The sequence below is a fragment of the Leopardus geoffroyi genome, chromosome B3, assembly GCF_018350155.1.
Source record: "Leopardus geoffroyi isolate Oge1 chromosome B3, O.geoffroyi_Oge1_pat1.0, whole genome shotgun sequence".
In the NCBI taxonomy this organism is placed as follows: Eukaryota; Metazoa; Chordata; class Mammalia; order Carnivora; family Felidae; genus Leopardus; species Leopardus geoffroyi.
This window is the reverse complement of record NC_059337.1, coordinates 73,310,354-73,415,590: the sequence shown is the minus strand read 5'-3', so window position 1 is coordinate 73,415,590 and position 105,237 is coordinate 73,310,354. Positions and strand designations below refer to the sequence as shown.

Genomic DNA, 105,237 nt, shown 5'->3' with positions numbered 1-105,237 from the left:
TTTGTTAGAAATTGAACTAAGCGGGTACTTCCACATTTACATGTTTCAGCTTGCTTTGGTGGTGAAAAGTGGAATGTAACTCTTAGGCAGTGTTAAACGGAGTGCAGGATGTGAGGATTGTTTATGTGTTTGCTTATAGGAAATGGTACTCTTCAAACCACTTGCGCAAATAATTCTCTTGTTTTGTTTTCAACTGTCTCGGGTTCTAATTCTCATGACATACGCGAAGAAATTAAAGATCAGTTTTGTCACTTGCTTAAGATCTGAAGTCCTGACACAGCTTGTGTAGAGCAATAGATCTGCTGGTTGAAGTGTAGGCATATTTATGTGTATCATGCTAGCAACTCTGTTTCCATCTTGGGTGCTATATATAGGAACTAAGCTATGCTAAGAATTCCACCATTTAAATTTAGCTGACTACTGAGATGAAGGGTTGTGCTCTAGAGGTTTTCCCAACTTGGCTGTACATTAAAATCGCTTGAGGAACTTGAAAATGAGAGCCCAGTGCCCAGGTCACACCCCAGACCAATTAAAAATCTTTGAGGGTGGCATCTGTACTAGGTACAGCTGATCCTCCTATGCAGCCAAGTTGGAGAAGCCCTGGTCTGCATTCTTGCTACTCAAAATGTAGTTCTCTGACCAACAGAATCTCCTAGGAACTTTGAAAAGGAGAGTCTCAAGCACCCGCCCCCCCACCCCAGATCCTATAGCAGCAAAATCTTTAACATGGTTCTCATGTGATTCATGTGCATATTAAAATTTTTTTAAATCTTTAATCTTTATTTATTTTTGAGAGAGACAGAGTGCAAGCAGGGGAGGAACAGAGAGAGAGGGAGACAGAGAATCTGAAGCAGGCTCCAGGCTCCAGGCTCCGAGCTGTCAGCACAGAGCCCAACGCAGGGCTCGAACTCATGAATTGTGAGATCATGACCTGAGCTGAAGTTGCTTAACCAACTGAACCACTCATGCACCCTTTATGTGCATATTAAAGTTTGAGAAGCACTAAGCTAGAACAATGGTTCTCAAATTTTGGTATATCTCACAATTCTTAGAGATACTGGTTCACTAAAATTATCATTGAGCAATTTAATTTCCTTTAAATGGTATACCGATAAGCTTTATCAGGAGGCTTCTATTTTTAGCCTAGATTGATAAACAGGTATTTTGGATAAAAAGTCTGAACTTTGAGGCAAATGGGTCATAAACTGGGAATATAAATTTTATCCAGGAAGAACATCATAATTTTCAGAGACTTTAATGTACAGGTTTTGATGAGGGAGCGTGAGGCAAGCTGAGGGCAAAGTACAGGCTAATAGCACCCAAATAGCACCTCCCCCAAAATGGGATAGCCCGGCTTCCCAAGAACAAAGGAAAGGGGTTTAAGTACTTGGCCATGGTGATGTGGGAAACTAAGGCAAATGAAAAATCAAATTCCCTTAATGCTTATAGCCCATTGACAAGTTCTTGAAACCGGCAGAGTGACCTCCCTCTAGGAGCTCAGCTGCCTCAATGATGACACTTTGCTAGGGGCAAAAGGGAATCTTGGCCTTAACATCCTGATCCCCCAGGACCCTGTAACATATAGCATGTTATTTTTAACCTATAAAAATTCCTTCGGAAGCTTCCTTTATCTCAACTCCTCCAAGATACATGCTGGCAATCATACTCTAAGCTTATGGCCCCCTGATATACATCTGAAGGGTCTCATGACTGAGGTTTTACTGAACGGAAATAAATGGCGTTTTCCTAACAGCAGCTAGCCCCTCAAGGTCCTGGAAACCTTGCTTCCAAAATTCCTTAGAGACTTAAGCTGTCCCTAACTCCTTCCCGACCTGAGGGTATATAATCAGTTACCCATCACAACCCCACTGCAGCCCTTCCTGCCCACGGGTCCTGTCTCCATGCTTTAATAAAATCACCTTTTTGCACCGGTGTCTTCAAGAATTTTTTCTTGACTGTCCGTTCCAAACCCCACCATCACTCCCAAAACTTCATCAGGTTTTGTTTAATGCTTTTCAATGATCTTGAGATACATAGTTAATTGGGTTAGCTATTGTTTCAGAGGCCATTTAACCCACACCAGGGACCATGAACCGGAAACATTCATCTTTGAAGTGTCTTTTTCCCCATATGTAATAGAGCAAAATGCCTATAGAATGCTTTTGGAGTTCGGGTTTTTAAATTCAGTTAAAAATTCATTACAAGTGACTCACTTGTTTGACTTGCTCGGTGGTTCTCAGCTATGCATATACAGAAGAGTTAGCTTTGGAACTATTCCTTCAAGCTTAAAAGAATGTGTTACCCCTACGCCACTCCTCTAATGGAGTTTCTGACTCTTAGGTGTTTTTTTTTTTTTTTTTTTTTTTAGCTGAAGTAGCTAAAGACATGGTAGATGAGAGGCACTGAACCAGGATAGGTAATCTGTTCATTAGGTGCCTCTTCTTATTTCTGGACCTTTCTTAATACCCACCAGTGGTGTTGCGATAATGTCTCTCCACGGGCCTTACACATGGGTGCTCAATACAGCATGTGGAACGAGTGGATTTTGAGTACTATGGTACAGAGAGTAGCAGCATTTCCTGCTGCTTCTAGCTCGACACCTTTTATAAGGTGGGTTTATTTTTATTTTCTGTTCTCTTTTGTGGGGCCGGAAGCCATTTGCCACAACCACTGTACAGAGTCTGTTCCCTGCCATTCTCTGCAGCCGTGGGAAGCCCAGCCCTGAGCACCTCCTGCCCACACATTTCCTGTGCCCTATCACATGGAAACCATCTCATGTGTTTTCTTCTCTTAGCAGCCTATACCTTTGGCCTCTTTGATCATACCCTTTCATCTCAGGCTTCAAAATACTTTTGTTATGATGGTTGGAAAATACTTGGCGAGGTCACAGAGGCCTGTTCTCTGGTTGTGGAAGTTCAGAAAGTGAGCACTGGCCAGTTACCAGAGGCTTGGGCTGTCTAAAGTTAGAGTGCTCTATGACTTTGTACCTACATTTCATTTAAAAAAAAAAAATTCAACAAATATAAAAAAAATGGATCTCTCCTGTGAGGGGACCAGAACACTTCTCGGAACAAGGATTCTCAGATGAGGGAAATGAGAAAGAAGTAGGAGGAAGCTTCTGCAAAGCAAAATAAAGCACATTGGCTGACATGGAATTAGTAAGCAGGTCCGTGCGTATTACAAAACTTCCATCGATGAGATGAAAAAGAGATGTATTTTCCAGCCACCCCTTCCCCCTCCCCCAGGCAGCCTGGTGTTGCAGAAAGCATTTTGTTTGACTGGAAAGTGTTGATTTAAGAACCTGTTCTGCTGCTTATTGTCTGTATTGACCTTTTGTGCTGTCTCTAAAATTTAGCAAATCATTAGGCACCTAGGTACTGCACTGCATAGTGCACAGGGTTCTAAAAGGTAAGAACCCTTGCTGTCCAAGAGTGAGTGATTTGACATGGAGTGTCTACCATGTGCCTGCAATGGTATTAAGTGCCCTCCTGCTGTTTATGTTTCCCTATAAATCCCATGAGGAAGGGGGTGCTATTCCTTGAGATGAGGAAATGGAAATTCAGTCTGCAAGTGTTAGGGTTTGAATCTTATTTCTGTCTTATTCCAAAGCATTTGGATTAGGCTTTGAGTGCAATAAATAATAAAATAATAAGCATGGGGATAATAATACTTCACATGTTGTCCCAACAAAATGTAAGTGAAAGTACCTTGTTAATGTAATTGCTCTACAAATGTGTCCCTACTCTCATGGCTGTCATCAGAAACGCTGAGGACCATTTCACACATATTGCTTTTTTCCCTCAGCTGCACATCCAGTTTTACTGGCTTTAGGCTACAGGACTATGGTGGCCAATGGCAGGCCTTCCTCTCCCCAGAGGAGAGAGCCCTCGCTGCCAGGAGCCCTCATTAGGTCAGCTATTCAGGCTTGCTCTGCTTAAAAAAAATTTTTTTAAATGCTTGTTTATTTTTGAGAAAGAGACAGAGCATGAGTGGGGGAGGGGCAGAGAGAGAGAGAGAGAGAGAGAGAGAGAGAGAGAGAGAGAGAGAATCGAAGCAGGCTCCAGCTTGATGCGGGGCTTGAACTCATGGTCAGGTGAGATCATGCATGACCTGAGCCGAAGTCATATGCTTAACCAGCTGAGCCACCCAGGTGCCCCTGGCTTGCTCTGCTTTTTAAAATTCAAGGATGAACACTTAGGTTTTAACTTTTTATTATAGAAATTTACACACACACACACACACACACACACACACACACACACACGACTAGTAAACTCCCAGATGCTCAACACTCAGCTTCAACTATTAACATTTTACCCCAATCAAGTTTCAGGATATTAATTAGTAAGACATATCTGGTGGAAGAGCTCTTTCTTTCTATTCATCATTTAGTTAAAAAAATATTTGAGTGCCTACTCTGTGCCAGGTACAATAGATACAGAGGTGATCAGAACAGACCAGGTGCCTCCCACTCAGAGCCTTAAATCCTAGCTGGGATGAGAGCCACAGCAGCACATAAATAGAATCGTGTTGTTCTTTGGGGAGTGGAGGACATAAACAATGTGAGGTGGCTGTAAATGGAGCTGGGGAGGGAGCTCCTCAGAAGCAGTGGTCAGGAAAGCCCTCTCTGAGCAGGTGACATTTAGGCTGAGATCTGACAGCTGAGAGAGCCAGGAGCCCAACCAGCTGAGTGTGTCTAGATATTACTTTACTAACTTGTGTTGCCATATGAATGAGTAGTGGAGTTTGCGTGTGCAGAAAGTATTGCCTCGGGGGGCGCCTGGGTGGCTCAGTCAGTTGAGCCTCTGATGGGCGCAGGTCATGATCTCACAGTTCGTGAGTTCGAGCCCCGCATCAGGCTTTGTGCTGACAGCTCAGAACCTGGAGCCTGCTTCGGATTCTGTGTCTCCCTCTCTCTGCTCCTTCCCCGTTCATGCTCTGTCTCTCTCTGTCTCTGTAGATGAATAAACGTTAAAAAAAAAAGAATGAAAGTATTGCCTCGGGAGACTACTAGGAACAATGTGCATTGGAGGAGTGCTTCCTAAATGTGTGGGCCTCTGTTTTGCCTTCTAGTCTGATTCTAAAGGGGGGATCAAGTAGGTGCAGAGTCTCAGAAGAGGGGAGGGACATCCAGGCAGAATACAAGACTTGTCTTGGGCAAGTCCAGAGACCCCAGGCCTTTCCTGCTCCTTCCCCTCTGATGGCAGCTTCTGGAACCAACTGGGGCTTCATGTCCACAGTTGCTTCCTGGAAAGCCAGGGGGTCCTGATGTGGGCCTAGTGCTCTGTATCCCCAGCAAGCCACTTAACCTAAGCTTCCTCACTTGTGAAAGGGAGAGATAGTACTCTGTCTTAGGCTTAGGTTTACCATGAAGATCAGAGGAGACAATGTTTGCTTTGGTGTGGAACAGGCTATTATGCACTAAAGATTCTAGATAAGGACGTTGCCGCACCCATGTTGCTTGGTAAATCTCTGGAATAACGGGTCAGCCAGGAGAAGCAAGGACACCCCAGAGTTTGCTAAAAATAGTGTCTTTAAGTCTCCACTGGAGAAAAGTCCTTTTTAAGGTTAACCCAGTTTCCCTGATCAAGGCTGGAAGCATGAAATGGAAGCCAGTTTCTCACCACTCTCGAAACCACATTCCTTCGTCTCCTTAAGCTCTCTTAAGTCCTGCCAGCCTTGTCTTACATTTATGTGCTCTTCCCCTAATATTTTCTTTTCTTCTTGGCCGGATTATATTTGGGTGGTTCAGGGAAAGGGTAGACAGGCACTCTCCTCTGCCTCAGTGGGATTTTCAAAAGGTTTTGAACATGGGAGGGATCTCTCCTGTGGACCCTACACCTGGAATGGGAATGTGCTCCCATTTCCAGAGCAAAGAGGAAGACTGGGCTCTTCCCAAAGGTGGTGAAAGCCCCCGGAGCCATTAAGGGTGTTCTGGCCTGCAAGAAGATGGCTGCCCCGAGAAGCTGTCCCCTGGAGGGTGCTGGAGAAGCCTGCCTTATGCTTTCAGATCTTGTGTCCTGTGGGGCTCCCAGGGACCTTTCTGGGGGCACAGAGGCCCTGGAGGGTGAGAGGGGAGATAAGAACCAGAAGTGTTCAGGGTAGGGGATCAGGGAGGCCTGGAGTGCTCTGGGGCCAGGAGTACTGGCTTTTGTTAGAAATGGGGCCACAGCCTTGCCAGTGTTTCTGGCAGTTTCTCCATCAGGAGGTTCTTTCCATCCAGGTTCTTCCTGGAAGCTGGAAGCCATGGAGGGAGCAAGACGTGCATGCTGATATAGTTAGAAGCTCCCATGGCCATGGTGAAGTGAGAGGTGGTCATCTGCTATGGGAAACAGCACATGCTAGTGGGACCTGGGAGCATGGAGCTCGCCAGGGGCTGTTGTTGGTCAGCATGGTGGGCCAGCCTGGCAATCAGCATGCAGGGCCATGGTCCTTCCTCCCAGGTATTTCCTTATGCAGTAAAATCTTGCTTTGTGAGCATAATTAGTTCCGGAAACATGCTTCTAATCCAAAGCACTCGTATATCAAAGTGAATTTCAAGAACATTGGCTTAGTTGTGATCGTGTGACGTTCAGCGTCACATACTACTCATTGCAAGATGTCGCTCGTTTATCAAGTTAAAATTTATTAGAATTGTTTGCTCATCTTGCAGAACACTCGCAGAACAAGTTACTCTCCATCCAAGGTTTTACTGTATATGCATGTGTGTTTACTAAGCTTGTGCACCCTTACCGACAGCATTGAGAAGTACTTTATATTTTATCCACATGACTGGTGAAAAATTGGGACTCAAAAGTTGAAGACTAGTGAGGCTGTGAAGCTTACAGATAATCAGCTCCCCTGACTCCTGCCCAGGACTCATCCCCAAAATGTAACAGAAACCTCCATCATGAAAGTACAAAAATTGACACATCTCTTTCATGCTTACATAGTCACTGGACTGTTAGCTCCTTGAGGACAGAAACTGTGTTTGCATTTAATAGGAAGGGTGCTTTATTGAAATTTAATTAATATACACAAAAATGCACAAGTCCGAGGTGTAGATTTTGACACATTTTGACAAATGTACACATCCATGTAACCATCACCCAGATCAAGATACAGATAGCTTTCACCACCCAGAAACTTCCCTCATGGCCTTTCCCAGTCAATCCTTATATCTCAGAGGCATCCACTGTTCTCATTTCTGTCACTGGTGATTGTTTTTGCCCATTCTTGGACTTCATCTGTGTGGAGTCATGCAGTTGTACAGAGACAACGCCCAGAGCCTGGCACAGGGTCCGGCACGTGGCAGGAAAGCAATGTGAAAGAAGGCGTTGGTTCTTAAACTACCCTGTGAGAGAGCACTGATCTCACTGGGAAACTGAGGCTCTGGGCATTTGCTGATCCGGGCACCAGGCCAGGGTGAAGGTGGACCCTAACGCCAGTTCTGAATCTTCTAAGGCTCCCCTTAGCTCTTCCCCCTAGGCTCCCCTTTAGCGCTCTGCCTGAGTGTGAGTGAGCGAGACTGATGATCCTGGGCAGGTAGTGCCCCCTGCCGCTTGCGGGGCCTGACCCAGGACCCACTTCCCTCTACAGGGAGGTGATAGGATCACAAAAGCTCTGGAGCCCCGTGCAGCGACTGGCAATGATCAGGGGCTCCGTTCACGGAATGAAAGTCACCTGCCCTTTTATTTTCTTCTGAAGGAGGTTTTCCTAAGTTTTGGGGGGCTTCCCTTCCTCAGAATAAGCAGACTAAGGGAAAGAGGCCTTTTTTGGTGGAGCGCTGCTGCCCCCAGGTGGGCGGCGGGGGACACTACCACCGAGCGGGACGTCCAAGCCCTGCGTTGCGTCTCGGTTTCTGGTCTTAGTTCTGAGGCTCCTTGCCTATTGGTCTCCTGCATCCTGGGCTGTTGGTCTCCGAGAGGCAGATGTCCGTCAGGGCCATCACCCAGCACTTCAGCCTCGGCCTGGAGTAAAGGTCTTCTTCCGAGAACCAACCAGCTCCAGCTGTGTGTGGGGCCAGATGTGGCTCCAGGGAGGGTGGGCTGGACGTAAGCCTTGAGGGCCTGCCCTGTATTAAGCAAATGTTTAATCAGGTGTGGTCAAGGTTTGATCTTAGTGCTTGGTTCAGAGGAGGGGCAGAGGCGGGCGGGGGAGGCTTCTCTGCAACGGGGTGTGCAGCACCTCCCCGGCCTGCTGCCCGCCAGCAGCCCTCCCCCCGCCCCGTCCCCTCCCTGCTCCGCGCCCCTCCCAGCTCTCCGTCCTCCTGTCGCACCTGCGGTTGGTGGCGGTATAACGGCCCAGCCAGCCTGGCCCCGGCACGTGGCCTGGGGCGATGCTATCTCGCACTCAGTATTTTTAACTCCTGTTTGCAGAGGATGTGGCTTTTGCGGGAGAGCTTCAAAGGGTGCCCCATTTGCCCTCTCGGCAACCATGACGTCATGGAAATGGGGAGGGGAGGCCCTTAGCCCCCAAACACCTGCAGGGAAGTGGGAGACTTTTTCCACTTCCTGTCCTACTTCTGGCTACTGACTCAGTGTCTGACCTGTTTATTAATTTCAAAATATAGCTCTCCGGCATGATCCTCAGAGGAAACCTTATACATGTGTGTGTCTGGGTGAAATGAAGTCTGGAAACCAGGTGGCTTTATACAAAGGCAGGGCTCAGGTGGTCCTGCAGGCTTCTCACCAGTCAGCGCACTTATTAACAGAATGACAGCACGGGGTCCCTACCTGGCTTATTCCCTGCAGGTCTGTCCTCAGTCAGGAGCCCTTTGTCCCACACATTGGTCCAGGGAGGTAGACTGGAGAAGTGGTTTTAAGATAGGCCACGTGGGGAAAGTGAGGTGGAACAGTCATGTGACCTTCTGGCCCAGACCTTACAATGGTTGGGCTGTGTCGGGGGTTCTGCCTACCCTGCTCCCTGTGTGTTCTCCCAGAGTAACACCCTCCAGACTATTGGATGATTGCCTGCTTGGGGGCTTCACTGGCCAATGGACCACCACTCAGGTTTTGCTTTTCCTGATAGTTCTTGACAGGTTACTCTCAGCTCTTGGCAAAACTGTGAAATAGTGGCTCACCTGGCCAACTCCTCTATTAATCTCCATTTCCCTTTCTCTTATGCTCCTCTCACCTCCCCCACCAACTTGGTTTCCCTCCCAATGCCAAACGGCACTAATTATTTATTTGTCCATTTGCTAGTTATGTGTATATTAAGGGTCTGTTGTGTGCCAGAAACCGTGCTAGGTGTTGCGGACACACAGATGAACAAGATACACTTCCCATCCTGAGGAGTGCATAGTTGAGTGGACTTTCTTGCCAAGATGTTACCTGATAACTAAGGTGATACCTGTTAAGGCTTCCCAGGTGACTCAGAGGGGTTGGATTTTAATGGGTAAAGCAAGAAGATGAATAATCCTTGAAGACTCAGTTGGCTGCTTCTCCAGCAGCCAGTGGGTCATGGCAGAGGGTCCCTCTGTTGGAGCTGAAGACCCCACTTCAGGGTGTTCCTGAAGCGCATGCTTGTGTAGCCTGCCCTTCTCCTGACAGGACAGTGATTCCAGTTTTACACTCAGGGGTAGGTCTCTGGGTCAGAGAATTCTCTAGGATCTTAGGCCTGGGATTGAGAAGTCATTTGGTTCATTCTTCTGCCTTCAGGGCAGGAGGGTGTCTGTCCAGACGAATCCATTCCACAACTGGCCTTGGTGACATATTCCCTAGTGGGATGGACAGTGGCCTCCTCTCCTTGAGGCTGGTCCCTGTTCATGGGGCCTGGGGCTCTTCAGGGCTGGGCCTTGCTATGGATGTAATGACTGTGTCTCTAGGTTTCCTCGGCAGCCTCTTCCTTCCAGGCTGAGCAACACCTGGTCCTTTACTGCACTGAGGGGCTCTGCTGCAGTGACCCTAGGCCCAGCACTGACCCTCCTAGTGGGCACAGGAACCCTGTATCTGGGCCACCTCATAAGCCTACTTTAATTCCCTCTGACGCCCTTGATGGGCCCTGCAGCCAGACATGAGGGCAGAGTGAATAAAGATGAGCACAGTCCCTGCACCACTCCCTCAGCACACCCGCTTGCTCCTGGTCTGCCCCCTGACTTGGCTCTAGGTGGCTTTAGGTGTAACCGCCTTAGACTTGGGGGAGGGTTCTTGTTGGGATCGAGGAGCGCTGGTTTGGGATAGAAATGTCTCTGCTTTCCAGATGGCTTCCTACCTGCCCGAGGTGTTGTCACCCTTGGCTTGGGCTGGGCCTGGAACCAGGAGCCCCTGCTCTCTCTGTGGGTCTCAGTGGATCCTCAGCCACTGCCCATCACCTCATAGGTCCTTGGGTGGCCTTAGGGGTCCATGACTTCAGAGTGCTGACAGATGAGGGCCCAGGGCTGGCATGACTCCACAGGCTCCCTTGGCCTCCTTCACTCTGGGCTTCCTCCCAGGTTCTTGGAGGGGTCCCTTGGGAGGACCCTTCAGGTCCCTTCCACCTGAAGCCCCTGTGTCTCCTTTAGCCTCAGCATCTTTGCCACCAACTCTCAGGAGCAGAGCTGCTTCTCCAGCCACCCACACATCCTGTGCCTGGGTCTTTTGCATACAGACCAAAGTGAATTACTACTTTAGGGGAGAAAAAAAAAAAATAAACGAATTTGCCTTAGGTTTTTAACGGTTGATAAAGTCTTGCTCTGTTAACCCTCCCAGGGGCATTTGCATTTAATATGGAGAGGAGAATCCTTTAATTAAAAGAAATTCCCAATGGTGGGATCTCTGGCATCGTGTCAGATTCATGGGGAGGCAGTTTTCAGTTCCCCACAGGTGGCAGAATCTCACTTTTGGGAAGGTGGCCTCTGTCCTATGTGTGACAGTGATCTGCCAGGATGAGATTTCCTCGGCCGATGTTCCCTCCAATGATCTTTAAAGGGACTTGTATTCAGGCTGCAGATGAGGGGGTTCCGAGAGAACTGAGGATTCTGTGACTACCCTCAGTAAAGCTAGCCAGGAGATGGGCAATGGTTCTTAGTTCTGAATGGAGGCCACAGAATCAGAGATGCATGGAGCTTCCTTGCATCTTCCTTCCAGGCAGCCTTCCAGTCCTAAATGACATTTTATAGGTGGTGATCCTGGGGCTCATGGAGGAGAGGGACATGCCTAAATCACTTCTTGAACTGGTGGTTCTATCCCTGTGATAAGAAGCAGACCTGAATTGTAGCTTGGAAGGATTTGTATATTAATGGTTGGTGTGGCCAGAGACACATGGGTGAACCATAGAGGTGTCTGGGGATAGGTCCCTCTCTTACCCCTGGGAATTGGTAAGCACTGGGCTTGACATCAGTAATTGTGAGGAGGATGGCCAAATCTCTGAGGGATGTTCCCATAAGTGTCCATGACCCCAGGAAAGGCACTCAGGTAGCAGAAGACTCAGAAGAATCCCAGGGGCCCCAGGGAACCCTACCTTCTGTCCTGTAGGTGAGAGCTTGAGACATCCACTCTCCTTGGCAGAGTCCCTGGGCTTGAGGGGAGAGGACCCATTTCTAACATCCGGGGTTGGGGGGTGGGTAGAAAGTATGGCTAATCTTCACTCCTTTCCCCTGCTCTTAGACTGGGCACCCCAAAGTTGGGGCATTGGGTTGGGACCCAGGCATTCAAGTGGTGGGTGGTCCCCAGCCATGAATTTGTGGGGGTAATGCACCGTTTCAGTGGGAATCGAATCTGAAAGGAAAGGCAAAGGAAATGTTCCCGGAAGGCAGGAGACAGTGGGTGGCATTTTGGGGATACTTGCTGTGTGGTCCCCGTCTGCCAAATTTCAACTGCCAGTCATTACCAGTCATGGACGCGGGCCTCCTGCTATGGGTGGCCCAGTGGTGTGGCCTAAAAACAGAAGAGCAGGGACCTAAACTTTTAAGTGGGTTTGCCTGGCCCCCAGCACACCCTTCTAAGTGGAATTTTTAAGAGGTTGTTCCAGGAAGAGGTTGACTTAAGCAACTTGTTGAGTTAGGCTTTCTGAATGACATTAGGACGAACGCCTTGGTTTCTTTCTGCCCAGCCAGTGATCAAGAGCAAGCCGAAAGTGACCCTGACCAAACCCAGTCAAACAGAAACACAGTCTCTGCTCTTTCAATCGTCTTTAATGAAGTCATGGGTAGCAGAATATACAATGTAGCTCAGATACACAGCACAGCAGGGCCTAGATAATAATTTTCCTCACATCTTGGGGACAAGTGTGATGTGTTATTCCTTTATGAACATAATTTAAAATATATAAACTCCTCACAACATTCTCCAGGAGCTAGAGCCCGAGAGGACCCACTGGGGATCCCTCATCCAGGGGACATATGGGCAGTCTCAGGGGAAGGTCGGGGAGTTTCTCCCCAGCCAGGTGAGGCCACAGCAGCAGCTCCTTAGCCAGGAGTGTCAGGCAGTGACAAGCAGCGATGAGGGGACAGAGGGTGTGGCAGCGGTGTTTGGCAGCTCTTCAGCATCTTGATCACAAATATCTGCTAGGGTTCGGTCAGTGGCGTTGCCAGTGGGACCAGAGAGGTGGAGGGAACCTTCTTCTCCATGGGGGCAGAGAGTGTGCCTCTCTTCTTGAAGAGGGGGAGAAGGTGTGGGAGGAGCCAGGGAGCGCTGGGCTCTCACATTCTTCGCGACCTGGGATAGGGAAGAGCAGAAGTCAGGCTAGGTACCGAGGAGACAGACTCAAGACAGTTAGGGATGTGATGGAGATGATGTGCAGAGTTCTAATGGACTCTGGAGTTCTTTTTGCTGGTGGTGGAACAGGATGCACTTGTCAGTAGGATGACCAGGGATACTGGGAGAGAAGGGTATGGAGACGCTAGCCAGGATTAGGGTGTATTAGGAATATAATATCTTCCCACCATATTGGGGGTGGAGGAGATGAGGAAAGGAATTGTGGACCCCTCTAGGTTTTGCAGTGAAATGGGGACAGTGGAAGGCATGGGTACGAATGAGCCTGGGTTCTGAGATTCTCTTATTCTTTGACTCTAATTAGTGGGTGGCCCTTGATGTTGCTTGGCCTCAACTTCTTCCTTCCAAAGTGAGGACAATAACAGCCATTCTTCGTGATTCACGGGAGAGACAAGGCTCAACTGAGGTAACTGTTGTCACCTGAGGAGTGTACTGTGTTATACCAGTGATCCAGGCCATTGTGATTAACAACAGGGACCCCTAACAGGAAAAAGTAGAAGAGTTCGGTGTGCCCAGCCTTAGGACCTAAAAGCAAGACCCTGGGGGGAGGTTTGCTTTCTGACCTTGGGGACCCACCCTAAGACCCTCACGGCCCGCATTCCCACAGGAGATGCCTGCTCACCTCAGCTGGACCACAGCCGCAGCGTCATGAGCAGGTTAAAGCCAACCACCTTCAGGAAGAGGATGCGGAACACAATCACTAACAGGTTGTAGAAATTTAGGTTCATATCTGCAAAACCAAGAGATTATTAGCATGTACATCCGATGTGTCTACATAGCCCCTATGACCTACCCACGATTTCCCCCAAAGCCTCAGCTCCTAGCCCACCTCTCCCTTTGAACTTGGGTATACATCCCCTCCTAAGCATATTTGTACATTCCTCCAGGGTTAAGAGGATTCCCTTTCAAAAGGAAAACACCAACTGCGCTCAGTATTTATTTTATTTCTGCATCCCTCAGGAGTGGGGATGGGGTGGTGCTCAGAACTCACTGTAATCCCTTAGATCTGGGCCCCTGAGTGAGAAGCTGGTGTCTGGACCCCAAGAGGGACCATTCAATGAAAACGGCTCAGATGGAAATGGATGGGTCCAGGGTAGGTAGTGAGGAGACGTGAGGATCCTGAGAGATAAGACTACTGCTGTGTGAGTTCTGCTGCTTTTCTCGAAAGGAGGCAGACAGAGAGAAAATGTCCTTAGGGTGACCTGGTTAGTTCAGGCCTTTGTGTAAGCCAGTGGGAAATATCACAGGTGGGCCACCGAGAAACTCTCTTTGGTTCTCCTGACAGTGGAGCAAGGGAAAGGAATACAGAGGCCTAGGAGTGAGTCATGGGTCTAGTAAAACTAGAGACTCATACTGAAAGTACTTAGAGGGGAAAAGAACATTAGAGATGGTGAGAGGAGCCTGGTATTCCAGAATGTTCCTGTTCCTCCTAACTTCATTCTAGATCCACATATTCCTTCCCAACTCTCCTATCTAGTCAGGGTGATTATGGATGCATTTCAAGCCAGGATAGACCCCTCTCTTACCTGTTTCAAAGCCTTTCTCTACCACATTGGCATCACAGGGAAATTCTAAAAGGAGAAACAAAGAAATTTTCTTGGAGTTGAGTGTGCTGACTTTCCCACCCCAGACCTTGGATTTGGGCAGATGAATGTCTGTCTTTAGGCTTTCCACATTCTCTCATGGAAATGTCTGGAGGGAACTTGTTGCATATGAGCATCTGCTAGGAGAGCCCCTGGCATTGGTGGGATCAACACCGTAGCTTCCGGGTACCACTCCATTCACGTAACAAACACTGGTCGTGCAAAGTACACATTACACGACACACAAGGCCACAAGGAGCCATCAGACACAGACCCTGCCCTTGGGTAAGTTCCAGTCTGGTGTCTGAAAAGAGGCAGTAAGACATACACAGTGACAAGTGCTATAAGGAGTGTGGATGTTTTCATGTGTCCCACAAAGTTTGGATCCCTGCACTCTAAATTTGTTCCTTTGTTGTCACCATCTCAGTAAATGGCTCTGTCACTGACTCAACTGCTTGGGCATACAATCTAACTGCCTTCCTTGATCTCCTCTTTCTTTCTCACCCCTCCTTCGGTCTAACTTTAAATCTGAGATAGTGTTGGCCACTCAGTTCCCCTGCTGCCTCCCTGTCTGGGCCTCCATCATCTCTCTGCTGCAATAGCCTCCTTTCTGCTTCCACTCTTGGTTCCTACAATCCATTTTCCACTCAGCAGTCAGAGTGTTCTTTTAAAAAAAGTAAATTGGATGTCATTCTCCTGCTTAAAACCAATCGATAGCTTCTCATTGTACTTAGAATGGTGGCTGTCCTCTCATGACCTAGGAGGCCCTGTGTTGTGACCCTTTCCTACGTCCTCCATCTCATTTCCTGCTGCTCTCTCCCTTTTCTCACCGTGCACCTGCCTCAGGCCTGCATAGGATCCTTCCTTTGCCCTTGGAACGGCTGGTCTTTTCTTATCCTTTAAATATCATCTCACAGGGCATTTCTCTAGAGAGCCCTTCCCTGACCTTTTGTTCCAAAGTTGGCTGTTTCCTCAACTCCCAAGTTAAAGCACATATTACAATCTGAAGCTGTCTAGATTTCTGCTTGCTGATGGATGGTCTCTCCCAACTAAAATGGAGCTTCCTCATGGCACACCCCTCATCTGACTTATTTACTCCTCCATTCCAGCACCTGGCATATTGTACAGGCACAATCAATGTTGAATGAATAAATGACTGGGTGAGGTTTGACCTTTGGCAGAGAGACAGAAACAAGGGGTGGTATCTTGGAGAAAGGCATTAGACTGGAGTCTGAAGAGCAGCAAAAGGGGCAAACAGCCCGAGCAGAGGCAAGGAGGCAGGAACTCAGGGCAGGTGAGAAGCCAGTGCCCTTCCTGTCACCTTCTCCCCATCTGCTCTTTGCCTGCAACAGCCTGCGACCTGCCAGGATGGAGCTCGCTGGTGCTCAGTGACAAGAGGGTAGGGCTTTGCTGACCATCGATGAGGCTGAGACCACCAGTCAGAGCAGCTTTTAGATGCCCTCCACTTGAACTCCGGGAATAACCAGGCCTCTCAAAGTGAAGAGACTCAGCTTGCACAGGCACCAAGGCTGACTCACCTGAGCTGGAGTGGAAGGTGTAGTTGAAGGTACTGTTGCATCCCAAATCAAAGCTGTTGCTCCAGGCCAGGGCCCCGTTGCTCTTGGAATCCATAGTCTTCATGTCCAGTGAAGTACTTTCCAATCTAATCATGTTGGACTCTGTGGATGGTTTCACATTGACTTCCGAATCAAAATCAGTGAACAGGCAGACAGAGATGTTACTGGATTCAGGGCTTTTCAGCTGGTACACGGCAGGGTCAGGGTTCTGAATAGCTGTGGGCCAAAAGAACCCAGGTTAGGAGATGTCCGTTTGCCTCCTGCCCGAACCCAGGCCTGAGTCCAGATGCCAGTGATGGGCAAGAGCAGGGCTCTGTGGGACTGACAAGTCACATTCTCAGGCTTTAATGGGAAAGAACATTCCAGAAACCAGTTGCTCCAAAGGGCCTGGGAGTCAGGGACAGGTATAAACCATGAGTCCTGACCAAGCGGCCAGACTCTCAGTGAAGGCTTGCTGCCTGGCCTTGCCGGCCATTCAAGGAAACGAGAAACATAGGGCTGGCTACTTAATGGTATTGCTCATTCTTTTGGTTAATAGGAACTTCTTCAAAAGCACAAGGGGCCTACCAAGCAACAATATAGCTCTGGCAGGACAAAACAAGCCTAGAAAAAAGGCCTAGCAAAGCAAACCTTATGCCTTAGAATCCGGGTTGGTCTCCCCCAACTGAGACTGGGTATTGACAAGAATCTGAGGTTTATTATTGGCTGGCATTAAGTTGGAAGGAGGGTCACATCACCAGAAGACTTCTCACTGATAAAAGTTTTGGGCAATAAACCTGCATCCCAGACCTGGTTTTACCATTCACTAGATACAAGGCCCTGTGCAAGTCACATCGGCCCCTTAAATGTCAGGAAGTTCATCTGTAAAATGGAAATATTGCCTCTTCCACCTTCCTAACCAGGCTATTCTGAGAAACAAAGGGGGAATTTCTCCTTATAGAATTATATTTAATAAACCGTAAGGCAGTGAGTAAATGTTAGTGATTGCAGCTATTGATACCACTAGGACGTTGCCATCATAACGTGCTACCGAGTTATACACAGTTTCTACTCTTCACCCCCTCATGAAGCAGGGGCTGTTGGAGGCTTTTCCTTAGTGCTGAGAATCATTCTTCAGTATTTCTGGAGGATTTTGTGTTTTTAATGTAACTTTCATTGTTTATTCTTTCAGACCTCCTGCCTTTAGAGGAGGAAGCAGAGGTTTGCTGGGAGGGTTAACACGCTGGGGCCACCCAGAGAGTTTAGAGCAGCACTGGGACTAGAGCTTCCTGCCCCTGTGGTTCTCTGCTCCCACAGCTCCTCATCATGCATGCAAGGTTTCTCAGACCAGGAGTGCACCCCATGTGTGAGGCCAGCCAGGGTGGCCTTGGCAATGCAGACTTCCGGCTGGACCTGAAACCAGGGAAATCAGCCCTTGGCATGGCTTTGGGTTGCTTAGTCAAGGCATCCCAAGGGTGTGGGGCCGTCCCTGAAACAGCAGAACAAGGGTGGGTCCCTGGTCATGTGTGAGGGATGTCCAAAGCTCTGGCCCTGAGGGATTCTGCCTTTTCCCCTCCACTGTCCACATATCCAGGGAGTCTGCCATCACTGTGGGTTAAGGCCCTAAGGCATAAATCTTATAGGGAGAGGAGAGACCAGAAGCCATTATGCGCCACAACACACCCCAATGGATTTTTTAATCATCAGTGGGAGTCATGGGCGGGACTGGGGAGGGGGATGTGGAAGGGTGTGGAGGTGCTGAGAGAATGTGGCTTTGAGGAGAAGGCAGAAGATAAGGTGCCACTAGATGCAGTTTGAGCTTAGAGGGGAAAAGGGATTGCAGTGGGGGCCAGATGTCCAACTTTGAGTCCTGGTTAAACACTCACTCAAGTCCTAGAGCCAGTCAGCATCAGACTAGAGAAGGTCTAGACCACACTGTCCAATATGATAGTCTTTAGCTACATGTGGCTATTTAAATTAAAGCTAACCAAAATTAAATAAAATGAACATTCAATTAAAAATTAAAACTCATTCCAAAACCAGACAAAGACCCCACTAAAAAGCAGAACTACAGACCAATTTCCCTAATGAACATGGACACAAAAATCCTCAACAAGATACTAGCCAACCAGATCCAACAATACATTAAAATAATTATTCACCATGACCAAGTGGGATTTATACCTGGGATGCAGGGCTGGTTCAATATCTGCAAAACAATCAATGTGATACATCGCATCAATAAAAGAAAGGACATGATCCTCTCAATAGATGCAGAGAAAGCATTTGACAAAATACAGCATCCTTTCTTGATAAAAACCCTCAAGAAACTAGGGATAGAAGGATCATACTTCAAGATCATAAAAGCCATATATGAAAGACCCAACGCTAATATCATCCACAATGGGGAAAAACTGAGAGCTTTCCCCCTAAGGTCAGGAACACAACAGGGATGTCCACTCTCGCTACTGTTATTTAACATAGTGTTGGAAGTCCTAGCCTCAGCAATCAGATAACACAAAGGAATAAAAGACATCTAAATTGGCAAGAAGGAAGTCAAACTTTCACTCTTTGCAGACAACATGTACTCTATATGGAAAACCCAAAAGATCCCACCAAAAAACTGCTTAGAACTGATCCATGAATTCAGCACAGTTGCAGGATATGAAATCAATGCACAGAAATCAGTTGCATTCCTATACACCAATAATGAAGCAACAGAAAGAGAAATCAAGGAATCGATCCCATTTACCATTGCACCAAAAACCATAAAATACCGAAGAATAAACCTAACCAAAGAAGTAAAAAATTTATCAACTGAAAACTATAGAAAGTTTATGAAAGAAATTGAAGAAGACATAAAAAAGTGGAAAAATATTCCATGCTCATGGCTTGGAAGAACAAATATTGTTAAAATGTCAATACTACTCTAAGCAATCTACATATTCTCTGTAATCCCTATCAAAATAATGCCTGCATTCTTCACAGAGCCGGAACAAATAATCCTAAAATTTGTATGGAACCAGAAAAGACCCTGAATAGCCAAAGAAATCTTGAAAAAGAAAACCAAAGCAGGAGGCAGACTTCAAGATGTATTACAAAGCTGTAATCATCAAGACAGTATGATACTGGCATAAAAACAGACACTCAGATCAATGGAACAGAATTGAGAACCCAGAAATGGACTCACAAATGTACAGCCAATTAATCTTTGACAAAGCAGGAAAGAATATCCAATGGAACAAAGACAGTCTCTTTAGCAAATGGTGCTGGGAAAACTGGACAGCAGCATGCAGAAGAATGAACCTGGACCACTTTCTTACACCATACACAAAAATAAACTCAAAATGGATGAAAGACCTCAGTGTAAGATGGGAAGCCATCAAAATCCTTGAGGAGAAAGCAGGCAAAAACCTCTTTGACCTTGGCCGGAGCAACTTCTTACTCAACATGTCTCCAGAGGCAAGGTAAACATAAGCAAAAATGAACTATTGGGACCTCATCAAAATAAAAATTTTCTGCACAGCGAAGGAAACAATCAGCAAAACTAAAAGGCAACCGATGGAATGGGAGAAGATATTTGCAAACTACATATCAGATAAAGGGTTAGTATCCAAAATCTCTAAAGAACTTATCAAACTCAACACCCAAAAAACAATCCAGTGAAGAAATGGGCAAAAGACATGAATAGACACTTCATACATCCAGATGGCCAATTGACACATGAAAAAATGCTCAATATCACTCATCATCAGGGAAATACAAATCAAAACCACAAGGAGATACCACCTTACACTGTCAGAATGGCTAACATTACCAACTCAGGCAATAAGTTGTTGGCAAGGATGTGGAGTAGGAGGATCTCTTTTGCACTGCTGGTGGGAATGCAAACAGGTGCAGCCACTCTGGAAAACAGAGGTTTCCAGAGGTTTCCAGAGGAAAACAGAGGTTCCTCAAAAAATTAAAAATGGAACTACCCTACGACCTAGCAATTGCACTACTAGGTATTTATCCAAGGGATACAGATATGCTGTTTCAAAGGGGCACATGCACCCCAATGTTTATAGCAGCGCTATCGACAATAGCCAAAGTATGGAAAGAGCCCAAATGTCCATCAATGGATGAATGGATAAAGAAGATGTGGGGTGTGTGTGTATGTGTGTGTATGTGTGTATATATACACACACATATATATATACACATACATATACGTATATATACGTGTATATATATATACATATACATATACATATACATATACGTATATATACGTATATATATACGTGTATATATATATATATATATACACACACACACACACACATACACATACACACACACACATTAACAATGGAGTATTACTTGGCAATCGAAAAGAATGAAATCTTGCCATTTGCAACTACGTGGATGGAACTGGAGGGTATCATGTTAAGCAAAATTAGTCAGAGAAAGACAAATATCATATGACTTCACTCATATGAGGAATTTAAGATACTAAACAGATGAACATAAGGGAAAGGAAGCAAAATAATATAAAAACAGGGAGGGGGACAAAATATAAAAGACTCTTAAATACAGAGAACAAACAGGGTTGCTGGAGGGTTGTGGGTGGGGAGATGGGATAAATGGGTAAGGGGCATCAGGGAGGACACTGTTGGGATGAGCACTGGGTGTCATACATAGGGGATGAATCACTGGAATCTACTCCTGAAATCATTATAGCACTATATGCTAACTAACTTGGACGTAAATTAAAAAATAAATAAATTAAAACAAATAAAAATTAAAACTTCATTTTAAGAGCTTAGTAGCTACATATGGCTGGTGGCTACCATATTAGACAGTACAGGTTGATAGAACATTTCCATTGTCACAGAAATTTCTATTGGACAGCGTTGGTCTGGAGAGAGCTATGCCACAGAACATGAGATTTTGAGGAAGGGCACTAAGGGCTGAGTGTGGGTCTTAAAAACGATCTTTAAGTCTGTTGTGGGAGGTGACTCCATCAGGGGCAGGCCAATTTTTGCTCAACTTTGCTAGTGAGAGATCAAAATGAAATAGCAATCAATGAAGTCAGAAGAATTGAGGTGATTTTGGCCTCTCTCAATTCTAGTTGTCATCAATTGATACACTTTGGGCTTCTCTATCTGCATTTTTGCTGTTGTTTCTCCTGTCCAGCTCTTTTTGTCTGAAGACAAGAAATGAGTCACTTTTAATCTGGAGGTCTTTAGGGGTCCATCTGCCAGAGCCCTGGGAGGAGAGGCATTCTGTTGCACCTTAGCAAAACATATCCTACCACCGATGACATCTCAGCAGTTGGCCTTAGCAAGACCATCAATTTTTCAATGTGGAAGTTCAACTCTTCTGGATCCTAACCTTTCATTTTAATTCAAAACTGACCACAGAAACCCATGCCCAGATGCTCAGTGCTTTGGAGGCAGAGGGGCACATAATGATCGAAAGCTTCCTTACCACTAAATCTGTGCTTCGTAGTTAGGTATCAGGAACTCGGAAGTGTGAGTTAGCAACCCTGACTCCAGGTCCCACTGAGCCTCTGGTGAGTATGGAAGCAGTGAGCCTGGGCAGACTTACCCAGAGTTATGAAAATTCTGGTTCCTTTGCCAAATTTCAGCTGGGAGGCAACACCTTCATGCCACCCCTAATATCTCCATTACAGAAACCCTTAGGTTTCCCCTCCTCTGAGGGATGGGGTAACCCACCTCTTAGAGCCCACTGAAGAAGGAAGAAGGGAGGTCCCTAGGCCTTGAGCTGTCCATGGAAGGAACCAGCTCCTCTCACATTCACATCCAGTCTGTATTTCTAAGTTGGATCCCTGATTTCCTAGTGGGGGCCTTCGGCCCTAATTATCTGTATTTCTCTCAAAGGCTCTAGAATCCCTTTTCTCTGTTGTCTAAGAAGACATCTTATTTGCCTTTCTCTGCATCCGAATTTATTATCAGATGTGTTTACTTAGGCCAAAATGCACGTGCCTTGTTCATGCCCAACATCATGCCTTCTTTCTTGTTGTTCCTTATGCCTGAAATTCCCCCTACTCTCCTTTCTTTGCCCATACGGATCTTACCTGTCCTTCAGGCTCAATGAATCCTTTCTACTGCATAAAACCTTATCCATCTGGGCCGGCTCCCAGTCGTAACCTTATTCCTTTGAATCTCTGTTGTGCCTATTGACGTCATCAATTGGTTAATACTAAAATAGTTTTCAGGTTGCTAAATTTATAATAGTTATGTGCCTTTGGCTAGTTTTCATCCTATTTGGGAATAGGTCAGGCATCTATGTTAGACTTCTTCGCACTCAATCTAACACTTTATAGAGTGATGTCCACACAGAAGGCATTAGAAAATATCCATTGAACCATTAAAGTCAAATTTTAATGTGTTTGACCTAGAGAAACACAGATTTTCAAAACTGATAGTGATGTGGGCACACAGGTGGCCTGGTCCCAGCTCCAAGACAGCTCCAGGCCTCTGAAGACAATTCATTGTAACACCCACCGTCAGCCTTACCATAGTAAGACTGATACCCCTGAGGAAAGGAATAGTGACACTCACTGGCCCATGGGTGCCACCTGGGATGACGACTCACCAGATATTACAGACACTTGGGTTCCTTTTCCAAATGTGAATTTGCCCACAGTTCCTCCAGTATTCACACTGCAGGTGACACCATTACAGAAACTCACTAAATCTACCTCCTCCTTCAATAGGAGAAGCACTGATCTCCCACAGGAGACAAGAGAATCACACTTTTTAGAGTTAGACCTTCTGCTCTTTTGGGTTGAGACTTTGGTGTGTTCATCCCTTTTCCTCCTGCCCTATCCTGCTGTGGTGCCCTGGGTTGGAGGATGTGATTTCAATAAACCAAGAATTCAATAGAGCAAAACCCCTGTTCAGGGCAGCAGTATCTTGGATCTTCTCGTGGAAGGTCCAGGACTACTTGTTTATCATTTGCCTCATGATTCTTAAAGTCTCAGTCTGAAGATGTTTCCCAAGCACAGAGTGCTGGTTGGGGGAGTTTTCTGGGGAAGGGTGGAAAGATCCATTTGGGATCCTTCAGAAGAAAATACCTGGGCTTAACTTAGCATCTTGGGCAAAGAAGAATCAATTGTCAATGTCGATCCTTGCCCCACTTTACTTACTTGGATGGACACTCAGTCTGGTTCCTGCTCCAAAGATTAGCCTGGTATCCATGCTGTATCCTCACTGCAGCTAAGGCCTTTCTAATATCCTTCCTGACATAAATCTGCCTGAACCCACCAAGCTGTGAAAGTACCATCCTCAAAGGCTCCCTGAGTCTTTGTTTCTTAGATTTCCTATATCCCAGGGAAGCTGTTCCCCCTTCTCTTTATAATAATGTAAGCCTTTTATAGCAAGGCCTTGATGATGATGGTGATATCTTTTCTAGATAATAATAATTATTATTAAAAGCTACCATTTATTAATTACTTGCTTTAGGCTGGACATTGTCTTATATTATTATGATGTCCTTATTGTCATTTTGCTGTTGAGGAAGGAGGCTTTATTAGTTAGAGAGGGTAGAGCCAGAATTTTCCCCAGATCTGCCAGCTTCTCAAATTTGCTACGAACCCCATACCATCCTGCCTCCATGCCTTGCTCTGTCACATCATATAATTGCCATTCAGATAGGAGTCGGGGTTACTTTTACCCTGGGAGAGGTTCAAAACTCTACCAAACTCCAGAGAGGAAGATTCTGTGAGAAGGTAAGTCATTAGCCAAAAGGAGGAATTTAGCTACCTGCAAGCATTGTGTTCGCTATTAAGTCATTCCTTCCCCCAAGGGCACGGAGCTAATTTCCTGAATGATCAGATTATCTGGTGCTGATATTATGAGCTTCGCTTGAGAGCACAGAGTATCTGGAAATCTTTTTATGTTTCTGTAAATTATTCTGCTCAGATTTTCATTTACTCAACTGGCTCTTGGCATTTCTGTCTTTAATATGAGAAATGGGACCATTTTAAGTCACCAAGAAAGCTTGTAGAAATGGGAAACTAGTGTTTAATATTTCCCCGTTTGCCATAAATCATTGCCTGTTTTCTCATAGACAGGTCGTCAGTTACTTTGGCCCTTGACACGTGCATGGTCATACTCACACGGCTGCACAGCTAGCCTGGTCCCAGCTCCAAAGATCAGCTTATTGTAGCTACCAGACAACACACAATAGCAGGGTGCTTTATAAGAACTCTAACCTAGGCAGGCCCAGCCTTCCTGGGGCAGCAACATCTCCTCTGTTCTACACACTCCTCCAGATCACCCTTTCTCTGACACTAGCAAACAGTCTGGGTCACTGAGTCCTAATTTCTCAGCTTTCAGTGTAATAACCCCACAGATCTTACCCTCATAGTTAGCCTTGAGCTGTTCTGGCCTTCCTGGAGGGTGAACACCCTTTCTGGGTCCCACACTGAAAGTGAAGGAGGAAAATTGGAAGAGTCTGAAGATGAGCCAGTAATTAATTAGGCAATGAACCTTGAAAGAGAATTCAGAGCACTGGCAATAGATGGAAAACCTAGGGTAGGGCTGAATCATGAAATGGAGGCCTGTGCAAGGCCCTTCTTTTAGAAAGTAGTTTTATTATTTCTTGAGGGCAGAGAAAAAGAGAGGCTAAAATTGCCATAGGAATATTCACATGAAACACACAGGGAAGATTGCTTAACTCTGAAGGTTGTGCGAATCAGGAGGGAGTTATGTACGGGGCTTGAGAATCTCTTTCTCCAGATGTTTCTAAGGTTAGGGTTGACATCCAAAGGGGGGAAAAATCTTTCAAAGTTTGAGAGTGGTTTAGATAAATCCTTCTTGGTGAGAATTTCACAGAACTCTACTCCTTCTAAATTTTTCTGCAAAAAAAGATTCTAAGCTCAAATAAGTTTGGAAAGTGCTGTATACTGTATACTAACAGGGCATATTAGCTAGTTTTAAAGGCTCTGAGAAGTCCTGCAGTAAAGAATCCAGAACTTCCCAACCATTTGATCCAGTAATCTTTTTTTCTTAAAACATCCATTAACATCTGTGGAACATATACAGGTTTAGATATATATGTATGTTCCTTAGAAGTTCCTTTTCTAGCTCTAAGAATTTAAAATTCCATTCTAAATTTTAGCCTAATTTTAATCCTTAAGTTTTCTGTGTTCTGAGTCTGTTCTGCCTATGGCCACAATTAGGGGTCTCATTGATTCTGATTATTTCTTTCTAATTATCATGAAACAGCTTCATTCTATTTGGGGAATTGCTGAACATGTAGTCAGCTGTATAGTGAATTCTCCTGCCACCATCAGGAACAGCTCGAGGGCAGTTACGGATGCAATCAAGATGCAGGAACCACGTTGCTTTAACACTTTGCATAGTTTACCTTCTAGAAACAATGGCAACTTTAAAACCTTTCCCAAATATGAATTTATTGGTCTTCCTTCCACACACCTTCCTATGCACCTTGAAGCTGTGTACTTCAAAGAAGATTCTGGTCCTAATGGAGGAAAGTTTCCTGGGTGGTCTCTCAAGTGGAGACATATTTATCAACAGACCTTTTTCCTTTTTGCCAGTAAAACCCATTTATGCTGCTTCCCTATCACAGGCATTATAGTTCTTACATGCCTCTGAACTCTGGTTCTTGAGGAATATGATAGGTTTCAGGCTTTTTAAATACAGCCTGAACAGACCTACGGCAGGGCAGAGGCTTTGCTGAAGTGCACTAATGAACAGGTCGAAGCAGAGGAAGTTTTCCCCAGAGAGATGGGCTTTATTTCACCCATGTGCATTTGGATGGATGTAATCTCCCATTTTGAAGTCTGACAACTCTCTCCATTGGGGAATACTTACTATTGTCTAAAGCAACGTGTTCTGGGATGCCTGGGTGGCTCAGTCAGTTAAGCATCCGACTCTTGGTTTTGGCTCACGTCATGGCTTTGTGGGTTCGAGCCCCGCATCAGGCTCTGCACTGGCAATGCAGAGCCTGCTTGGGATTCTCTCTCTCTCCCCTTCCCCCATTCATGCTGTCTCTGTCTCTCTCAAAATAAATAAATAAACTTTAAGAAAAAAAAAAACAAAAAAACAAAACAACAACATGTTCTAAACAGTTACTACCCATCCGCTTAGGCCTTCTCTGACTCCCTTAGCCGGAAGGCATTTTTTCAATAATCATGTTTGGTGACAATTTTGTGCCAAGTATTGGACTGGGCTGTGGAGGTGTAAAGATAAAGGCGAGAGGGTTCTGGCCTCACAGAGCTTATAATACAGTGCAGAATGCATATAAGTACCAGGCAACTAAGATAGGAGGTAGGGCATGCCTTTCTCTCTCTTCCTATTGCAACTTGTATGTATATCTCCTCTATAACATGGTGACACTGTGCCGAATTATCTGTTTATATGAGTGTTTACCTGCTGGGAGATCCTGGGTGGCAGACACTCTGTATTTCCACCCTCCCTCCCTCCCTCCTTCCCTCCTTCCTTCCTTCCTTCCTTCCTTCCTTCCTCCCCCCCCCCCCCACATCTAGCATAGTGCTCAGAATATAGTAGGTGCTTTGTAAATATTTGTTGAATAGAAAAGACCTCTAAATATTTGAATTCATTTTTAATGCAGTCCTGCTCTCTATCTTCTTTTATTAGCATTATTTCATTTCTCTTTTGAATTCTGTATGGTTCTATTTTCTGAAGTTTTTATGGTTTTTATTGCATTATTTAGGCTTTAAGCTCTTACTACAGTTCTTGATTAGATACGGAGTTTTGTGAGTGTGTCCAATGGCCAGCATCTTTGGGGAGTTTAATTTCCCACCTTTCATGGAAACTAGATGATAACAAAAATATATTTTTTGGCATAATCAGTCATAATTTCTTTTCTGATAAAGATCTTTTGTCTCAAAAGGATCTAGAAACAGCAAAAGAGTCTGTCTCAGGAATGATGAAAAGGCCAATCCCCGTGGGCAATTTCTAGCATTAGAAAATAAACCACTATTGAGCCAGTGGCTGGAAATTAAAATTTCAAAACATTCAAGTCTCATGAAGAAACATGAGAAATTGGCTCAGGAAGTGCAGATTCATCACCTAAGAAAGCAGAGTAGGGACTTTCTGTGTCTTTGACTAGAATCTAAGGTCAGGCACTTACTTGGATGCACTTGGAGTCTTGTTCCACTCCCAAAATTGAGTGCTCTGCCACTTGTCCCCGCACCCTGATATGATTCAGTACAAATACCTGCCCTCTGCCACCCAGGGCGGCTGCCTGGTCCCCTCATGGGTTCACAGTGTTCACTCTTGGGAACAGGGCTTTTAAATAGCCTATTCCATGGTTTTATGATAGATTTCTCTTTCCATGTCACCTCATGCCCATGGTTCTATTTCCCTGCCTGCCTTACCTGCATCCTGCCAACCCAATCCAATGACTTTACTGATCTCTCCAGAAATGCCAAGTCCTTGCCAAGGCTGCCATGGTCACCATGGCAAGAGGGCTCAGGATGGGCAAAGCAAAGACCAAATAAGTGGCCTCTGAGATCTGGGGTCTTCTTTCTCAGAGTGCAGGAGAGATGTGGTAGCAGGGATAACAAGAAAACAATAGTCAGATAGAAGTCAAATATATTTGAGTTAAACTCTAAGTCTGTCATTCCTAGCTGTGTGATCATGGGCACGCTACTTATGGGAAGCCTCTGTTTCCTTATCTGTAAAATGGGCATGATACCAGCTACCTGACATTAGCATGGATGTGAACCTTGCAAGAGAACTTATGAGCAAGACAGAGAATATCACTGGTACATGTCAGGCATTCAGTAAATAGTAGCTAATAATGTGATGATTCCCAGCAAGGCTTTACACTAAGAGAAAGAAATGAGGCTTCTCACCGCTAGAGGAGACCCATCCCTGCCTCACATGCCCCTCCCTCCAGCACCCTTGGGTGCCTTACTCTGGCTGGGACACTCACATAGGACAGGTATTTCATGGATCCAAGGGGAGGTATGAGAGAGAGTCTCAGCCACAGGGTTGAGGGAGGGGGTAGACCTGTTGGCTGCCATGAAGAAAGTCCTGCTTCAGAAACTGAACCAAGAGTGAAGTGTCTTTTCTCAAAACTTGAGAATTTGTTCTCTGAAAGCACCATGCAATATCCTTGTTCAGCAGACCCTTGACCATTTCATTAGACCCAACACCCTAAGTTACTCCCAGACAACAAAGGATGGAGCAGACCACATCACGGACTCTCATTATTATGATATCCTTCCATAATATATTGCTGTCTACAAAATCTGCCTTATTGAAATGGTAATTTCCATAATACTCACATGGATGAACAACAAGGCTGGTCCCTCTTCCAAATATAGGTCTGTAGTTGGTTCCTGATACCCACAGCGAGGAAAGCCTTTGCTAAATCCTGTCTTATGTGAACTCCCCCTACCGACGGCCCGAGTGGTGCTGGGGCAATAATCCAGGGAAAAAACACTGGGGACCCTCTGAGAGTTGCAGGACATCTCCTGAGCCTTAGCCTCAAGGGGTGATGATGAAAGCCAGTGGTGGGGGCTGGAGAGTGCCTCACTTCCTTTACCCAGGAGAATATCATGTTCCTGGCAACAGAGAAGCGGGGAGTGACTCTCCAATACCAGCACCACCACCCTGCCAGCTTGGCCAACACTAAGGGTCTGATCCTGCTGCTCTTCTGTCAGATACAAGGGGCTTCTGGAAGTCTCCAAGGCTGGAGGGCCCAGGACGCATTTGGTAGTACATTGTGCTGAAGCTGTTCTATCTCCTTTTCCTGAAAGGCTTCTGTTCTGTCTTTCCCCTTCTTTAGCTCTTTAGGGTTTCCCATTCCTCGGCTTCTTCCTGCATTGAGGCCCATAGGTCTAGTCCCTGCATTTCCCTGGTTGTAGGCCAGACTCCAAGCAGATTTTGGCCCTTCCTGTGATTGGTACTTTTCTCCTTCCCTCTTTACCACCTGGAAATAGGCCAAAGCATCCAAAGGTCTTTGGTTCCTTTTTTTTTTAGCTCCCAATATGGGGCTTGAACTCATGACCCTGAGATCAAGAGTCACATGCTCTCCTGATTGAGCCAGCCAGGCACCCCCTTATTCCTTTATTCCTAATGACCTTGATTCAGACAGGGCCTGGCTTTTATGAACCATAGCACAGAGAAAAAAGTCACAAGAAATTCCATAAAATCTCTGAAGGATGAGAGAACCAGAGACCATGCTCCCTTCTTCTGAGATGGGAAAGCTAACCTCTCAGAAGTTATGGCCTGAGCTGAGGTCCTGAACTGAGGTGGGAATTCAGCTCTTGGTTTTCTGGCCAGTGCATGCTGCTGGTCCTCAGAGGGCTTACCTTGCACTAGGCTTGAGAGTCAGATTAGCAAAGAGTTGTGTGTCTTTGCTGAGCTCAGGGCTTGCTGAGTGAGGGGCTGGGGCCTTTCCCCTGCCTTTCACTGCATGCCCAGCATGGCCCTGGACAGGTGCTTGGACCCTGGGCCTCTGGCTCCCCCTACAACAAGAACAAGATGTCCCCAAGGCCCCTTCCAGCTCTCACCTCTGTGGGTCTTTGTGCAATTTGAAACCCAATCTCAGGGAAGAGCAGGGCAGATTTTCATGGAGGATGGGAGCATGGTCAGTGGCGATGCTGAGAGAAGCGGAGGGTAAAAGAAACAAAGGACAGGCAAAGGTTTGGGACAGTCACTGTCTAAGAACCTTAGGTGTGGCATCGATGAATGACATGTCCCCTGCCCCCACGGACAGAAGAAGTTGTCCAGCGCTGGGGGTTGGAACAGTGTTTGGGGGTGATGGGAGGGAGGTCATTTGTACATGAGGATCCCAGCTCACTTACCTGGTGTGACCATCACCTGGGTCCCCTTCCCAAAAGTGAGTCTGTTGTTCCCATAGCCACACTCTGGGTAAGAGCATTACAAAAAGGTCCTGGTTTTGTGCACCCTCTCATGAAGGACACACACCCTTCACTGGAGCTCTAAAAGCTGGGGACCTAGAGGGACACCTGGGTGGCTCAGTCAGTTGAACGTCCAACTTTGGCTCAGGTCATGATCTCACACTTTGTGAGTTCAAGCCCTACATTGGGCTCTGCACTGACAGCTCAGAGCCTGGAGCCTGCTTCAGATTCTGTGTCTCCCTCTCGCTCTCTGCCCCTCCCCCACTCATACTCTGTCCCACTCTCTCTCTCTCTCTCTCAAAAATAAACATTAAAAAAAAAAAAAGCTAGGGACCTGGAAAGCCTGATCCTTCTGTTTTCCCTGTAATGCATGCTACAACTACCCTAATGGGTTTAGCTGTGCCACCTCCCACTGGCCTCCCTATTCCTCATCATAGCTGTCAACAAACACAGCCTCTGGCTATTTTTCCTCTGGGGATGGGGGGGTGGGGGGACACAGAGCCTTCACAAAAGGTTGCGGAAAAACCTGCCTCCAATCTAGGTCAGGGTAGGTGTGAGTATTTCTAAAGATGGAAATTACAAGGCACCGGGGAGGCATTTTCTTACCTCAGCTAACACACCTGAAAAGAAGGTACCATTTTCTTGGGTAACATATGCAAAAATGTATTTTTCACTTTGCCAGAAAGAGTAGGAGCGAGAGCATTTCCAGCATGCCCTGCTGGGGCCCCGTGCTAAAAACATGCCTTGGCATGACTCAGTCACCTCTTCCTCTCTGGGGCTGAGTAAGAGTCCCGGTGACTCAGCCTGACTCACTGCAGTTTCTATCCTCACCTCACTCAAGGATTCTGCCCAGGGGGCTTTTTGTCCTCAAGAAAGTCAAACATCTCAGCAGATAACAGACATAAGTCCTTTTCCAGAAGCACGTAGGTGGAATCATGCTTGGTCTCTGCCTGGGAATGCGGACTGACCCTTGTCACCACTGTCCTGTCTCCAGCCAACAGGGCGCCCTGCCAGGTCCCAGGTCTTGTGCATGACCACATACAGTACCCATCTTGGCACATTCACATGTAAATTATTGTTAGACTTTTAATATGTAAGTGTTGTTTCTCTGATAAGACTGGAACTTCTTGAGAGCAGGGGCCGTATCTTATGCTTCTTTTTTTCTTTCTTTTTTTAAAAGCAGCTGTGGTCTCTAGCTTATTGATGAGACCCAGTGATCATAAACAGTTGAACTGATTTTTACTGTGCATAATTATTGGGACAAGGAGGCCAATTATGGGAGAGGTTCAAAGCAAAGTATACTCTGGATAAATGTAAGTTGCAAAATCTAAGTACCTAGGCAGGGAAAAATCAAGGAAACTTTTCTAAGACAGACAATAAGGAGGCAGTATAAAATCCAAAACATTTTGAGGTTCATATTGACCCTCAGCAGAGAAGGGGAGCCTCTGAATGAACAACTAAGTTACTTGATTCCAAAGGAAACTCAAACATTTACCTCCTGATACCTTGACACTGACTCTCTTTAAAAGGTAAAAAAAAAAAAAAATAACATGGTAGAAAATATATATTCTGAGTTAGCAGCATTGTTATGATCAATAATAACAAAATAGCAGTAGTACTAGTCATAATGATATTCTATTACAGACCATGCTAAATGCTACATATAAAAATGTAAACCCAGTTTTGGAGATGGGTTTACACATTTTAGGAGTTCTGACTTACTTGGGCTGATCAGAAGTTGGGTGCCAGTTCCAAATATGAGTTTCTGAATGCCTGTGTTCACACTCTGACATAACTCTATACAAAATGGCACCCTGTCACTGAGCCCGAGCCTGGGATTCCTATGTCACACAAAGGTTAGTTACTAAGCATATTCCTGCATCTGTGTGCATGTACCAAAGTGGGAGAAGGCATATAATTTTACTATTTACCCTTCATTTTCCTAAGACCATTGGAAGATGACAAGAAATAAGGAAGAACCCAATAGGAGATCCCACTTTATATACAGTAGATTATATAAAAAAATGTTATGAAAATTCAGGTTGAAAAGGTCATTCGTATAATTACAGAATTTCAGTTCTATCCAGAACCTAGGGTAGTTTTATCCATCCATACTTGCTAGATGTGCAGGATGTGTTTCTTGAATTCATGATGCTCATGGATAATAATGCGACACTATCATTGCCAACCTCTCTTCTTATTTAAGTAGCAGACAAAACCATGCCCATCCCCTCAAATAAATCAATGAAAATGTATGTCCCTCAGCTGTAATCCCAATCAGATCATTTCATAGAACTTACTTGTTTTGACAAATAGTCTTGTTCCTGGCCCAAAGACAACTTTGGAGCCTATAGTATTTCCCACAGTGATTTGTGCTATGACAAAATGGGCCATTTCCTTCTCCTTCCATTTTTATACCATAGCTGGGGAGCAGGCCCAGGGTGCCTACTGGAAGGTGCTAATAAAAAGGAACACTTTTTTAATACTCCTGTTGTAAAACCCATTTGTTTTTTCCTGTGTTGAACATATCTCACACTTCCTACCAGGTTCACCAAACACTAGTCACTATTCTGTGAAATCCAGGCACCAGAATCCCCAGGCTTTAGTCCCAGCCCTACTTCTCACTGACTTTATGAGGTTGGACAATTCAATCAACCTCCCTGGCTCTTAATGTCCTTGTTGTAAAAGTAAAGAGGACAGAATTAGATGATGTCTAAGCTCCCATTCAGAGCTGATGTTCTGTGATTCAGCAATGTCCAAAGTGCCCTTACTGTTACATTTTCTATAACTCACACTTGTGTTGGGCACTTGCCTATCAGTTACACTGGTGACTGGTCTACCTGGGGAAAATATAAGATACAGCCAGGGAAAGGGAGCATCAGGACAGTGGTTACTGGCAGCTCCTCTGTGTCCATGGGGTAAATGCCCCCAGTATCCCTGGTACTTTTTGTCTTTTCATGAAAAGGGGACGAGAATCCTTTGGACTTTTGGGGAATTCAGGTCAAGATCTCCCAAATCTCCATCTCTAAGTCATGGCAATATTTAAGAATAAAAAGATAAATTCCATGTTTTTCCTTACTCGGGATGATTGGCATTGTCTCTCATTTCTAAGTAAGCCCTGGCACAGGGTCTGTGACAGAATGTAGTAGAAAGAGCAAGGCTTTGAGATCAGGCAGACCTTGGTTTGAATGTAGACTTTTCTACTCACTAACACTGGGATCTCAGGCAATTACTTCTTTGAGCCTCAGTTTCCTCTTCTGTAAAATAGGGATACTGCCTTTCCCCTAGAGTTGTTTGAGGGTAAACAATACCATGTGTTATGTACCTAACATCGCATCCACACATCATAGGCACAAGGGAGTTACTGTTTCTATGATAAGTTACATTATTGATTAACAATATTATTTTCTCAGGGTTGTAGAATTTATGAAATAGCCATAAGTCTGTGCCTTGAGTCATATAAACTCTAGAGTGGTATATGAGTGAGGTCCCAGAACCACAGATTTTGAGTGTTTTTCCCCCACTCATCTCACACAGGAGGAGTCTAAGGCACACAGAGGGGCAATGACTTTTTCAGTGTTACACCACCAGCTGGGGCCAAGTTGAGAATGCTAGACTGAAACCAGAAGCCCTGGGCTCATTTCTCTGCACTTCACTGACTCTTCTTGAACAATGTTTAGTGTAAAGGGACACAATCTCTGGAGTGAATTTGGTATAGCTTATTTGGGGCATGGATAAAATGACCTTGAACATCCTTCCCCCAGTTCATCTCTGAATCAATGGCATTGGAAGTAGAAAGCATCCATTAGATCATGGCCATGCAATTTTCTGCTCTTCTAGCTTTTCCTCTCGATCGGGCTCCATTTAGCTCACTTGCAGTGCTAAAAACTCTGATATTAGACAGAACTTCTGCCAGCGTCATATCTTGGGAAAAGTCTTAATGGTTCACTAAATCCTATCTCAGAGAAAATATGCTTGTATAGTCTTTGAGTACTTTCACTAATTTGTCTGGGTGCCACAGTTCTTAATACATCAGTACTAGATTATAGTTAATTATAAATAAGATACAAATGATGCAAATAACATCTCCTTTTCACCTGTTCACTGACACCAGAATACATTTTGTAGTTACTACTTACTCAGCTCCACCTTCAGCCATGTGCCTGTCCCAAAGGTGAGTTTGTTGTTCCTCCCAGTGAGTCCCACAGTGTCTGATGCCTCACAATAAATTCTGTCACTTCACCTCCTTTCCTGATTTACCCTAATGAGTTAGAAAACACTCAAGATTTCAGATAGCTACTTGACTTATTTGTAGGAGAAAAAAGCATCCCCCCTGCCATGGAATAAATTCATAGCTCCTGGTGCTAGGGTGGGCAGAGAGGCCATGCAGACCTGCTTCCCCATTTACAGAAGAGAAAACTTAGGCCCAGAGCCAGAGATCTGTCCAAAGTTCCACTGCTAGTTGGTAGTAGAGACCAAACATGGATCTGTTTGATTTCTAATCTAGAGTCTTCCCCTCTTCACCACATTCTGGATGTTGTCATTTACTTTATCTCTTCTTCCCCTTGGCCTGGAAACCTTATTTCTTTAGGTGCTTGATTTCCATTAAACAAGCACTTATGAAGCACTTACATTGTAAAAGGACCATATTAGATGCTTCATGGGATATAACAAGAGTCTCTGCTTTCAAGGATCTTTCAGTTTTAATGGGAAGAACTTCTCAGTAATGAAAGGTTTCCATAGCTGTATGTGTCACAGATTATCCAAGATCCCATAGCTAAATTTGGGATATGGAGGGTAAGAGGAATGGGAGGGATGCCTGGGGAGAAAGTACAGCCAGGCTTCAAACAGGAAGCCAGCCTATTTCCAAAGATACCCGGTTTGTCCTAATTGTCTAGAGTGTTAGTCTCTGCACCATTCTGACCCAGTGAATTGATTCTACTGTTATTTCCAACTCCTCAATTGCCTATTTTCATTTTTAAATGTTCCCCATAAAGGCTCAATCTTAAATTCATAGGTTGCCTGATAAAACAAGGAAGATGCATCCATAAGGGTAAAACACACGTAAGTACATGTAGAAGCCTTAAGGTAGGCAAGAGAAAATAAGGGCAGGGTGGGGTCAACATTTACCTGGAGAGACTAGAAGCATGGTCCCTTTACCAAAGATGAGTTTGTTGTATCCTGACATTCACACCATAGCAAACACCCACACAAAAATGGCCTTCCAGTGTTGGGCTTTGCAACCTCTAATCTACTTAGGGAAGGCGAAAGAAAACCATTTATGGAGAACCTATTACATGCCAAGCAGGTTAATAACCATATAGTACATTATCTCATTCAGGCCGCAACTGCCTAGATATTATTATTCTTATTTTACAAATAAAGACCAGGTGATCTGAGGCTGAGCAGGTAGAACCATTACCACTATGAAAGACACAAATGGCTTGGGTGCACAAGACATTTTAGCATAGGACAGGTAAATCGTAGAGGAGCTTCAAGAGAAGAATCTTCCTCCTTGTCCCTTTTAGAGGAAGATTATGGCTACTTGGGGTTAATTCTCCTGCTAGAGCCAGATGTCAGAACTCTAGTTAACAGTGATCCCCTAAAACTCCAGCTCATCCTCCATTACACAATCATTTTTTGAGACATGAAGACATTTTGTCCTCTATCTTTCCATTATTCATCTGATATTCTACTCACCAGGCCTGACCAGCAGTCGAGTCCCACTCCCAAAGACCCATGTATAACCTAGGCCCTTCCCACAGTTGTTTTTTAGTCAGCCAAAAACACCCACAAGTCTACACTCTTCTCATACCCCCAACCAAGAGGTAGAACCCTTTCATCTATAACGGGGGTTCCATCTTTGCTTTCTTTTTGTATTCTACACAACACACAGGCCATTTGACACAAATTTGGGCATTTTTTGCGCAACACTTAAAATGAAGTCTCTATATACCCACATCTCTGGTTTATCACCATCAAACTCATGATTTTCAACTCTATTTATCCAACAGATAAATCTAGTCCTTTTATTGTTTCCATTACAGTTATCAATTTTTAGATTCTTGCCATAGTGTCTCTCCTAATTTTAACTTCAATCCATCTGAAACTTTATGGAGTGGCATCTAGATCATTATGAGTGACAGCTTCCCATTCCCCTAGTCAACTTTTTTTGCAGACTCAGTGCAGCCTTGTTACTTACTCAAGTCCTGTTCTGCCCACAAAGCCAGGTGTCCTTCTGATTAAAGGACACCCTGTCTGCTTCAGGTCTGGTAAAAACACCACTTGTCTTCTCTTTAGTTCTTATCTGTTGCGTATCTACTATTTTCCATGGGCCTCACGAGTAACATCTTGCCTTTCTCTTCTATTAAGAAAGAGCACGACTTGGACAGAAGAATACTATTAGAATGTTAAAGGACAGCTGAGGCTATCCTTCTCCCACCTCTTTATTTAAATATTCTGAAAATAGAAAGGCCTATTATATCCTATCATGTACTCCAAATGTTATAATTGGAGAGGAGATGACATAAGGAAGAAGAAATGCTTGGGAATTTAGACTTACCTGGGGTGACTTCGAGCTTTGTTCCAGTTCCAAAGGTAACCTTTTGGTTACCCCCAGTAGTCACTGTAATTCAGGCCTTTACAAAAATGGCTTCCTTTCTCCTGCCATTTACATTTGGGTAACATACATGTCACTGTACCTCAGAAGAAGGATCTAATGACTATGGCTATAGATCCACATGAAAATGGCTAGTGTACTAAGAACCTATATATATATCCTACATATGTAATTCCTTGAAAGAATTATACTAGCTGACCTAGCATTTTCTTTTTGTTCTGAAAACAGATGTTATTTTACATGTGTATAGCATTTAATAATTTATAGAATACTTTAAAATACATTATCTTATTTTGGTTTTAAAATTACTTATGAGCTGATGTTAAATATTTTCATTGTACTGATGAAGAAACTGTGGCCCAGATGCACTAATCAAGCCAAGGTTAGAAGAACTGGCTCAGCCAAAGTTTCTGCCTTTTTCTTTGAATCAACTCCTTGGCTGGGCTGTTTCAGTATGTTATTTTTGGTTCATCTCCATGCCTATTTTTCTCCACAGCTAGATCTTTGTATCCTCTATGCCATTATTTTAACATTTCTTGCTACATCAGAATGCACGTAAGTCTGCATAAACCATTAATTTCTTGACACTTGGGCCCTACAAATACTGCAGTAAGTTCAATGGGCCTCAGTAGCCACATTAAGTCTCCTACCTTAGTGACATATTGTCTACTTACTGGGTTTTACTAATAATCGTGCCCACTGCCAAAGATGAATGTGTTATAAACCACTGCACCGTGCTGCCTGATAATACATGAGCTACCTTGATAATAGATTAATGTGGTTAACATGCCTCTCCCCTCCCTCATGAGAGCTCTGTCTGGGATTCCGCACCCCCCCCCCCTTTTTTTTTAAATCACTGGAATAAAGACTATGGAATTAAGTCTGTGAAAGCCTCTTTTCAGGACATAATAGTAGTGATGTAGGGGAAAGCCTGAGAAGAGGTCAAGTGATATTCTCTAGACAGTGCTGACACTCATTTCCTTCAAAATGATTTGCAATTTTTCACCAAGTAATCTCGTTTTTTAACAGCCATATTTATCAGCTCTGATCCCCATTTTTACTTCAGAACCAACACGTGCTCACAATCTCATTTTACCAGTGGTTAGCAAATTGGCTGTATCCCTGTAGATAATCTTTCTTTTATCTTTTTAATGTATCTAAAAGTTTTATGAGCATGGAGTGGAACGTGGGATATCGTTGGAGTATTAGGGATGGGAACAGCATCCCTTTTTTTATTTTGTTTTAATGGCTTTCATCACTAAACCCCAATACTCATTGAGTTAAAGAATAAGGAGACATTTAGTCCCCTGTGCAACAGAAGACTACACGATAAGCACAAGTTTATAATCAGTAATAACCAGATACTTACTGGAGCTCACTGATAGCATGGTTCCCTTCCCAAAAGTCAACGTACTTGCCCCCTGGTAGGCACAGTGAAATGAGGCCCTACAAATACCTCGAGTACCCATTCACTCTACCTTGTTTATCACTATAAACAATGGAAATCTCGTATTCTGTCCTTACCCTCTGCAAGGAACTCAGTGGGCTTTAGTGTTTGGGTATGCAATAACAAAGCTCTGTTACTTTGTAAGGAGGAGGATAGGTCCTACCCTCACTCGATAACTAGTCACTGAACACCTCTGTGTGTAAGGCACTGAACTAGGCATAAGTGATATAGTGGAGGGCCTCTTTGACACCATTCCCATCTACCACCTGTAGGTCATCAGTCTAGGGAGTGACACACATAAAAATACACAGATAATATAATGTCAAGTGATGGAAATGCATGAATAAAATCAGGCTGGGCAATAGGATAGAAAACAACCAGGCAGCAGCTGGGTTTGATGGCTTGTTGGATTGACTGGGCAGGAAAAGTCTCTCTGAGGATGTGAGATCCAGGCATGGAGGAATTAATCATCACCTCCATTTACAGATAAGCAAATTGAGGGCTTGAGAGATCAAAGCCTGGATCCGAATCACATAGCATCAACCGTGGATATGGAGGCTTAGATCCTGCCTTCTCTCTGCTGAAGTACTAGGTCTAGTTCTACCATGTAAATTCCCGGTTAGAAAAGTTAAAGTGAGACAGGGTTTTTCCAAAGTGATTTTGGGATGTTATTTGGGTAGTTGGAAGCTGGTACTGGCCATTGAGGGCATCAAGGTCGTGAGAAGACACCAGCCACAAGAGAAGGTGTTGGTATTTCAGAACAGGTTTTTCTGATGAACGGGCTACTAACATGAAGAGGTTTCCTTCATTTCAATTAAGAGAGACAGAGAGAGAGAGAGAGAGAGAGAGAGAGAGAGAGAGAGAGAGAGAGATGGGGTGCCTGGGTGGTTCAGTCGATTAAGTGTCCAACTTTGGCTCAGGGCATGATCTCACAGTTTGTGGGTTTAAGCCCTGCATTGGGCTCTATGCTGACAGCTCAGAGCCTGGAGCCTGCTTTAAATTCTGTGTCTCCCTCTCTCCCCTCCACCTCAAAAATCAATAAACATAAAAAAAATTAAAGAGACAGAGAGAGAGAGAGAGAGAGAGAGAGAGAGGCAGTCTCTCCATTCTGCTTTCCTATTAAGTTGGCAAAGAATGCAAACTATTACGTAGCAGAATGAAATCTTACAGTTAGGATGGGGCAGGCACAGAGAATGCTCTACTCCCCAATAAATCCGCATAAACTGAAGATTCCTGGAAGTCCACTGAGACTTCCAAAAAAGCTTGTTACATGGGTGAATACATGTGGCGATACTTACTAAGATCCACCTTTACCATGGTCCCCTTCCCGAACACCAGCTTCTGGGTATTTGAAATACCACAGTGATCTATGTCCTCACAAAAACCAAAGGGTGCTTCACTTTTAAGTGTGGGAATCTTCCCAGGTTCTCTCACTTGGTTGAAACCCAACTCCACACTAAGACTGTATTTAGGTAAAACCCAAGAAAGGTCTTAAACGCATATACTCTTTGGGATGTTAGGAAACCTCTGAAACCATTTACTACAAGCTCCCCAACTCACACATTTGTCTCTTCAGTGATCTCAGGTTTTTGATAATCTCCAGGGGACAATCCTGCTCAATAATTACCATGTTCTATTTTCTCATAATGGGAAGGGTTCATCCAGTATCACAGTTTAACCCTTTCTCTGCCATAGCTGAACTTTGTTAAACCTCAGGGTTACCCTCCAATAGAGTTTTTCATAAAATCTGACTTTTTAAAAATTACGAGTCATCTGACTGCCCACACTTTTCAAAGAGATTTCACATACATACTATCTCATTTGAATCTCACAAAATCCTTTGAGTGAGGCAGAGCTGGAATCATTATCTCCATGTGACAGATGAACTGAGGCTTAGAGAACTTGAATGGTGTTCCCATGGCACAGAGTTGGTGAGTGGTTGAGCTGGGTCCACATTATCTTTTGGCTCCTAGTTGAATGTCTTAATGATTTATTTTGTACACATTCATGTGTTGATCACATCACCTTGCCTTTCAAATATTCCTCCCTTTCTTATTCTCTTCGCATTGAAAAAGACAATATCATCAGCAACAAAAACAATACTTCTCCCCCATCACCCCTCCTCTCCTGCAAAAACCCCAAGCAAACCTCCAGCTCAACTCTTTTTCAGAGCAATGTTTTTTTAATGCTCATATGCTTTCTGTGAGCTGGGAGATAAGAGTTACCAATATTTCAGTTGCATTAATTGGGAAAAATGAGGGCCAGGGGAGATAAATCAGAATGCTAGTTATTGAGGTTGTAGCCTGTACAGACAGCAATATATTGAGCCTTAGAAAACGTGAGTCCTTGCCCTGCTATTGTGTCCATGTTCAAATCACTTAACCACTCTGAATAAAGAGAAGCACACCTTTCCACCGTCCTCTGCTTCTTGAGACAATCAGATAAAAGATGTGAAGAAATAAGAAAAATATACCTTAATTGTTTTCCTTAAGAAAATAGACAAAATATCGACGTAGCAATATCTTTTATCCATAATGAATTTGTATATACGTATGTGTTTGTGCATAAGAGCAAGTTTAAACATTTTTAAGGCAAATTTGGGACAGATTACTTTGGGCTGACATAGCACATTAATGGCTGGGTTCTGGCTTCACTGCTAGAAACAGAATTGTGGCTCAAGTGCCAGTAGTCACTTGGTTTGACTAACACCCTAGTTTCTCCTCCAAAAATTAGCTTGTTTCCTGCAGTGTTGGTCACATGGTGATTTGAGGCCATCAAAACCCAAAGGGACCAAGGGACCAAGGGACTTGACCAAGGACATTTCCTACAGCCTTGACAAAGTGGGGGGGGATGTGGTATTTAGGATAATCCTGTTTGCTATTGCTATACCCACATTATAGAGCTGGAATGCCTGGAAGTGGGTACATATTTGGGTCTAACCCAATCATATATTTACTTATTTCTCTGCTTTGGCTGCTTGGACCTAGATCTATGAGTGAAGTTAATAGCTCTCAACCATAGCTTCATTCAGGGGTCCGTTTGACCATTTTTAACCCACAGAGAAACCCGAGAACAGGAAGCGCCCTAAGCCCTGGAAACCTTCCAGGCCATTCATGCTTCCAGGGTGGAAATGCTGATAAACACAATCACACACAGGCATGCACCATTAGGGTCTCTATACTCAATTTAGTGCCGAAGGAAGATGCCAAAGGGAGGAAGGATACATTAGTGGGTCCACCTAGGCTCTCTGAGTTGCTCTGCACTATGGATCAGCTTTACTTTCCTTGGTCTAAGTTCCCAGACTTCCTCTAGCTATTCTAGAGCCTCCACTGGTGAGGCTAGTATTAAGGAAGGGGGTAAGGAGCCTTCTTGGGGAAAGTTTACAGAATACAATGGAGGAGTCATTCTTGATAAGAAAGGAGTATAACAGTTGATGGCACTTCTAACAGCGAGATGACCAAGAACTACAGGACTCAACAAAAATAAACCTTGTAAATCTATCCTCCAACTTGGCATGCCCATTCTGGGCCGAGGGCCAAATCTTTCCCCAAGCATTGGGTATAAAACCAGAGTGTATGTTGCAAGAAGCCTCACACACTCTAGTGGGATTGCCCTTCTCTTTTGCCTTTGGTGGGGATGAACACAGTCTCCTTTTAGATTCTCAAGTTCCTAAAAGGGACCCTAAGTCATCTTGACCTTCCTTTTGCCTCCCCATCCCAGTCTACCTAGCAAGGAGGGTCCTCCAGGAGGGGCAGTACACATGTTCCCTTAGTTTAAGGGAATTCATTCATTTCCCTTTCATTTTCTTCACAGTGATGTTTCCCTAGAGTCAAAAACAACCCACTCACCAGGCCGTACAGTTAGCTGAGTTCCTTTTCCAAAGTACAGCTTCCCTAAGGTTGAGCCTCTATCGACACAGTGCTGGCCCCCTTTACATGAACCTGGTGCTGATGTTCCCCAACCACTGTCTCTCCTGCCCTGCGGATAGGGTTGAAAATCCACCTCCATCCTCTTTAAATGGCTTTAAGTGTTTTTCTTGTGCAGCCAGCAGTCTTAGCTGGACAGTCAGTCCTCATAGGCTCTCTCAGGGGACAAACGGTCTACACGGTAACAATAGCCTTCCCACCTGCAGAGGCCCCTCCCGTCAGAAAGCAATTACACGTTCCTTTGAGAGGGTTGAAATTGGAGGGAACTTTGCTTCCCTGGCCCTATTTCCCAGTATAAAAGACTGCTCACTTACTTGGATTGACATTATGTTTGGATCCCTTTCCAAAGCTGAACTCGTGAAAACTTTGATAGACTAGATCTGCCCTCTGCAAAATCACCTCATTTCCCTCATTCAACCTCTGGTCCTCCTGCCAGGCATTTCTCTTTTCTCCTCTTTCTTTTTCCCTTCCAGATACCCCCTTTTATTTTCCCATTTACTGCACTGGGAAATCATGCCCCACCATCTTCTAGGCTTAAAAAATCCCAAATAGCCTTTACTTCATGAATAATTTGGTGACCGATTTCTTCAGCTATCAAAATAATAAAAATAGAGGGAACAGGCCTGGGCTCTCACCTTTTCATCCTCTAGGCTTGAATCCTGGGATGTTAGCACTTACGAGTTGAAAGGGAGCACAGAGGTGATTCAGCCCATAGCTAAAATGGTATAGACATCCCTTCTCTAACATCCAGTGCTTACTAGCCTTAAGGACCAGAGTGAGGATCTCCAAGGAAGAAGAGCTCTGGACTTCCCAAGCAGCCTTTCCACGGCAGGGCAGTTCTCCTAGTTCAAAAAGATTTCACCAGAGGCTGAGATACATCTCGCAACCACCGGTTTTGTTTTTGCCTTCTGTACTAACCCCTTCCTCGTCTACATGGCAGTTCTTCAAATATTTGAAAAGAGATATCTCATCTTAATAGAGTACAGTGACATCCTCTCTCACTCTTTCTTCAGGGACCTGAGACCATTTCAGATAGTTAGCTTGATTTTTAGCTGACCGTGAAGCCCTTGCCCTCAACAAATTTATCGTGGTGAAGGTGTACCTGATGGGGAGAGCCATTTCTGGGGTCGAAGAGGAGGTGAGGGAGACGAGTGAAGTAGAAATCTTAGGATCCTAATGCAAACTGGGAAAGCTTTTTGGGAACATAGCTACTGACCATTGAGTTTCCCAGGTGAAACTGCCCATAACCGTAGCCACCATTTTATTTAAAAATGATTCTGACCCTTTCCTTCTTACTTACTTGCTCTTACAGTTACTGTGGTTCCTGCTCCAAAAACGTAGTTGTAGCCACTAGTGCCACAGTGCTAGGTCTACCTACACTAACCTCATCAAGACTGTGGGCTGTGGCAGGCAGGCTGCCTCCGGGCCTAGCTTTACGCCCCTGTGCAAGAAGACCTTGGTAACTATTCTAACCTCTTGCTTTGGCTTTTACTTTCACAGAGTTTCCTCATTTGTGACGAAAGCAGGGGATGCTAATATCCATCCTGGGGGATTGTTCAGAAGGCAATATGAGTTCAAGTAGGAGACGCACTTTATACAGTACTTTATACAGCACACAGCAAGCATTCAGTAAGAGTTCGTCAGGAAGATCAAGATTAATTCTTTTCATCTTAGAAGATGCATATAATTTTAGTTTGTCACATCTTCTCTCTGAAACCTGGAACGTTCATAGGTACTTTAAATTATATCCTAAGGCTCCTTTGTCAACTAGTAAAAAATTGCCAGCAGTTAAACTTTGGGAATTTTTCATATATAGGATGCCATCCCAAGAGTAGGGTCGGCAGTTTCAGAATGTTTACTGAATCATAGGACTTGCTTACTATGTTTTATATCTGTTTAAGAGACATATGAACAAGGAATGATAAATTGTTATGGGGGGGGGGGACCCAAAACACAAAATAAAAGAACTCAAAACAAATACAAACTGGTAAGAGGAATTTAGGATAATATGTTGGTGCACTTATAGACAATTATAACTTACTTGGCTTTACGCTGAGCTTGGTTCCAGATCCAAAGTAAAATATGTTAGAGTTGTACACCGTGTTTACTATCATTACAAAAAGTCTGGGACTTCCTAAAAGGGAGGTGGTTAAACAGAGGAGACCAACCAAGGTAGGTCAAGCCTCACTCAACCCCACCAGCTTCTTGCTATTTTCCTAGAAAATTCAAGAACCAAAGTGAGAAATGAGCCAAGAAGACACATTCATTATCAGAGACAGGCAAGATAAGGGCAACTGATTTTCTCCAGTGGTTTTATCGATTTCTTTTCTTTAGTTTTCTGCTTGTGTTCATTCTTATGTCTTCTGTGCTCCATACACACAATATTTGCAACAAGGACACTGCCAGTAAATGCTTTTTACCTTTTTCTTTTCCTAATTATAAATGAAAATTCTCCTCAGGTGGACTGGACTGTGAGAAAAATCCTTACTCTCTGCCTTTAGTTCCAGGGCTATCTGGAAGCTTCTCTCCCTGGGTCTGTACCTGGATCTGTGTGCTTGACAACTTGAGCTGGGCTACTTTTAATGATATCTTAAACCACACCAGCTGGTTTGCTGTAGTCTGTATGTATCATCCACCAAGATCCCTGTGTCCTATCTGTCAGAGTACCTACATTACATAACCAAATGTACTTTAACATCCACATTGACACTCTCCTTCCAGCCCCCACAATGAAACCGTACATTTTGGCTTTTGTGTGTGTGTGTGTGTGTGTGTGTGTGTGTGTGTGTGTGTGTGTATGCTTTCTGCCTGCATGTTCTCTTTAGCAAAGAAGAAGAAAAGAGGCCTCAGTGCTGGCTGTCATTTGCAAGTCTAGATGAAACATTATTTATGAGCAAAATATTTTGCTGACAATAAGAACAGAAAGGGAAGCTCAGTGCCAACAGTTAGACGCCCACACAGTTTGGATTTAAACAAATCTCAACAAATGAACACAGTTATGAGAAATAAAATAGAGGTGACTTCAGTCTAAGCCAAGTAATTATAATACTTAGGCAGTTTTGGAGGGCAAGGGGTTTACTTGTTCTCACTTGTAGAAATGATAAGCAGTGTGTTACGGGAACACTTTGCTGGAAGGGCACCAGAGAGCTATAGAAAGAGAGCTTCATTTAAATATCTTAAATAGGCACGTTTGTGTTTAGCAGTAGAAATAAGCTAGAATAGGCTAGAAATATGGCTGGCTAACTAGACTTGGTTTAAGATAGTTAGTTCCTGGTAAAACCATCTTGTAGCATTCGGTCTGGCTCAAATGGAAATGTTATGAGACATAGAGACTCCCTTTATGGAATCTGTTCCTATTATTCAGCATTCTTCTAGGTTAGGATAGCTTCTTCTCCACTCATTTTTCATCAACTCCCCTTCCAAACTTAGCAAAAAGCCTTCTCTTTCTCTTTGGTCTTTGATAAATACTTCTCTTCTTACATTACCCTTTTGGGCATGTGCTGTTGGTGTCTCTCCACCAGCCTCAACCCCAGGCCCATTAACTTACATGTATGTACAGTAGACATTAATAGATTAATAGATCAGTGCAAATAGAATTTGATTGTGGAGGCCTACCAGGTACAACAGTCAACTGGGTCCCAGATCCAAAGGTCAGTTGCCAGCCTGAACCTGAAGAAACACTGTGATATGCCCAACAACAAAAACCAGATCAAAAGGCTAGGCTGGCAGTGCAAAGAGTTGGCAATTACTTTATGGGTTAGGCCTCACATCATTGCCAGACTATTGTCTGTCCACAAATCATAAATAAACCCGTCTTTATAATCTCCCTTTCTTTTAGGGAATCTTTGCTTTCCACTCTCTACTACAGAGTTCTAAGTGTCAAACATAAGCTTTCAACATATATGTAGAGTGAGTGGTCTCTGATTTCAGATGTTAAACCAGGGTTCACATCTTTTCATCTAAGAAGACTCACAAAGCCCAGGACAGAGACAATTTCTCCTCTACTCTGGGCATCACTGGGTTGTGCAACTAGGGAACTGCTCAAATCCTTGCGTCCTCCTTAGACTCAGTCTACAGGATCTACATGAGGTATGGAGCTGCAATTATCTGGTTAGTTTGGCTGCTAGTTTGATATTGCTAAAATAATTTTACAATGATTAAATTATCAGGGGAAATTTCTAGTTTTCCACTTTACTTTTGGATCATTTCTTTTCTCCTGGCTAAAGTGGGACCTATATTGATCTAGCTGCCAAAAGTCTTCAAAAATGGGACAAAAATAAATTTTAATATTTTCTAAAGTAGTGAGGATGGCACGAAAGGGTTGTGCCCAGGAGGGATCAGAATACAGATTGTCACATTCGAGGGAACAAATGAGATCCACCTCCAGAAGGTAACTTCCCTGAGGGCAATATCACATTGAGTTTGTTCCCTAATGGGTCCCTGGTCTGAGCATCAAGCCTGGCAGAGAGTAGATGAACAAAAATATTTGTCAGATGAGTCCTGTGGACTCCTCAAACATCAGGCCAGGTAAATTAATGGTTGAGACAAGCTCAGAAAACTGGAGATTTAAGTTTTAGTTCCAGCTCAGGCACAGATAGGCTGTAAGACCATCATAAATTACCTGGTAAATTAGCTGGTAAATGAAGCTATGAGATCATGATCAGTCTCATCCCCAGGCCTTAGTTCCATCATAAATGGAGACAATCAAAAGGGATGATTTTAAGGGTTCTTTCTGCTTCATGAGGCTATGTCATACAAATTTTTGGCCTGAAGTTTCAGAAACAAGAAGCATCCCCTTGTACTTATGAGTAAACTTTTTTTTAAAGTGATTTTCAGGGGCGCCTGGGTGGCTCAGTCAGTTAAACTTCTCACTCTTGATTTCAGCTCAGGTCATGATCTCACGGTTCGTGGAACCCTGAGTCGGTTTCTGCACTGACAGCATGGAGCCTGCTTGGGGTTCTCTCTCTTCCTCTCTCTCTGCCCCTGCCTTGTTCTTGCTCTCGCTCTCTCAAAATAAATAAATAAACATTAAAAAAAAAAGGTGATTTTCAGACTCTGGGAGAGGCTAGTCACAGTTATTTTGGTCAATGATAATTACTTGCAAGTTTCCTTCCATAAATGGACATAATCTTACTTAGCTGAAAAGAATGGTGCCTTAGAGGCTTGTTAAAGAATTAGAAATCTTGTCACTGATGACTGTACAAATCCAGGACTACAGGGCCTAGCCAGTACCCCAAGAATCAGTCACACCCCTTTACTCTCACCACATATATTCTGGGAGAAATACCCAGGGCTCCCCTACATGCGCATTTCACACCAAGACATCAGGTCCTAGCCAGGGGTACTTTTGTCCTCCTTCTATTTGATGCTCATTCACCCTTTCTAAACATTCTTCGTATAGTGTATAATTGGGGCTAAATCAGCTCCTAATCCACAGACATTCCTTAATCCAGGGGTACACTTTTATACTTACTGGGCTTCACAGATAACTCAGTGCCTTGTCCGAAGATAAGCTTTCCTCCCTGGTTATAATTCACACTGTGTTACATATCCTGTCAAAAACACATCCAATCTTCTGAACACATTTCTAATCCTCTCCCTCCAAACCCACAGCAGACCTCTTCTCACACCATAGCATGAATTGTGGCTATACTTATTGTAACTTTTTTTCTTATAAGGGGAATAAAGTACTTACACAGGGGACTGATAGAGAATAATGAGAATTCCTATTTATCCGAAAATGTTTCTATCCAAACGGATTTCTCGTGTTTGTTTAATGGCTCTGGGTATTGCTGCTCAGGGAAATGGCTTCCTTTCAAGTATGTTTCTTGTGGTATCAGCTAGAAATACTTGGCACACAGGGGTTAAAAAATTAAGGGCAGGTGAGACTCTGGGGAATCAGGTGTACCCGCAGTGACCACAACCTGGGTCCCTGCTCCAAAATTCAATTTCCACCAGCCATCAGTTGTCACACTGGTGACAAACGCTTCTACAAAATGGCTTCCCCCGAGAAGACAGCTGGTAAATGAAGACAAACTGCTCATGGGGAAACAATCTTGCTACAAAATGAGGTAACTGCATGATATGAGATATAAGCTTTTCCCTCCCTTCTCTTCTAATTTCTCTTCTTTCAAGACACCAAGGATGATGTGTGCCAAGAGCTGTACTTCCCAGGCAGCAGGGCCAGACAGCGGCGCCTCTGGGGTTAACAAAGCCTCGGCCCTCGCTCTAGACTCTTTAGTGACCCCAGTCCTCGGTACCACTGGAGTGCAGGTGACAACTGATCACCACTGCTACTCTCACCTTTAAATTATCTGGTGATTTGAATTCATGAGTCTCCTAGAAAAGCAGTTGTAGGATGTCTGAGCTTGGAGCCTCTTGGAACTATATCCGTCACTGGCGTCTACTACCCTCGGTTTGTAAATTTACAAAATAGGGATAACTCTACTGAAATCTCTGAGGAAGACTTGCCGTCAGATGGGGTTACTTATTGGAAGTTTGAGAGAGCAGGCAGACCCCAGGCCTGGATTCCTGGTGGGGTCCTGCTGGGTTTCTTCCCCTCTACCCCTCCCAGATCTCCTTCAAGGATGAGAGGCTGAGGAAGATGACTGACCCTTGGTCTGCTCAACCCCTTTAATATTCTTCTGACTCAAGGAGGCCCCCATAGAAAAGAGATCAGGTCTTTCCTTTGGAGATAATAGTATTCAGTGCACAATTCAAATTACATGCCACTTACTTGGCTTGACAAGCAGCCTTGTCCCCTTCCCAAAGATAAAGGAGAAGCCTTGTCCTTGTACACAGTGATTAGCTCAGCATCAAAAACCTGCCAACTCAGCGTTCCCCCACACCGAGCCCTCCTGAGGAGGGAAACCTCCAGTGCATTTGCTCGGGTGTCATTCACACACACCTATGATTTTCCTCCCTGAATAAGCGATCCCTCCCCCTCATTATCCCTTTCTACCTCCCTCTCCATCCCTGCACCTGAGGTCAAGATGGACCCAGGCCTCGAGATGCTTGGGCTCATTCCATCTCATTTCCCTCCCATCTAGTGGTACTTACAGGGCAGCACAGACAAGCTGGTTCCCTGACCGAAGATCAAACCCTGGCCATAGTTATTCCCACAGTGCCTCTGGGCTCTGCAAAAACCCCCTAGAGCTCCCCTGACTTCATCTCAACAGCACAAGCGACCCAGGACCCAGAACCTGTGTTTCTAGCTTTAGGATGAAAAAGCCAACCTGTTTGTCCTGTCCAGTCCCGGGAACAAAGGGGGTTTGGGACACGCCGAGCAAAGGTTCCAAAACCTAACCCAACAACCCTGGTGTCCTGAAGGGTGCAGCTCTGCGTTAATGAGCCCGAGTTTTTTTTCACAGAGAGAGACTCCAGGGTCTGGAAGAGGCTTAAAGAGGTTCTCTCATTTCTCCTCCTGCCTCAAGGCAGAGTTGTGCTTCAATCACCCCTGATAGGAGGGTGTCTATCTCCTTTCAGAAACTCTCTAGAGAAAGTGCTCTGGCAACTGCTCCTGACAGCTCATTTTCACTGTTCAAAAACCTATTAGGAAGGTTTTACCACTAAGCTCGCTCCCTTCTTCTTGCAGTCTTAGCTGCGTCCTGTGGGCTGCGTCCTGATGGGGCTGGAGAACACAGCCCCTCCAGCTCTTGTCCAGAGCCTCCGTTCCCAGACTGACATATGGGAGGCAATTCCACTTGCCCTTTAACCTCTTTTCTTCCATAGGCACTGCCCCTGTTTGCCTCTATAGAGACTTTACTGATCCTCAATCTCTGGGTCTGAGAGTTTCATTCAGGGGCTATTTTCAGGCGCCATATTTCACCATGAGCTTCACCACCCAGAGGAGCAGAAGGACAATTTGGGGGACAAGTTGCTCTTTTCTGTGAAGCTTCCAGCCTCTCTCTGTCGCTGTCCCTCCATAGGGGAAGCCTGTGTCTTGGGGCATTCTGGAGGTAGTCACACTGGGGTCAGCATGGTGGGAGGCTGTGTAAGGTTTCAGCTACTGTGAGTGCATCCCTGTGAGTGGCCTCAGGAGCTCCAACCACGCAGCTCTCTGCAGATACCTCTCCCCTGCCTCTGACACTTGGATGATTTTGTATTTAAATGAGCGAGGATTCTTTCTATTTCCGCTTAGATACTTTCAAATCCCAGGTGAAGAATTTCATAGAGCAGGCTGACATTCTCCACCCTCCCCCCACCAATGCCGGCTCTCCTCCTGATGCATGACAGAGTCTTGACAGAAGAGCCCGAGGGGCAAAACAAAAGTTCCACTGTGTGTTGGGGATGATGTTTATCATTATTATTAATAGCTAGGGTTTAATGAGCTCCTTTTATGTTTTGGGCACTATGCTAAATACTTTAGCTGTGTCATTTTATCTGATCCTTACAGTAACTCAACAGAGTGGGTATTTGTTTTTATCCTTATTTTATGGATGGGGAAATTGAGGCTCAGAGAGGTTAGGTAGTTTGCCCAAGGTCACACAGCTGAGCAAAGTCTGGGAGCCAGGACTTGAATTTAGGTTTTTCTATCTCTAAAGCTCATTCTATGTCGCCTAATCCATAAACACTTGTGTTTAAAATGTCCCAAGGGAACAATGGCATCTCAGGGATGCTGCAGAAGTAGACTCAGCGCTGAGTCTCACTTTCTACAACAGAAATTTTGTTCCCAGATGAGATGCCCAAAGTTCTAATGGTTCTTTTTAGAGATTTAAACTGCAGTGGCGGGTGGTGTGGTGGTGGGTGGGGGTGGTCAAAAAAATACTTTCTGACAGCAAACATTGCTAAATTTCAGAATTGATTACAGAGAGGCACTGAGGAATTTCCTGCCCTAGACCATCCCTGGAGGGCCAGGGAGCACACAGGGAAGCCTAGTTAGGGGTGGTATGGCATTGGGTCCCTCTGGAAGTCCTTCCTGACATTCTCATTGGCTCAGTGGTTGTTTATATCTCTATTTCTTTGAAAATGTTGTATATGCTCCTGAGAACCCCTCACTATGAGCCGTAGTAACAGATTGTGTGTGCATGTGTGTGTGTGTGTGTGTGTGTGTGTGTGTGTGCACGCGCGCGCATCTCATTTTAAAGCAGAGAAGGAAACCAACTCTCTTTGGCCTGGGGAAAGAACATTAATAAAGAGCCCAAGCAGATGCACAGGATTAAAGTATTTTTCAAACTAATGATTTGATTGATTGCCCCTAAAGGCCCAGCCAAAGAAGAATACAACTTACTTGGCTTCACAGTGAGCGTGGTCCCGTCCCCAAAGGTTAATTTGCCTGCGTTGGTGTTACACAGTGTTCAGTGCTATTGCAATAACCTTGACTGGGGCCTCTAGGAAGACAGGTGGAGGTGGAGGAGGCAAGCAGGAAAACAAAATCTAAAATGACTGCCCATGGCCAAAACAATCTTCTTGTAATTAGGTTAGAATGTGGGATGAATACTAATAACTCGCAACTTCCCAGCCCGATTGTATTTGCCATAATCTTCCTTGAAAGAATGGGCCTTGGCGGGAGCACCTCTTGGGAAATTCACTCAAAGTGGCTACTGCTAGTCTCCTGGGATCCCGTCTTGTTTGTTATTCCTGCAGGCCTTTTGTCTATTTTCATCCAATTCCTGCCTTTTTTCTCCCTACTTTCCATGGACCTTCCTTCTCATGGAGGTTCACATATTTTCTCAGGGAGAGACTCCACGGATAGTAAAAGCTAAAGCACAATGCTGTAGGGAATATACGCATTAATAACCTTGTTTTCCAGCTGGTATCACGAACCACCAACACAAACCAAGCAAAAAAAACACCACCTGTGTTTTGACAGCTTCCGCGTGATGGAAGACAGGCTTCTTGGGAAGAATAATTAGCCAGAAAGAAGAACTTACTTGGTGTGACCATGAGCTTGGTGCCTTTCCCGAATGTGAGTTGGTAACTCCCAACCCTAGAGTCTACCCAGAGTTTCCTTTCTTTGCAAAATCCCTGCAGAAGCTGAGAAAATGAAACCACTCACAGCACAAGGAGCAGTGCTGACAGAAGTTCAGACTGTCACAGTAACCAGATGACAGGCAGAAGAGCTGTGACAGAGGCTGGCCATGGGGTGGACCATCCCTTGGAGTCCTAGAGACATGGCTGGCTTTCAGAGGCCATCCAGTTCATCCTCCCATCTTCTGCCAAGGTGTTCTCTGACCAAAGACCTATCCAGTCTTTAAGAGCTCCTGGGAAGGTGGTTCTCCTTTGCCAACAGCTTTTGCATTCAAGAAACTGTGCCTTATCTAATTGAAATCTGCAAACTGCAGCCCGAGTTCTTTGTGTCTCTAGCCTCCCTCCTTGAAGGAAATTTCGCGTCAACAGACTCCAAACAGAAACTCATCACGACGTACCACACTAGTCCCAGTGGTTGTTTCTGGGGAGCAAACTGATACTGAAGGAAATGGATCAAGGTGAATATTGGCTTTATCTGTAATTTGAATTGTTTTTACCATGAGACATCTTCATGTATTTCTTAGACAAATTTAAAATTAATAACAACATTAAATATTTTAAATGGCTCTTGGATCTCACACAAGCCTTCCTATGTGCCTCAGGCCAAGGAGTCTCCACTGTTCTTTCCTAAGGTTTTGGTCTCCTGGGATCAGAGGAGGGAACTGGGCCAGGATGTGTGGTCAGAGCAAGCCGGAGGCACTGAAGCTGGGCTGCGCTATATGCCCATGATTGTCTGCTGGGCTTTTGAATCCTGCCATTGTAACCTGTTTAACTTCCTGCTCAGAACCAGCTTCCCAGCTCTTAACAGACCTTTGTTTGGGGGCAAAGCATTCCTGGGAACATTGAAAAATCATTAAGGGAAGAAGCCATGCAGATCAAAATTAGAGATAGCCAGGGACACTTACTTGCAATCACAGAAAGTCTTGTGCCCTTTCCAAAGATAAGCCTGTTTCCTGAATCCCCACAGTGATTGCCTCTATAACAAAAACTCTGAATGGCCCAAGTTTTTTGGGATGTTTCCTCTTGTTAATCTTTTTCTCAGATAAAAATCTTCCCACTTAACAATAGTTTTTGTTTTCCCTTGCTTGTCTTTGCCTCCTTCTCCCTGATCCTCTACAAAATGTGGTGTAATTAAGATGCCTCTAGCTTTGACCGTCTACTGTCTGTAGGAGTTTCTGTACATGGAGCTGTGGCCCAAGAATGCATTTCTGAACCACCTGCAAACTTCCATTTTATTGTTAGCCTGTGAAAAATATTCTGAAGGAAACTCCTATCTCTGGCCTCATACTGAACTCTTTGCTGTGCTAGAACTAAAAAGGAGTGCCTCCTTTTCCTACATGAAGGAAAGGATTTGGAAAATGGCACACAGGGAGAAGGCTTGACACAAGATGTTGCTCTTGGCTGACATACCATCTTTGTTGCCTCTGGCATTTAAATAGGTCTTTACAAAGTTATCTCCCACCCATCCCTGGAACAAGGGAAATGAGAAGGCATGGGGCATCAGAGCCAGGAATCTTAGCAGAGGCCAAATGGGAAAAAGTGGGTCTTTTATGAACAAGTGGAAGGAGAGGGTCATAGGTAGGCTGTGGTTACTTCCAAAACCACTTAGGTTGGAGCCAGAAATCACACTGGGTTTAGCAGTGTGTTCAAATAAAGTCCACTGGGGACAAGCCTGGGGGGAGACCTGAAGATAGACTCTGGGCAAAGTTTCACAATTTTGTACTCTTGATAATATATAAACAATGAAAAAGATAATTGATAGGTAAGCAGCAAAACACTGATAGCAACTTTCCCAGCCCTATAGAGGAAAGAATTGGCACTTGGCTGAGCTGTGGAAGGACCAAGGACTGAGTCTCTGTGAGAGCAGAAGGGCCCAGGACCTAGATGCTCCCTACATGTCTTAGAGCCTGAGAAACTTTTCGTGCCTGACACCAAACAACTTTGAACTCTGTGAGATTTAATATCAGAAAATTACAAGAGCAGCACTTACTGAGGAGAACATGAAGTTGAGTCCCCTTTCCAAAGATGATTTTTTCAGAATTTGTTCACACTGTGATTGGGGCCACAACAAAAACTCTTGGTGACACTTTTTAGGAAAGCACCCCTTAATGGATATTTCATCTTCCTGGGACTTAACAGATCCCCACACTATCTCCTCCTACTGTAATGAACAGGCTTCATTATCTCTTCAGCCATCTTTCTCTGTATCTCCTCGTCATTTTGCCTGAATTTTATGCTGCTCATTGCAAATGTGCAGAGAGGAAATTGGATGACCTCATTTAACACTGAGGGCAAATTACCAAAGCAACCAATTCAGCAGAGTCCTTTGCGATATCAAACACAATTCTATTATGGCAGTCAAAAAAATGGCTGGGCAACAACCATGGGGCTAGAAATTCACCCTTCAGAGCCCAAAGAAAGATGGGGGCAGGTCGGGGCCATGTCAGCCACACATCTGATTTTCTACCTGAGGATAGAACTGCATTACAGAGCCCTCCCCTCACCTTTGGCTCTGTTAGAGTGGCCATGTCACCAAACCCTGCCAAGAACACGTTTGCTGCACTCACTAGAGCCCTGAGCCAGCAGGAAGTAGTGGGGATTATTCATTTTGGCCCAGAGGGATCCTAGTCTCTTGGGAAATGTTCTCCTTTCACTGTCCACAGATACAGTCTCTCAGCACTAAGAGATGGACACCTAGTGCCATTACCACCAGCCCTGATGTGGTCCTTGTTTGACTCATAAAGAACCAAGCCCCACTGTCTCCTCCTCATTGTCTACCTGACCCCCAAATGCTGTTTATTGCAGTCATTTAAAAAGATTAACATGGGATGGTCATGTTTACTAGATTTAAACAAACTTATGGAGCAATGTAGCTTGTTTCCTGGTCTTTCGGCATTTCCCACAGCTAAACCATTCACAAATAGGTTATCCTATTTTAAAGCTCCTTATGTTGGTCATTTCATAGTCTCAATTATAACCCAGTCAGTCAACTTGACAATACATGCCTCTTAATATGAACTTTTTGACTGACATTTGGACGGGCCCTGTTGTCTCCAAAACGGTGCTGTGGAGGAACTAACACCTTGGGTGCAACCCCCAGGAATGCTAGCCTCCTGAATTCCTTATTTCCATCCTCCCCAGTGGGGTATGTGTAAAGTTTTTACTCCCTACAGAGGAATTGATCGTTAAACAAAAATCTAGCCATCACACCTGCCATTTTATTTTAGTCTGAATTTCCTTTCAGGTGTTTATAAAGCCATCTGGGACCATCAATTTATCTCTGAATTGTTTTAATTCCCCATTGCATTTGAATAGTAGAGCTATGTTTTTAGCGAAATTTGACACGTATGGGACTAGATGTGGACATTTGTCAAAACAGGAAACTGTGTGGGTTTCGTACTGGATCTATTAAAATAAATACATATGCAGGCATGAGAGACAAAGAAGGTACCTTATACATATTAGTAGAATTTAAAATGAGATGGATTCTCATTTTTAATAGAACGAAAGACAAGTTTGTTTGGTGGGCAAGATCACAGCAAACACACAAATCATTGCAGAACGTAGTTTAAGAACCACTGTGGCTGTAAATAACTCAGGGCCCTAATTTCTCTTCAGAAGAAGGAGAGCTAAGCTACCACATTAAAGGCAATTTGGGGAGGTCTCATTTTGCATCTATTTGTCGTTATTGCTCTATTCTCAACAATCATGAATGTTTCATGCATTTGCAAAAGTCATCTTTCAAAAGGTACATTTGTCTACATATTAAATTAAATCTTCACTAACTTCACAGGATTTATTTGTTTGGTCAAATATAAATAGAACATGGCCACTTACTGGGCTTTACCACCAGCTGGGTTCCGGCTCCAAAGAAGAGTCTGTCATTGTTATTCCCACAGCATTTCCTCCCTTTACTGAATCCCCTAGTAAAACCCCACCAGACACATGGTGTGGTGGTGAGGGGGCAGTTGGACTCCCTGTGATTTTTTTTTTTCCTGTGTCTCTGGAAATTGGCCTTTTAGAGTAGGAAGAAAAAAATTGGTTGTGCTACATAAAGCAAAACATTTTTATTTTAAAAGACCAAACTTATGAGTTTTTCAGAACTTTTTGCATTTGTAGGTTTAACTCTGCCAAAGCTGAATCAGATAATTTGTCAACTCTTGCTCTCAAATGTGTGAGCTCAGCCTTAGACACACAGGTCTGCAGGGATGATGCAGTCCTATTCTACAGGGATGTTTCCCAGCAACAGAGACATCTAAACTCACATCCAGACTCCCCCCAAACTCTGCAGTCCTGTCCCCTATTCATTGGTCAAGTTATTTCAAAGCTTTCTTCCTGTGTAATAGTGTCTATGTGGTAGCCAAAGAAAATATTTCACCAGGGAGGAGTAATAAAACGTAAACAGTCCTATCATTTCCCAAAGAAGTTCCACCGTGAACTCATGATATCTTAGACAGACAAGGGCAGGGAGTTAGGATGCACCATCTCCTGCACATTTAGAAAGTCAAGTCCTGAAACAAATGGAAGAAGTGAACATTTTTTGTTATAATAATGGTTGTATCCTAAAGGCAGGCATAAGAGCTCACAAGAGCCCCTTTATCACAAAGCTGAGCATTGGTTGGGTGGTAATATACATCAGGTATTGAAGAAAAGACATAGGGTGAGCCTCTAAGACAGTGGTACCAGGTCTTGGTTAAAAGTAGAGCTTGAGTGTCAGAATTGTACACTCTGAGAGAGGAGACTCGATCTCATCTCTGACATGACTGTGACTTGCTGATTCTTCAGATTTGGAGAGAAAGAATTCAAACCTGAATTTTTGACCCCTCAGCCTGGGAGCAGTAGGTGTCCAGAATGAACCAAAAGGACTCATTGTAGGGGAAAATGAAAGGGGAGACAAACGTAGGAAAGACAGGAAGGTGCTACAAGGGTCATAGTTTTAAAACTGAGTTAACCTACTCTAAGCCTCCTCTCTGTCCTCCTCCAGCTCTGGGTCAGTTCCGCCTGACTTCTTAGCAATCTCCTCCCTGTAGCTCTGCAGTCTTGTTTGGAAGAACAAGACAAAGAACAGATGGCTGGTAGGAGAAGGTGCTTGGACCAGCTGACACATAATTGTACAAACAGGTTAGCAGAGGCTGTCTCTCCCCAGGTAAAGGTACGACCAGAGCAGATATGTGGCCTGGGAATTGAATTCATGGAGCAGAAAGCCTGCAGCATTTAGATAGGAACAACATTGCCACAGAAGTTTTTCTTCCTAGGATTTATCTCAACCTTCGTACTGTTTCCCCTTCTCGGCTGTAGCATGGTAGGAAAGGGATGACCGTGGGGGTACCAGGGCAGCCCCGGCCCTCCTTCTCACCAGAGTGGCCATTACTGGCCACTTGCCATGGACACAGAACCCCACTACTCACGCACTTGGCTTCACAGAAAGTGCAGTTCCGGTCCCAAAGATGAGCTTGCTTCCAGCACCCCCATAATTCACACAGCCCTTCAGAGCCTTACAATAACCCGCGGGAAGGGGCATGGTGGGATGGGGTGAGGATGGGCCTAGTCTTTCTAGGCTAAGCACGTCTCTGTCCCACCACTGCAAAGGCCAACTTGCCAGGTATCCCTTCAGCCTCCATATTTCCTTGACCTGCCCCGATACTGCCTGTTAAGTTCCATCCTTGTGGGACTTGCACTAAGGCCCAGAACCCGAGGTGATGCACCAGCAAGTGACTGGAAGTTTTGCAGGCATCCAAAGACGGGAGCCAGAGGCAGTGATGTGGGGAAAGCTGCACACACCCAAGACAGGAGCCAGAGGCAATGATGTGGGGAAAGCTGCAGACACACTACTTTTCACCCATTGGTCTTTGTGGACCTTTCTCTTTTCTTTGAATTTGCTCTTCCAGTGGAATGAAGCCGGTTCTATCCTTGGGAAAGAAGTCTAACTGTATCAAGGGGAATTAGATACTCCCCAACAAGTCAGCTCTGCTCTCGTACAGGGCTAGTTAAGTATTATTCATTCTGGAAGCAACTAGACCAAACAAGAGAGCTGGTGGCTGACATTTCCTCTCACTGGGAGTGAAAACCCCATTTGGGTTGAGTGCATTGTCTCCAGCAAGCCAGATTGTTCTTAAAAATATAATTTGTATGCTATGCTTCCTGTATTATTCAACTCATGTCTTCTCTCCCTTACAGGCACCTGAGACTTACCTGGCTTTATAATTAGCTTGGTCCCAGAGCCCCAGATCAACTGATAGTTGCTATCCACACAGACACAAAAACCTTAACAAAAACCTTCACTGTCCTTCCGGGGAGCCTATTAGAGATAAATCCCAGATAAAAAGTCCAGAGCAAAGCACATAAAACAATGTAGGAATATTGACTACTGAAGATTATTTGCTCATTTAATTATATTTGATTCCCTTGCCCATTACAGATTCCACACACAGATGGTGAAATTGAATGACTAAACATCCAAAGTCAATCTAGGTCTCTCTGCGTATAAGAGAAGCATAATTCATAAAGTTTTCAGATCGGCGAAGTTGAACTTGCTTCGCCTTCCCCAATATTTTAAATAAAAATGCAAAAGAGAGGAACAGATCATTTGTCTGGAGTCGTAATGCATCTGATTCTCTAGCGTCTTATTTTCACTGCTGATAAGATTCTAGTCAGAACCGTGGCATTCACACATAGGTTAAGCCGATTTGGTTTACACAGAGTTCTACCTGTGAGATCGGAGTCCCTAGGGACCCAGGCAGGTGGAGGCGCCGAGGACCCTACAGAGCACACTGTTAGGCAGCCTGCAGTACCGTGAGGAGGTACCAAAGCAAGTTGGCCATTTAATAGAAAACACCTTTTCAAAATCGCTGCTTGGTTTCCAGCACTTACTTGGAAACACTTGTAATCTGGTTCCAGCCCCAAAGAAGAATTTGCCACTGTTGGCGAACACTGTGATACTGAGGCCTACAAAAACCCCCTGAGCCCAGGATGCAGCTGATAACTACCAGCTACAAACACTTGGGGATCCATTTAAAACACAGTGCAGTGACAGTCCATTTTTGTTTTGGTTAAATTTCAACCCCTGCACGTTCCCATGGCCTGTGCCTATTGTTTTCAATTCACAAAGATGACAGCTCAAAATAATTCACCCTAAGAAAACAGGGCGTCTCAAGCTCTAATCTCAGTTCTGGTTTTTTTGGTTTGACTTAAATTATTTAACTTGTCTGTGCTTTGGCTTTTCTGTCTGTGAAATATGTCTGATGATGTGTGACCCTGTTTATCTTATTAGAGCATGTTGAGAAGATAAAAGGGCTGGGGGTAGAGCAGTGGGTTCACACCAGAGAAACGCATTTTGAATAATGTGGGGGAAATGGGCTTGTTCAAGCCAAAATATTACTAACAGGAACGGGGGTGGGGTGGGGCGGGGGGAATATGTTAGCCGAAGTTTATTGTCAAAATCACTAATGAAAAGCTTTCTTAGTAAAAACTGAGGGAGAATAGATCTGTCTCGTGTGTTTTTTCACAAGAAAGTTAGCAAACACGGCCACTTAATCTGCCAGAAGGGAAAGGCGTGGAAAAGGTCAGCTGAATTCTGAGGCCTCACTGCCGGGGGGAGGGAGGGAGGGAGGGATAAGAAGAAATGACAGCCCCCACCTCCCCTCACCCTGCCCCCCCCCCAGTGGTGAATGAGCATCGATTAGCTTGCCATGACATGCCAATTTCCCTTTGCTGTCGGTGGCATTAAATGAAATCAGTCAAAGTTATTTTTAAAACGAATTTCACCATCTTAATGGTCAAACGGGCAGTGTAGCCAGATCCAGAAACTGTATACGCTCAGTACTCCCTGGGAAATGGGGGATAAAACAGAAGCCCTCGATATGATTTACAGACATACTCATGCACAGAGAGGAAAAAAGACACTTACGCGGTATGACCATCACTTGAGTGCCGGACCCAAAATGCAGCACATCCCCAAAGCCTGTCAGTCCACAGTGGCTGACGCTACTACGAAAAGCCTGCTGTGAAAAGTCTCTTCAGAGACAATGTGTCTCGGGTCCCAAGGTGGAAGCTACAGTTTCCCAGATAGGAGAGGATTCAGACTCATGTACCATGAAAACCATGGTGTTCCTTACTCCACGCAGGTCTTCCTCCAGGGGGTGTTCCTCATCCAGGGCCCCCTGTGCCAGCCTTGATGTAGGCGTTTGGTAGCCCATGGTGGCCACCTCCACCTCCATGGGGACTCTGCTGGGATCTGCCTTCAGGGAGGATTTCCTCAGGTGCCTGAGCCATTGAGCATCACCGAAGGAGCCAAGAAACTTCTCCGAAATACAACGGATGGGCTAAAGAGGCAGGCAGCATTGTGTGGTGGGATTGGTGCTGGGGTGGACATGGTTGCCAGGAATCAAAGGAGAGAGAAAGGAGTCAGTGATGGAAGAGACAGACCTGGAGTGGAAGGGTCTGAAAACCAAAGTAAGAAGGAGTAGACACACACCAACAGCTGATGTCAAAATCTGTCGTGCCCTGCTTTGTGGGAACACAAGAGTTCTAGGGGAAAGAAATGCTCCTGGCTCCGTCAGTTGCCCTGACCTATTTAGTACTGTTCTACCTCCTGTAACCACCTCTCACGTACGGCAGAGAAGACCCACACTACAAACGAAGATCGCCTCCTTTTCTCATTTCTGTATCACAGAGCAATCTGACCAAATGTTCTACACGAAGGGGCAGGAACAGCAGCCACAAAAAGATACTCAGAATCTGCGTCTCTCCTTCTAATTACGCTGTCAATCTGTTTAGCTAATAAGTCGTATGAAGTGTCTTAATCTCTTCCAAGGAAAGGAGTCATATAAATGCAAACTAGCAGCAGCAATCAGTCAAATGGCTTGCTGGGTATCTTTCCTTTGTGTGAATAGAAGGAAAACTTTCTGTGTGGAGAGGAGACAGACTGGAGGAAAAACAAAACAGCATTTGTTTTTATTAGGCTGAGTCTATACAGCACAAAGTAAAACAGATCTGGCAATTATTTAGGTAATGTGACAGTCAATTCAGGCAATTTTGAGCGCAAAGAAGTTTTCTCAAGGAAGTGCCTAAATATCTGGATCAGCTGCTGACATTAATCAAATTAACTGGACAATTGTGCTGTGTAGACACAAACTAATAAATGTGCCCTGAAACGGTTCTTCTGAAAGGGTTACATTTTATAAACTTAACATTAAAACTGGTCCAATATTTATATCCACCGTCTTCATTTTGGCACTGCAATTGACATTTCCTAATTTTTTTCTTTCAAAACATGTCTTACATTTAGAGCCAGGAAAGTAAGGGTGACCTTCTCCCTGGAGAGTCTTATCAAGTTAACACATGGAAGCTCATTTAGAAATTCATTAGGTGTCTGGGATGTGAGAGCTGGTCATTATAGATTAAGGGCTTTCTCTCAAGTGGTAAAGGACTTACAGGGAATAACGGCGAGTCTTGTTCCAGTCCCAAAGACAAGCTTGTTTGTTCCAGAATCAGCACAGTGTTTTTGCCCAGTACAAAAAGACTATACTCTGCTAAATTTCCTTCCTCTTCTTCCTCTGTAACACTCACCAGGGGTATGCTGCACACATTTCGACTCCTATTTGGTGATAGCCTCTTAAAAATCATCCTGTGGAGGGGCTCCTGGGCGGCTCAGTCGGTTAAGCCTCCGACTCTTGGCTTCGGCTCAGGTCAAGATCCCACGGGTTGTGGGATTGAGTCCCGTGTCGGGCGCTGCACTGACAGCACAGAGCCTGCCTGGGGTTCTCTCTCTCCCTCTCTCTCTGCCTCTCCCCCACCCATTCTCCCTCTCTCTTTCTCAAGATAAATAAACTTAAAAAACCAAAACCCCATCCTATGTAAAATGCTGTCTTCCATGTTTCTTGACAAAAGAAAAAAAAATCCAAGTCACCAACAGTTTCTCTTCTTTCCTCCCCATTTTTTCTGCATTTCAAATAAAAGCTTGCTATTTCCATGCTTGAAAGACAGTTTTCTCCCTGAATGACAGTTCTTGGAGAATTCTAGTAGCCATAGGGGCGGTTTCTACTCTAGTGTACTATTAGGAAAATCACTTTTACTTTCTGTGAGCCTCTCACATTGGATGTTTTTATTTCTCCAAGGTCAGCCAAATTTATATTCTCTCAGTCTTAGCCTAGAATTTCCAGACCCAGATCACCTCCAGTCTTTCTGCCCTTTTTGCCTCTAGTTGAAACCAAATGGGTTAGAGAAGACCCTATTAGCCGGGCTTTACACACATCCTACTAGCTTGTATAAAAGGAAAATAAAACCTAACAATCAAAGTCCTTGGTTAGAAATTGAGAAGGTGGGTAAGATGACCCTCAAAAGGAATGTAGTGGGCAGTTGTGCCTCAGTCAGGAACATTCAGACCCACCTGGTTTTACTTGTAAACTTGTCCCCTGCCCAAAGATGAACTTTCCTCTGCTGCCAGAGCCACACTCCACTGCTGCGCTTTACAAAAACTTTAGGATAGGATTTTTTCCTTTTCCTTCCTGCCAGCAACCTGATCTAGTAATAATAACTGATATTTGTTGAAGACTTACTATGTGCGAGCCACTAGGCAAAGCCCTTTATAGGTGTTAACTCTTTTAATCTGATAATTCAGTGAGGTAGGTAGTATTATTATCCCCATTTTACAGAGGAGAAAAAGGGGGCATAAAGAGATTAGGTAGCCTGCCGAAGGTCACACGTCCAGTAAATAGCAGAGTTAGGGTTTGCCCAGGCAGTTTGATTCCAAAATTCATGTTCTTAACTGCTATGCTCTTAGCCATTTTTTCTATTTTGGGTTCTCCTTTGAAGTGTGTATGCCAGTAACATTGACAAAACAGTTAGCTCACTGACCCTAATAAATGTACCCTGAGCTGGTTCTCCTGAAAGGCTTACATTTCACAAACTGAACATTAAAACTGATTCAGTATTTATACCCAGTCTCTTCATTTTGGCACTGCAATTGACATTTCCCATTTTTTTTTTTCTTGCAACGCATGTCTTACATTTAGAGCTGCAAAGGTAAGGTGACCTTCTCCCTGGAGAGTCTTATCAGGTTAACACACAGAAGCTTGTTTAGAAATTCATTAACCCCTATATCAAAGATGTCTTTCCTGAAGCCCCTTGGCTCCACTGTGAACTCCCCTTCTTCTCCCTGAGCTTTGCCAAGCCTGGAACTGTCCTGGGAGCTAGCCCCAGCCAAAGCCACAGCAAACACTACTGGGAACAAACACAGCCTGGTTATACAAAGCACAATTCCAAACAAGGTAGGTGGTCTCTAAGATGCTCTTGGAGATTCTTGGAGAGAAGAACTTCTTGGGGGAGGCCAGAATTAGGATGAAACCAATTCCTTTCCCGTTACTTCTAACAAATCCACTGTAAGACTGTAAGCCAAGGAAGGCTGAGAGATGCAGTAATTATTTGGCAAATCTGAGTCATCCTGGGTTGTCCTTGGTGGGGAGGTGCTCTCCAAGGAGGTCACAGGGATGGCCCTGAGTCCTGGGAGTTCCCGGCAGTGCTTGACTTATCTTTGGCCTCAGGGGAACAGTATTTACAATGGCCCATGCGAAGTTGGCACAGTATGCATGGAGGAGGCCATGAAACATGATGCGTATTCCCACCTTCTCCAACTTTCAACGCTCCCTAATAGCCCTTTTTTGGAATGGGCCCACCTGTTTGTGCTATAAGAAAACAGTCAGGTACTCCAACTGCCTTCCTACCCTGCATTCCTGGATACCTCTATCTTGTCATTTTGACTGAAGGAGATGCAAGGGCTCAGCTTGGGTGGACGGGAGAAAAACACCACCCGCAACTGCACATTTTAAACACTAGGGCTCAAAAGGGAGAGACGGTTTCTGAGATATTGCAAACTGCACAGACAGGTTTGAGAGAGTTAATTTGAAGACTCACTTGGATTTACTGCCAGACTTGTCCCCAATCCCCAAATCAGCTTACGGTTGTTGCCAATATTACACAGTCATAGAAAGCCTTACAGAAACCGACCAGGCCAACGTGTACCAGGAACTCCCTTTCAATCCCCCAATCCAGGCAGCGTGCTCCTCCAGCTGGGACCCCAGCCAAAGAGGCAGTGGAGGGGACTACGTATTATTGTGGTCAATTCGTAGCGTGGTTGGGACGGAAAGGCTCTTCTCGGATTAAACAGTGCATCCCTCCCCTCTAGACCGACCCACTCCCTGACCAGGAAGGAGTCGGGCAATCCTGACAAAGCCACTGGAGAAGGACTCTCCTGACTCCAGTGCTCACCCAGCCCTGCACCCAACACAGTCAGGACTTTCTCACCCGACGGTTAAGACAAAAAGCACAAGGAGCCTGTTACTCTCCAATCCATCTGTTCCTGTGCCCGGCCATCACACATCTGCCCATTTTCATATGTACCTATGGCATATATATATACACAGTATAATCATGAGGATTCATAATCATAATTAACATAAAAAATAAAATTGGGTGGAGAAAACAGCCCCCAAATGAAGCTCAGTGCTACGGCTTCCTTTAGAAATTAGAGCACTCATTATGGATTCAGCAGAGATACTCACAGGATTTGACCATTAACCTTGTTCCCCCTCCAAATGTGAGCGTGCTGCCCGCATTATTATTCACACAGTGATCTTCAGCTCAGCAAAAACCTCCTAGAAACTGAACTAAGTTTTCCCTAAAGATCTTCTGGAAGGAGCGATACCGTGAGCACAGAGAATATTAAGTAATTGTCACAGTAATAACCTGGCACAGAATCTTAGCACCAGCTTGGATTTCAGGACTGTTTCCACGTTGGATAAATGAAGGATATTCTTTCTAAATATTCTAAAGAGGGAGTTTTCCTGTACAAGCCCAGAATGCTGACTGCCAAAATCCTAGTGTATCCTCTGGTGTTTTAGATAATAATTCTCCAGGGGTTCTGAAGATCATATTCCTCGTTTGGACAAAGGAGGAACAGTTCGTGTCCATGGCACCACGCCAAAGCAGTCAGAGATATTGTCGTCACCGTGGGAGAGACTGAGGGTGGCTGCCAGGGCCCCCCGGCAGGGGTGGGGGTCAGCATGTCGGTCCATCCCTCGGGGTGCGGGAGCCAGACAGCTCTGACCGACGTCCAGCTTGTGGAACAGCAGAGGGGATTCTCACCTTTTCTCATTCCATAGAACTAAAGACAGTTACAGGCACTGGCCAGCCCTGAATTCACCAACTCCAACTCCAGCCCTTTCTACTCCCTGCTCAGATGGTCACCAGGACAAGACATTTTCTGTCTTTGTCCCAGTGGATACTTTTCCATTCTTACTGTCCCTTTCCTCAGGTAACACATGTTGAGAGCTAACCTGAAATGTTTCTCTTATAGGCAGCTTCTCCTATTCTGTCTAGGTGAATCTTTTGAATCTCTCTTAACTTTGAGGGTAACTTGAAGGAAAATCTGAGAAGAAAAGTCCATGGACACCCCTGCTGAGTGTATAGCGTGGTGTCTTCCCTTTTCCTCACCTCTGGCTGCTTGGAGGACCATGAGCTTAACAAGAAACAATCAGGAACAGACCATACCAGGGGGGAAACAAGGAACACACAGGTAATATGGCAGCCGATACATTTCCTTCTTGGATTTAGTCAGTGTTTTTTCTCCTCTGGAGAATATCTTCCTGTGGATAGATCCCTCCTTCCCACATCCACTACAGAAGCATTTCCTTCCTTCCTACTTTGCTGTTTGCTTGCTGGATCTCTCTTACCCAAGCCTCTTTAATTTTTAAAAAGGGATATGATTTCTCAAGCTCTCCCTCTGAAATTCAGTGCGGTGTCACCTGTGAAACTCAATGTGTTTCATGTGTGCTAGTCTGTTTACAGTTGTGGGTCCATGGTGACTGATTTATGAACACCAGGTATTGGTTTGGGCAAGTGCAGGCATTCAGGGGAAGTAGGTGCCTCATTTGCCTCGAGCAGAGCATTTGTGGAAGGGAACAAGTAGGAATAAATTTAGAGAACCAAAATGGCCAGGTTTTAGAGTCTTAAGTGACAGGCTAAGAAGTGGGCATAATGGTTTCTCAAAATATGAATGCCCAGATGAAATGTTGAGTTGGACAAAGGAGGGAGGCCAAAAGAAGGGTGGGAAAAGCAAGTGAAAAGTATGGAATGAGAATACAGTTTTAAAAGAAGAGAATACGGACCAAGGAATTCCTACAGTGTTTAGAGGGGTCTCTCAAGCATTTTAGCTAATATTTTTCTAAGGATTAATACAATTCAAATGAAAATGGTGGTAAATCCATCTTGGTGGTCCTCAGAAGTCTCCTTTACCTCTCCTGTCTGGAGTAGAGAGACCCAGAATTACCACTTTAGGGAGCAGTAATTTTTGCTTCTATAGTTTATAATGAATATATCTCTTATTTTACCTTCTCTTGATCCTTGAACACCAACAGCTTTAAAAATAAAGTCTTGTCTTGTCTGTAATACTCACTTGGTAAAACCGTCAGCCTGGTGCCTTCTCCAAAGATGTATTTGTAGTTTCCTGAGTTGTCACAGTGTTATGTGGCTCTACACAAACCGACATAAGTTACCATTTCGTGGAATAGGTTTGTTATCAATTAGTAGGACATCATATGCACTTCCCATTGGAAGGTACTGCCCTCATGTTTTTCCGAAAGGAATTTATTTGGGATAATTATCTCAGTTCATACATAAAATCTTCATTGGTTTGATGAGGTCTGAGTTTGCAAAACTTCCTCAATTTCATGCTTTGTTTACCTTAAGTGTGTTTATTAAGTAAAGAGGATAAAATAGCTAAAAGAGGCTCAAAACATCTCAGGATTTGAACATCTAAATGATTTTTGACCCCTTCGAAGTAGTGCCTTTAGGACTCTCAATGAGAATCAGTTTATGAGCCACACAAACACACCAATGATACTATTTTATATTCATACCTCATTTTGGAACCAAAATAGTACCAGTAACTAGTTTGAGTCCCTCCTTTATTTTATAAATCATGGCTCTGAAAGGCTTGTGATTATTAACAAAAATGAAATCCACCTTCAAAGACAGAGGCATCATGGATGGTACAAAAAGAATGTGTCTTTAAAAAAAAAAAAAAAGGATGTGCCTTGACCTTTGAGGGTGGATTCAAAAGCGAAGGGGTGCCGTGGGCAGTGTTGGAATAACCTGTGTGCCACTTGAAGCTGAGTGGTTTGGCTGGGCCACTCATTTAAATGTATCAACTCCATTTGTTGACAAATCAGCCCCATTACATTATTGTCACACCTGCTTCAGGCACAGAGGGTTGTCGACGAGAAATACCACAAAATGTAAAGTGGCAGGCATTGCTACAAAGAGTATGTCGGCATGGAAAGCACCCAGTTGCTGTGACTCTAATGGGAAAGCACAAAAACAACAACAAAAGCACAACCAAAAAACACTGAATTCTGCAAGGTGTGGGGATGGCCCGTAACTCTTCAATACTGCTTTCTATAATGCATCTCTATTACCCTGTCCCTGACAGCTTCACAGTTTGGATAAACATTCTGCTTTATCACAGATAATCCAGTGGAGGTGGGGAGCTTTTCAGGGTGTCGGGATTCTCTGCTCCTCCCACAGGGACAGCTGGGTCAGGTGAATGGGTGAAGTGGGTCCTCTCGGCGAAAAGGGGGCTGTCCCGAAAGCCATGAGAAGCTTTTAACTCCTGCTGCTCAACCCTCATCCGAGTCCCCAGTCCACTTCCCAGATTTTTCACCTCTACCCGGTGACACGGGCATAAACTCAACTGGGTCCCCGTCACTTGTCTGTTAAGGACACACTTCCTTGGCTACACACTCCTGCTTTGGTCGCCTCCCTTTCCACTGGTTTGTTTCTGTCTCTAACACAGAGCCTTTCTTTCTCTTATCTCTGCCTCTTTCCTAAAGCCTCAACATGCTATGTGGACTTTCGAGAAACACCGCCTGTGGTATTAATACAATTTATCAAACTGCCCATAGACCTGATAACCAAATCCAGCCTCTGGGGAAACATGTATTCATATCTGGCTCACACATCTGACACAGTTAATGCCTGCACGCTAAACGAAGCAATTAAATTCAGCTGTGTTTCAACAGGCCCCACTGGGTTTCTTTCCAGAAAGAATAATTAGTTAACCACAAGAACTCACCGGGTGTGACCAGCAGTGAGGTGCCTTTGCCAAAGTTGACTACATACCCGCCGTCTGAGTTCCACAGTGCGTTTTCCCTAAATAAAAAGCCCCTCGCAGTAACCACTCTGCTGCCCCCCTCATGTGGTGCTCCATTACCTCTGGTGTCTGAAAACCAACCACACAGCAGCCACACAGACCATGGCTCATCTACGACACCACTGCTGAGAAGGTTGCCCACTCACCACGGTGAGGCGGGTGATCACTCCTGAGAAATGCCATCCTGGGGAGAACTTTGTTTCCTGTTATGAAGCCCAGAGTTTTCTGCCGTCCAGCAGAGGGAAGTGCCCGTCTGGACTGAGGACAGCCAGGGGCTTAGACCAGGGGCAGTTTTGAGGGTCATGGGTGAAGGGTGGAAAGACACCACAGAGAAAGAGGCTGGTGAATTTCGCCTCCTTCACTCTGGGTCATCCTTGAGTCCTGCTCACCGGTTTAGTTTCTGAGACCACCCCCCCCAACTTACTTGGTTTAACAGAGAGTTTAGTGCCTTTGCCAAAGTAGAGCTTGCTTTGGCTGCCTCCATAATTCACACAGTCATACGAGGCCTTACAATAATCAGGAGGAAGGAAGGACTGAGGGGGAGACTGGAAGAGCGAGGCCACTTTCCCCTCTGGCAGAAGACTCACCGCCCCACAGCCTCAGCTCCCAGCTCCTCGGCAGGGTTAGGACATCCCTCTAAAAGTAACAGCCAGCTGTGCAGAGAGATCTGAGCTTGCTCTTAAACCATCCATTTTGCTTCCAGAACACTGGGTTTTGATGGCCTGCTCATGCCTAAGACACATAGGACAACTCACAAGGTCAGGCAGAGACAAGCCACCTAACACAGGTGGTTAACACCGGGGGCAGGAGCACCATGCCACTTTCAGCGCCGCAGTTCGTGTAAAGAATATTAGTAGAAACAACAACAAAACCAACAAAAGCCAAAGACCACATTAAGAGAGCTGCTTGCACTCCTTTTGGATTAGAGGGGTCCTTATGGAGGAAACCCCAATTTCTGAGTTGTTAGGTCTTCATCTTATCACAGACTGTGGGTTTGCCTGTTATCCTTAGCATTTCTTTATATCCAGAGCCAATGAAGAAGCCAGTGAAAACTTCTACTTCTCTGTGATCTGTCCTTAGGATTGCCTGAATTCATTAACTGACAGACTTCCAACCAGCTCAGGCACAAAGAAACTGGGTGCCTCGGTTTGGTTGGGAGGGGCAGTGTCTTAATCCCACTAAAACTGCACAGAAGAACACCACTACTCGCCCTGATCAGCTTTTGAGATTGACCCACTCCCCTCACTCACATGGCTTTACCGTCAGTCTGGTCCCTGCTCCAAAGCGTAGGTCATTGTTATTGCCACAGTGACACACCCTTTAACAAAAACCTCCTGGGGAAGACTTGCAGCCAGGCTCCCAGCGTGGCAGGGATGAAGGGGAGAGGCATCCACCAGTACCACACAACGCAATAGTCCTATTCTCCATTTACTATAGGAACCCAGCCACCTCGTCATGCTTCTAGGCTGTAAAAGCGGGCACTTCTCAGCTCACTGAGCACAGCTCATCTAGACCCCAAATTGACACTTGGAGACATCTAATCAGCTTGCAAACAGGTTCCTGAACAGTGTATCAACCCATGCCACAAACAAATCGTGCCCGAACACACTGTTTGTCTTCAGGGACCACTATGTATGAGGTACTGGCTCGTGGCCTGCTCCAGAACTTCTATAATTTGCATCTTAATTATGGGTTCAAAATACTCAAACTACTCATCTATATAATTTCATGTTAATTATCATGTAGTCATCTTGTAATTGGCAAATAATGAAACACAGCAGAGCTTTGGGGGAGAGGGTTAGCGATTGACTATGTGTTCAGAGGGTCGAGGTTTTGCTTTTAGTGCACTGAGTGTCTGACCAAATGACTCCTCTCAGAAGCTGAGTGTGTAGGACGTTAAGCAAGTTTCCTTACAGTCTCTCTAAAATAGTCATTAGAAGTTCACCTAGCCCACTTCGTCCCATTTGCACGTATCGCCGCTGAAAAGTTACCAGAATAAGTGGCACTCTCTAGTCTCCATTTGAGAACCCTTTTCGTTCTGCTGCCTGGAGTGACAAATTAATTCCCAGACCCACTGTTCCAATGGAAACACATAGGATATGAAGACTGAAGAAGCGTGGAGCAGGGAGAAGTCTGTTTGCCCAGGTGGAAAGGAAAGATTCAGTAATGGAAATAAAAATAACACAAATTCTGACTGAATGCAGATATCCTCTGTGAGATCACCTCCACTGGAAGGGAGGAAGGACTACATCCAGCCAGGACATCCCCTCTGTAGTACCCCCTGTTTTAAAGCAACACACAGTTAAGTTACCTCATGGCTCCTATCACCTACCCGGGGTGACCTGAAGTCTCGTTCCAGTCCCAAAGACTAATTTCCTGGCACTGCCAGTGGTCACACTGTGAGATGCTCCATAACAGAAACTTGCTCAAGTTTCCATCTGGTCACCACCCTCCACTGGCTTACTCAGAGCTGTCTCCATGACCTCCTCCCAGATGTACAACCGGGTGGGCCCTCAGGGACCCATGTCCATTTTCCAAACACTGCACTCTTAGCCCCTGTGAGGGCAGGGGGGGTCCAGGCAGATACCTGCTTGGCTAACACTATCAGCCTGTGGCCCTCTTTGGCCTCAACTGATCATAGGGTGCTGGCTAGTTGATTAAGGCCAAAGACTTGTCAAGTTCAACCCTGGAGACTCTGGGAAGTGAACTCTTTGTCCTTTTCCTTTCTGGGTTTTATGTTAATGGATCCCTCTTGCCAGACTTGATGAGTGACGGGGCTCAGAAATCAAATGATTAATCACTGTTCTAATGTAAGGTCTCTAAGTCAGGCAGAGAAGAGGGCATGAAGGCAGAAAAAGAGAAACAATCAAACCTCCACATGCACAGCCATTTCCGCAATTCCTGTGAAAGTCATTGCACAGTGCTGCTAAGAAAGCAGCCCACAGATGTTTGTGCCCCAATCCTAAGTGGTATGCTTTGTCTCTTGGAGCCTAGAATTCCCAACAATGGCCTCGTAATCAAATACAATCGCAAAAGCACACAGGAGTCCTCCGAATCACAGACTGTATCACCTCCGTCATCTACACGGCTCAAAATCCCCTCTGTGTGTAGGAAGGTGCCATTGGTGGCAGGGGTAGCAGGGGCTCATGAGCAGGGTTGGGAAATGTTCCCAGGGGGCCTGCATTTGGATCCTGATGTCCTGAGCAGAAACACTTACAGGGCTGGATGATGAGCTCGGTCCCCTTCCCAAAGGTGAGTCTGTTAGTACTTCCTCCTACATTGACACCGTGGGTCAACCCTTTACATAAATCTCCCTGCCAGAGACCCACGCCCTGAAACCCTCAGAACCTCTACAGCGGCTCAGAAGCCCCCAGACACCGGCCCGGCTGGTGCTGTTGGTTATCTCTCCCCCTCCCTTGTTGCTGTCATAAAAGCTCAAAAATGACACGATCGAGGGAAGGGGCCCAAGGATGAGGACTGGGAGTGCCACTACACAGCCACTAACCCATTTTACCAGAGTGGCTGTGGCCACAAACTTCTCCCCCATCATGTCGGAGAGGATGGCTAAGATGGAGACCCTTCGTCACGGATATTTAAAGGGGCACAAAACAACGCCATGGTTTGTCTATCTGGAATCTAAAACAGGACAACTCAATGGTCAGTGTAGAACACATAATAGGAAAAGACATGAAGACCTCACTTGCCCTCAGACGTAAGTTAGCCTGACGGTTAAAGGAGTCCTGGTCCCAAAAATCAGCCTTTCCCTGCTGCCAGTCTTCTCACTGTTGTCAGCAGCTTTACAGAAACAGGGCAGATGCCTGTCGCAAGTGTCATCTCGCCAGCCGGTCTGCCCAGCTTCCCCCTGACACCACCCAGAAATGCCCTTTGAGCTCCCACACCTCCCTAAGTCGTAGGCTTGGGAGAAGTGGCTAAGCTTGAGACTGCACACTAAGTTTTGCATCTTGGAGTCAAGATACCAAATAGCAAGCAGTGTGGTCCATAGAGATGCTGACCCAAAAAAAAATTTTTTTTTTAAATTCTATTTTAAAGCTGTGGGTCACTCTAGTTAATTGGTGTGATTGGCTCTCTCAGAGGCAACGCTTGGCGATTCCTAAGTGAGTGACACTAGTGAAGTTCTTATGGTGCCCCTGAAATTTCACTTTCTTTCTTTGGAATCAAATATGTCTAAACCAGAAAGTTTCCTCAGCACGGAATGAAACTCGGGTTGAGACTAGGGAGTCCCAGAATGTGTTTTATACTCACAAGGCTTGACTCTCAAAATGGTTCCGGAGCCAAAGATTGGGTTGTTTCCCACAGCATCAGACTCCTCTACAAAAACCACGTGGGCAGGGGTGCGCGCTGGGTGGGGTGGGGGCCAGTGGCTTGGCTCTGGAAACAGAGGACTGTTCCACTTTGCTTTTAGGAACTGCTGGGATTTGGCCAAGAAGCCAAGCCAAGGCCGTTGGAATAATTGCAGAAACTTTTAAATGTGACCAGGTCGATTGTGTATGGAATTGGCCTGTGTTTGCTTTTTGCTTCTTGACCTAGATAAATGTTGCAACTCTTCCCTTGAAGGAACACTCCAAAGGCCTAGTGTATCTTTTCTTTCAGGACTTTTCTAGCCCTCTAGCCAGAATTTTCTTTCATCTCATTAATCCTAATCATGCTCCCCCTGTTCCAAAACATTCTACTGTGCTGTGATGTCCTCTAATTTCAAAACCCATAGCAACTACCAACCACTAACAATTTCTGGAAGCACTGCTTGGAAACAAACTCATTATAGCTGGCCTCCACATAGAGTTTTCAAATATTTGGGGCTCTGCGTTGATTTACAGCCACTCTGACTGTCTCCTGCTGGGTATAGCATTCTTACACCGAGCTGCTCTTAGTGATGCGGGGAAGTTTGGCATTTTCCTTGGTTTGTTATGTTTTGACCCTGGACAATTTCCCTGAAAGTTTCTGGCTACTAAGCCGACTGACCATTCCTGGGTCCCCAGATCCCACTGCTCAGGTCTCACTTTATAACTCTGGGACACTCTCTGAACTCCCTGTCCTTGGATACAGAGAAAGGAGAGCACCACTTTCCTATCGTATCTGGACAGAGGAGAAGAAAAACCTTGGATGTCTAAAGATGCTCCATCCAGCCTGGCTGGGAGGTGCTTTATCACGTAATTTTCACTGTAAGAGTCTGAGCCATCCAAATCCTCAGTACTCGTGCCTGTAATTTCTAATGCAGGAAAAAAAAAAAAAAAAAGATTCCTCTAGGTAACTGAGTCGTTAAGACAGTTGGAAAATGCAGACTTGGAAAGGTTCCATACCTTCAGTTCTCGCTTTTTCAGTATGCTTTTCTTTCCATTTTGTGAAGTTGTCTTTGGTTACTAAGTGAACATATTCAGATTTTCCACAGCTTTTAATGTCAGGTGCAAGAAATGTATGCGCCCTATGTTTTTCACATTACTGTGTGTATATATATCCAGTATCCCTCTCTCTTTTTCTCTCTCCCTCTCTGTCATAGATCTAGACATAGTTGATTTTAACAGTTAATTATGTGCCTTGCCTAAACTATAATTTACTAAATGTAGATGTGCTGCCATACTAATAAACTACTGGAACAAAACAAAACAAAACAAAACAAAATCTTTGGGTTTTCCAAGTGTAAACTTTCCCCTTGGAGGGGCGCCTGAGTGGCGCAGTCAGTTAAGTGTCTGGCTCAGGTCATGATGTCACGATTCGTAGATTCGAGCCCCGAGTTGGGCTCTGCACTGACAATGCCGAACCTGCTTGGGTTTCTCTCTCTCTCCCTCTCTCTCCGTGCCCCTCCCCTGCTTGTGCTCCCTCTCAAAAATAAAGAAAGAAACTTAAAAAAATAAATAATAAGCTTTCTCCTTGGAATGAGTGCTTAGTCTTGCCACCGAGTAAGCCTGTCCCACCTAGAACATCAGCTCTTAGCACCTTTCCAAGTACCTATGCCATCTGCAAAGAGAGCCACTTTGCAGTGGCTGGACTAATTCTGTAAAATTATACTGCCTGGCATTCTGTCTGCCTGCCTCTCTGGGTCTCCTTGTTGCTTGTCTCTTTGATAGCCTGTGTTTCTACCATTTCTTCCAAACGTGCACTACTCGGAGCGAAAATTATCATACAAGATAAAAGTGAAGATGAAGTTATTCTGTCTGAATTTTCTTCACATGTCACATTAGCATATGATGGCAGCAGCAAACAGAGAATTGTGAATCATATTTTCTCATTTTGAATTAAATATTCAAGCGCCCCAGAAAGCTCAGATATTTGGTTGACACCCATCTCTACCAGTTACGAGAAAGGACAGATAGAAATTCCCATGTCTGAGCCTGCATGGTCTAGTAGGACCCCCCCAGCATCTTACACAGGTGAACTAGAAATTAAAGAATAACTGAGTCCCTGACCAAGGATGAAGTACTTACTGGGTGTAATAGTGACTCTAGTTCCTGTCCCGAAGGTTAATTTGTTGCCTCCGTAGTTAGACACACAGTGTTCTAAGTCATTACAAAAATCATTGCTCCAAACTCTTTAAACTGCACTGCAGCCCCCCACCCATTTCTCATGCAGCACCCCCTCTTCGCAATGCTTCTACAACCTCAAAGCCACCAGTGATTCTTTCGTCCTATTTCCTGCCGGAGAAACTGAGAGAAACTGAGATGCGAGACTGTAATTAGGAGAGGCTTGACATGTGAGGTCTGTTTGAATTCTTCTGCCAAATTTTCCTTTGGAGAGAACAGAAACCCTCTTTCTCTCTCCACGTGCTGTCAGTGATCCCTCGGGTCCAACACAGTGACGAGCCTGGACACCCCTGCCATCCTGTTCATCCTTCTACGTGGCCTCATATTTTGGTTTTCTCCCAAATTATCTCATTTCCCTTTTCTAGCCTTCTGGCCCATTTCCTCTCAGTTGATACTTGTCCCCCTATTTGCTGCTCCCACGACCTGTGCCACAAAGGGCCAAGTGTCTCTGGTCAGTGCAGAAGTGAGGGGTGAGCTAGGGGACAGCCTGCCTCCTTCCCTCAGGGATTTTCAGGCAGGGCAATAAAGACCAGTCAAGGCATAAATCATTCTTGGTGTGGAGGGGAGGGGCTCTTAGCTATGTTCCAGCAAAAGTTATCCCCAGAAGCAGAGAAACAGAGTAGCAGACTTTTGACAATTCTTGCTGGAGTTTAAAGGCCTTGCTTGACACAACGGCGGCGCGCGCGCGCTGGAAAATTTTCTTTGACTTACTTGGGATGACAGTCAAACTTGTCCCTCGCCCAAAATAGAAGTTCTGGTTACCGGTGTTCCACTGTGATAGGGAGCCCAACAAAAACCAGGCAGAGGAGAGAGCCAGCACTTACACCTGGGGCCCCACCCAGCCTGCTGGCTGGAGAGCAGGCATGCAGGCAGGCAGGCCTTCTCTCTCCCTGGGCAGGCGAGGGAACAGAGCCATAGAGGAAAAGGAGCTGCAGGGCTGAGAGCAGCTGTGACCGTGCACTGCTGGAGGGACTGAGCCCTCCTGAGAGGGGATTAAAGGGAAGGCTAATGGGCATCTTGGGCTGCTCGCTGCCTAATTAAAGGCGTAGGCCCATTTGTTTTATGCCTGGCCATTTAAAAAATTCTTTTTCTTTTAAGATGTAATTTCTCTCCTGATGATCATATGATTTTCAAGTGCATTTTAATTAGGTCTCTTTATTATATCTTTTGAGTCTGGGAAGGATTTTCTTTGCGAGATTTCTGGAACAATCCATCGTCTCCAGATTAACTCAGTATGAGGCTCGGATCACCTTGCTCCTTTCCAACCTGCTCATTCCCTGAACGCCCATTATGCACTGTCCGTTGTTCATCTTCACCCCTGCCCCACCTTGTCCCCCATATGCAGGGACATCATGTGGGGAGGACACAGGTTGGTGACACAGGTTGTTTTTCAAATTGCCATTTTCAAGTCCTGAGCTCTGTATGCTAACTTTTAAGGTCGAAAACTACATTTGCTACTCTTTGACCTTTTTTTTTTTTTTTTTCTGGCTAGAGTTAATAATCCTTGATTTTCTCAGCTTGGTATCCTCAACCACCATGCCACTTGCACAGCCCTTTGAGGCCCATGCATGTGACAGCCCCACCACACCCCACAGGCAAAGTCACGGGGAGACTTACTTGGAATGATTGATATGCTTGTCCCCTGCCCAAATGTCAACTTGTTGGAGGAGGTTGCCACACAGCCACTCAACCCTTTGCAAAAACTGACAGGTGATTCTTACAGATCTTAGACCTCGACCTCTCTATGCCACTTCAAAAGGCATCTCAGGTACCCATGGTTTCTGTGAGTGTGGGGCCACAGTCAGGCCCTATTCTATAGGGCACGATAGGAAACTTGCTGCAAATGTGTTCTCCACCTTGGATTCCAATTTTTGACATGCTGCAGGTTTGAAAAAGCATCAGTGAGCTCTCCTCTCCTCCTCACTTCTTTGTTATTCCCCCATCCACAAAACATCCCAATCTGCATCTCATTTCTATCTCCAAGCTCTAGCTTGGTGACACCAGGTCCTCAGGCACCATTGATCGGCCTTCCCTGAGACAGCATATGTTCCCCAGCACGCTGTGATTAAAAGACTGGAAATGCCAGGCTCTCAGAGGCTGAGATCTGGGCTCCTTATCTCTGGTCAATATGTTGTTCTCATTTGTCTGGCTAATGAAGAGCTGACCTTTCTAAGTGGATGCGTTTTGCTGAAATGACAAGGACCAGGGGGCTGACAACCAAAGCAGAGCCCTGAAGGCAATTTTGGCTCTTCAGACCCGGCTGGCATCGTTTGGTCAGAAGGCTCCCAGGCTCAAATGTCAACCTCTCAGCTTTGGCCCCCATCCGACTGGGCTTGGAGAAGCTCAACCAAAAACTGGGCAATTGGTCCGAGTGCCCCCTGCTCATTAGAACCAGGTTCCCCTTGGAGGCATCTGGCACATTCAAGATGGTCGCAACAACCCGACATTCTGCCTTGTAGCAGCCCTGACACATTCTAGCTCCATCCCCACCTGACGTGAACTGATGCTGCCACTCAGTGGAGAGATAAGTGGGATGTCAGACGACCTCCCCAGCACACACAGAGCAGGGACTCTGCCTGATAGACTGTGCCTGCACCGAAATACATGGCCTCCACTCTCGTTCCTTTGGCACAGGTGACTCTGCCCTGGAGGGAGAGCCTGAGAAAACAGAGTGCCTGGAAATAGCAATCGGAGTCACATCCTGCCCTCCTACCCACATCTCCTCATCCTAGTCTTCTTACCAAGCCACCTCGAAGGACATATTTCTACCTGGTTGTTCATTTCCCATTTCTGAGCGCCCACGGGGCTCCAGAATCTCCTCGATCCATTTCTATTTGACTCCATTAGAACCCCTGCAAGAAAGCCAAAAGGCCTAAAATGCAAAAAAGTGCACGGGGGACACTGAGTGTGGGTCTTTCCAGCTTGCTTGGCTTCATGGTTAGTTGCATCCCCCTTCTAAGTATCGGCTTCTTGGAGCTGTCACGCTTCTCCCTGCAGCAGGGAGTTTTACAACGACTGACAGAAGGAACTTTATGAATCTTAAAAAAAAAAAAAAAACCAAACCAACAACAACAACAACAACAAAACAACCAGGCAGAGTTTTTCCTCTCTTCCCAGCGGGGTGCAGCAACAAACACACGGAAGCCAAATCTTTCTATCTGCTCTAATTATCAGCAAGGATACAAGTCACCATGAGGAAAAAGGTATTAAGCCTTGTATCTGAAAGTCTTTGGAATTAATTGTAATCCCTTGCCTGGTGGTTTCAGCGATAGGAATGGACACAGTGGCTATGTAATTCTTTCCATTCTGTTCTCTCTCTCTCTCTCTCTTTGTAGTTTTGCATCTACAGAAGCAGTGGGAGACATTCAGAGAACATAGAGGGATTTGAAATAAGACCTCAGATTCCCATTCAGTTTTCATTTTTTCCCCTCTCTGCTTTCATTTAAAAGCCATTCTGAACTGAACACCACATACCTATTCAAACTCTGCTCTCAATTATCCCTCTCCACTGCAGAAGATACCGGTGGGAATGGCTTCTGCTGCACTAAGAAGAATTTAAGATTCATACAAGGAAGAAGTTCCTGATAGGAAATGGTACTAAATGTTAGACTGGGTTACTTGGTGGAGCGTTGGGGGTTGACTGGAAAGGGTGACCTTCCCCACCCCCAAAGTTGGGCAGCATCTCCAAAGAAGGTTCTGAAAGCAGCAAAGAAAGATTCTTTTCTATCTTTGTGGGGTCAAGGTCACCTTCACTCAACAGCAGGGATCAGACAGACCTGGTGGCTTAGGGTCCAAAAGAGAACCTGTTAACATTGAGATTAAAGAAGGGACAGGACCTTGGGGGTCCTGCTGACTTCAGGCAAGATCTGGTTCCCAGGCAACATACATTTCTGTCAAGCCTGATACCTGGGGTGAAATTCCAGAATTCCCAGTGTGCAGCTGTGTCCTGTTACACTTACTTGGATGGATGGTCAAAATGGTCCCTTGTCCAAATGTCAGCTTTCCGTAGCTAGAGCTACCAGTATCAGCACTGCAGTGGAGGCCTTTACAAAAACCCCAGGGAGACCTCTGAGGCTCATAGACATCTTCCTCTTTAACTCTGGGGAGAAGAGACTCACCTACAGGGGCCTGGATCCCACTGAGGGCCAGGGGAACATTTCCATGTTTGGTTCTGGGACACTGACCTGCTGGGTCCCCTGAGGGCCTGACTCTCATCTCTCTCCCCTTCCTCTGGTTGCCATCCGGAGGCTTACTGATTTGTCATGTTCAGCATCTCTCTTTCTAAAGGTCTCATTTCCATTTTACGGCATCATTTTCGGGACAATTTCTCTGATCAGTTTTCAAGACATGTCCTCTCCTCCCTTCGAGGTGTCACACATTTCTGATGACAATGAATTGATTATAGGGAGACAGGAGGAGAGCGTTCAGCGTTTTGGAGGCTGACTAGAATTAGATGAGGTTTAGTCTCTGGCTTCATGAAACTCTATCTCCCAAGCTTCCCTTCTTGCCCCAGCCTCAGAAATGAAAACGACAGGCACATCTGAACCTTTCTTCACACGTGTGGCTTTTCTGTCCGTCTCGAACCTGGTGAAATGCTAGTGGTATCTCACAGAAAGTTTACATTGAGCTTTGTTACGGTGTCTGACTATCCTGGGGGCTATTCTGGGGTTAGCAAAGAAGACCTTTGTCCTGGGAAGGTCCTCAATCCCAGTCAAACGGGAAAGCTGGTCACCCTATGGTCTAACCCGCAGTGTCCCGACCTCACGCAGCAGCCCAGTGAGCCCCAGTGGGAGAGTTAAGTGAGGCCTCTGTCAGAGCCAGGCTCTTGAATATTTACCTGGAGTTGTTATAAATGTCCTCCTTTGACCAAACACAGCTTCCCCATGGCTGTGTCTGGTGGATGCCACAGACAGTGTAAGTAAGGAACTGAGGTGGGGCATTATTTGGCACAGTGGTGACCAAACCCTGTCCCCCAAGAAGATGGACAACAAATATTTTAGCTCTGTAACTGCATTCAACTTTTAAGCTCTTTGGCCTTTTTGACTGAATTTGTTGTGTCTGTCTAGTCAGCCGTCACTTCCAGCAACTACTTACTAGCAAAGGGACAAAGCTTTAGCTTGCTTACCAACATGGAAGCGAGGAGAGAAAACTCTACTATTTAGCTAAGAAGTGTCCACCGGCTTTATGGACAAAGGAGGCAGGAATTCCAATGACCCTTCCTGTCTCTCCCCGACTTCACAGCCTCACACTTTCCAGAGTCCCCCACACTTTACTTGCGCTGCCTTAACAGCAAGACATAAGCAAAACAGATGGCTGCCCTCAGCTGAGTCCTCAGACGGCGCCAAAGTGTTGCTGTGGCAGCAATCTTAGTGCTCTGCTGATCGAAGGAAGACAGAATGTAATCCTGAGTCTTTGGAATCCAGCTCTGCTACTCTGCAGCCCCCGCATGTAAAAGCCAGACACAGAAGGTAAAACCTCCTGTTTGGTCCCCAGGTTTGGCTGCCCACCCTCTGAAAAGGGATGTCCTCGAGCCTCCCAGGATGTTCATATGAATCCCCTGGAAGCCTTAATTAGGCAGGACCCCAGAGACTACTGAAGGCGTGGGATTTAGCAATATCATGTATTATTGTTTCTGTTGTGGCAGACATGTGCCGGGTTCGTACCTGCTGAGCAAGGCACTTGTGCGCCTGACAACTTCATGGCTAACCACACTGCGTGTTCGTTAGGCAAGGCCTATCCCAGAACATTCCATGCTGTCTGCTACCGGGGCTGCATTAACTCCTTCCAGGCTGCACACACTGTATCACTTAATTACTTACATGCCCCTGAACCAGTCTTCTCAAGAGCTTTGACTAGGCTGGGTTTGGCAACATGCCTTTTCCAGCGCTATATCCTCTCCTAATCCCAGAAAGCAGATCTGAATAAATGAAACTCAGTAATCAGGACATTTAGCTTATGTCAGAAGGAGACTGGGGCCCTTCAACAGGCTTCCCCATTTCCATTTTGCCCCATTTTTATAATAAGTCAGCTTTCCCAGCAGTAAGGGCATAAGGATCACTCCTCTCAGAAGCCTACCAGAAACATAGATTTTCAAGAAGTGGCAGTTCCTTACTTTTATATATAGGATTTCAAACTTTTCCAAGTACTCTCACACACATTACTACCATTATGGAAAGGTGGGTGTGTATTTGAGGGAGCGAATGTATTGCTCTATTCTCATGACTCAGAGGACAAATGAATTTTTTCCCTTCTCCTCAGCTGAACTAAGTAAAGTGGCAGCTTAATCAGTGATAGTGGTAATGGAGGGAAAAGTGGGGTTAAATGCTCTGAGTTAACCAGACAGTTCTACCCACCAAGACTTCACTTACTGGACTGGGGATTGAGAACAGCTCCTTTAAGAGAGGTAAAGTAGAGGTAAAAGAAGAAAAGAAATCTGTCTGTAGAATTTCCTGCATTTGTTAATAAAATCGCAGGGTCCCATTATTTCAGGAGATAAATTTCAGGGTTTTAGTATCTACGTCAGGAAGATTTATATTTGGTCTACTGAATTTGCATAGTCTCAATATGCCAATTTCCTCTCTGTTTTTTTGGCAAACATTTCCTGGCTTTAGCGGAATCCCTCAGGATCCTGTATTCAATTTTTCTCCCTGTACCGATAGTTTCGTTTAAGATGGATGATAGGAATGTTTTTTGGCTGAAGGTAATTTAGTCTTTGTACAATGGAGTTCTAATCTCTCTGATGGGGACTCCATCTTCCCAACACAACATGAGATGTGGAAGCTAATCTGGAATGTTTTGGTGGGGGAGGGGAGTGGTTGGGGACAAGTAATTTAAATCAGAACAAGGAAGTATTTTGAGCTCCCCACCGCACCTCCTTGCTCTACCAGTCCCTTCAAACTTACTTGGATTCACAGTTAAGAGAGTTCCTTTTCCAAATATGAATTTGTAGTTGCTACCTTCTCACAGTCAGGGGAGGCTTTACAAAAACAGGAACAGGAACAGCTCTTTGCAGAAGGGCCCTGGGGCTCAATATGGTCTTGATCCTTCAACCCTGCACTGACAACAAGCCCAGAAGTTGGCTGCTGCAGGCGGAAGCCAGGCTTCCACATGGCAACGAGGCCCGATAAATATATGCATCACTTATTTTTAAATTTTTTTATTGCTTTTCTTTTTCTGTCCAAGCCACCGCCTTAGTTTGGATAATCCATTTCCTTTGTTTCTTCCTTCATTGTCTACCCCCTGGCTGGTACACTCACATAGTTTCTACTTTATTGCACTTTGGGGCTGTTTCTCTGCTTTTTATTGCAATTGCTCACATCGACTCATTAGATTCTGGTTTACTAGAAACTAATTGCCAAAGGGAAGGAGAGTCAGGGAGTTTTTATGGGGACATGTTCAAAGGTAGATATTTCAGGGCATTTTGGTCATTCCTGGTCTGATTCCCAATGATGGGGTAAGCCAAGTGCGTGGGGCTCCCCTGTCCAGGAGAGCTCATGAGCTGTGGCCTAGGAAGGAGAGGGCCCCACGTAGCCTCATCTTTCATACTCACCGGGGTGGATGGTCAGCCTGGTTCCCTGCCCGAATACCACCTTTTGGCCACTACTCCCCATGTCACACCACAGCAAATGGCTTTACACAAACTGCACGCAGGGCCCCCCCCCTCCCCCTTGAGGAGGATGCCTGATCTGCTTTCCTAGCACCCCGGCTGCTGCGGACAGTTGCCCAAATCTCACAAACTAGACAAGTTCAAGGCAGTGTCTTTTTTTGGGCTACCTATTTGCTCCTTGACAAAGTCTCCTTCAGGCTCCTTTGTAGACATGTACCAGATTTTTAATCTCTTTGCCAGACAAATATTTAACATCTTTATTTGTGCTTCATAGACTTTTAACTTTTTTCTTTTTAACCTTTCCTTCTGCCTTTACAGAGCTCCCTGCAAAAAAACAGGTGGATTAAAAGAATCTTTAAATACACTAGGTCTCCTGAGTGAAGCTAAACTGGCTTCCTCCTTAAAATTTCTGGTTTGCATCCTAGGGCCTGCTCGCCTGGGACCTAATCCATTGGGCTGAGATGGGAAAGGTCAGGAGGCAAGGCAGGAAATCCAGGGGAAATCCTGCCCAGTGAGTCCTTCTTGTCCCCTGCACACTTATTTGGACTTATTTCTGTGCTCATTCCCTTCCTCCTGACCAGGACATTGCTGGTACTTGTCATGAGCAGGGATCCCTCCTCAAGATTGGTTTTAGCAGAAACCCACCCACATGCCCTTTAATCTGACAACAGATAGGGTTTCTTTCCTCTGCTCGGGGAAGTTTGATTGAAAAACAATTTCCAATTTTACAAAGTGAAGAGGATTAGGAGAATATCTGTTTGCCTCTGTTCTTCTCCTCCTCACTCCTCTTCAATGGTTTTAGGTAAACTATTTATAGAAACATCCCCTCTGGGGTTAGAGAAATGTGACAAGTTTCTAATCTCTTCATCTTTTTTTTTCTTGCTGTCTATTTACTGCAGTCATATATTTACAATCTAAATTTACATTTCATTTCCATTTGCAGGAGCTTCTAGTGCACTTTTCCATTACTTCCAGAACACTGTGTGTAATGATAAACTCTATTGAAATAAACCAATTCACAAGGAGTTTTTAGGGCTGGAGGTTGACATTTCTCTCTCCCCAAGACAGTTATTACGACTTGCCCAAGCAAGCCTAGGAAAGGGGCAGTCTAGCCAAGCTGGGAGCAGGGAGGCTTGCAGGGTTGATGTTCTTATGACTAACATATCTACTGAGCATTGCTCTTAAGGATTAATTTGGATTTTCTTTTTAATCTAGTTCCAAAATGTCAATTTCCAATCTTTTTAGCTTTGAGAATCTCTCTGACAGGCAAAGCTCAAGGTAAATCTCATGGATGTTTTTGGAATTTCAACCAATATTTCATCTCTGTGCACATCACAAATCAAGGAACCAAGAGTAGGATGAATATCACACCTTTGGGAGAAAATTTATAACAGTTCTCTGAGAGAGATGAGAATTATAAATAAAAATGGAATTGCATGAGCTTTTTTCTGATGATCATTTCTAATATCTGGGGGGTTCTAAATATCCAAACGAGTTTGGAGATATAGCTGCTGAAACACCTGATATTTGGACTTTAGTTAGCAGCTGGACACATGGGTCAGCATGGAAATGCTTTTTTGACTTTTTTTTTTTTTTTTTTTAGATCTCATTTGTTTGATGCATAGTGGACTTAAGGAAAGTCATCTGGAGCTGACACAATGCTCACTAGGACATCCTGATTCTAGTTTTTCTAAGGTGGGTGATGATTTGGCCACGAAAGTTGAGGTTTTGTTTTACATTACTCATTGGGTAGCTGGTATCTCTTAGGAATCATAAGCAAAAGTTAAACCAATTGTCTGGAATGAGTTTCTGTTGCAAACAGAGACTCTCTCATGAAGCAAAATTTCAGGTACATTCAAGTTAATTTAAATTAGGTTTGTTTGGAGAATGGTGGGCAACACCCAAAATATCCCTGTGGGTATTGCAGGGTGGAGAGAAGGGCCATTATTACATTTGGATTAGGGAAGCCCTTCTCTCAGACTTCCAAGCGTAGCGGCCACTTTTTCCCCGAGGGGCCACAGAGATAAGTGGGTATCAAAAGGGGCTTCTCTGATGCTGAGCTCAGCCAAGGCAAGGATGAAAATGTCCCAGTCAGAAACACAGTGCTTGACAACGCCCTGAGATGTGTTTTCAGAAGTTCACGATCTTTCTGACTAATTTGAATATTGCTTTCAATCTTACCCTTTCCCTAAATATCAGCTTGTCATCAGTGTCAACACCAGGTAATCTTACATGGCTTTACCCAAATGGCTTGGCTCCAAAATTTTGAGAATTACAGGGACTATATGATTTTTTCCCCTAGTTGCATAGGCAAAGAGGCCTTGGGAAGACCAGGCAGATAACATGAGAGAGGTCGTTCCTTTGGTTGTATCAGTGGGGCTTATATCAGTAGGGCTACATCTCACTGTGTCCTTTGGATCAAGTTGTGTTGTACACCCCCTGCCATTGCTAGGTATTTTAGTTTAATCTGTATCTTTCTGTCCCCCACTCCTTTCTTTCTAGATGCTTTCTGCCCCTACACACTAAAACTTTAAGTCTCATTCCATCTGTCAGACACGCATCTCCAACAATAACAAAAACAAGCTCAACATTTCCAAGTGTTTAAAGATATTGAAAAAATGGTCCTAAAGGGGCTCCATCAGCAGCTGTCCTCATTATCTTGTTTGCCAGAAAGACACATGTCACCAAAGCCCCCAAAGATGCTAAGAACTGGGTGAGTAATTCGGTGATCGTTCACTGAATTTTTAAGAATAGTGGCTTATGTTTAGATATAAGTCATCTTTAAAACATACCTGGTCTCACATTCAGAGTTGTTCCTTTTCCAAATGTCAACTTCTCATTGCTTTCCATATCACACAATGACGCGAGACTCTACAAAAACTCAGTTGCCCATACACCCCAAGATATCTGCTTAAATGTTTACTTGTCATCCAAGAATCCCCCGATAAAGCCAGCTCTTTAGAATGAGGATCTCGTGGTAGAGTCCAGAGACCCCCTAGACTTTTCCTTGTGCTGCCGCCATTTTACTGGCAGTGTGTGGACATCCCCTCCCAGCATGTAAAACAGGAGTAGGGATTACCTCCCCCATTTTACAGAGGAAGAAAATAGAGGCTCCGGGAGTTGACTGACTTTCTCTCTGTTCCTGGAAAATTCCACCAATTCTAATAAGTTAAGCTCTCTAACAGTCTGACTCCTTACTTAGTTCAGTGACCTGCTAGCACCATTATTCTCATCTATTAGATACAACAGCACGCGATGGCAAGCAAGAGAGTCCTGCACGAGGTAGGTACACATCAGCGGTTGCTTGAATTGGAATCCATCAACGGACTGCTGTGGTTTGGACTTAGGTTACAAAACAGAATGGAAAATGTAGGAATCAGAGTTCCAGAGAGAAATTTGGAAGCATTAGTTATTCAAACTTACATGTCTTTGCTGTCAGTTTTATTTCTTTTCCGAAGAAGAGTTTTTCTGATCCGCCCAGAGGAACACCCCCACAGACTGCTTTACAAATATTGCCAAGGCCCTTCCACCAGGCACTGGGAACCAGCCTCCCAAGGGAGGCACAAAGGCAGAAGCACAATGTGGTGCAATTATACAATTGTATGGTTATTCCTGAAAAGGGAGAGAAAGTATGGAAAAATTTAATCACTCTTTACCTAGCAGCCAGATAGATTGTTCGTCATTAATTAATTACTGAATCTAGCTGGTGGACAGTTGCAGTTAATTTGAAATAGCTCTGGGTTGGGGGTCAGGGCAAGTTCTTTAACTTGCTGTGCCTTGGCTTCCCTATCTGCAAAGTGGGGAGAATAATAACCACTGGAAGATGTTGTTGTACAGATTAGGACACGTAAGTGGGTCTGCTGATCAATCCCTGGCTTTACTTGCTGAGGGCACACTTCCTCAGGGATTATTTTAGTAATTTAGGAGACCAGATATCTGTGACTTTTCCCTCCAGACATAGTCCCAGCTGGCAAATATTTAGCTCTGGAATCTGAGTGTCAAGAATGAAATTTTAGGCCCTCTTTCTCACAGAATCAAGTTAAGCAAGCTATTAAACCTTTATGTGTTTCTAGAAAAATTTAAGATATAAAAATATAGGGGCACCTGGGTGGCTCAGTCGGTTAAGTGTCTGACTCTTGATTTCGGCTCAGGTCATGACCCCATGGTTGTGGGATTGAGTCCTGCGTTGGGCTCTGTGCTGACGGTGTGGAGCCTGCTTGGGATTCTCTCTCTCCTTCTCTGTCTGCCCCTCTGTCTCTCTCTCTCAAAACAAATAAATAAACATCAAGAAAGATATAAAAATATAAAAAGTTATTTTCTAGAAAGTGAGGGTAATAATAGCACCTAACCCACAGAGCTAGTATCAGGATCGAATGTGCTAATGGGTGGAAAGCATGCCGCACATCGCCTAGCACATAATAAGTAACTAATAAATCATCATTATCTTTCTCCCAAGAAGCCAAACATATGTCAACATCCTCCTTTCACAGTGACCTAAAAATGACCTGTCTCCCTCTAAGTGACAGACCAGCAGGGCTTGGAGGGCAACAAAGGAGCCACCAAGCAGTTTGATGAAAGGGTTAAGCAATTTTGTGACAATTTAGTAAAAGCTGTATCCAGCTGCATAGGCGCACCTTCACGGTTGGACCATTGCAGGGGACGTGGAGAGGGCAGCCTCTAGCCAGGCAGGACTTGAATATGAGCAAAAAAGGGCCGATAAGTCACATCCTCATTAGTTGGAGTCAAAAAGATCTCAAAACACATTCAGTCAAGAAGAGGATTCAATGCTCTCCTCCACTCACCAAGATTCACTGTGAGCTGGGCTCCTTTCTCAAACGTCATCTTAGAACCACTGGTTTGCTGAACACTGTGCAGAGGGGCTTTGCGAAAACCTGTGGCATCAACTTGATGACTCCAGCTTTGCAGAGTTTCCCCAGAACTAACATCTAATTAACTTCTTCAACTTCCATGCCTCCAAGGCAGGGTTGGGTGATGGTGTCTTTCTTTCTGGTAACCCAGGGCTTCTGGGCTCAGGGATATAACCAGAGATACGATTGCCACTTTAAGACACCAGAAGGTTTAGAAAACCAACTCTGTATACATATTCTGTGGCCCAAAGCAATTGTGTTGCTGGGTGCAATCTATCGTAGAATGTAAACTCCCACTGGGAAAGAAATTAGCTCTGCAGTATTTTTAGGTAGTGTTTGATGGTCATAGTCATTGTCTGAAGACAAGACCAGCATTTTCATTTTGACTTTTTCTATCCCTGCCCTAGTCTGCAGATGGCTGAGCCTTTCTCCAAATGTCAAGTTCAGCTATTGTTCCTACTTCACTCCAACAGCCATGCAATGATTTTATCTCCCTTTGGAAACTTGGAGTTCTGTTTTATGTTCATTAAGTCTTGGGTAAAGAATGTTTGGGGTGCAAATGGAGCTGCTATGGCCAAAGATCATGTTTTTTTCTCTGCTGGGTCTGGCCCGGTCAGAGCTTTGAGCTGTCTTGGCTTTGCCCTGGACCAGGCTCAGCTGTGTGACCTTGAGCAAGTTTACAACCTCTCTGAGTTTCACTGTCCTCATTTGCAACATTAAAGAAGTGAGTTAGGTGGTCTTTAAGGACTTTCTGAGCTAATAGTTTTTGATTTCATTCTCTGGATTTACCTAAAAATGCTGTGCAATCCCCCACCCCCACCCCAAGAGTATCCAGTCTTCCTCTCCATTTGCTAAACAAAATAAATAAGCATGATAGGTATCTACTTATTACATAGGGAAATAGAGTTTTCCAAGCCTACCATCTGCCTTAACATTTAATCTTTTCAGAAGTTTGAAGGCAGAAGTTTGGAACCGAATCCTCAGGGGAGAAGTGTTCTTTCTTCGGAGCTTCCAGATAATTCAGAAACCAAACCAAATAAACTGACACCTTTGGTTTAAAGCTAGTACTTACTCAATTTCATGATCACTTGAGTACCGGTTCCAAATGTAAATTTCCTGTATCCTTCCTTCCCACAGGAGCTGATGCCTTTACATAAACTACAGGCTCCTGCTTACCCACAGGAAAGGTGGTTTGATCTTTACAGCCTTTTCCCACAGGATAAGGGAATTCATCATCTGGCCGAGAGTTTCAGCTCCCTGATTACCCGGTGTTGGGGACCGAGGGGGTTTGATGCTAATACTGGGTCTGAAATGGAGGTACTTACCCCAGCAGACAATGAACTGAAACCCCTAACCAAAGTGGGGTTTCTTAGTGTCTTCACACAGTGCCTAGGCCCTTAACAGAAGTCCCTCCTAGTGCTGGGATGCCACTTCCAGTTCTCAGACCCGTCTCCAGTGTAATTAGGGGTACGATACGGGGCCAGCATCACTAGTGAGGTCGCTGAGGACTGTCCTGTGCTACTAATGCAGCCCAGGACTCAGGCTGTGAGGACAGCAGGGCTGAGCATGTTAGGATGGCCCAAAGCTCTTCCCTGGTTTCACAGGCAGCTGGGACACCCCCACCCCCATCCTGAACACCCAGGAGGCTGTTCCTTGCTGCCTGCCCTGTCATCCAGATCTGTAAGAACCATAACTGCCTGGTGGTTCCCGGCTGGTTCTGGCCTACAGCAGGGAAGGAGATCCCTGTGGGCCTCCAGAATACAAGGGATCCCTTTTTTCATTGTTGGAAAGACAAAAAAGTACCACTTCTCCGATGTTGATTTCTGGGACCCTGATTTCAGAAATGTATAATTCTTGAAAAGCTTTCCTCTCATAGACTTTATCGATCAGCTCAAGATAACTTAAACTGGGAAAGTGAACCTGCCTTACAAAATAATGAAATACATGCTAAAACCGATCATTAAATAACATTTTCGATTACCTCGTGTTTTAGATTTCCATGCTGTTGTGAACATTTTTTTTTTTTTCTTCTGAAGCTCAGCTACTTAGACATTTAACCATGTCCTGGGTCTCAAAGGTAAATCTGTTGTTGTTGTTCACCCAGTCTCTGATCCATTGATAAAACCCCTTCCTCCATTAGGGCATTGATCACATCGTCTCAGAAACTGGCCCAGATGATCCCCGGGAAAAAGTGTAGGCACTTAATAAATGTTTGTTAAATTGAATTGTATTCAACATTCATCTTTTGTTCCTATCCCTCGAGGAACACTTGACCATCTCTCTGACAATTTCCAGATGAGAAAAAAAATTCATTCTGCCAGGTATTACTTGCTGAGTTTCACGATTCTTTTAGTCTTGGTTCTAAATGTCAGTTTCCTATTAACCCTGTTCCCACAGGAGTGAGCACCTTTACAAAAACCAAAAGCGTCAGCATAGTTGAAAGGCATGTGGCGTCAACTTTGTTCTGTTTCCCCGCTAGCCTGAGACACCCATCTGTCTCCCCCCTCCCCAGGTGCCCCATCTTCCCCAGGGAAGGTCTGCCCTCCTTCCTTCTTTCAGAGCAGAGACAAGAGGGGGCAGAGGAGATTTCAGGGATGAAGATGATAAATAAGATATCAAAATGCTATCACACAATGCAGAGCTGCCTTCTTCTTCTTCCTTTTTTTTTTTTTGCCAAATTGATGTTTCTTCCAAAGGCTGTTTTCAGCACTTTCTCTCTCCCAGATGCAATAATAACTGGATTCCAAGTTGGCAACTGGGTCTGAACCTCCAGGCTCTGATGAGTCACACATATTGAATTCAGAAATTATGCTACCCCCCCCAGTGAAGAAGCATGCTTTGCTTTTTCCCCTTGCTGGGCAGCAAGGGGCTCAAGCAACCTGCACAGGGAAATGAATAATAGCTCTCCTAGGTCAGCTTTGTAGCTTCATACATTAGCATCCTTCATTCATACATGTGAGACCCGGATGGGAACTTAGCGACCACCTGGGCCAACTGCCCTCATTTTAAAGATGAGGAAGCTGAAGCCCAGAGAGGTAAATTTGCTCAAGGTCATGTAAGTAGGTAGAGGCAAATCTAGGCTGAAACTCAGGACTCCTGAGTCCCAGTCCTGCCTCTGCTCCTCCCTTCCTGTGATTCGGGAGAATTAGGATCTTCCCTAGGTAATCTCTGTCCCTCATGGCTCTATGACCAGCCCAGATATGGTTATCCCTGTTAAACAAGAAGGTGTTTTATTTTGGCACATAGTTTATGATTTCAAAAGAGATAGAGAACATCTTAATTCATTAATTTTTTAAATTTTATTTCTTAGGCTGCAGGCAACAGCAACTAGTAGTGGGAGAAATGGTCCATGAGATCCCAGGGAAGCCAAAGAAAAGACAGAGATTTAAAAACTTGCCCTTTACCAAAAGGCTAATCCAACAGAAAGTTGGCTCTGATTATTCTTTCTCTGCAGGACTCATTACAGAAATGACATCTAGAGCAGGGTGGCAAATACAGAACCGTGTGGCGTTACCCCCTGCTCCTGTTCCCATGGCAGATATTGCTAATAGACACATCACTCTTTCGCTCTGAGTCTGCATGTGGCCTCACCATCCTGCTTAACAGTGTGCTCCAGAGAGCCACCACCAATGGCCAATGAGATAGAATTTGTCCTCCTCACCCTAGGGAATAATTGGAGAGAAGACCCTATAGAAGGCTTGAAAATTCTGGTTGTCAAGAGTCAGGTCCCGCACAGCCCATCACAAAAGGTGTCACTGACCTGGTTAGACCAAGACTGTTCTTTCCACAGGCTGCTCCAGACATGGCGATAGCAACACCATAGAGTTTCACTTCTTCACACCTGGCTTCAGGCAACAAATGATGATGGGGTTCTTCATACCTGTTCTTGCCCAAAGGGCCTTCAGCAAGATCCTTCCCCAAAAAGAAGTCCTGGGCGGGGGGGACTCCCCCTGCCTGGGGGTGAAAGACATCTGTAGGACCTCAGGCTCTGCTTGGCATGCTTCTTATCCATCAGACCTGGGGGTCTTGGAATGGAATGTAACACAGGAAGAGAGTGATGGAAAAACCCCTTTTTAGTCCATTCAACTCACATTACCACACATTCAGATGCTTCTAAGCTTTTCCTTTTTATCACGTTTCTATTATTTCACAAAAAGAGATACATTTGTCCATATCCACCCAAGGAAATTTCCCCATGTCCTCCACAGCTGCATTAGGCTTTTTGTTGACAGGAAAATGTCCACCTACCCTTTTAGGGTGCTAACTTACATCCTTAAAGATAGTCTTCTTTGAGTGACTGGGGAGAATAGGCCAACAGAGAAGCAGCTGCAGGTGTCAGGGTTGAAAGGGGAGTGGGAACAGAAGCGGCAACTTTGACTTAAGTTATGAACAAAGAATATTTTCTTCCCCTGACCTGTTTTCTGTCAACATCCCATATGACCTGTTTATGGAGATGGGCTAATTAGAGCAGCAGAGGGCGCTGCAAGGTCAAAAACAAAGCTGCCCACCTCAGAGGAAACTGGGAGAGAAGTCTTTTCTGAGTGATAGCAGTGACCAAGAGCCAAGCTGTGGGACAAGAATGGCCTTGTTTACCAAATCCCGCCAGCGACCCCACGAGGTCTGAGGGCCCCTCGTGAGTGGTGGTTTCAGGCTAATGAAAGGCAGTCCAGGGTACTCAGTGCCTTGGGGAGTTACTCTGCAGATATCAATAAGGTTTAAGGGGGATGCAAAAGAGAAATTCAAGGGCGATAAGTCTGTAATAGCTCATTAGATCTTGAGAGACTCTTGTATCCTGAAACTCTGAGGGTCACTTGATTGTACCCAGTTGCACACTGTGGTCTCTCATGAATAAGCCTGTTGCAATTTTTGGAAACCATATGAGCAGGGTAAGGAGGCCCATTTCTCATGCTTCCACTGCTTTTAGGGATTTGGGAAGAGTACAGCTGGCTCAGGTGTCAGGAGAGTGCAGCGCTCTATGACATGCTTGCAAAATTGACAGAAAATTACATATGTGGGTCACTTTTTGACTTTTTGGGGGGCATTAATTGGTACAACATGTCTTTTGCCAGATTTCGCAACTTTATATTTTTATTTTTTTTAAGTTTATTTAAATATTTTGAGAGAATCAGAGAGAGTGCGAGTGGGAGAGGGGCAGAGAGAGAGAGAGGAGACAGAGAATCCCAAGCAGGCTCTGTGCTGCCAGTGCAGAGCCTGACCTGGGGATTGAACTCATGAAACTGTGAGATCATGACCTGAGCCAAAACCAAGTGTTGGGTGCTTAACCGACCAACCCACCCAGGTGCCCCACAACTTTATATTTTTAGATCTTTTCCCTAAATATCTGTGATGAATATAGTCTATTCATTAGTCTATTTAGTAAAAATTCTAAGAGCAACAGCAAACACTAATATTCCCAGATCATTTGCTTGTGTCTTGCATATGTTATTTCATTTAATTTTCCAGCGGAGCTGTGAAAAAGTTTCTATTGTTGTCTCTGTTTTACAGATGGAGAAATTGAGGCTTGGAATAGTCAGGTCATGCTTAAGGTCATACAGCAAATAAATGCTAGAGCTGATATGAACCTAGGCATCTGGCTCCAGAGCCCCATTTTTCTTTTTCTCATTAAAAATGAAAAAATTTTGGGGGCTCCCAGGTGGCTCAGTCAGCTAAGTGTCTGACTTTGGCTCAGGTCATAATCTCATGGTTTGTGAGTTCAAGCCCCACATCGGGCTCTCTGCTGTCAGTGTGGAGCCTGCTTGGATTCTCTCTTTCACACACTCTCTCTCTCTGCCCCTCTCCTGCTCATACTCTCCCTCTCTCTCAAGGGTAAATAAACACTAATTTTTTTTTCCAGCTTTGTTGAGATATAAATGACATAACATTGTGTAAGTTTCAGGTGTGCCACTTTTGATTTGATGTGCTTATATATTGCAAAATGGTTACCACCATAGCATTAGCTGATACCTGTATCAGATGACATAATTACCAATTCTTTCTTTCTTTCTTTCTTTCTTTCTTTCTTTCTTTCTTTCTTTCGGTAAGAATATTTAGGATCTACTTCCTTAGCAACTTTGGAGTATTTGATACAATATTATCAACTATAATCACTATGCTGAACATTAAATTCTCAGAACTTGTTAGTCTTCTAACTGGTTGTTTGTACCCTTCGGCCAACATCTTTCCTTTTCTGCCACCCCAGCCCCTGGTGACCACCATGCTACTCTGTTCCTATGGCAGAACTTCATTCTTTGTCATGACACTGCACTGCTGTTCTGAGAAGTGCCCTTCCTGAAGGGATGCCTTTCAAGGAATGTTGGAAGGACACCCTGGTGGGGAGAGTCATGATTGTGTCACCCTGAGGAGTTCTTAGTGTCTGAACTTTCTGTGTGAAGGGGGAGGGTGTCTCCCTCTGTGTGAGGGTGTCTGAAGCCTTCTTTGTTCTTGATGTGGTCACGTGTAACTGAGGGTGTGCAGTCAGAAGAGAAGGAGCAGTTTAATTTCAGAATTACTCCCTAGGGACGCCTGGGTGGCTCAATTGGTTAAGCGTCCGACTCTTGATTTTGGCTCAGGTGTTGTGAGATTGAACCCTGTATCCGGCTCAGCGTGGAGCACAGAGATTGCTTGGGACTCTCTCCACCCCCCTCCCCCGCCCCTCCCCTACTCGTTCTCTCTCTCTCTGTCTCTCTCAATAAATAAAAAAACTTAAAAAAAAATTGCTACTGCCTAAATTAGGAAGGGAACACTCAGCTCTCTTATAAATATCAAGGCTGCTGACACCTTTAGAGCAGGGACAGATACCAGAAGCTGGGTGGGGACTGGCAGAGCTCCTGGATGTTGAAAACCTGGAAGCTCTGAGACAATCTTTTGCCAGCAGAGGGCTGTGTTCCTGTGAAGGGGACCCCCGCCAGCAGGCGGCAGTGCAGGCCCCTGTAGCCTGGTCACTGAACCATCCTCTTCCAGGTCCAGGGGCCTGGGGATGCTCATGGGCGGACTTCGGACGACCTGGTGTTCACTTTTGGTATTCTCCATGCCTACAGTCGCCTACGATAAAACACAGGATTCCCGGTGAAATTTGAATTTCAGATAAACAATGTATACTTTTTTTTTTAGTGTAAATGCACTCTAAATATTACTAAAAATTTTTTGCTGTTCTTTTGAAGTATGAACTTAACTGGGTGTCCTGTATTTTTACTTGCCAAATCCAGCAAACTTAGCCATGTCAATGGTGAGTTTTTGAGTGAAGAAAGTTGCATTCCTTTATTCCACAAATATTTATGGATTGTCAATTATGTAGCAGCCACAACCCTAGGCACTGGGGGTATATCCATGAACAGATAAACAAGGTCTTTGCCTTCATGGAACTGGCATTATGATGTGTATGTGTGTGTGTGTGTGTGTGTGTGTGCGCGTGTGTGTGTGTGTCAGGGGGCTGAGGTGGGACAGGGGCTGAGGTGGGACAGGAGGCAGCTGCCAGACCATTTGCAGGGTATTACAGGCCCAGGAAAGGAGGTCCAGCTGCCATAATCTGATTTATATTACATAAAGATCTGGGGAAGGGATTGTCCAGGAACAAGAACAGAAGTAAGAGGACAGTTAGGGGGTTACTGCAGTGGTTCCGACAAGAGATGGTAGTGTTTGCAGGAGCTGCTGGTGGTGGAGATGGACAGGGTGGACATTTATTTCATGGCAGAATGAACAGCACTCACCGATGAGTTTGACGCAGGGAAGGGAAAAAAGGAACTCCTACAGACACTCCTGGGTTTGGGGGAGTGAGGTACTCAGTCTCGTCTTTCTCAGGGCCATACACCCTGCTGTTGCCATGTTCCTGGCTTACACACAAAATGGTATTTGTCTTGCATGTGACTGGAAGGGCCCGTCCCAGGGGCTCCAGCCACTATGGCTCCAGTGGCCACACCGAGCACTAGCCCAGCAAGCTTGTAACCCACTCACAGCAGTATCCCCCATGGAAAGCTCTGCTGCGGGGGAGAATTTTCCAGCTGGAGCCAAGTGTGTGCTGCAAAGGGCCTACTGAGAGATGGAAAGTCACACTCTATGATATGCAGCAAGCACTCTCAGGGGCAAGGTATGCCCCGAGCATTAGAAATAGAAGATTTCTAGAATTCAAGGCTAGGAGAGATTTTAGAATCCATCTTGTTCAACCCTCTTTCCTCCCTCTTTACATGGAGGAGTAAGAGACGAGTCGAAGGTACTCATTCCTTTATGCCATTTATTGAGTATGAGTGCAGCTGACCTTGGGCTGGACACCGGTCTGTGTGTGGTCCAAGGATCCGGGAATGGAGGGTAAGCCTCTCGTACAGCAATTGGGCCGTTGGGCTTGCAGTTTCTATTTCTCTCTCTTTATTTATTTTTTTTTTAAGTAATTCATCTTCATTGCGTTTTACAAAAGGATTAGTTCAAGATGGATTGAGGACCAAAATAACAATAACAACAATAATTTCTTGGCTGGAAGCATTTGCCTCCTAGAGTTACAGCTCATTCAGCCACATGACTGTCAGGGCTGCCTGCCTGCTCCAATTCCCTCCCACTTCCTCCCGTCAGAGGCCCTGAGATGGTCTTAGCGACCTCAGGAACCCCATTTTATTCTCCAGCCCTGATAGGAAGATGACTCTCCTTGTGGGCGTTAGCCTTTTGCTTTTCTGTGGGTACACTCACTCGTGTACATTCCCTTTGTCCTACCACCCCGTTTTCCTTTCTCTGACCTTAAACGCTTGGCCTGTTTCTCTCTGCGCCTGGTTTTCCAGTCATTCTCCACCTTTGACTTTCATCTCTGTGTCCTTCTCCTGCCTCTGCCCGTTGAGTTCCCTCTGGGAGGGCCTGTGTGGGACCCGGTGCCTATGGGGTGCGGAACTTGACCGTTTTCTATTTTTATCTCTTCACAGACCGAGGCGTGCTGTGTGACCAAGTGACCCAGAGCCCCCCGTACCAGACAGTGGCAAGCGGCAGTAAGGTGACACTGTTCTGCACTTACCACACAACATACTCAAACCCGGATTTATACTGGTACCGAATAAGGCCAGATCGTTCCTTTCAGTTTATCCTCTACAGGGATAACACTCGATCCAAAGATGCAGATTTTACTCAGGGTCGTTTTTGGGTGTGGCACAGTCAGTCCCAGAAAACCTTCCACTTGGTGATCTCGGTGGAGCCTGAAGACAGTGCCACATACTACTGCGCCATCTATCCCCACAGTGTCGCAGGTGCCCAGGAGGTCTGAACATAAACCCCCAGCACAGCCTGGTGTAGCTCCCTGGGATCCTTCTTCCCGGCTATTTTGTGTTCCAGCCTGGCCTTTGGAGGTGCCCTGACATGTCTGCTGAATAATACAAGGGCAGCTCACATCCAGGAGAGCACCCTGGCTTCAGATGGAGCAGAGCACCTCCCTACCTTCTGACTCAGTGGGCCGTTGCGGTGGGAGAGTGGGAGAGGTATGTCTGGGGAATTCTCATCTTCGTGTCCCCAGTGCCCAGGTCACTCACGCCTGATACGGGGGCCTGTTGCGTATGTACTCTGAGGACTGTGAAGATACCAGAATGGCCAAGGTACCATTCGGGAGTGTTTTTATTTTAGTCTCCGTCATTTATCCATTATTGTGAATTGGTCTGTTTTCCTTTTAAGATTCAAAGTAGACACAAAGTTACTTACTTCAAAATTTTCCCCCCAGTTCACCTTTTCCCTGCTTCTTCTTGCACAGCCACCTTATTTTTCTTGAATGCTCTTTGACACTGCCATTTCACTTACTTTATTTGGAGAACATTCTTCTTCCACGGAGGAGCATTGAGATACTCCGAAAAAGCTGTTGGTGATCCCTAGAACCCCAGCATCAAGTCCCTGCGTTTGGAGCTCTTTGGTGTCTCCAAGGAAGATAATCATCTCCAGGAGAATCCAACTGTGTGATGTCAAAATAGATACACCCTGAGCCCTGGAAACTGGTCCCTCTTTCCTTTTTTTTTTTTTTTTCTCCGTTGAATTCTTTGCCTTAAAACAACTATTCATTATGAGATGTAACCTTGAAGAGAGTAGAAGCCCGGGCTATGATTTTATAGGGAAAACACTAGAGCGCAGAGAAGGGAGGGACCTTCATTCCCAAGGTCAGAGAGCTGGGTAATAATAGAGCTCACGTGTACTGCTGCGCTTTTAGGGCTCTCCCTGGCAGCTTCATCAGTAGGTGCTCTGGCAGCAGTTTATCTGGGCTTCAAAACAGGTGGGTGAAGAGCAGTCACTAGAGAGAGGAATGTACAGAACACGGGTGAGGGAGCCAAAGGCTTTGGGCAAATGTCTCCGCCTCCTGGGTCTCTGTGCTGCCCACGACTGAGCGTGTGTAGCAATCTTCTGGAGGACTCCCTCAGGGCTGTTTTGGACTTAAATGAAGTGCTATATGCAAAAGCTCCAGAGAACTATAATCCACAATATGATGCCCCCTCCCCACCCTTGAAAACAGCCACAATCCCCACCTGGCTCTTGCCATTAATGTTTTTCTGGAGGCTCCTTTTGGTAGGAGAAATTCAAGATCCTGTGATAAGCTAGATTTTTTTTTTTTTTGACCACCAAAGTAGATCAGAAGGTGGCTCATTTATATGCTAACTATCGGACAATCCTGAAGTCCAGTCTAGCTGAAATCAAATCACCACCTTGTCCTTGTTTTGGAGATGCTGTATGTTCTAGAAGGAACTTTGGGCTGGTGCTCTTGGTAACATGGTTCTGCTCACAGCCACGTCCTGCCTCACTGAATGACTTTGAAGAAGGTACATTACCTTTTTGGAAGGGGTATTTTTTCCATCTGAAAAATGAGGATGTGATCTTTTTGTTCTTTGCCACTTATAGAAACATGCTAATGTTACCTAAGGTAACAGATGTGAATGTTTTGGAAATAGGCATTCTTTACACACACAAGGTGCAGTTGTGTGGAATCTTCTAATGGTTCTTCCCTGGATGGACCTCCTTATCCATGTAGATTGTCCTAAACCCATTGACTCAGAGGGCTACTGCCTCCTTTCTTTGCTTTGGGCTGTGAAGACAACATGGGAGTCTGCAGATGGCAATATCAGGGGGAGTTGGTGAAGGTTGCTCTTTCACTTGTGACCCCATAAGCCCCCGCTTGACACCCTAGGTAGCACCCTAGGTGCCCAGGAAACCACAATAGTCAAGGGCTCTGCTACCTGAGTGGATGCACCTGGGAAAATGCTGTGGCCTTGCTGACGTGGGGGTAGCAGAGCCCATCGGCCACAGAGGGGTCATTGCTGCTGTTTTGCTGTAGCAGCAGCAGCAATAGCCGGAAACCCAGGGCAGGGTCCCCGAGGCAGGAGCCTGCAGGCTTGGGGCTCAGGAAGCTGCGGTGTGACCTACAAGTTCAGTTTGGCTTTTGTCTGCCTAACAGTGAGTTCACAGCACCCACTCTCCCCTTCCCGCGGTGGTCTGTTATGAGTAAAGCCAGAGGCAAGGCACACTCGATGCACTTTAATAAATGCAACAGAGACAACACTGAGAATGGCAGAAAACCATCAACAACAAGGGGCAGGCAAGAGTCAGCATCCACTGAAATCAAATTCCCTGTGCATATATTGGCAGGCAAAACCCAGTAAAGATACTCTTTTTACAGCCCAAATCTAGGAGTCTCATTCCTCTCCCTCCCTCCAAAAATGCTTGCACAGTAAGTCGCTTGAAAGCAGGCCCACCTCTCATTCATCTTTACACCCTCAGCTCGGTGCCTGGAACTTAGAAGGAGTCAATTCATGTTTGTGAAGTCAATTGATAAAAGTAATTTTCTCTGTATTTTACCCTGATCTTTGCTAATAGCTTGGAGAGTATTTAGATGAGGCTTTAGAAACCCCATTGGCTGCATGAGAAGTCAAATGTAATTTTGTTGGTAAAGTACTAAGGAAAGCAGAAAGTGCTTTTGTGGATGAGAATGCCAGCTTGAGGCAAACCTAGTGCTGGGCTGAACAGAGCCATTCCTGTTAGGTGAAGGGCATCTTCTCTCCAACCCCCAGGGTCTGTTTTCCTCGGGGAGTATGGAGCTGGGAATCTGTTGGCTCCCACTTTCTACTTTTGAAGGCAAAGAAAGTTAAGGGAACAAAACACTATTTTCAAAGTGTATCTGTTGTAGAAATAATAATAAAAAAAATGAGTCCTATATCCCTTTATAAAGCAGCAGATAGAGCAGTTAGGACCATAACGCCCTACTCCCTAGGACTTGTGTCTTTCCACAAAGCTGGAAAATGAGCTGGGTTTGTTGCTTTGATGGTTTGGGTAGCAGCCACTTAAGCAAGACTGGGATCGGTCACCTTGAATCACCGAGAAGCCAGAAGTCTAGGAGACAGCTCCTCTGTAGGCTTTTGTGAAGACATAATGTGGGAGTTTCATAAGGCAGCCTTCTGAAGCCAGTCAGCCTGCAAGTGAGGACAAGGATCAGAGTGTCATAGATCACAGATAGTCAGTGCTGGGAGGAATAGTAGTACTCACACAGTCTGGGGATGGCCAGTACTTGCTGTGACTGCATCATTGCAGACATCACTAATCTATCATGGTATGGTCCTTTCTGCACATGGCCATAATTCAGCTACTCCGTATTAGCTTATCAATATTGGCATAAGCCATGCAACTCTTTTGCTCTCCTTAGTCTTTCTTAACTCCTTTGTTTAATAGGTGAAAAACCTCAGGCCTAAAGAGGTGGACAACTAGGCTAGGGTAGCAGAGCGTTAGTGACAAGGACAGGGTGAAAACCCACAACTTCTGTGTCCTAGTGTAGTGCTCTTTTTATATAGCCACACTGCTCTTGTCCTTGGGACTCCTGGAAACCAGTCACCCATTTGGAAATGATTGGACATGTCCTCAGGCTGGGTTGGATCAGTCCCACACTTGAAATCTAAAGTTGTCCCTAGATCAGGAGTTGGGACTGGGGAGAATTGGGGGTACTGGAAAAAGGGCTTCGTGGGCAAACCTAGGCCCCGGTTTAAACTTCATGTCTAAGATTACATGAAGAAGGAATGCAAGTAGCAGGCAGATAATTAATGTCTCAACTGCAACTTTGTATGCATCTTGAATAGCTAGCAGTGTGCTGGTTACTACTAATGGGCATGTAGGTTCATCCCAAAGATGGGCTGGTCTATACACTGGGAGTCCTGTGATAAAGAGATGGGAGCTGGCATCTCCTTTGTCTAGGCAAGGCAGTTTCCGGAAATTCTTTGGGTGAAGCTTTACTGATGGCCTTGCAAATAACCATGACCCCTTGGCCAGATAAAATAGCAAATAAAGAAAACTATTTCTCATTACATAGCTCCAAGGTTTTAGCTCCTGGGTTGGAGGTGGGGATTATCGGCCAGTATTACATTATACTACATAACACATTTTGAGTCTGGCTTGAAATAGGAGGACAACAGGAGATGGGGTGTTATGCTGAGTGTCTGAGGTTGCCCACCTTTATTAAATCATACTATGTCTCAGGGCACCTGGGTGGCTCAGTCGGTTAAGCGTCTGACTCTTGACCTCGGCTCAGGACACGATCTCATGGTTTGTGGGTTCGAGCCCTGCATCAGGCTCTGCACTGATATCTCAGAGCCTGCTTCGGATTCTGTCTCTCCTTCTCCCTGCCCCTCCCCCACCCGTGCACATGTGTTCACGCACTCTCTCTCTCTCAAGATAAATTAAAAAAAAAAAAAATCCTATTATGTCTCTGTGTTCTTCCCTTTCCAAGCCTTCTTGGCCCCTTACATTCCTAAACTCCTTTTCTCCATGTGCAGCATAGTTTGGCTTGAGGTAGGCATAAGAAGCAGCTAATTCTTACCTTAAAAGAAAAATAACTTGGCAGTCAAGAGAAAATTGATGGCAAGACTCTTGGCAAACACCATCCGGAGCCCCAGCACTGTGAGGGACAGCATGTTTACATTCCCGGCTGTGAACTGTGAACTGTGATGAACTGTGGCTGAACAAGAGCAAAGATAGCGGCTTTAGCAAGAAACTAAATTCCCTTCCAGAAATTAGGCGCACAACACACGGACACCAGCCTGCCCCGAATCACCATCATTCTGCCTGGGCTGCAAGCCTAGCTTGGTGGCAGATGGCCCTGAGAGACCCAAGGCTGCTGCTCACTCCCAGCCAGGCAAGCTTTGGAAACCCATGCTTGTAGCCAGGCAAGCTTCACCGAGAGGCTCAGAGGGAACCAGCTGGGCTCAGGTATGGTTTTTGTTTTCTTTTGGTATCTGCTGACTTTTGGCCCTGTCTGACAATTACAGAGTTTGCTTTAACACTCAGTTCTGAAGTTGACCCTTGATTTCAACTAACCTTTGGGCTCACTGATGCTCTTTGGAGTTAGCTTTATGTTTTCAGTTTCCGTTGGTTTTGGTTTTACAGTACCTGGAACAAACAGCAGTGGTCAGGGATTTACTGGCAACCAAGAGGCTCAAAGGGTTTGAGGTTTGAAAAGTGGAGGAGACTTTAAGTGAGTAAACTGAGGATCAGGGGTATGAGTGGCTTAAGGTCAAACAGCTATTCACACAGCCAACATTCTTCCCATTCTGGAATTTTTTCGTTATACTACGAGGCCCACATTCAGGTATGTTTCCAATTTGTAGGATGAATGAGGGTTCTCAATCCTGTGATAAGCTGGGCTGCCCTTTGTTTTGGCATACACATTGGATTAGGCTGTGCACAAATTTTTTTTAAAGTTTTTTTTTTTTTTTTTAAGTTTTTAAAATTTATTTAGATAGAGTGCGAGAGAGCAGGGGAGAGGCAGAGAGAGGGAGAGAGAGAATTCCACCCAGGATCAGCACTGTAAAGGCAGAGCCCCTCATGGGGTTCGATCCCATAAAATGTGAAATCATGACCTGAGCTGAAGTCAAGAGTCAGACGCTTAACCCACTGAGCCACCCAGGTGCCCCATAGTCTGTGCACGAATTTTTAACCCAGAGTCTAGTAGTAGGACAGTCATTAGTATCAAGGAGACAGTGGCTGGTGAAGAGGAGATAGGAGATGAAATAAGATGGACTTTATCTTAGATTCCAGCTCAGGGATGCAGAGTTAAGTTCAAAGTCAATGACGGGCCATAGTTGGGCTCAGTCTTGTTTCTAGCATGATGCCACGTTGAGAATGATCTGTCAAGAGTTTACATCTTCAGCTTCCCTTTCCCTCAATTTTTCTTCCCTACAATTCCAGCCCCTTGAAACTAGATGTGACCTACCTGAAGAATTTGTCCTTGGTTCAAAGTTAGTGGAGCTCACGACTTCACTGTTGTGTTCAACCGAACAGGTCACCGAATTTGGATCTTCATACCGACCAAGTTTGACAGCACTGTACTTCCCACTGGGGGAGACGACAATAGCAGGGTCAAATTCTTCTAGTTTCTTGGTTGATTCGAGTTTTATGTCTATATCCTTAGGATAGAAATCCTTCACCAGACAAGCAACCGTCGTCCCATTTCGCATGATGAAAACAGATGGTTTGGCAGGAGGCTGGCTTTCTGCAAATATAATCAATTTCTCTTGAAAGATGATTATCTGCAAGTGTGGGAGTTAAACGGTGGGGTTTACTTCAATTCCTTTGGGGCCAAACACTGCAATACAGACTTTCCTGCATCCTTTAGTGACCTGGGTTTGTTAACACCCAATGAAAGAGGTGGCTAAGGGAAGCGGAAATGAAAGGCAGTCAGTCTGACTTCTAGTTAGGAGCTGCTAAGAGACATGGCCGGAAGTGGAGATGGAAAATAACAACTACAAACGAGTTTCTGGATCATCTGAGATTCAATTATCTATATTTTGTTAATCATTCCTCTGGATGATTGCAGTCAGGTTGAATATCTGTCTGCATCGTTGGTTTATTTTAAACGCATAAGCACTTAGAATGAGAACAGGGTTGGTGCTTAGTTAAAGAATCAGGGTCTGAGAAGGACTACATGACTTGTTCAAATACCCTGAGGATGGCAGTATTGGAGTCACTTTAGGGTGTCTTTCTTATTTTTTGGACTGGAAGGGATAACCACTAAAGTTAAGTGGTATATCTCACTGCCTTTAGGTAAATACTTATTTTGTTGTAAGGGACTATCCTATAGTTTCTGAGTCTTTTATCAGAGATAACAGCTATTATTCCCAGGAAGTCCTTATAGATACTAATTTTTTTTAACATTTATTCATTTTTGAGAGAGAGACAGAGTGTGAGTGGGGGGGGGGGGGGAGAGGGGCAGAGAGAGAGGGAGACACAGAATCCGAAGCAGGATCCAGGCTCTGAGCTGTCAGCACAGAGCCCGATGTGGGACTCAAACTCATGAACCATGAGATTACGACCTGGGCCAAAGTCAGATGCTCAACCAACTGAGCCACCCAGGTGCCCCTAGATATAAACCCAGTTTAAACCCAGTTCTTATTTTATTCTAAGTGAAGCTATGGAGTGTTGGTCCTAATCATTGGATCGCCTCCTGGCCTCCTCTGCATTCATGCCTCACCTTGACCTACCATCTATCTGCTACTCTGTATATTCATCTTTTTCTTTCCTTGACACTGAAAGTTTTTTTTTTTTTTTCAACGTTTATTTATTTATTTTTGGGACAGAGAGAGACAGAGCATGAACGGGGGAGGGGCAGAGAGAGAGGGAGACACAGAATCGGAAACAGGCTCCAGGCTCTGAGCCATCAGCCCAGAGCCCGACGCGGGGCTCGAACTCACGGACCGCGAGATCGTGACCTGGCTGAAGTCGGACGCTTAACCGACTGCGCCACCCAGGCGCCCCGACACTGAAAGTTTTAAAGCTTTGAGGGAGGCAGTATTGATTCTTTCCCATCATGCCTTATTAAAGTTTGTGAATTGTGATAAATTTTGTCCATGAAGACTTGGATCCTTAGGCTATCTTCAAATAACTGTTAAAAAAGGAGGGTGCTGTGAAGATGCCTGAAATCAGGAGAGACAACCAATCTGTGAATGGTGACCTAGATATATTTCCAAACAGAAGCTTAACTGTCAATTTTCTGTAGTAATTACTTGTGTGAATATAGCTCTTCTATTTGAAACTAGGTGATATCAAATTAAAAATGTTGAATTCCAGTGTACTTTTATTTACCATGATCTATAATCAAGATACAAGGTAATGATCTATAATCAAGATACAAGGTAATGCTAAATGAAAAGTCTTGGTAATGGGTGAGTAAATGCAATCATTTTTCTAATGCTCTGTCCTAATTTGGATTTGGGCATTAGCTGTTGAAGCTCATGGTAGTGGAGCTATAAACAAATAAATTGGTTATATCTGCTTGAGAGGGTACGTTTGCTAGTCTAGAAGTTCTTTCCGATCATCATTTTGTAAATGGACAATGGCCAATCAGGGCTTTCCTAGGGAATCAGCTGTTCAGAGACCGCCCCCCCCCCCCACCTTAACTAGCCTCCAAATATTTTTTTGAAAAAATTTGTTACCACTTTTTTCTCTGCCTGGAAGCTCAGCTGGAAGACTGGATTCTGTTTCAGTCACTAAGGGCAGGAAACTCATTCCTAAGAATCTGGTTCCATATATTTTGGCTTCAGTTCTAGATAAGACGGGGATTGGGGATTTTTTCAGGGGGCTCTCCTGGAACCTAATTTCAACCCATGTGAGGAAACCTTCATCGTTTTGCTTTCCGGCATAGCTGAAGCCACTGATAACAGACACTGATAACTCGGCAGCAACGGCTTGAAAAACCACATGTTCATTCACCTGTCTTCAGAATTGCAACATTTCTCGTTCACTATACTGACTTTGGTGACATGTACTCTGGTTGATTTTCAAGGGAGTTATGAGATACAGAGAAAGGAAACCAGTAATTAAAAAACAAAACAAAACAACAAAACAAAACAATCCTATTTCCTTGGTTACTTCAGAGTATGACCCAATCCTAGCCTGATTTACTTGGATAATTAAGGCTTGCTTGGGATTTTAAAATCTAAATTCAAAGGCAGTTGTCAATGATCACTTGGGGCTAGAGAGATTTGGTTTGAATAATTTGAACAATGGAACAGAGCTGACAAGACAAATGTCTGAAGAAGGTCATACACTTATGATATTGAGCTCTTAATCTGTTACTATTTCAGATAAAGCATAATGCATTCATTTGGTAAAACATTTTTCTCAGACCCTTTTCTCAGTGAATACCTATCTATTGAAAACAGTTGTTTGAAAATGAAGTGTTTTATCTAATCCATTCTTTGGTATCATGGTAACCAAAGAAAAGGTTATCTGGCTGAATTGAACCTTTAAAAAAAAAAAAAAGCATTTTATATGGTTGCCATATGTAAACTAGTCGATTTTGTTTTCAGTTTAAACCAAAATCCGAGTTAGATAAAATTTGCCCTACTGTAGTCCAAAATTTAAAGATCTAATTGTTCATTTTTTTGAGAATTGCTGGTCT

The 105,237-nt window shown here is 44.9% G+C and overlaps 1 long non-coding RNA gene and 3 gene segments (V, D, J or C); 2 read left to right on the top strand and 2 right to left on the bottom strand.

The window, feature by feature from the left end:
* Positions 1 to 12,073: 12,073 nt before the first annotated feature.
* LOC123583338 lies at positions 12,074 to 86,847 on the bottom strand. The segment is given in 5 exon segments: positions 12,074 to 12,614; positions 13,294 to 13,401; positions 14,198 to 14,242; positions 15,793 to 16,047; positions 86,793 to 86,847. Coding segments are annotated over 4 exon segments (447 nt in total).
* LOC123583365 lies at positions 46,662 to 52,210 on the top strand. Its single transcript, XR_006704835.1, has 2 exons — positions 46,662 to 47,746; positions 51,427 to 52,210. It is a non-coding gene; the product is annotated as an uncharacterized LOC123583365 (long non-coding RNA).
* An 8,193-nt stretch (positions 86,848 to 95,040) lies between the features above and the next one.
* Positions 95,041 to 96,802, top strand: LOC123583355. The segment is given in 2 exon segments: positions 95,041 to 95,517; positions 95,759 to 96,802. Coding segments are annotated over 2 exon segments (372 nt in total).
* A 1,516-nt stretch (positions 96,803 to 98,318) lies between these two features.
* LOC123583329 overlaps positions 98,319 to 105,237 on the bottom strand; it is a 9,373-nt gene continuing 2,454 nt past the window's right edge. Inside the window, 4 exon segments of the C gene segment in view lie at positions 98,319 to 99,265; positions 100,660 to 100,797; positions 101,157 to 101,228; positions 102,052 to 102,330. Of these exon segments, the coding sequence occupies positions 100,661 to 100,797; positions 101,157 to 101,228; positions 102,052 to 102,330 (488 nt within the window).